The sequence below is a fragment of the Pteronotus mesoamericanus genome, unplaced genomic scaffold, assembly GCF_021234165.1.
Source record: "Pteronotus mesoamericanus isolate MK-2021 breed Mesoamerican mustached bat unplaced genomic scaffold, CSHL_Meso_final contig_1, whole genome shotgun sequence".
In the NCBI taxonomy this organism is placed as follows: Eukaryota; Metazoa; Chordata; class Mammalia; order Chiroptera; family Mormoopidae; genus Pteronotus; species Pteronotus mesoamericanus.
In genome coordinates this window covers 2,096,325-2,214,432 of record NW_026554998.1, presented here as the reverse complement: position 1 = coordinate 2,214,432, position 118,108 = coordinate 2,096,325, and the positions used below count along the sequence as shown (strand labels likewise).

Below are 118,108 nucleotides of genomic sequence, written 5' to 3'. Positions count from 1 at the left end.
AAGGACACTTTAAGGGACCCTGGTGAGGAAGAGCCAAAGGCGGGCTCACCGGGTGAAACAGAGCTGGGAACAGGGCTGCCACCTGCTGCTGGCACCTGTGGCTCACAGGGGGCTGAGGACCCAGGGAGGTGGGCGAAGGGGTGCAGAGCTGGCTTGCTGCTGGGGAGTGCATCCCAGAGGGGGGCTGCCCCCTTCCCGGGGTCAGCAGCACCGCTGGAATCATCACGGAGCAGCGCTGCAGAGCGCTGTTGCCGCGCCCCTTGCTTCCCGCGGGCGTCGCCCACCACTGCTGGTCTGGGGGACCCGGGAGAGGGATAGAACCGACACACGGGCCACACCAACCTCCGCCAGCCTCCGACTCACAGTGAACCTGTCTGCAAAGCAGGTTCCCAAAAGGGGAAGCAGTCTAACGCCAAGAAAAACAATCAGCACATTTACCAATCAAAGCATGAATTCACTGCAGATAGAAATGAAGTTCTTGGAACAATGTGGCAGAAACTTAAGTAGGTTAAAAAGGGTGAAAGATAAAAATAAAGAGATAAGTTTCAAACTATTACAGAACAAAAACTGCACATAGACGCACGGTGGCCACCTTGGCCGTCAGACAAGGAAAGGGCATCCGCGCCCCCTCTGCAGCTCCAGGTGGGCAGGGCCCTGGGCCCTTCCTGCCTGACCCGATCTGTGCCTGCCGAGGGCTCCCTCCGTGGCTCCGAGCTGCCCGCGGCTGCTCCCAGCTGAGGTCGGTTTCTGCCTCCTGCCCCACCTCTTACCACGGCTCTGCTCATCTGCACCCAACCTCTCAGTCACAACCCCACCCCGCCGGCCAGCGCCCCCCACCCTGTGAACAGTTCCACGCGTGCATCGACTTCCTGCCCATCTTCTCACTCAAATCACAATGCTGCACGGCTGCCATTCCGGGCGGCTTTCTCCTGGACTGGTGCCACCATTTCCTGTGTCGCAAGCCTTCTTCTTTCTTAAGTGAGTCTTCCGTTATAATATTGATTAATGGATGGTAAATTTCCTGAATTCTTGAATGTTTAAAAATATCATTCTTTGTTCCCATAACCAGAAGAGCAGCTCGCTAGATACAGAATTCTAGATGGAAATTTTTTTTCCCCTAGGGAAATAATAACCCAACAGCATTGAGCACCCTGCCACCCAAATTGTGGTCTCTAAATATTATTTCTCAATAAAGGAATCAGGGCTCCTTGGAGAACTGGCTAGAGGTTTGGGGTAGGAAGTTTTCAAGGTAAGCCTGAGATATCTTGTCATACCAGAAAGTCTGAAGTGGGTGGGGATATTTTATACTCATAGATGCAGAAATAATTAGCAAAGGCCATGAGTGTTTTAAATACCGTAACCTATCTACATGTTAAAAAGAAAGGGAGACATGCAAGCCATTCACCTCTCTGGGAAATTAACAGAGACTAAAGCAATCGTTGATGTCCTGCATTGTCCATGGACCAACAGCCCTTCCACGCTGTGCTGGAGGACGCGCTGCTGGGCTGGCGTTAGCCTTTCCTGGTGGCACTGTGATTGTATCCCAGAATGTAAATATGCCCTTTGACCCAGCAATGTAAATGGATGTATTAAAAATCTGTGTAACTGCGCAAGATACATGTACAGGAATGCACATTGCAACATTGTTTGTAAGAGCGAGAAGTTGGAAACAACCAAACCCCCAGGGACAGAGCAGTGACGTAAATGACGGTGCAGGCACAGAACGAAATGCGGGGACGGTGCTGTCAAAGTCAGCGAGGCGGCTCTGCGGGCAGGAAAGAGTGTCATTATGTGTTAAATGACAGGAGCCATTGCAGGGGAATACCCTTCGTTTTGAAACATTTCCACACACACAGAAGAAATGGGCTCCCACGTGGCCTGCAGAAACCGTGATCCCCGATGGCCGTTTGCAGTGTGACTCATCGGGAGATGCGGCGCGTACCGCTGGGGTTCCTACAATCAGCATGCATTTTGCAATCAGGGGAGAAAAAAAAACTAAATAATGAACAAGGATCATAAAGCTTTATTTAATAAATATAACCAAAAATTTCAAAATACTTTATTCCATATGTAGCCAATTAGAGGCAGGAGAAAAGAGTTAGAAGGAAATGTTTGGAGAGATGCAGTGAGAGGGCCAGGGGCGAGGCAGGGGTTGGGAAGGACTAGACAGACACCAGGAAGGCAACACGCGCGGGCGGGGCGGGCGGAGGCCAGAGGGGCCCTCGCCGGCCCTCCCAGCGCCGCCTGTCATTGGTCACATCTCACAGGCGTCCCCCTCCTTGGCACGATGGGAGACACCAACCTGACATTTGCAGAAGGGACTGGGATTCCAGGAATTCTCAGCCCGGGAAGGCTGCCTCCTTTTTTTGTCTATGACCATCAGGATGGCGGTTTTTCCCCTCCAAGGTTAAAAAAAAAAAAGAAAAAGAAAAATTGGCTGGACAAGGCAAGCTCTAGCGAGGAACAGTTTCATTGTTCTGAAGACACTTCACAATCCTCAAGGCTATCTTTTCCAACTAGGTCTTAACACCTGTCCTCACTCAAAAGCCTGTCTTTTAAAAATATCTGGAATTTTGGGTTCTGTTCTAATGCCTCCAAATCCCATTTGCAAACAGTGTTCACTTCACAGTTCATGGTTTTCAAACCCACTGGGAAGAGATGGGAGGGTCAGGGCCTGGCTGGGGACACCGTGTGCTGAGAAGTCAAGGAATCATCTCAAAGGTAGCAGTGCAGGCGGCCTCTTGGGGGGGGGGCCTGAGCTTCGGGCTCGGTTCCAGACCTCGGGCAGGGGGCCGGGGGCAGGCGGGCCAATGCGACCCTCCAACGGCAGCGCCGACCAGTCGAGCTGATGTGCGACAGGGGAACGCGGCAGTGTGCGGGCGCCGAGGACGCCCGGAACACGGGGCGAACACGGACAGGGAGGTCGAAGCTCACCGCGGGCTGACTCCTCCTGGACTAGTTTCCTAAAAGAGAAACCCCTAAAAAAAAATGTTTGCAGAGACCAGAGGGGCCCAGGGCCTCGTAGAGCTTCCTGAGGGCAGCGAGGAGCGGCAACAACACGGAGCCCAGGCAGAAAGCTCGTTTGTCCAGTCTTTATTAAAGCTAGGGCCGCCGCCGGCAGCTCGGGGCGGGGCAGAGGCAGCCCGGCCGGGAGGGGCGCCGAAGGTAAGCGTTCGAGGGCCCGGCCTGGAGGGACAACTCGGAGCCAGGCCCCGGCCGCGCAGGGCCTGCCCACCTTGCCCGTGACCCTTCCTGAGGCTCCTGCCCCATAGGGAGAGGAGCGAGGCCAGGGGACCAGGACCCTGCCCTCCTTACCATCCCCACCCCCCACCCCCACCCCGGCGAATTCCTGCCTCCACCAGCCAGGACCCGTCCCCACCCGCCGCCTACTGCGCCTCCTACTCCCAAGGCCACGTCTACACTACAACAGAGGGAACTAGGTCTAAAAGGGATGCAGATGCTTCAAAATCTGTTCTCTGGCCCCCGCTCACACTGGCCCGGGAGGTGCTAACGGTGGGACCCCTCCCACAGGAGCCGAAGCCGCAGCCTGCTCAGTGGTTTCCAATGGCCCAGCCGGGGGGTGGGGTGCAGGCCTTGCATAGTTGGGTGCTTGGTTTGTCACTGAGCCAGGGGTTCAGCTCCACGCTCCCAGAGGCGGACCACCACTGTGCAGACTGCCCGCCCTGTGGAATGGGCATCTAGGCAGGACCACAGCTGGCCTTGGGTGTAGAATAATGACAGAAGCAGCGTTAAAGGGACCTGCAGACACCGCAGGGCCCTGATAGTGAAATGTGAGAAATGGTCCCGCCACCGAACCCGGTCACGTTCCGCGCGGGCATTAAATCTAAGTGAGTGTGGGGCTGGGCGGGGGCAGGACGGCGCGTGCCCGCCCGCTGCAGGGGGGAGGGCAGCCCAGGGGCTGAAGGCTGGGGCCCGGGCCCCCACGGATCTCTGAGTGTGCCACCTCCGACGCGAGGGGTGAGCACCGAAGGACTCCAAGGGAAGGCTGAGACTAAAATGACTGGCGCAACTAGCGCCTGGCCCGTCTGAGCGCTCAAGTGGGGTGAGGAGAGTGGGTGGCTCTGGAGAGTAAGGCTTAAAATTCCCTTGGGACCTGTCATTCCTGCGACCCGCCCTCCCCCCAGGCCACAGATTTGGTTTCTGGCTTTTTTTTTTCCCTCCACCCTATTCGTCAGGCCACTCAACAGATGGAAGTCACGTTCACAGTCCACAGTCCAAACCAGAGCTTTCCCAGTTGCGTTCCTGTCCTCAGGTCAGGGAGGACCATTGTCCTTTGGAAACCCACAGGCTGACCCTGCTTCCCCACGTGCACAGTCCTGAAAACTCCCCGGAGGTACTCAAGGGGCCAGAGGACCCCTGGGCCTCCCGCTGAGGGATGGAGGAAGCCAGCAGCAAGCCCACGGAGAAGCCCATGCGCGGCTCTCCACCACCCCACCTCCCCCTCGACACAAGGGCTTCCCTGCCCTCGCGGCAAGACCCCTGGCTGTAGGCTCACTGGCCACCTGTCCCGTGGGCCACCCAAGTCAGAACCCCAATAAAATAAATAACATGGCCTGACATCCCTTCTGCTTGGTTTCACAGCACCGACCAGGGATGTCGAAGTCTGTCAGGGTGGGTGGCCCGCCGCCTCGTCTCCTCCACCGGGCTCTCCTCTCTGCGTGCGCCGCCCCCTGTCCCCCGCCCCCGCGCTGGGCAGCACCGCTCTCAGCTGGGCAGGAGGGAAGCCGGAGGCCAGGGGCTGAGGGAAGGCACCGCACCAGGACTGGGACCCTCAGCCCCGAGAAGCAAGGGGCAGGCCGCCGAGCAGCCCTGGGGAGGGGCTGGTGGCCCAGCAGGCTGTGCCTCCGTTGGCCTCGGCACTCACAGCACGCGCTCCTCGTAGGCACCCGAGGGCCCCGCGAACGCGGCCGCGGGCTCAGAGCCGAAGCTCGTTCCGCCCGCGAACTCCAGGAGGGTGCTGCCGTGCTCGCCCGGCCCGGCGCCCGTGCTGGTGCTCGGCGGCCCCTTGGCGGGTGCCTCGGTCTTGGGCGCAGGGGCCGTGGTCGCGGGGCCGGGCGCGCCGGCCGCGCCGCGGTGCGTCTTCATGTGGGTGAGCAAGTGCGAGCTCTGCGAGAAGCGGCGGCCGCAGTTGGCGCAGGCGTAAGGCCGCTCGCCCGTGTGCGTGCGCTGGTGCGTCACCAGCACTGAGCGCTGCGAAAAGCGCTTGCCGCACTCGGGGCACGGGAAGGGCCGTTCGCCGGTGTGGCCACGCCGGTGCTTGGCCAGGTTGGAGCGCTGCGCAAAGCCGCGGCCGCAGTCGGAGCAGCGGAAGGGCTTCTCGCCCGTGTGCGTGCGCCGGTGCCGCTTGAAGTCCGAGCTGTGGCCGAAGCCCTTGCCGCAGTCAGGGCAGCGATGCGGCTTCTCCTCGGCGTGCGCCCACTGGTGTCGCGTCAGCGCTGCGCTCTGCCCGAAGCGGCGGCCGCACTCGCCACATGCGTAGGGCCGCTCACCCGTGTGCGCGCGCCCGTGCGCCGTCAGGTGCGCGCGCCGGCTGAAACCAGCGCCGCACACGCCGCACACAAAGGGCTTCTCCCCGGTGTGGCCACGCACGTGCGCCGCCAGGTGAGAGCCGCGAGCGAAGCGCGCGCCACACTCGGGGCAGGGGAAGGGCCGCTCGCCCGTGTGCGTGCGCCGGTGGCGCGCCAGGTGCGAGCCGTACACGAAACTCTTGCCGCAGTCTGCACAGCGGTGCGGCCGCTCGCCCGCGTGGTAGCGCTGGTGTTTTGCCAAGGCCGCGCGGCGCCCAAACGTCTTGCCACAGTCGGAGCAGATCCACGGGCTCTCCTCTTCGGCCAGTGCGGCCGGCGCCGGCTCGGTCAACAGTCCCCCTACAGCCGGCCCGAATGCGCGCAGCCCGCTGCTGCTGCCGCCGCCCCCGGGCCCGCCACCGCTGCGGAAAGGCTCACAGGCCAGCCCCGCGCCCTCCACCAGGGAAAGCCGGCCCCCCAAGGGTCCTGACAGGGGCCGCCCATCAGCCGGCAGCTGCTCCCCAAAGCCCGGGAGGCTCAGGATCTGGAAGCCGTCTGGATGGAGCCAAGACTTGGGATGAACAGAAAAATGGAAGCCGAGAGGGTGCGAGGAGGGACCTTCACTGTCGCCTAGGCCGTTGCCCAGCTCCAGGAACCGCCGGTCAGGCTCGGGGTCCTCCTTACTCCGCGGGGTGGGCACCTCTGCGGCAGCTGCAACCTCCTCTCTCACCTCGGCCTCAGCCTCAGCCTCTCCATCCACCTCGTTGGCTTCAGGCCCCTCGGGCCCAGGCTCAGCGTCCTCAGGCTCTGCCGCGAGTACCGCGTCGCCGGGCTCCTGCCGAGGGCCGTCGCCGCTGGGCTCAGAGCAGCCCCCGCCGCGCCGGTGGCGCTGGAAGTCAGCGCGCAGGCGGAAGGCCTGCCCGCAGTCGGGGCAGCAGTGCGGCCGGTCCGCCGTGTGCACGGCCTGGTGCCGGGCGAGTGCCGAGCTCTGGCTGAAGCTGCGGCCGCAGTGCAGGCACGGGTAGGGCCGCTCGCCCGTGTGTGTGCGCTGGTGCGTGACCAAGTAGGAGCGGCGCCCGAAGCCTGCCCCGCAAAAGGCGCAGCGGTAAGGCCGCTCCCCCGTGTGGATGCGCCGGTGCGTGACCAAGTGGGACTTGTAGACGAAGCGCTTGCCGCAGTCCGGGCATGGAAAGGGCTTCTCGCCGGTGTGCGTGCGCTGGTGGATGGCCAGGTGCGAGCGGTACACGAAGCCCTTGCCGCACTCGTCGCAGCCGAAGGGCTTGACGGCCGCGTGGTAGCGCTGGTGCTTCGCCAGCCGGGACCGGTGCGGGAACACCTTGCCGCACACGTCGCATGTGGTCTCGGGGCGCCCTGCCTGAGCAGCCACTTCGTCTGGGAACGCCCAAGGCGCCAGCAGGCTCCCGCCAGGCTCACTGCCCGGCAGGAAGGGCTTCACCTCCGACCCCTCGGCCAGGGCCCCGAGGCCGCCTGGGTCGAGTCCCCAGCCCTCCGGAGTCGGCACCGAATCCGAGTCATCTGGGCCCCACGTCCCAGGCACATCCCCCACGCCATAGGCCGCCGACCACAACCCGGGGGGCTCGTTCTCTTCCTCGGCCACCTCCGCCAGGAAGTCCTCGTCATCTTCCTCCTCATGGTCCTCTATGTCATCGGTCCAGAACCAGGCACCTGAAGGCGGCAACGAAGGCCAGAAGAGAGAAGTGAGAAGAGGCTGGGGAGGGGCCCCTGCAGGCTCGGGTCCGGGAATCTCGGCCTCTGCGCACTCTGCTCTGAGCTCCTCCCTCTGGGCTCTTCGCCACCGGCCGAGGGTTGGCTGGCAACCAGCGGTCTCCCTGCCACCCCTGGAGCTGAACTGGGAAAGGCCGCCCTGGGTCAGGGAGACCGGGGCGCTCTGCATGCACCCCAGGGGCTCTGGCACCACCCCACGCACAGCCCGGCTTCCCCGCCACGCCACCCCCGCAGCGAGGCCTTCTGAGTGGCTGTCCACTTGGGAAGTGGTCCCTAGTGGGTTCAGACTGCAGGTGAGCTGCAAGCCTCTCCCACTGAAAAGACAAGGACCCCCCAGTCCCTGCTGCCCTGCCCCTCGTCTCGCGAGCCGCACCTGGCCCTCCCCCTCGGTGCAGAGCGTGGCTGTGGGGCCGGGTCTGCGGGGCTCCCGGGTTTGCAGGACGGGGGTGCTGGTGTGCCTGCCGCCAGGAGCCACCCTGGAGGGCACCGAGGGTTGTGGGGCAGGCACTACGTCACACAGGGGCCAGGCCTGGCCCCGGGGGCCCAAGCACTCGGAAGCACCTGTGTGCTTTCTTCTGCGCACTTGGTGCCGTGTGTCCACGGCAGGTGCGCATCGCTCTGCAGCCTGCCTGCAGGGAGACCCTGGCCAGAACCCAGGCCTGAAGATGTGGCCCGGCGTGTCGAGAAGCACAGGCGAGGGACGGACTTCCGCCCCGCAAGGCCACAGCCTAGCCAACACAGGAGCCCTGCTGGGCTCGGCGCGGTCGGCACCCGCCCCGCCGAGTCCCAGCAGCCTCCCCCTGGCGCAGCTGCACAGAAGTGCGGATGGGGGAAGGGTGGGAGGCATTTCGCAGACAGGGCGCAGCTCCGCTTCAGGAGGACTGGGCGGGTTCGCCCTGCAGACAGGTGACACATCTGACACTATGCGTGGATCCAGCCCACCTCGGGCTCTGCAGATGGCCGGAGCCAGGGGTGGGGGAGCATTCCAGGCCCCCAACCAGGTTCATGGATGCACCATGGCTCCACCCCAGGACCCTCCAAGAACTACAGAGGACTGGGCACATCCAGACCCCGTGACAAGAGACCAGCCAGTGCCAGGCCGTGGCCCTGCCACCTGCGGCGGCTTTTCTGAGACATGTCCATCCCAGAACCCATGCCCCTCTAAGACCCTCTGAGACACATCGTCAACACCCCAGTCTCCTCCCGGAGGCAGCAGCGATATTTCTCGCTGGCCAGAGCCCCCCTGATTCTGAGGCCCAGGAAGGATTCCCACGGGGTCCCAGACAATGGACGCCTGCGCAGGAAGTCCACCCTGCAACATGGTGGAAAGTGAGGCCTGAGACTGGGCCACCCACGGGCAGGCCAGGCGATCGCCACCTGGACGGTCAGCATCCTCAGGTGCGAGGGGAGGCCAGTCCCCCGCTGCTGTGACCCGGGGTTGTTAGGAGCACCAAGAGTACGTGGGGGGACGCTCCGTGGCGTGCACATGTATGCAGAGCGCTGCCTGTGTTTTTCTGTATCTTTTTACTTTAAACGCATCCAGGAGCTGCCGAGTCTATGCAGGCACGTGACTGGCGTGAGACGGGCAGCGACCCTCCCTAGGCCGGCGCCACGCCTGCTGTGAGAGGGCCTCCGCTGAACCTCGCAGCACCCACGAGACCCCCACAGCATCGACAGGCCGACGTCCTCAGGTTGGAAACTACAGATTTAGTTCAAAGTCTTTATTTTCCAGGTGAGTAAAGTGAGCCGCAGACAGATGAAGGAATGGAGCCGGGCCCTGGGTCCCCGGAGACATTTGCCGCCCTGAGCGTTTCCTGGAAGAATCTCTCCAAAATCCCCTCTCTGGAAGGTCCAGAGCTGCCCGGCCAGGCCGGCGGCCTGTCTCTGGGCCTCCCGGGGAGAGGAGAGCAGGCTAAGGGGGACCCGTAGTTCGGAGGTGGCCAGGTGGGCGGCGGAAGCCGGAGGACCAGCTCGAGCACAGCCCGGACCGACAGCCCACTCGCCCCTCCGAGCGGCAGCTTCGCAGCTGGCCCTCATGTACAAAGACTCTTGGAGGCTCCAAGGCAAGGACGAGGGGTCGTTTCTAAAGTCTCCTAAGAGGAACCTCTAGGTTCTCTAAGGAGCTCCCAGCCCGCGGCTCCCTGCAGGCTGGGACCAAGAGGGGCCAGCTCACGGAGGCGGTGTTTAGCCCATAGCGGCCACCCTGTCTCCACGAAGCCCACCCCAGAGCCCAGGCTGCCCGTACCAGGACGAAGGAGGGACCAAAGGTGAAGGCCAGGGTCCGGCGAAGCTCCGAGGAGCTGAGTTGGCAGAAACCCCGCGAGAGTCTGTCTCCTGCTCACCTGTGTACACACCAGTGACGATGTCTCCCTCCTCAGGACGGGGGCTGTCTGGGACCCAAGGCTCCTGTCCTTGTTCCAGACGAGAGATCAGATCCGGCTTGGGGATGGGGTATCCTGCCGCGGAGGAGACCAGCGGCAGTGCGGCTGCGCCCGCAGGCCCCTGCCAGCCCCGCCACACACCCTGTGAGGGCCCCCTCCTCTGCCTCCTCCGCCCGGGGTCTCCGGGAGCGTTCCAAAGGCAGGGGCCAGGCCGGCAGCTCCCCAGAGCATGCCCTCCCAGCTCCTGGCACGGCCGGGTTCCCCTGGGAGGGGGCCCCCTGTCCAAGACCCCACCCTCTCGGACAGCTCAGGCCCTGGCAGCCATCGCACCGGGATGCCCTCGGGGATGAAAGGCCCCTGCTTACCCAAGGACACCAGGATCCCATAGTTCCCCTGCATGACTTCCTTGTAGAGGTCCCGCTGGTCGGCGTCCAGCCGTTCCCACTCCTCCAGGGAGAAGTACACGGCCACGTCTTCAAAGGTCACCAGCCCCTGGGAAACAACGTGCCCTGGTCACAGATCTAAACCACCCCAGACAAGGGGCAGGACCTACAAAGGGAGCCACGGATGATGACTTCGACAGGCCGGGCCGAGGCCGAGACATGGCGCTCACGGGCCGCACCGCGGCCCCGCCACCAGCAGGCCCACGAAAGCCCAGCAGCGCCGGGGGCTTCCCGGCCTTGCCACAGCCCCCGGGCAGGGGCCCCGTGCCACACAGAGGCGGCAACCCAGGCTCGGAGGGGCGAACACCTGGCACATACGGGGCCGAGGCGCGCTTCACACGGACATCCGGGGACAGCGAAGCCACGCCCTCACGCCCCTGCCACACGACCGCCCCATCCCTCCTACCTCACAGTTTGGCTCAAACCAGCAGTCACATCCGGGGTGTGAGGGCCCCCCCGGGTGGATGAGTGGCACCGGTTAAACAGAGTGTGGGCACTGGTGTCCGGCCGGAGGGGCTCAGCAGCAAGTCAGAGCCTGGACACACGACAGGCGCTGCAGGTGAGGGCACAGCCTGGCCCTGGGGAAGAGCCAGGCCTCTGAAGGAACAGGGCTGGCGAGCGGGCGGCGGCCGACACGAACCGGACATGCCGGTGGCCTGGGAAGGGTCGGCCCCAGGAGAGCGTACCACATCCCACCGCCTGGGGCCTGGCGGTGCCCGGCACCTTCTGCGGCCCCGCCCCAGCCCACAGCCTGGGCTCAGCCGGAAGACCACGGAGCCGCTGCCCTGCCAACCGGGCCTCCAGGGCGGCGGGCGGCAAGCGCCTGGGGACCCTGCCTGGTTAGCTGAGCTCCAAAGGAGAAGGCAGCTCACTTGAGACGCGGCTGTCAGGAAACCATCCTCATCATCCTCGTCCTCATCCTCCTCCTCCTCCTCGTCCTCGTCCTCGTCCTCCAGGTCTTCCTCCCCAAGCGCGGCTGGAGGCCGGGAGGCCTGCAGGGCTGTGGAGGGGTAGGTCTCTTAGGGGCCAGCTGCCTTCAGTGCGGGGCCTCGCCGCCCGGGCCGCCTTCGCCTGTCCGGTGAGCAGGGTCGGGAGCTCCCGGCCACACCCCGTTTCAAAGCCCGGGCCCTGACATCCCGGCTGCAGCTCCCCCGCCAGCCCCTTGGGCCGGGGAGCTCCCAGGCCTGCCCGCCGCGCCCTCACCCGCCTCCCTTCCCTAAGGGCCAGCCTCTCCTCCTTACCCTTCTCCTTAAGCACCGGGGACTGGGCGGCACCACCGCGACCACGGCGTTCCTGGGTCCCCGACGCTGGGCTCTGCTCCTCTGCCACCACCTTCTCCACATCCTCGTCTCCCTGCAGCTCCACCTCCACCTGCTCTGCCGGCCCCACCTGCGACCCGGCGGCCTCCAGCTCCGCCACCTCCTCATCTTCCTCTTCGTCCGCTACCAGCCCCTCCTCGTCCTCCAGCATCTCCACCTCTTCCCCCTTCTCTTCCTCCTCCTCTTCCTCCTCCTCAGGGTCACATTCCGACCCGTCCTCCGCTCTCTCCAGGTGGGCCGCCGGGGAGTCCGGGGCCGTGTGAAGGGCCGCCATCTGCGCGGGAAGCCAGCCTCGGCCCGCCCTGAAACAGAGACAGGCCGCGTGATGAGCCGACGCAGCACGAGCAGGCTCCTGCCGGGGCCTCCTGCACCCACGGGCGCTGCCCCAAGGGACGCTCTCTGTGAACCCCATTGTGTGGTCTCAGCTGTTGAAGTAAATCAGGGATTTATCCTAGGTCTTCAGTCTCAGGGACTGGGGTCTTTGCAGTGGGATTAAGTGAAAGGTCTCGAGATGGGGTCATCCTGGGTCAGGGTGGCCCCACCTCCAATGACAGTGTCCTTAGAAGAGACAGAAGAGGAGACAGACACAGAGGAGAAGCCATAGGGCAGCCCTTTGCAGGGCGTCCGGGCAACGTGGCTTGAGCGGGGCCTGCATTTAGCTGCGCAGAGCGAGCGCCGCTGTGAGAACAGGCCCCCGACACGCAGGAGGAGGGGCTCACCCAGCCCCGCACGCAGGAACTCCGCCAGCAGGGAGCGCTGGAGGGGAGGCCTGTGCAGGGGCAGGCGGCAGACCCGGCACAGCGAGGCGGCGCGGAGGCGACAGTGAGACCAGCTCAGCCGCCCACTGCCAGGGGCCCCGCGGCGAAGAGGTCCCGAGCGGCACTGCCCGCCGCACCCTCCCCACCCCTGGCTGTGACCAGGCCGTTTGGGAAGAGCCCAGCGGGTCACGGAGATGCGGATCATCGCGCGACCAGAAAGGTAATATCGAATGCCCTGGGACATCTCTCCGGGCTGGGAGATCAGAGAATCCTAAGAGCTGAACTGCCAGAGCCCCGGTGGCTGACAGGGTCCTACCTCACACCAACGTCACAGCCGGTCCAACCCAGGCCCTCAGGGGAGACACGGACAGGCGGTGGCATGGCCCTGGACTGTGGTTCTGGGGGAGGGGAGGTCCCCGCCCTGGGGCCACTCCTCCCTCCCGGCTGTGGACCCTCCATCAGCCCCAGTGAAGTGCCAAGGGCGGGACAGGGTCCGTGTCCATGGCTCCTTGCCCGGCGCCGCTCCATCAGCCTCGCAGACTCAGCAAGTGCCTTCCTGACGTGAGCCAAGCCCCCTGCACACACAGCGCCCCCGAATCCTGGGGTGAGGGCACGACACAGGGAAGATCCAGAGATGTCAGGCCGCCTGGCTCCCCCGGCTGCCCCAGCAGAAGCGTCTGCCACAGAACCCGAGACAGGACGGGGCACCAGCAAACAGATGCCCGGGGTCACGAGGACAGTCCGGGTCACCCAGGGGGGCGCTGTGACCCGTCGCATCTGTGCTGAGGCGGCGGCGCACGCTCACATCCTGAGCCGCTCGCTCTGAGCTGCCGCCTGGAAGCCCACACTTCAGAGTGAGGGAGCTTGGAGCGTTCCTGTAGCTCCTGCCGAGACCGAGGCCCGGGCCTGGGGGTCACTGGCACCCAGAAGCCACGTGTGGCCTGACCCTCAGGCTCCCCCGTGTGGCTCCAGCCCCGTTCTAGATTCAGTCACCGAGCCCCAGGTCACAGGGGAAGAACCGTGCCCGGCGGGCGCCCCCCGCCTCCGGCCTCTCCTGGAGCGACCTCTCGGTCTCCACTCCTCCCTCTGTGTGAAGGTGCCCTGTGTGGCCTGCCAAGGCCGGGAGGACGCAGCCCTGCCCAGCCCTCGGGGCACCGCGAGTGCCAGCAGAGGTTTCCCAACTGCCACCTACCTCGGGCTCAGAGGAGGACCCTTCTCACCCAGACCTCAGGCTGCAAGTTCAGGCTGAGTGCGGACGCCATGCCACGCGCGGCGGAGGTGCCTCCTGCCTGGCCACCAGGCGGAACTGACTGCCACAGGCCAGGCCGCGGTGTCCAGGGACCACACTCAGAAGACGCCGCCATGGCTTTGGAATGAACCGACCCCCTGCTCAGGGCCTGGGATCTGCCATCCCCCTCCCTGGAACCCACCTGCCCTCACCCTCGCACATCCCCCGGGGGCCGCCCCGCGCTTCTCACACACTTAGGAACGGTCTGCTCGCTGCCCGTCCCCCAGGTACACAGTCACCTCTAAGAAGGCAGAAGTTCCCTCTGCTCATCTCTGCACCCCCTCAGGCCAGAGACAGAGTAGGCGCTCAACTATCTACGGAAGAAATGGCTCTAAGCCCGAAGTCACCGTGATGAACGTGAAGTTTTAAAAACTTCCTCTTTTGGCCCCACTGTCACGCTGTAGAACAGACTGACCGCTGCTGGGTCCCACTCCAGACGCGCTGCAGAGGCTCTGCCTCCAAGGAGGTTTGGCCTGGAGCCTCTTCTCCCAAGCAGTGCACCTGCTGGTGACCAGAGATGGGGAAGACCCAGCAGCCACAGAGGTCAGCAGTCACCCTGCGGATGGGGACGGCGACCAGCACAGCCAGGCGGCCCACAGGCCCAGCCCAGGATGCAGAACACGGTGGTTCTGTAACACGGACCTCGGTCACGTGAGCGCTATGCTGGCCGTGCCTCCCCCGGCCAAGTCGTGCTGCGCATGCGCCCCAGACCCCCACACTTCTTTCTTCTCTGTCCCCCCTCTCAGCCCACCCGAAACTCCCTTCGCCTCCTTCCCAGCACCCGATTCCAGGTCAGCGGCCACAGAGGGTCGCGTGAGTCGCATCACCAACACAAACTCGGCCCGTCCCAGACCCCCATTTCCACTGGAGCCCTGCTCCCGGGGATACGGCGCTGCAGACGGTAGGAACTGGGCCAACAACACACCTTCCACGGGGAGAGGGGAGGATCCCGTGGACCGAAAGAAAGGGCAGCGTGTGAAAGCCATTAGAAGTGCTCCAGAAAAGTGGATCAGTAGACAGAGACCGTGAGGCGAGCCGGTGCGCATGGAGTCCTCCCCACTGGGTGGCCTTACTGACCGCACCCCGGTGGTTCTAGGCCTTCCAGGGCTTCAGCTCCTCCGGGAAGCCCTCCTTCCCTGACCACCAGGGTCCGCACCGTCGGGCTGTGGAGTTGGGCTCCCCTGCTCTCCCGCTGCGAGTGCCTCCACGGACCGACCGTCCCAGCTCTTGCCACGCCGGCCGATCCCCAGGCCTGCCAACACTTGTTGAACCGAACCAAGTACCAAGGTCTCCCCACACAGGCGCGGCGAGGGGCCTGACCCTCCTGCACGCCTTCCCTTCCCCACCCCCGCCGGGTCCTCCGCGGAAGGCCCACCGCTCTCCCGGCGCTGCGGCCACACGGGGCAGCCCAGACCCTGTGCAGCTCCAGGGTTGGCAGCTGCAGACAGCACAGCAGCCTGCTCGGGCGTCCATTTGCAGACGAGGGAGGCCCGGCAAGGCCCCCGAGGGCGCTAAGCAAGCTCACAGGGGTCAGGTCAAGCCCCTCCATCCTTCCAAGGGGCTCGCCTCCTACAGAGACCCTGGCGGTGACAGCCCCTCCCGGATGGGTGTGTCCGCGGGGCCGGCCACAGACCGCCCCCCGCCCCAGACGGCTGCGAGCAGCTCCCGAGGAGTCGCGCCTGCGCCCCCGCCGCGCCCCCGCCCACCTGCTCCGTGCTGCCCTGCGGGACAGGCCGGGGGGGGGCGGAGCCCGCCCACCGCGCAGGCCCGGGCGGGGGTCGCAGGCCGCAGCGGGTATGGGCGCGGCCGCCTAAGGCCCGGCCCGCGCGCCTCTCCGGCCCCGCCAGGCGCAGGACCAGGCCCTTAGCCCCGCCGCGCGCCGCGGCCTCCTCGCCGCTTCCCGGGCCGGCGTCGAGGGGCCGCCCGGCCCGGGACCCGTGCCTGCGCCCCCGCCGCACCTGCAGCGCGCGCCGCCGCCCGCAGGCCCCGCCACCCACTCACCGCGCGCTGCGGGCCGGCCGAGCCGTCGCCGGACGCCGGGGCCGGGCAGGGCCTGCGCGCCCCGCACTACACAAAGTGACGGCCCCGGAGCTGCGCGGCGGCGGCGCGTGGGCACCGGAAGTGCCGCCGCCGGCCCCGCCCCGCCCGTGCCAACGGGGGGGCACTTCCGGTTACGCGGGGTCCAGCGCGGCTCCCGGAGGGGGCGTTCGTGAGCGGGAGGAAGCTCCCGGCGGGCGACGGCGCCCTCAGACCTGAAGTCGGCGCTCGCGGGCACCCGCGCCCCCATCCCTCGGTCCCTCCCCCCCGCCCCCCGCGATCGTGTCCCTGAAGACTCCGAACCCCCACCTTGAAACCCCGGCCCACCCCTGCAGGCCCCGGCGCCCGCGACCTGCCCCGAGACCCGGACCCCACCGTGGGGACCCTGCCCTGCTCTGACCCTGGAGCCCTCCCGAGAGGTTCCACATACCCTCTCCCCTAACGCGCTCAACCCTGGCTCAGGGGCCTTGCTGAATGCCAGGCCCGCGCTGGGCCCGCTCAGGCCTCCTGACCCTCTCAGGGACCCACGACGGTGGAGGGAGGTGGTGACCCCTATGGGGGCCTAGTGGAGGCGTCCCTCTGTCCCGAGTGCTGTCAGGCCTGGACGTGGTTGATACCTTGGTGGTGCCGGGCAGTCGGGACTCTGGCGGGTGGATCGCGGCCCACAGCTCACTGTCCTGGCTCGCGGGAGCACTGGTGCATGTAGGGCCAAGGAGGGGGAAACTCGGGGCGGGGGTGGGGTGGGTTACCCAGAATGGATGAAGATGATTACTCACGGGCAGGGGCAGCTGAATAAATGCAATAAGGGCCCCGGGTTGGGAAGAGACCTTTGACCAGGACCACGGGGAGGGCATGGATCTGGGAAGGCTGGGGCTCTCCAGCCAGAGGGGGCAGAAGGGACAGGTGACTGGAGCTGTGCTGCAATAAGGTCCGGGCGGTGGACTCCAGCTGGCCACCCGCAGCCCTCTCCAAAACCTGTGTGCACCCGCCCCCAGGAGACGCGGCGGAGGGCGCACGGTGAGCTCCCGCACCCATGGAGGGTGTGGCCTCTTTCAGCCTGGCTGCAGCTTCTGGCCAGGAATAGCGTCGCCCCGCTCCTTCCCACCGGTACCACGGTACCCCCAGCCCAGGGACCCTCTGTTCAGGGCAGGCTCACACCTGCCCGGAGTAATGGCTTCCCCCTCCGGGAGGTCAGCTGTGATGTCGGGAGCAAGGGGCGTGCAAGTAGACCGTCCCCTGTGCTCGGAGAAAGAAACCAATTCACTGGATAGGAGCGTTAGTCTCTGTGTTTATTTTGGAGCCAAAAAATAAAATTCCTCACCCTTGTGACCCCTTGTGCAGGGCCGGCCAGGCCCGGAGAGAGTGGCCCCCTGCAGCCATGGGGCAGGCAAGGTGGGGTTGCAAGAGGCCGGAAAGCAGGTGCAGATGGAGAGCAGCGGAGCCGCCCCACCCAACAGGGATGGGGGATCAAGTCCGGGCCCTGCAACGGAGCAGCAGCGGGAGCCAAGCAGGGCAGGGCGTGGGCCACGGACAGAGGAGTCCCGGGGAGGGGGACAGAGTCTCACCTTGACCAGACTCCTGGTCTGCACTCCACCTCAGCCGGGCCCCCGCTCTGGGCTTTCGTGTCTGTGTGGCAGCACCCAGCTCTAGCAAAAATCCTGTCAAGTCAGTTCAGCCAGAATCTCCACCCTGGATATCTGATCACCTTTCACATTTGACCAAAGCCCGCACCCCGCCACCCCCCAGCTGGCGACAGATCGCCCCGCCTGGCGGCGGCAGGAATGCAACCCGGGCTGCTGAGCCACAACCCACCCATGGCGCCTCTCTCCTCGGTTTCCGTCCACCGGCTTCCCCGCCCCCACACACCCTGCTCCTTGGCTGTGAACCCCTACACGTCTTCCCGTCCTGAGGCCTCTTTTCCCCTATTGCACTAGATCCTGAATAAAATGTTGTTACTGCTCTAACTAATGTCTGGCTCTGGATCTCTGTAAAGATGGTACTGCTGTGCTCTCTCCATGCTGGGGGCTTGGTGGGGACATCAGTCATCACCCCTCTGTGCCAAGCTCCTTGCCAGCCACCCCGCCTCCATCATCGTGTGAGAGCCCAGGAAGAGCCCAGGAGGGCTTCCTGTAGGAGGAGACAAGCTGACAGTCGAGTGGGAGTGAGCTCTGTCCAGGGAGCAGGCCAGTCCCTGAAGGCAGCGCACCGCTGCAGGTGGTCTGTGTGGAGGCAGGGCGCCTCCAACAGAGAGTCCCACACGCACCTAGAGGCCTCATACCTCCCGCGTCCCTGTGTCCCTGCTGGTGAGCCTCAGCAAGGCTGACACACAGAATGGGCTTTGCAACGATGACTGGGTGGACTGACATCCCCCTCGCCCCCCACACCCACCACAGAGTGCGGAGCAGACACTAGACAAGTGACAGTGTCGGTGAACTCCCGTCATGAACACATTTTCAGGCTCCTCCCCTAACTGGTGAAGGCACATAACGGTGACGTGGAAAATGTATTAATTGGATACGATCGATTCAGAGCTTGTCCTCAGGAGACGCCTGTCCCTCCTGTGAGGGTCTTAGTGAACAATCCATCCCTAGCCGAGGGCCTCAAGCTGGAAGCAGGGGCCCGGGCGAGGCCCGCCCGGCCAGTGCGCACCTGGCTACCGTGTTCCTGTGTCTGGAGCCGCCAGGGAAATGTCGCATGCAAATGATGCTGCACAAAACTCAGCGGGAAACACACGGGACAATGTATTTCTTCATTTAAGTTTATTTTTTACATTTTTGTTTCTCACTTACCAACACGTGTGTAACATGTAGCAGGCTGTGTTAGTAAAGGAGAGCGCGGCAGGGGCGGGACCTCAGCAGCCACACGTGGGAGATCCGGGCGGTGGGGGGGCCGGGACAGAGGGGGGGGCAGCCTCCTCTGCCGCCTGCCTTGCTGCGGGAGGCCGCGGCCCCCGGATGGGTGTGTGAGTGCAAAGAGCATTCCTGATGTCTCCCGCCCTTGTCCCCAACGTCCTCCCTCTGACCCTGGCAACCAGGCAGCGTCCGCTCCGGCCAGCCCCCTGCAGGGCCTGGCCCAGGAGGCTCCTGCCCCTGGGTCTCAAGGGCGTCCTGGAGCGGGAGGGTTACAGGGAAAGGGGGTACCCCAGGCCTCTTTCAGGCCGTGGGGGGAGCATCATTCCTTTGGACTTTGGCCGGCACTCCCAGAATGCCCTCTGCTTCAGCCACAGGCTTCTACGAGAGAGACACGAGGGGCCGCTTTGGACACGGGAACAGGCGCGGCAGAGCCTACGGCCTGCGCCCCAGCGAGTCAGGACTCCCGTGGCCCCGGGGCAAGGTTGCACCTTCTGCCCAGAGTAGGACTTCCTGGCATTTGCACATTGTCCCAGCAGACACTCTGACCCTGTGTTTATGAACACAAACATTTAAATCAGGGTTCTATTCCCCCTGAGGAAGTTTTGTTCGAGAAAGTATATTCAGAGCAAATGCAAGTGAGGGCAATCCAATGCCCCGATCAGTTAGTTCTCGACATAGTGCAGACGAATTGCCTTTCCTCCCATATTTCTTTGAAATAAGTTTCACCAGGATCATATCCTTTTCATGTGCATATCACCAGGTATATTTGATTCCCTGGATAGTGTTCAATCCGCATCCAATGTCCCCAACTGTCCCATCTGTCACTGGAAGTTTTCTCGGGTGGCTCTCGTTTCTAGCAGGCCCACGTTTCCCAGGAGAGGCGCTTCTTGGCGGTCTCCTCCCCCGTCGGCGCCCAAGACGAAAGTGTAGCGTGTGCTGTTTTGTGCTGATGTGCAACATCTGTGCTGTCTCAGCCACACCGGCCTTGCTGTCGCAAGCGTCCCTGAGGGTGGTGATCCGTCCTGCTCTGCCGGCGATCCCGAGGGCGGACGGAGGCCTTTTCCGAGAGAGGCGCCGGGATGTCAGAGAAGACCGCGGAGTGGGGTCACGACACCGCAGCGGGCCAGGCGCAGTGCCTCCCAAAGCCAAGGAGCCGGCCCCGTCCCCCTCACGGGGCCTTGTCCCCGGTGGCCTGCTCCGCGCGCGGAGGCCCGCCCGTGGCCGTGCGCGTGCCGCGGAGCAGACCCAGGCCCCGCGAGCGGCCAGCCCCGTGCAGCTGTCGCTCGTGGCGGCGGATCTGCACCTTGTGGCGGAAGCGCTCGCCGCAGTCCTCGCAGACATAGGGCCGCTCGCCAGAGTGCGTGCGCCGGTGGCGCAGCAGGTTGGACGAGACGCTGAAGCGCTTGCCGCAGTCCCCGCAGGCGTAGGGCCGCTCGCCTGTGTGCGTGCGCTGGTGCTGCACGAGCGCCGAGCTCTCGCTGAAGCGCTTGGAGCAGTAGGAACAGGCGTAGGGCTTCTCGCCCGTGTGGATGCGCTGGTGTGTCACCAGGTTCGAGTGCTGGGAGAAGCCCCTGCCGCACTCGCCGCAGCGGTGCGGCCGCTCGCCCGTGTGCGTGGCCTGGTGCCGGATCAGGTCGGTGCTGCGGCTGAAACCCTTGCCGCACTCGCCGCAGATGGTCGGTCGGTCCCGGGCGCGCCGCCTTCGCCGCTGCCTGGCTGGTGCCAGGGCTGCGCTGCCCGCGGGGCCCGAGATGGGCACCACCGCCGGCGGTGGCGGGGCCACGGCCGGCAGCACCATCAGCTCCTGCAGCACCACGTAGCCAGGAGGAGCCACCATGACGGCGGCCGGAGCCCCCGGCCCCGAGGCCCCGCTTGCCCCCGCAGCAGGCACCAGCTCCAGCTGCAGCTCTGGCTGCACGGGTGTCAGCTCCAGCTGCACCTCCTGCTGCTGGGCCCCCAGCTCCACCGGGGTCAGCTCCAGCTGCACCTCCTGCTGCTGCTCCAGCTGCTGCTGCTGCTGCTCCAGCTGCTGCTCCAGCTGCTGCAGCTGCTCCTGCAGTTTGAGCTGCAGCTGCCGCTGTTCCTGCTGCCGCTCCAGCTCCTGCTGCCGCTCCAGCTCCTGCCGCTGCTGCTCCAGCTCCTGCTCCGACCCCAGGTCCACAGGCATGAGCTCCAGCTCCACCTCTTCCTCCTCCTCTGGCTCCAGTGGATGGGGCTGCAGCTGCTGCTGGTGCAACTGTTCTTGCTGCTGCTGCTGCTGCTGCAACTGTTGCTGCTGCAACAGCTGCTGCTGTAACCTTTCTTGCTGCTGCTGCTCCTGTTGCTCCTGCTGCTGCTGCTGCACCTGCTGTTCTAACAGCTCCTGCTGTTGCTCCATCTGCTGTTGCTCTTGCACTTGCTGCGCTTGTAACGCTCCCTGCTGTTGCATCGGCTTCAGTCGCTCACGTTGCCCAGATCGGGGTTCTTCCTGTAGTTCCTGCTGTTGCCTGTCCTGCGGCTGTGGTGGCTGTTCCTGCTGCTGCTGCAATAGCTGTTGCGCTTGCACTTGTTGCATCCGTGGCAGTTGCGGCTCCAGTGGCTGACGTGGCCGGGATTGGTGTGTTTCCTGCGGTCTCTGCTGTCGTTGAGGCAGCTGTTCTTGTCCCTCTTGCTGCTGCTGTGGTTCTGGCCGATGTCCTGATGGCTGGTTTCGTAGCTGCTGCTGTTGCGGCTGTTCCTGCTCTGGCTGTTGCTGCGGCTCTGGCTGCTGCAGTTGCCGCTCTGGCTCTCCTGGCTGGGCTTCCTCAGCAACCTCACCGGACCCCTCTGGGGCTGAGGCTGCGGGCCGTGGCGCGCGGCTGCCGCTCTCCTGAGCCTCTCCTTCCTGCCGACTCTCACCCCGACCGCTGCCACCTAGAGTGGAAATGGCAGGAAGCCAGGAGAGGAAAATCTGCAAGCAGCTCAGGCCACACGGCCGCCCCTCGCCCTGCCCCACGGACAGCCTCTTTAGGATACCTGACTGAGCTCTCAGCAGGGCCCAGAGGCACTGGATCAAGTGACAATGGCAGCATGGCAGAAACCGAAATGCCCAGAGGGGTGGAGTTGGCCTGGAAGGGCGCCCAGAAGACTGCTGGTCACGTCCCTCTGGACCCCAGCTCCCTGGCTCCCTCTCAGGGCCGCCCCCTGCACAGGCTCCATGCTCGGTAGTGACATCAGCGTGGGTGTCTGGGCCCCCCGACAGAAGCCCTCTGTGCCTGGTCACCATCCAGTGGGAACCCGCGAACCAGCCGTCCCGAGGCACAAGCCCACGCTGCTCTCTGACCTCAGGCAGGATCACACCTTAAATAAGTGCAGCATGCTGTCTCTGTGACTGAGAAATAATTTCTGCAAAGCCCCCTGAAGCGTTGCCACAAGCGGTTTCTATAAGTCACCTGCGTTTCAGAGAGAGCCCGCGGTCTCCACTGGGAAGGCCTCCCCCAGGCAGAGCTGCCCAGCTCCGCAGCCTCAGCGCCCTCCTCGTCCGTGCGCCGGCTTAGGGGCACCCATGCCGCCAGCTTCCTGAGCGGAGCAGGAGGGGCCCCGCGTGCCCCCTGGAACCTGGGAGACACTTGACGAGGGCCTCCCCCTGTGGGTTAGGACTTAGTTTGCAAACTAACAAAACGGTTTGGAAATGCCAAGGACACAACTCGCTGCATCGGAAACAGCCTAAAGGCGGCCGTGTCTGACGTTGCTGTTCTGGAACGGAGGGGACGCACGCGTGGCCCTGCGTGAACAGGGTGGCCAGCCAGTTCCCTGACCTCCGGGGACCGCAGTTTCTCCACCTGCGGAAGGAGACGGAGCCTTTCTGGGGACACTGAGAACCCGAGAGGATGAATGCACGGCCTGGCGCGGCCCTGCGGCCGCACAGCGTCACCGTGTCACCGTCCACACAGCGGCCGCAGGCAGTCCCCGCTCTGCGCCTCGCTGCTGGGCTGGCAGGCGCCCTGCGGGGCTCTCTCCACTCCCGGGTCCGGCGCAACATCTGTGCTTCCTACGGCATCATAGTCTCACTTTTGTGATGGAAAGCAGAGATCTGATTTACAAAATTTTGCTTTTTGCTCATTTTCCCCGTAATATATTGATTTAATGAAACCGAGGGATATCTACACGGAAATAATTTTCTTTTAGAAAACTACTCCTGATAACCGGGAGGGCGCACTTCCAGGCAGCGAGCCGCCTGCCATGCTCCAGGCACCTTCCGCCACCGCAGCAGGCCCGGGGCTGCGGCAAAGGGGCCTCACTGGGGCCTGAGGTCGGCCTCCTGGCTCAGGAGGTCAGAGCCCCACCCCTGCGCCTCACCTGAGAGGGTGTCAGGCCCCGGGCCCCCATCTTCAACACAGCGAAGCTTCAGCACGAGGGTCCCAGTCGCCGGCCCCAGCTCCATCCCAGAGATCAAACCAAGATTCCAGGGAGCCGACTGTGCTGAGAGGAAGGAGGAAGGGAGCTGTCCAGGCGGCCATGGTGCTGTGAGCAAGTGCCCAGCCCAGGGCACCGAGTGCCAGAGAGCCCCCGAGCCGGCCTCGGGCCCCCAGAGCAGGCAGCCCCAGCCCCTTGGGGAAGGAGGCCGGTGTGGTCCTCGGTCCCCAGCAGGAAAGGCAGGCGTGGGCAGCCTGGAGGCCCACTCCCAGGGCCCTTCCCTGCACAGGGGCCCCTCCCTGACGCCCTCTACGCCCAGGGGTGGCCTGCAGCTGCTCTTCAGCAAGGGGACTGGGGGAGCCAGACCCTCCTGGGGTGGGGAGCTGAGGTCCCAGGGGGACATCTGGGACGTTTGCAGAAAAGATGCTTGTCCATCCCATGTTCCCCCGCCCTGTTCAAAGCACTGACAAGTCTGTTCACTCTCTGTTCTCCTGCCTCCCAGACTCAGGATTCACTCAGCCTTCCCAGGCCATCAGCAAGCCGTGGGTCCCAGGTCACGTGTGTCCTGGTGCCAGCTCGGCTCCATGGGAAGGCAGGCTCCCAAAGCACCACAGCCCGTGGAACTGGCCAGCTGCCAGCCAGGCCATGGGCCCGGGGCCTGGGGCCCCTGAGGTCTGGAGGGTTCCCCGCCTCTCTGTGTCCCCCGGCCCCTGCAGAGCTGTCCCCACATCCAGTCCTCCCCCACCCCTGCAACAGGGCCACTCCAGGCCCCTCTGGCCTTTGAGAGCCCAGGCCACAGCCTCGTTCGTAGGAGAAGTGCCCTGGCTTCACCCAGCTCTCCCGCGCACCGGGCCTCACCTGGTGCAGCATTTCCTGCTTCACGCAGCAGCCTCTGCGCTGGGGGAGGTGCAGTCAGCAGGAGAGGGAGGTGAGGGCCAGAGCCCTCAGCCGGGGCCTCCCTGTGGCATCTCCATCCAGAAAGAGCTGGGGAGGCGCTGGGCACCCCCCGGGCACCTTTCTGGGCACTTCAGGGGGGTCCGCAGCCGTCAGGGCTGCCCAGGTCGCCGTGGGCCAAAACAGGGGACAGAACTGAGTTCAAGAACAGAAGTTGGTGTCAGCTCCTTGGGGAGGGGAGCGGGGAGGAGAGCGAGCCCCATCCAGCGCTGGGCTCACAGCTGGCCCGGCGCGACCAGAGCGCGTGCCGCGGGCTCCGGAGTGGACCAGGTGGCGCGACCCCGGTTGAGGTTGGCAGGGGCCAGGCGACACCCGTCTCGGCTCAGGAGGCTCAGCCCAGGGCAGTCCGGGGCCGGCCGGGCTCCGCGAGAGGCCACAGGTGCCCAGATCCCACGGGCCTCGGGCGGGGGGCGGGCGGCGCGGCCGGGCAGGGGTCCCCCTTCGCTCGCCCGCCCGCCCGAGCGCGCGTCCGGACGGCCTGCGTCCGTGCGGGCGGCGGCCCGGCCGGGGTGGGGGCGGCGGGGGCCGGCACAGGAAGTACCCCCAGCATCCGCATCCTGTCCCCCGCCCGCCGCCCGCCGCCCGCGCCCCCGCTCCGCGGCCCCCGCCGCCGCTGCCGCCGCCACCGCTGCCTCTCTAGGCAGTCGCCAGCTCGGTGGGCTTAACCCTTCCCGGCCCGCGGCTCCCCCGCGGCGTGGGACGCGAGGCGGAGACCCTGCGGTGCGCAAGAGAGCAGCGCGCTCTGCCGCATCCCCGGGTGCGCGTCTGCGCGCAGGGCTTGGCGACCCGACAGTCGCTGCGCCGGTCTCCGCGGAGGCTCGCAGCCTCAGCGCGCCCCTGGACCGGGTCCAAGTTGTGGCCAATTAGCTCTCAAATAGGTGACACTGAGTTAATGCGGAGGCCGCGTCCCAGGCCCAGCAGGCTCCTAAGGGGCTTCCCGCTTCCACACCACGGACCCCTCCTCCCGGACTCGGGACGCGAGGGCAGGCGTGCGGGGGGAAGTGTGCCGGCCGGGGCGCTGCCCCTGACTGCAGAGCTGAGCTCAGCGCTCTCCGGACCCCTGCCGCGTTCCAGTGCGCGCAGGACCCGGGGTCGGCCCCCTCCACGGCCCCGCCCTCTGCCCTCGCCAGGCCCAGCCTCCCCGGAGGCGCCCCGCGGCCTCCTGCCCGCGTCCTGCTCTCCTCCCCGGGGAGGCCTTGCCTGACCGCCTGGCATCCCATCACTTCGCTGCTGTGAGACCCTCGGGCAGACCACACTGAAATCTGGTTGCTCATATTCTCTGGAAAAACCCCAAGATCTGGGATGGAGAGCCGTTCCTGGGGGTGGAGTGTGGGAGCGCCCACGGGGGCGGGAGGTTGGGGAACAGCCACCCTCCTGTGGCCACCGCCCCTCCCCTCCTTTCGCGCGCGTGGTCTCCTGGTTCCACCTTGTGACCCCCGCGCGGGGCTCGGGGCTTCCCCTCCGGCCCTGACCTGAGAAGCCTGCCCCTGCGCGGTGACCTCAGGGCAGCGCGCGAGCTCCGGGGGCGAGGGCACAGCTGCCTCCGCCGCAGAGCGAGGGCAACGGCAAGAGCCTCGCCCTGAAGGAAGAAACATGGGGGGCGGGGTCTCTTCCAGCCAGGAACGCAGGCACACGGCGACCCTCCACCTGTGGCACGGGACAGCCCGTGCCAGCCAGGAGCTTCAGGAGTCAGCGAGCATCTCCACGCTGGATGGGGCAGGTGGGTGCGCCTTCCCCTCCCTGGGAGGCCGGCGAGCAGCGCCCCCCGGGCTGCTGGAGCCCGCAGGGTCCAGAGCGCCCCTCCTCGGGTCTTCACCCTCCCTCTCGCCTTGTTCCCTCCTGACCGCACTCGCCCCTTCTCGCCACGCCCCAGGCTTGTAGACGAGGAAGCCCCTTCTCTCCTGCCCCCCGTGGCCCGGCTTCCTGGAAAGACTCCGGGTGGTGGTTTTGTCTGTACCCCACCTGCCTACCCCCCTTCCGCCTCTGCATCCCGGCCCCCACACATCGCTCCACCCGACGGCCCCCTTTCATGTCACCCGCGACCTCCAGGTCGCTGCTGCCCCCTCTGACTGCGCCTCTGGGCAGCACGGGACACCTCCCGGGTGCGGGGGAGTGCAGGGCCTCCAGTCTGCCCCCCCAGCCCCTTTCGGATGGACCCCTGCGGGGGCTCCGCCTCGGGCGCTGGTGGGTGGCCCCTCTTTGCAGGGTGCAGGCCACACAGAGCTGTCTCCCCACACCTGTAGCCCCCCCCCCGCCCAGTCTTCCTCCCGCCCGCACGCGGACACCCGCCCTCACACCAGCCCACCCCCGCCCCCCGCACCCGTCTTCCCCGGAGGCCGCACACGCACGTAGTCAGATAGATCCAAACGTTCTCTGCAGCTTCGGCAGCAACAAAAGTGCCTCCTCTCTTCAGAGTCCACGGCCACTTCTTCTGGGAAGCCTGGCCACATTTCTAAATAACGCACTAACGATGCAATCGCTTGCTCTTCCTTTGTAGGTCGGTGTCTATGGACATCCCACTTTGAAAGATGCACCTTTCCGTGTAGAACAAGTATTTACATAATTGGAAAAAAATTCCTCCCGCCTCCAGCTGCAAAGATATGCCTTAATTTATTTAACCAGGTACCTACTGATGAAGCTGTTTCTCATGTTTTGCTACTGCTAACAGGTCTGTGCATAAAACTTCATGTGTATGTGAGAGTTCTGCGAGATGCGTCCCTCGCAGTGGGCGAGCCGGTCCATCCATATGAACACGCGCAAAAGCAGGGTTCCAGCTGTGAGCACACGAGACACAGTTCTTCTGTGTCAACAAAGCTACTGTAACAATCATAACCTGCAGGCCTTTCCACCCAAACAACTGTGCGCCTGCTTTTGCCCACTCCTGTGTGTGTTAGGACTGATAGCTCGTGCCCCGGCAAACGTGTGCCAGTTTAAGTCCTCACCAGCCAAGGATAAAGGTGCCTGTTTCCCCACCACTCTACTTTAGCACAGAGACTCTTAGTTCCACCTTTCAGAAACACCCCGTTGAGGCTGGCTTGGGGGGAAGACCCTGTTGTCTCATTTAACGAGAGGTGCAATGTGGGGGCGTAGGGTTGGCTAGGGACCGACTTCCCAGGAGCGTGGGGAGATGCTCGGCACCTCAGAACTCAGGCGCCACACCCTCCACAACCGTGGTCCTCAGAATGTGTCCCTGTTTCTGGTCCCTTTGGGGTTACAGGAGAACGTACCAGAAAGCCATCTTCTCAGACGTGCCCCTGCATTGGCCGGGGCCGCACCCTGCCCGTTACGGCGCCTGGTTCTGGCCAGCGGCGTGGAAGGACATGCCGGCGCGGACCCATCGCGGCTCACCCCGCGGGAGGGACCGGGGTCCACAGGCAGGTGCCTGACCACTATGGGCCCCGAATGGGGTCCTCCTCCAAGCAGGGTCGGCCCACGATTCTGTGACGGAAACGTGCTGACAACAGTTTTTTGAACAACTGCCAATGTGATGGGCAAGGTCACTTGGTTGCTTTAGTTGACATTAAAAAAAACTCTTGGTGACATGAGACATCATTTCCTACATTGAGGAGGGCATCGGTATCGTGGAAACACTGCCTTTTGGAGCAGCTGGAAGATTTTTCTGTGTGGTTATGTTAGTAATTCGGATACCAAATTAATTTCATTCGTTTCAGTTTGCTTTGTGCTTCTGTTTGACCTAATTATGTTCAGCATCCACAGGGTCCCAAAGTTAAGACTACAAAGCAAGGTACAAATGGCTGTCTCGGTTCCTGTCACTTCACCCTGCCCCGCCTCCTTCCCCCAGCCTACTGTTTTATTTTTCCTTTTCCTTCATTTCTATTCTTATTTCCCCTTTTTGAATGAAAAAGGTAGCACCCCTAAACACTTTTCTGGGCCTTGCTTTCTTCTTCTTAATAAATATTAGCAATCCCGCCATAGTTTAACATACATCTTTTCTGAACAGAACTTTAATGCTCTACCCTGTGGATGAAGCACCTGTCACCTTGTGGGAAGCTTTGGTCTTTCACTGCTACACTCAGCGCTGCAAGGACAAGCCTTGTACACAAGTTATTCTGGACTTTGCCACTGGATCTAGAAGCACATTCCTGGGTAAAGGGCAAGTGTGTGTGCAGCTCTGCTAATAAGCACCACATTTCTCCGCAGAGGGGCTGGACCATCTTGCCCCTCCACCAGCTCCACTGAATTAAGGTGACTCTACCTCTCATTCCTGGAAGTTCCACCTGGCTCATTTTCAAATCCGCAGGGCAATGCATGCTTCCTTTTTTGCTTTGGATCCATTCACCCTTGTCTTTTACTCCTTTCAACAAAGTAAGTGCAAGTGTTTTTGTCCAACCCGACAATCCTGGAACTTTCTGGGCCTGATTCTGCCGTCGGCTGCCTCTGCTGGTTCCTGCTCACGGGCCTTGTGCACTTTTCGCTGCATGGAAGTCGTTGTTCTTGAGCCATCGTGGGTGGGCTCCTTGAGGCCTATGGCAAATGCCTTTCTTCCGGAAGACGTGCATCCATGCGCTTGCCCCACCAGGCACCGGAGAGGGCCACACGTCCGGGGACCCTCCGAAAACGGGAGGGCTTCTTCATTAAAATGTGACGCCGCGTGGGCAAGGGCACGCCAGTGCACAATCTGAATTTACATAAATGCCGGAGAAGCCTCTCCTAGTAATTACCCGCTCTCCCCAACTCTCCTGGCTTCAAACACCAAACGTGATTTTTTAAATTAAGACAATATGCATAAACAACCCTGGCTGGTGTGGCGCAGTGGATCGTGCGCCAGCCTGCAAGTCGAAAGGTTGCTGGTTTGGTTCCTGATCAGGGCACATGGATTGTGGGCCAGGTCCCCGGTGGGGGACGTTGGCAGAATGCAAAAGGCAACCGATTGATGTTTCTCTCCCTCCCTCCATCTCTCTCTAAAAATAAATGAAAACAAGTCTTTTAAAAAAGAAAATAGCATAAATACATACCTTTCCACTCTGGCCAGCTAGCTCAGCTGGTTAGAGCGTTGTCCATATACGCCAAGGTTGCGGGATTTGGTCCCTGGTCAGGGCCCATACAAGTATCAACCAATGAATGCATGAAAAAGTGGAACAGCAAACTGATGTTTCCTTCCCTCTAAAATTAATTATGCATGCACGCGCGCGCGCGCGCGCACACACACGCCCCTCCACGTTCTCTTGAACACTCAGCAGCTCTGGCAGCATCCACCGCGGTCAAGCCCAGGTACCCTCCCGGCCGGCAGAGTTCCCGGCTCCCCCTGGTGGCTAACTCCGGAAGCTTCACCCGTTGACATTACTAGCGTGGTCCCGAGGGACGTCAGAGTTTACACGTAACTTGGTCAGTCCTCTCCTGATGGCTACTCAAGCTGTTTCTGGATTTTCAGTATTTTTTAAAAAAAGATTTTATTTATTTCTTTTTTAGAGCGAGGGAAAGGAAGAGAGGGAGAGAAACATCAGTGCACGATATAGATACATAGATTGGTTGCTACTCCCAGGCTCCTAACTGGGGACCTGGCCAGCAACCGCAGGCAGGTGCCCTGACTGGGAATCAAACCAGCGACCTTTGGATTTGCAGGCTGGCGCTCAGTCCACTGAGCCCCACCAGCCAGGGAGTCGATTTTCCGTATTAAAAGGAAAAAAAAAATAGCGCACACGGCATTTCCACAAAGGGGTGTGTGTGAGTCTCCAGGAGAATCGGAGTATAACCTTGTCCGTAGCAGCATCACTCATAAAAGCCAGGCGGGTCCACACGTCCACCTACCAATGGATGGACAAACAAAATGTGGCACGTGCGTACACCAGAATCTTATTTGGCCATAGAAAGTAATGAAGTACTGACACACGCTACATGGATGAACCTTCAACACATCGGTGTACAACACGCGGCGCGCAGTGAAAGAAGCCAGGCACAAAAGACTGCGTATGGTATGATTGTGTGGAACAGCCGGAAGAGGCGAATCTGGAGCGACAGGAAGTGGACCAGGGGTTGCCGGGGCTGGGAGGAGAGGGGCAGTGGCCGTTCACAAGCGTGGGGTTTCTTTTTCGGATGATGAAACATTTTGAAGGAGACAGTGGTGATGGTCGCCCAATTGTGAATACACCGAAAACCACGGAATTGCACCCTGTACACGAGGAAGCAGGGTGTGCCAAGTCTCTCGACAGGGCTATTGCAGTCAGCCCTCTGCATTCGAAGTCCCACATGGAGATCAGAAGCAATTCTTGACCCCTGGTGGGCGGAGTCAGCAGATGTGCGGTCCACGCGTGCATCGTTCGGGGGTCCTGGAACCCGTCCCCCAGGCACCAGGGGACTGCATGTGAAACCACCGCTGTGGTTGCCCCAACACCCCTCGGCGTCCAGGGCTGCGGGGTTGGAGCCAGCTTGCCTTCTCCCTTCCGGGGCCTGAAGGACTCGCCTGCCCCGCTGCTGTCCCTGGGCCCTCACTCCATGGCATTTTCTGTTCTCCCAGCCTGACAGGCAGGTGGGGAAGTGGCAGCTCGCTTTACTTCCTATTTATTTCCCTGGTCACCAGTTTTGGAATCATTTCATACTTACTGGCCATTTGTATTTTCTCGTTTAGGAATTTTCTGTTCATGCCCTTCATCCATTTTGTTATTGGAATGTGTTTTGATTAACGTATAGGGTTTTAAAAAAAGATTCTATTTTTAGACAGAGGGGAGGGGAGGGAGGGAAACATCCATGTGTGCCTCTCACATGCCCCCCCCCGGGGACATGTGCCCTGACTGGGAATTGAACTGGTGACCCGCTGGTTCGCAGGTGGACAATTCAATCCACTGAGCCACACCAGCCAGGGCTAACCTGTAGTTTTTATACATTCTGTATAAATGCATTTTGTTTTGTATTTTGCAAATGTTTTCTCACAGATAAAGCTTTTAAATTTATTGACTGATTTGAGAGAAACACTGATTTGTCGCTCCGCTTCTTTATGTATTATCAGTTGCTTCTTGTATGTGCCCTGACCGGGGATCAAACCCGGAACCTCGGCGGATTGGGACGGTGCCCAACCAAGTGACCTGGCCTCTCATGGACCAGCCTGTTCTGCAAAATGCTGAGCAAGCATTAGTAGGTTCTTAAAAACACACTCCACAATGTCCACACAACTGTTTAGAAAAATTTTATTTGAACGTGTGAAAGAAAAACGTGGAGACCCCAGTGAGGCAGAGGAGCCCCTTTCCTTGCGGGTTCCCGCGCGGAGCCAGGTGCCGGCCTGAGCCTGGGGCCACAGGGCTCGGTGCGGAGCTCTCGGGGTCCTCGGGCGGCCTGTGTTCATGGCAGGACACACCCCGCTCACGGGGAAAGAAGCCAGGCACGTGGGCGTGCAAGTGCTGCGCCGCACCCCCGCGTCCCGGCAGCACAGGCTCGGAGCGTGTGCGTCTGAAATGACACGCGGGGCGGCGGGGTCACGGATCGGCATCTTTTAAAGATGCTGGCGTCGCTCTGCACAGCGCCGGACCCTTCTCCTTCTGTCTGTCCCATCTGGACTCTTACGAATGCGGCCGGGCAGGCGGCACCTGGTCGGCGACGTCACAGAACTTCTGCCCCACGACAGTGCTGCTGGTGAGGTGGGGCTGCTGGCCGCCTCCCGAGGGTCCTCCTCCGCCCGGCGCAGAAGGCACAGTGCCACTCGGTGGTCGGTGGGGCCGGCCTAGCGGATAGGCCTGAACGGGAATGTCATGCCCGAGAGGAAGGTGTGCCCGGGGTGTGCGGGCAGCGCGGGGTGGGCGGCCGGGTGGGCAGGCACGGCCCCATAGCCCAGCGGGGGCGTGTGGATGTGAGGGTAGAAGCCGGGGGGCAGCGCCGCGTGGGGCGGCTGCTGCACGGGGCCCGAGATCACCAGCTGCAGCAGGCTGCGGACACAAGGAGGGGGGTCAGGGCCCGGCAGCGCCGGCCGGCCGACGCGCGGCCGACGCGCGGCCTCGGCTGCCCTGTCCCCCGCACTTGGCGCCGTGCAGGACACAGGATGGCAGGCCGGGCGCGTGAGACCCTCGCACGCGCCGAGAGAGGCCCCGGGTGCAGGCACAGAACACGCGGTTTCCAGGCGGGGAGCCCAAGAGTGGAGAGGAGGGGGTGGCTATGGCCAGGGAGGAGCAGGATGAGGGGACAGGGTTTGGGCTGGGACGGGCAGAGGAGAGAGAAGGGGCCGGCCATGGGGGCAGCCAGGGCCCTGTAGGTGACTAGGTGGCAAGGCGACAGTGCAGAGGCAGGGACCTGAGGACCTGCAGGTGCCCTGAGGGTGGCAGAGGCAGGGCTGCAGGCCGGGGTCGGGGGCGGCTGGGTCCCCAGCAGCAGCCCTAGCACCTGGGCTGGAGGCGGTCGGCGTCCGCTTTCCGCTTTGGCCTCAACTGTCCACGCTCAGGACGGGCTGACTGAGGCCCCACGGGGAGCGGCCGGCGGCCAGTTCTCTCCAAGTCGTTCCTAACGATGGTCCTGCCTGATCTTGGCCAAACCGCCCAGAAGCTGGCTCCCTGACATCCAGCGTCCTGGACAGGCCTGGGCCTGGCCTGACCCACTTTCAGGGGCCCATGACCTTCAACTCCTGCCCGAGGAGCCTCCGACCCTGCGACCCCCCAGCCACCTGCCCCTTCACTGCTGGGGGACAGGCTCTCAGACCTCAGGGGCAGCCCTTCCCACCTGCACCCAGCCCCGCTTCCCGCTTCCCAGGCGCCCGGGGTCTCTTACCCATCTGCCCTGCCCCCGCCACTCCCTTCCACCCTCCGTGACCCCCAAGCGCGAGGGCAGAGCACCCCCCTCAGGTGCAGACGGCAGTACCTTCCGCCCCCTGGAATCCGCTGCCCTCCTGCCCTCAAGTTGCCTCCAGTGTGGGGCCTCCTGAGGCTCCCTGAAGGGGTCTCGTCCTTTGCGACTCCTCTCCCCGTCCAGCGGAGCAGCAGAGCGCCTCACCCTCAGCCCCTCCCTGCTGCAGACAGGCCGGACGCCCTCAGCTGCAAGGCCTCCTCAGGCCCCTCCCAGCCCGCCGCCCTCCTAGGACGGCCCAGGGCCCCGGCTCCCTGGCTGTGCCCGTGTCCCCTGGCTGAGCCCGGCTCTCCAGGCGCCTGTTCCCAGTGGCCGTCCCATTCACACCCATCATGCGCCGAAGCTTCCTTGTCCCCCGGCACTGTCCCTGCTGCTGCCCTGCTCGCCCCGCGACAGCCCCCTCCCCGACCGCATCGCCTTGGCGGGCTGAGCACTGCGGCCTGCCCGGCAGGTGCCCAGGCCGGTGCCCGGGGGCGGAGAGCCGGGGCCTGAAGCTCTTCTGGGCCCCTTTTCAATTTATGTGGCTTTTTCATGACTGGGTAAGAAATGCGATCAAAATAAGCAGACAAGGAAATACATCTGAGGGGGGAGTATCATTGAGGTAAAACTCAGGTCGTGTGTTTGTGTGAACCTGCACCTCCCGCCAGAGACACAAGAGGCTTCAAGAAGTCTCCAGTCTCGCTGGAAAGGCAGTAACACAACAGGGACATTTAGAAAGCGGAGACTCTCCCCAGGGACTGGCCTCTCTCCTTGCCACTGGGGCCGCGGCCGCAAGGCTGGGCTCTGGGCCGGCGCGGCGGGGCGGGGGGTGGCCACGGCTGGGGAGCGGGTCCGGAGGGGACCCTGTCCGGAGGGGACCCCGTTACGACACTGAGTTGGTAAAGGGCTTATACCCTACCATTGTTTTAGTGTCCTGAAAACACTAGGCCTTTTTTTTTTTTAAAGCTGTGCACAGAGAAGGGAAATATCACAAAGGGATCATTTCAAGAAAGGTAAAAGGTCCTAATTTGTATCAGTAATGTCCTCAGATGCCAGGGAACTTTTTTGGAGCCAGAAAAAAGGACCAGTGTGGGTCCTGAGGGAGGGACAGCCCTCCGGACAGGCTGCCCGCGCCGCAGGCAGAACCCCAAACGGGGCCGTTCCGCCCCCCCGGGAACCGCCGAGCCGCGCCTCACGCACCTCCACGTCCCCCAGACACTCCGCAGCCTCCCCAGCACAGCGGGCCTGCCGGCCCCCAGCCGCACACGAGGACGTGGGTCCCCGGCTGCAGCTGTCTCACTGGCAGCCATGAATGAGCACCTGGCTGGCCCCTTGGCCTCAGAACATGCATATTCCTGTGTCAGCCTGCCGGCCCTGGCCGCACACGGCCCTGGCCTGGAAACTGCTGCCCCGCCCCCCCGCCCCGGTCTACGCTGCCGGCGGACGCCAGCCCTGGAGCCCTACCGCCCCGTTACAGACCAGGGCGACCCTCAGAGAAACGGAGGCCGCCCGGCCTGCCTGGGCTCTTTCATTTCTGCAAACTCTGCAGGAGCGCACTACAGGGAGCCTGGAGCCTTCCATCACCAGCCTGTCAGCAGGGGCAAGGATGGCTTTTGGAGGATACAATGTTCCTCCCTGGTTGCCACTAGAACTTACTAACACTTCCACAGCCAGCTGCCTGGTGCCTAGATACAATGTTCCGTTCTGATGTAACTCTACAAACAGTGCTCCCCCCCCATAGTTAGGTTGCTTCCTGGTTTTTGCTGATAGTGCTGTATTTGCATGAAATATTTTTTGTGCGCAGAGATTTGTGCTTCTTAGAGTCAGTAAAACTCATTAGATTAAGTAGAACCCCTCAATTATAGAACTCAGAGTAAAGGGACTTACTGCTTGGGCGCTTATTGCACAAGTGCTGCTCTGAGCGCTTCTGTTCGCTCGAACTGCACTCCTGGGCGGGATGGGGGAGGAGGAGGGCGGACCTGCGCCCTCACCGTTATTTTCTTGGTGTCACAGAGAGAAGGAGGCCCTGGGAGGCGAGGAACTTGCCTAAGGTCACAGCCATAGGAAGGAGCAAGGCTGGGCGTCCTCCCAGAAGCGGTGTGGCCGCGTCCCTGCTTTTCACCGCCACTCACTGCTTCCCCCGCAGCCAGTGACGGAGAGTCCCAGACGCCACAGACGAGGCTAAGGGATGCTCGGGGGTCTCCCCATTCAGCCCTCTCTACAACCCCCGGAGGCAGGCGAATCAGTGCCCCTGGTCACACCGGGGTCAGCTGAGGCTCAGCCAGCCAGGCGGCCAACGCCTCGCGGCAAGACACGGACAGGCGGCACTCAGACCGGCTCCGTGCCTCCCAAGGCCAAGGCGCTGGCCGGACGCCACGCTGCGCCCTCGGGCTGTGGCTCTGCAGTGTTTCCCGAAGGGCTGCACAACTCACAGCGTCACTAACACTGTGCAACGGCGCCACCACATGACCTCCGTGTGCACAAGCACAGAGGGGGTGGCACTCGAAGCTGATTCTGGTTTCTTCCCTTGACTCCAGCACGACGACCGCCTTTTTCTCCCTGATTTGCTCTTTGCTTGGCCTTCCTCTCATCCTCTCTGCCCCCACCTACCATCAGTCCTTGAGGCGCTCCATGTATACAGAATCTCTAGACCAGGACAGGGGGTTCACCCCGCCATGCACCCCCACCCCCAGAAGTCTTGAGAGGGCACTTACTTATTATGGGGCAGCCTGGAGCACAAGGTCCTCAGGTCATCTGAAATCAAGGAGATACATACATAGTTAAGGAACAGGAGAAAACAGGGTGAAATGTTCACCCACATTCTTTCAAGGGCTTTGGTGAGAGAGTAAATAATTGCCTGATGCTAGTTTTCCTGCCATCTTTTAGAAACCGTATTCTTTTTCTTCAAGTTTGCTTTCACAAACTAGGCCCCAAATACAACGTATCACTTAGGGAAGGGGCAGCTCTCCGGGCGATTGGCCAGAAGCCGGGGAAGGGCCCCAAGGCAGGGCTCCCAGGGAGCAGGTCAGATGGCATTATCACAAGGCATTAAGCGCAGTGATAAGAGGGAGACCCATCCCCAGAGACCACAGCTTGGGGCCACAGGCAGCTTCTGGGAGCTAAGGTTAAAGGGCAAACACAAAGGTGTATCACTAGCAGGAGCTCATTCTCCTGGGAGCGTTAGCGTTCAAGCCTAAAATGCAGGAGAATTAAGGAACCTTCAAAAGAGGTGATGGGAATGATTTCTGCATTTAAACCTATGCATTTTACTGCACGTAAATCACGCCTCAATAAAAAGGGACTGCAGGAAAAGAAGAGAAGAATCCCTAAGAGCACAGATATTCCGCTCTGGCTCTGAGGAGTCCCCGCCCTGGCACCAGTGGCCAGGAGGCACAAGGACCCCGCGGTCCCAGGGCTCTGCCTCGGCACGTCCTGAGACTGCCCCCCCCGCCCCGCCCTGTGCTCACGGAGAGGCAACCCTAGAACAGGCAGGAAACCGTATCTGCCCGGGAGCCCCCCTTCCTTTGGGACGGACGGCGGCGCCCAGCCCAGGAGGGCCCGGCAGGATGTCGCCCACCTCTCGTGCACAGCAGCGCGCCCGAGGCCATGGCCACCTGCAGCGCCTGCGCGAGGCGGTCCAGGGAGAGCTCGATCTCCTGGGAGGCGTTGAGGGGGTTCAGTTCGTCCGCCAGCCGGTTGATCTCCTCCACCAGCGGGACCATGTGGTCAAACAGGATCAGCCCCAGGCGCCCGTAGAGGTTCTTCTCGGTGAGGTGCGCCTGGAGCACCATGAGCACCTGCAGGACGCTGAGGTGGAGCTTGGAGTACAACAGGTGTGCGTCCCTGTCCGGCCCCGCCGAGTCCGGGGCTGCTTTGGGGGCCACGTGGCCGTTGGACAAGGAGGGCTTCCGCTTCCTTTTGTAAGCCAGGGGGGCCTTCACACACCAGCGGATCAACCCGGTGAGCGGGGCGAGCTCTAAAAACCCTATTGGCAGATTGGCTGCGATGGGGGTGTTTAAAAAAGTGATGAGAATCAACCTCGAGTCCTCAAAAATCCAGGCGACGATCGTCTCCAGCAAGTCCAGCGGCGGGACGAGGTCGTCTGCAAAGACACCGGAGTCAGGAGGGGCCCCGGCCCCAGTGCCGGGGTGGGCGGAGGGGAGAGGGGCCCCGGTTCCCCGCACGTACCCCCCGCCACGCACACCCTCTGCCTCTTCGCTCATCTGCTTTCCGCCTCCTTCCCCAGAGCACCAGTCCGGGAGGGCGGGCACTCCCGCCCCCCTCGGGCCGCGTCTGGCCAAGGGGGGGCCCGTGAAACACTTCACCCAACCGTCCCTAGAAACCCACTACTCCTCGCATAACATCTATCCTATGTGTCATTTTAAATACAATGCCACGCTTTCTACGTCCAGAACTACACCGCACCGTGTCCCTTCCCTGGTGAGTGGGCCTCACCCCTGCGCTGGGTGTCCCCTCCAGGGGGTTCAGCAGTGACCTGTCTGCTGCCAGGCCCCACCCCGTCCTGCCCCGCCCCACACCAGGGACTCTTGTCTAACCGAGAGCCTGGCTTTCCTGGCTTTCCGGGCAAGTCCTACAGCCCAGGCAGAGAGCAACAATGATAAAAACAAGTAAGAACATTCATTTTGGGCTTACTATGCCCCAGGCACCGGTCTCCTTCCTTTACAGATTCACACGTTTTACCCCAAACAACAGCAGAAGACACTGAGGCGCCAGTATCTTAAGTAGCTTCCCTGAGACTCATCAGATCTGCGGCCGGCCCAGTGCTGCCCCCTGGTGGCCTGGCTCTTACACACAAGACCGTGCGCGGGAGTGGGGTCTGGGCCCCCTTCTCTGGGGCTGTGCATCCCTCGCTCATAAGGGAGGCTCGGCCAGGGCCAAGTATGACCAAGGAGCATGGGGTGAGACACACATCGCTGAAAGGTTCGTGAGGGCTCTTTCTCAGAAGACACTGGCCTTTCCCCGAGATTTTGTCTACTGTCTGGGTCTTAACCCCTCCCCCCACCCCACCCGGCCTTCTGCTATGAAGTGACTGCCAACAGCAGGAAGTGCTGTCTGTGATCCTATGTGACAACGTAGACAGTGGCGACCCTGGGGCCAGCCCCCGATCCCCTGAGACACGCCTGTCTGGGAGATGCTGTTCTCTCACCTGCCCCTCTGGCATGTTCCCCCGCCACCAAGCCTGAGCTGAGGCGTCTCTAAGAGCCCGAAGGCAGGGTGTGTGTGCCTGCCCTGTGTGCGCACACGTGAGTGTGTGCCTGAGAGTGAGCAATCCCTGCGGCCCCTCTACTCAGAGACCCGAGCTCTCTGCACCATTCGGGCACAGGGGGTCCCGCTGGGCTCGGGGAGCTGCTTCCTCTGCGCCGTTTCGAAGGCACAGCCTCCCCAGGAACGCCCTCCTGCCACCAGAAGCTCCAAAAGCAGCAGCATCACCACCCTTGGAGCGGACGCCAGGGCCAGCCCGCCAGGGCGGCCACCGTAGGCCCGTTCCTCTGAACTCATCAGGCGGTTACAGTGAACCTGTGCCGCGTGCCGCATGCCAACGCGCCTCAGTAAAGTGGCTTCAGAGAAATCACCGACAGCCCAGGACAGCCCAGGCCGGTGAGGCTCAGCTGGTGGGAGCTCATCCTGTGGACCGAAAGGTCGGGGGTTCAATTCCCAATCAGGGCACATACCCAGGTTGCGGGTTTGATCCCTGGTCAGGGTGCGTAGGAGAGGCAACCAATTGATGTTTCTCTCCCCCCCCCACTGCCCTTTCTCTCTCTCTCTCTAAAAGCAATGAAAAAAATGTCCTCGGGTGAGGATTAAAAAAAGAGAAAAATCACTGACACATTAGACCAGCAAACCAACTTGAGAGAAAAATGCCATGTCCCACGTCCATTCTAGAAAGTTGGCGGTATCTCTGAACGTTACTTCTTTTTCCATCTGTTAATGACCCCATTCTCAATGTGAAGGCCCATTTCTGTCTTTGCCGACCTAGAATAATAGGTGAAGCCTGAAAAGGCAGCTGTGATGCTGTGAACTAGGTTTAATTAAGTTTCTCCTGTTGGAAGACAAAAGGCCTAACTACGGCTCCCAGCTATTCACAGCTCTCAGAAGCCTCAGCAGAGTGGGGGCAACTCCACCCCCCAGCGGTCGCCGGCCCCCCGCCCCACGGAAAACACCATGGGAGGAAAAGTCTCAAACCCATGTGTGAGCACGAGAGGCACCTGAATGTTCACGCTGTGTCCACACTAACTTTCTCAAGAGAACTAAAAAGTCGAACAGCAAGAAAAGAAGTCACAAAGTAAAGGGCACTCAATCCCTGGCCAGGCGGCCCAGCCGGAGACAGTCGTCCCGATACACCGGGGCTGCAGGCGTGATCCCTCTCCGGGGCACGTACAAGAATCGACCAATGAACGCATCAACAAGTGGAACAACGCATCGATATTTCTCTTTCTCTCTCCCTCTCTAGAATCAATTTTAAAATAAAGAAATTAAAAAACATATGGCAGGGGGATCAACTCTAATCAGGATGCTGGTGGGAGGCCAATGCCGGACTGAACAAAAAAGTGGGAAATGCTGTCAAAGACTTTCAAGCTGCTGGGTGAGCTCCCAGATGAGGCTCAGACAGGGACCGTCTGCCAGCCTCCGGGCGGCAAGAGCCGCGGGCAGAGCAGGAACCTGTAACAGGAAAGTGCGCTGTGGGCAGCTCTGCGGAGAAAGCTGCGCACCCGGCCAGGCCCCTAAGCACCGCATGCGGGAAACAAGGGCCCCCGCCCCCTTTAGGCCAGAGCTGGGCAGCTGCTGCTGGTTTCTTCACTGGGAGTTTGCATCAAATGACCTGACCAGGGGCTCTGCGGCTGGACAGGGACAAGGACTCTCCCAGCCAAAGTCGAATGCCACCTAATGGCTACCGGAGAACCCTCCTGGCATCTTGCTAAGGAATCTCAAAGAGGTCACTGAGCAGTTCCGCAGCACACGCTGCCTCAGCGCAAGGCACTGAGGATGCACATCCACCAAGGGGGTATTGCTGCCCAAGGGGTTTCACTGGAACCTTTACATAAAGAAACGATCAGAGAGATCCAAATCGAGGGACATTCTGCACAACAAGCCTGAGCTCTTCAAAAAGTCAATGTCATGAGACATATTTTTAAATGCTGGGAACTCATCCAGACGTAAAGAACAAAGAGAAGCAACCGCTCTGTACAATGTACAATCCCGGACCTGGATCCCGAATTCCCCTGATCCCTGAGAGGGGATGGGGGCTGTCAAAGGCAGAACTGAGGCAATCAGGGAAATCTGAGTGTAGGCTACATGTAAGATAATAAATAGTCTTCTCACAATTTTTAATTTCTTAGGTGTGATGATAATAACATGGTTACGTAAAGGAATGGTTTTGTTCTTAGGAAATATAGACTTAAGTCCTTGATATTGGCAACAAACTCAAAAGTTCAGGAAAAAAATATTTGTGGGTATGTGTGGGCGGAAAGGAAAGAAGGGAGAGAAAGGGCATGCATGTCAGAAATTGGTGAATCTAGCTGAGCTATACGGGTGTTTGTTGTAATATTCTTGCAACCTTCCTGAAGTTTAACAATTTCTAATATAAGAAGCGAGGGATAAAAAACAACTGAAGTCTATGGAGAAATCCATGTCTCTCCCAGACACCACACTATTGCTTTTGGGCTGTCTGCCACCTGGACCATCCTGAACCAGGCCACTGGGAATCGCTAAGGAAATGCCCTGTTAGCAAATCCCAGAAATCCAGGTGGCCCATTTCTTTAGCTTTTAGCCTAAAATACAACACAAAGTTTCAGAGAAAAAAGGCCAAAACACTGAAACATTTGCTAGACGTATCACCGGGTGTTAGAGGAAATCCACCTGGCAATCAGCTGAAGCTTCTCTACCTGGCAACAACCTGCTTGGCGTTTACCTGAGGACAAGTCGTAAAGCGCGGTGACGGAAGTGATGAACTGGCAGCAGAAGCGGGGGCTGGCGCTGAGTATCTGCTTCAGCGTCTGCACCGAGCCCGGCACCAGGCAGCAGTAGTCGTCCACGAGGGCCCTGGCCAGCCTCACACAGTAGACCGCAGGCGTCCGCTGCAAAGAAGCCACAGTGCACGTCACTACAGGTGTCACGGGCTCATGGATGAGCAGCTATGCATACCTGGTAAAGACTGCCAGCGGCGCGGAACCCCTCCAGGAGGGGGAAGGGCATCCGCAGCTTCCTCTGAAGCCGGGGCTGGCAAACTCAAGCCCGCAGGCCAAATCCAACCCACCACCCAGTTCTGTGAATGCGGTTTTACTGAATCAGCCCTGTTCACTCGCTTGACTGTTGTCTAAGGCCGTTAGTGCATCACTAGAGCTGAGCTGAGTAGTTGTGACAGATACGCTAGGACAAACGAAGCCTAAAATACCTACTGCCTTATAACTCATTATATAATTTCCTGTGCTGCACTGAGGCAGGTAAGATGCCTGCCAATGCTTGCGTTGAAATTTACTTAGGAAAGATCATTTCCTAAGTAAATGATCTTTACAACTTCTGCAACCCTATAGTAGAGACTCCAACGGTAAAAATTAACAGCTGCTACAATTTAAAAGAGCTTTAGGAGAGTTTGTGAATTGTCACGAGGTTAAGAGCAGTACCCTCTCCATTGCTCTTACAGCTCTATCCTCTTACAGGGGTGTCTAATGTTTTGGCATCTCTGGGCCACACTGGAAAAAGAAGAGTTGTCTTGGGCCACACATTAAATACATTGCGACATGTAATCACAAAAGATCTCATAATGTTTTAATCAAATCTATGATTTTGTGTTGGGCCGCCTTCACCGCCACCCTGGGCTGCGTGCGACCCGCGGGCTGCAGGCGGGACACCCCTGCGCCTAACAGGTTTCCAGGACCCTTTCAGGTCCTACATCACCGCCTTCCCCGGCCTTTTTCCTTCTCACTCAGGCGCTGATCTGTAACTACTGCCGCGTTCAGCAGCCACTCAGGACACTACAGATCCAAGGTCCAAAAGTGGCCTCCAGGGGAAACTGCAGGAGGCAGCAGGCTGGGCTGCCCGCTCGCGCTGACCTCTGCCTGCAGCACCCGAGCAGCCAGGGCTGCTTTCCCCAGGGCGGGGGGGCAGGGGGAGGGTGATGCGGGCGCAGCTGCAGCCTCTGGCCCCGTGCGGCAGACCCTGACCCGAACCGCTAAGGCCCTGTCCTGCTGTTCACATCTTCTCTCATTTTGCCAAGATACCAGCACAGTGCAGCACGGGAAATTATATAATGAGTTATAAGACGCCTCACCAGGCTGTCAAGGGACACAGGTAATCCTGAGGTTAAATACAACCCACATGATCACTGCAGGTGCCCCAGAAATCCTACAGGTGAGAATGAAGGCACATTCCACTGAGATTTACCTGTATGCTACAGAGAAAAAAGCGCATCATTTTGCTAGCCAAATGTTAAGGATAAATAAGATTACAAAAAAAAAAAACCCCAACCAAAACCCATTTAAATAAGTTGGGAAAAAAAAAAAAAACCCAAACGGTTCTGAGACCTTGGGAACAAACAGGTTTGTGAAACCAAATGCACTAAATTTGGTGAGCGGAACTGAGGACTGTTATCAAAATTTTTCATTAATAATTACTCTAAATGGATTAGCAATTTTTTGAAGGCTTTGTTTGGGTAACAAAAAAGCAAAACAAAATCAATCTTCTAAAACATCACCTAACACAGTATCTGCTGTCAATATACATGTTTCTTTGATATTTAAAAACATCCTGGAAAGCTTTTATGTCCCTCTCCATCGTAACAGCCAGCCACTTGGTAACATTACCCTGGAACAGCGCAAAACCACCTGCACGCTAACTGACCTGGCCGTCTAGAAAACAAGAAAACATGCCACAATCTGACATATAATGCCCTTTAAAAAAAAAAAAATCCTATATTTGAGGCTGCACGCATAGTTGTTTTCAAAATCCTACCTGTCATTTTCAACTTATTCTAAAGATGGAGTCTTTCCTTTTTCCTTTTTAAAAATTAATCTACCATTAGAAACTACTGTTTTCTCAAGAATGGCCGTCACCTGGTATAAATACAGGTCTGGGGCATCAGAATACAGTAACATCAAGGAGGTAACACCTGGAAAAGGCCACTCAAGAAAGCCAATTACTTGAAAATTCCTGACCCTGAGCTCCTCTTCAGAGACTCTCCGGGGAAGGCTACTTCTAGAGAGGTACCTGGAGCCAGGAAGCCGCACACTCCAGCACGGGGATCCGACACACAGCCACGGCCATGGAGACCAGTTTTCCCAGCAAGCTCATCCGGCTGTCATCGGCTTTGTTCCCTTGGGGGCTGAAAAGGGATGAGAACATAATCTGCCGGACAGAGTCCTTGGTTTGCTCCTGGAAATAATTGCACATGATTTCAAGAAGCTGGAGCTCCTGAAGTGAATTCAATCTCTATAAAACAAATCCAGGAGAAGGGATGAAAAATTTAGTTTTAACGTGCATATTAATTCATATAGCAAGAAATCAGAAAATATGCTCTTTTCCCCAGGGAACTTCCGCCCCTGGCCCCGCCCCCCACCCCCACCCCAAAGTCCAGGTACCAGGGAGTAGGTCTCTACTATTAATCCCAAGAAAAGTCACTACACTTCATTATGCGTCATCCCGGGGGCGGGGGGTGGGGTGGTGCAGAATGACCAACAGAAGTTTGAGAGTCTCGGTAACAGGCCTTTAAAGTCTCCTCCTTTTAACACCATTGGAGTATGGTTGTCACTCGCCCCACAAAACAGGCACACAGCTGAGCAACGCTCAGGACTCCAGAGGTCTGGTCTGCAGCCGAAGGAGCAAGGCCAAGGGCGAGAACACAGCCCGCATAGGAAGGGCATTTGTGGTCTGGCTAGCACCTGTCACCGAGACGGGGGTAAAGAGCAGGAGTGTGCGGCCCCAGCCGCGGTCACCCGCCAGCCGCTCTGCGCGTCGCACCTTGGGCTGCGCGCCGCGCTCCTTGGGCACCTGGTACACGAACTCTTCCACCAGCTCCACCGGCCCCTTGTCCACGATGGGCAGCGGCGCGCTCTGCAGCTGGCTGCTGAAGTAGATGTCCAGGTGGTACAGCACCTCCTTGGCCGCGCTCAGCGCGTCGCGGCGCAGCAGCGAGTGGCGGATGTCGCTCATGGTGCGGCCCGGGGCACCGGCAGCCCGGCGGGACTTCCGCCCCGAGCCCCGGGGACGCGCCTGCCGCCCTGGAGACAAAGAGGCCGCGACCCGGGCTCCGCCCGCCGAGGCCGGCCTGGGCCGCGGCGCCCGCCCGCCCGCCACTCCCCTCCCGGGCCCGCTCAGGGGGCCATCTCCGCCGCCGGCCAGCGGAAAACCCAGGTGTGCGACTGCGGCGCCACGGAAAGCCGCCGGAGCCCGACGCCGCGGAGCCAAACGGCGGGGGAAAGCAAGCGCGGCGACGGCGGCCCGCAGGGGTCAAGCATAGTCCGCGGCGAGCGCCCGCTCTCGGGAGGGCGCCCCCTGGCGGCTCGGTCCGCGGGCGCGGAAGGGCAACGCGGCGGCCAGAGGCACGCCCCGCCCCCGCGCCGCGAGCCCGCCTTCGCTCCGCGGGCCGGGCCGCCCAGCCTTGGAGCCAGCGCACCAGTGAGCGCTCATTGGTCCTGCGCTCCCCGCCCCAGCCCTGGCCGACGCTCCCGTGGCCGGCGCTCCAAGCCTACACGTGGGCTTTCCCACCGGTAAAGACCAAGTGGTGGCGCAGGCTCAGGCCTCAGCATCTCACCTTGAAGATGGTATCTAGTCTGAACTCAAGGGGCTGCGACGACAAAGGACACCTCCCCTACCCGACTCCCAGTCCTGCCCCCAGAGTCCCTATACCCCAATCCCTTCAGAGCGGCTTGGGAAGGCCTCGGGATCGTAGCTGTCCTGCTCCTAAAGGCTCTCCCACCCTAAAAACCGTCAGCAATTGCTATGCATCTCTCTTCCAGCATTCATCTCTCTGCACCGAATTAAGTAGGCTTAGTTTGAAATTTTAAAAATAGGACAGAAAAGACGAATATGGCCACAAGAGGTCAGTGGAGTGCAGGCAAGAGGCCACGGCACAGAAATGTGCCTTGTGTAGAAGGCCCATGCAGACCCCGAGAGCTGGCCTGGGTGAGGATGCTGTGTATGGTTAAGGAGATGGGGCGGAGGGGAAATATCAAAAAACAAAAATGCAAGGCCTTTCCTGGGGAGAGATGGGAGGGGCATCAAGAAGTCACAGCTAGGCACAACTCCAAGGTGCTGAGACCCTCTTGCACACCAGGGGACACAGCCATGAGGCCCCTCCCTGTCCAGCAGATCAGTCTAGAGCGGGAGACCAAGGTCAGCTGGAACCTTTAACAAGTCACCAGACTTCAGAGAAGCTCCATTCCAACGGCTGAGTAAACAGAAGATGTGCAAGGGAGATTTCTATTAGGGTGAACCCCACTCTTCACTTCCCTTCCTTAACCACTGAACACCAATTTATAAACACAGAACAGAAAACAAAAACAAAAACATTGCTTAGAAAGTATCCATATGCATAAATATATGTACACTATATTTAAAAGGCAGTAACACTCTTCCTGTCCTCATTTCTTCTTTTTCTCATCCTGTGCAGCAGCAGGTACAAAGATCTCTCCCAGGTTGCTCCAAAGCCCGTGGGAGTGCATGTTCTGGTAGACCTCGGGCTCTGCTGACGGGGCCCCCGCCGCACGGGAGCAACGCTGGTGCCGGGCCCGGTCACCTCTGTACCACTCGTTCGTAGTCTGGTTGGTGGCGGCCAGGTAGAGAGTAAAGCACAGAAGGCCTCCCAGGAGGAAGCTCAGCACCAAGACAAAGCCCAGCAAGAAGACAATCCTTGGGAAGGTCAGGAACAGGTACTGGGGACAGAGAAGAAGCAGCAGATTAGGCAGCCGGGCTCTAACGTGAATAAGGATCAGCACCCACCAGCCCTGGTCTTGCCTGCGACACCGTAAGAGCCGCTCCTGCTCACCCACCTGCACGCACATCTGACCCACTGAACACAAATCGGAACCACACACAGCACCGACCGACAGCCCAGGAAGATACCCCAGTGTACACAGAGTTTCACATGGGATAAACGCAGTGTGTACACTGGAGGAAAAGGGAAAGGACACTCCGGAGATGGTGCTATGCAGTTAGCTCCTTATAAAATAAACAAAGAAATAAATGCAGATCTTAGCTTGTGCAGTGAAATACAGTCCAGATGGACAGAAGAGATCTATTTCTCTTTCAAAATAAAATGACCACAGAGATACAGGTACAAGTGTCCTCACTGTACAGTGGCACTGATTTTAACTCCTCTTCCCAAAATACGCAAGTTAAATGTCCACCCATGAGGAAGAGTAAAACCTAGGCAGTCTTAACTATGGAATAATTAGGAGCCATTCAAATGAGGTCAATTTCTATGTACTAATTTGGAAAAGCTGTTGGTGATGTATTGCTCAGTGAGAAAGAGAAGATGCAAGGATCACAAAAGGGCTCTCCCGGTGCAGACACAAAAACGACCCTATGGCCACATACGGCAATGTGAACACACACAGGGAGAAAGCCTGAAAGAGACACACCAAGACACCAAAACAGCTGCCTCTGGGAATGGAAAGTGTTGGGGAGGAGGGGTATGAGTTTTCATCTCATTTTATTTTCATGATGTTTTAAATTTTCTTTCCTTCCTCCCACCTTTGCAATATAAACTGACATTAACATTGTGAAAGTTTAAAGTGCACAACAGTAATGCAAAATACAACGAATGTGTATACTGAAATGGTTATCACAATGAGGTTAGTTAACATATCTAGCACCTCACAGCTACAATCCTTCTTTGTGGTGAGAACTTTTAAGAGCCAGGCTCGTAGCAGCCTTCCAATGCACAACACGGCAGAGTCAGCACGCTGTGCGGCACATCCCCAGCGTGGCGCCGTCAGCGGGCTGGGAGTCTGTGCCCTTTGACCACCTTGACTTATTCCCAGCCCCCCACCCTTTTCATTTAGACACCTCTGACTGGCTGAACTGTTGTAAGTTATTTTTTATAATAAACAAAATAAAGAATTATAAAAGTTCAGTATTTTTGAAAGTATGAAAAAAAGAGAAGCAAATGATTATCAAAACTCTTGATAGGGTTCTTGGTGTGGCTCAGTTGGTTGGGCATCGCCCCACAAAGTGAAAGGTCGCTGGTTCGATTCCCAGTCAGGGCACATGCCTGGGTTGCAGGTTCAGTCCCCAGTTGGGGTGTGTACAAGAGGTGACCAATTGATATTTCTCACCTTTCCATTGACCCTCCCTTCCTCTCTCTCTCTAAAAAATAAATAAAATCTTAAAAAAAAAAAACAAACCCTCTTGATAGGAAGACTTTCTAATTAAAGTTACAAAGTTACAAAGAAAACAGGCAGATTTGAGGATGAATATTTAAACTTTTTATATAAAAATATACACAAATAGAAAACAAGTACAATAAGAAGGAACTATCATTATTATGTAAAGAACTCAAATCAAAACTTATTCTAGTCCTGGCTGGTGTGGCTCAGTGTACTGAGCACTGGCCTGCAAACCAACATGTCACTGGCTTAGTTACTGGTCAGGGCACAGGCCTGGGTTGCTGGCCAGGTCCCGGCTGAGGATGTGCAAGGGGCGACCAATCAATGTGTCTCTCGCACATCGATGTTTCTCTCCCTTTCTCCCTCCCTTCCCATCTCTCTAAAATAAATAAAGTCTTTTAAAAAACCAACCTTATTCTAATATCAAATAGGGCAAACAGTTAAAGAACACCATTCATAAAAGAAGACATACAAATAACTGAAAAACAAGGAAAGTAATCAAAAGTAATGAAAGAAATATAATTTTTAAAAACTTTTGATGTTTCCCTATCAAACTAGAGATACCTTCCCATCCCAGCAGTGGATTTTAAAAGCAATTTGACAATAGATGTTTAGATCAAAAGACTTTGAAGTATTGATAATCTTTGACCCAGTAATTGTATTTTTTGCAATCTATCTTAAATAAAGTCCTAAATACAAAACTGAAACCATACACACAGATTGCCCATTGCCGTGGGGAAAACGCACTTCGCCAACAGAGCTGGTGACTACCACCTCAATGCATCCGCGAAAAGCTTCCCTGACCCTGGGTTCCACCAGACAGGAGGCAATAGGAGACACGCAGCTCTACACAGGAAGCATTTTTGCCAATAAAAATTTAACCCGAATCTAATCAAAGCTCTAGAACTAACTTCCAGTTTATACTAATATCAGGAAATAAAGATGAGGTGGCACAATTAGGGAACATACAAATCTAGAACATGGGATGTTCTATAATAATAGGCAACTATACTAAATGTCCATGTCATTAAAAAAAGAGGGGGCACTGGTGTAGACTAAAAAGACATGTTCAATGTGATGCTCAACTATAAAGTGAACTCTGGTTCAAGGAGGTAAGAGCTAGGACGACTATAGTGAAATATAACAAATGTTGGTGAGGACGCGGAGAAACCGGAACCCTCACAAACTGCTGGTGGAAGGTAAAGTGGTACAACTGCTTCGGAAAACAGTCTGGCAATTCCTCAAATGATTACAAACAGAGTTACCACATGACCCAGCAATTCCACTCCTGGGTATAACTCAAGAGAAATAAAAACTTATGTCCACACAAAAACTTGTACATAAATATCCATAGTATCATTATTCAAAATTAACCAAAAAGTGAAAACACCCATAACTGATGAATGGAATAAAATATGCCATACCCGCACAACAGAATATTTTTCAGCCATAACAAGAAATGAAGTACTGATTCATGCTCTCCCATGGACAAACCTTAAAAACGTTATGCTCAGTGAAAGGGAGTCCAGAAGGCCACGTTGTATGATCCCATTTACATAAAATGTCCAGAAAGGGCAAACCCATAGAGACAGACGGCAGATCAGTGGTGGCTGTGACTGGGGGGAGAATGCAGCGGGGAGTGACTGTGAGCGGTATGGGTTTCTTTTTCGGGTGACGAAATATTCTGAAATTACTGGTGATGGTTACACAGCTCTGCATATACTAACACCATGAATTATATACTTTAAAAGGGTGAATTTTATGATATGCGAATTACTAATTTTAAAAGATTATAGATGGATTTTTTTTATTGATCTGAGAGAGAGGAAGGGAGGGAGGGAGGGAGGGAGGAACAGAGAAAGGAACATACATCAACTTGTTCCACTTACTAAGGCGTTCACGGTTGATTCTCGTATGTGCCCTAAAGGGGATCAGAACTGCAACCCTGGCACACGGGGACAATGCTCTAACCAACTGGGTGACCCAGCCAGGGTCTATATGTCAATTTTTTTTTAAAGGAATGGCTTCATGTTTTTACTGGGAAAACAAATGGCCTTTTTCCAATTTTGAAACCAGAAGTTAGAAACGTACAGCCCACAACATAATTACCTGGACAAGAACGACAGTGTCCATAACCTGGGAGTGTCCAAGGTCATCAACGTAAGTCTCCAGGTGCAAGTCTGACAACACCACCACCCGGACCAGAAACACAGTGCTCACAATGGCTATGGTGGCCGCGGACGCGGTCAACGTCAGGAGGTAGACGAGGAAGTACCTGGTGTTCCAGGCCCCAATGCAGTTGTTCACCCAAACACAGTGATGGTCGAAACGATGCACACACCGGTTACACACACCTGCACAGGAGAGAGGCCACAACCCTGAGCCGGTCCTTGGTGAGACAGCGACACCAGGCGCACCTACTGCATTCCTACAAACTGCCCGCTGGCGGCAGGGGCTGGGGAAGTGGCAGCTGCGGTCGCCACGCTTTTAGGGCTGCACTGTCCAGTAACGCAGCCACTAGCCCAGCCACATGTGGGTACGAGCACTTGATATGTGGCCACGAGAGACAACTGAAAGAATGTTCCGTTGACATTGATAAATTTACAGTTGTTTTTCAGATTGTGCAATACTCCTTTTGAGTTCAGCATGAATAATACTGAGATGAAAAAAAGAGTGAATTTACTTAACTTAGGCAGTTTCAAACTAATGCTTTTGCTTTAAAGGCAAATCAATTCTTCTGATAAACCATCATGTCAATGTAGATGCAGATATTACAGAAAATGACACTTTGGTGCTGATTCAGTTACTGAAGAACATTTAAGAATGTCTGGAATGGCTTGGGTAAGTGAACCTGCTCTTCCACTTGTAACTTTTATGGTAACTAAATACAGATCCAGTGTTTCCAATGAAAACTTAGTGTCTGGATGAGAGGTGCTGAAACACGTCTCTGAACATACGTCAGATTCCAAGACTCAGTATAATGAGAATACAATCTATGCCATGAATGCTTTTTAAAATATTGATTACAGGTTAAAATAGTATTTTAGATATGTTGAGTTGAATAAATTATATGATTGAAGTTAATTTCACTGATTTCTTTTTACATTTGTAATGAGGCTACTAGAAAATTTAAAACCTTGTGCGTGGCTCCCACTATACTTTTGCTGGACAGCACCAGCCTGGCACGCTGTGACTCCCCAGGACAGGCTCTGCCGGGACGGGACTCTGCGAGCACAGCCTCCTGCAGAAGCACCTCCTGGGCAGGAGGCTCGGCCACGGGGCCACGGGGCCACAGAAGGGCTGACACCCCCACGCGGAGGGCTGCCCAGTAGGCAAGAACACAAGACCGCACCTCCAGTCACCTGAAAGAGACCGTCATCAGGCCTCTACCAGCAGGGGCTGCCCCATGTCTGGGGGTCAAATGGCCCTGCTTCCCGATGTCTGTGACATTCCCTGGCAGACGATGCCCACATGCCTGCTGTGAGAAGGCAGAGGAGACAGGGCCGCCGGGGCCGCACTTACTGCAGTGCTTGGATCGTGCTGGCTTCCTTAAATCACAAGTAGAGCACCTCACGTTCTTTGGGAACATGACTTCATCAAATTCATAAACTTGAAGAAGTACTAATTCGTTGGCTTTTGTTATGGTACCTGAAAACAGTAAGGACAAATGTCAGTTTCAAGTAATAGAGGATATTCACAAAATCTGTCCTGACACAACACAATGAAAAACTGCTATATTTAACATTTTAATTCATGTTATAATTTTTCATTGCTTTACTGAGATACAATTCAAACAATCAATTTGCCCCCTTAAGCTGTACGAGTCCGCGGTTTTCAGTGCATTCACGGAGTTGGGCCGCCACCGCCAGGACCTTAAAATGCTTTGTCTCTGCAGAAGAAGAAACCCTCCAGCGGCCAGGACCCACCTCTCTCCCCACCCTCACCTCCAGCTGCCACTAATCAATACGTCCTACCCCCTGGGTTTGCCGTTTCCGGATACCGTTATATAAACCGAATCCCACAGTATGTGGCCTTTTGTATCTGGCTTTTCACTAACATAACATTTTCAAGGTTCAGCTGTGTTGTAGCAGGTTTAAGTACTTCATTCTTTATTTGCCGAACAATAGTCCATTGAAGAGGCGTACCACATTCTATTTAACTATTCATCAGTTGATGGACAATTAACACTTCCAGGACAGGAAAGGTTAAAATTACAAGAATGGGGGGAAAAACAAGCAAATATCAATCCAAAAAAGATACTGTGATAATATTAATATTAGACAAAAGAGCCTTGAAAGCAATTACCAGTGATAGAGGCTCATTATACTTTGAAAAAAGGTTTAAGGAAGAGATACTACCAATTCTAAACTTAATGCATCTAATAAGAATTATGTGTATGTGTGTGACTAATAGACATACACACATACACAAACACTAGTTTCAAAATATGTGAGGAAAAACTTACAAAAGGAAATCCGTTAAATCTTCTATCAGAATAAGATAACCCTCTCAACAAAAGTATTAGTATGAATATAAAAGATACAAACATAATTAAAAAACTCGATGTAATGAACTTATATGATTCTCTGTATCCAAGAACATGGGCCATTTACAAAAACTACATGCCCAGGCATAATGCAAATATCAATAAAATTTTCCTAAAAAACAGTATCCTTCAGATCATAAGCTCTCTATGTAACACAATTAAGTGAAAGTACCAAAAAATTAAACTTGCCCTAGCCAGTGTGGCTCAACTGGTTAGAGCATCGTCCTGTAAACTGAAAGGTCATGGGTTCAATTCCCAGTCAGGGCACATGCCTAGGTTGCAGGTTCAGTCCTTGTTCAGGACACATACAGGAGGCAATTGATCGAAGCTTCTTTCCCTCCCTTTCCGTCTCTCTAAAAATCAATAAGCATGTCCTCAGGTGAGAATAAAAAATAAAATAAATAAAAATAGAAAATTAAACTAAAAAATTTACATGGAAAATTTTCAAATGATCTAAATAACTCATGGGTCAAAGAAGGAAAAATAAAATTAGAAAACACTCAAAACTGAAAGATTATGCAAATGCTAACTAACTAGCCAATCTTTTTCAAAGTCCTTAGAAGGACCACTGCGTGTCTGCGGCTCTATCAGTCAGACCGACAGCTGAGCTGGCTCTCTCTGCCAAGAGCCCGCACTTACCAGGGTCGGTCACACAACTCAGAGTGAAAAACACCAGGTTTACCATCAGCAGCAGGTAAGGCAGCAGGAGGTAACATAAGGAGAAGTCCAGGTCTCGACAGTAGCCCACTATTTCCCAGGTATATTCAGCATACACCATTCCTTGCAAGGCGAGGTGCAAGATAATGAAGGTGTAGTTTCTGAAAAGAAACAGGCACATCGCTTGTTCCTGAGGACTCTCCAAGGAGAAGTCATATCGTACTAAGGAAAGTCAACCAAGAGCCAACTACTTCCCTTGGGCTTGAGATGACAGTAAGAATTACATAAGAAACTATGTAAAACATAGTTTCACATACTGTGTGCCAGCATGGGACCTAGCACACAGTAAGCTCTCAGTAAATGTTACCTATTATTATTTTTCTGTCTTGGGAACCGAGATCTTAGTATCAGAATACACTTCCTTTTATGGAAATTCATACCAATATTTTCACGCTCTCTAAATTCTGCTGTTTAAAAGCAGATGTGTCTAAACCCCAGAGGAAAAGGCAGATTATCTATAAGCAAAGGACACCCCATCCTTGGCTGCACCCCTCTGGGCCAGGCTGGACAACACAGGGAGCTTCCCAAAGCCACAGAACAGTAACAATTAACAATCCAAACAGAAAAGAAGATATTTAAACTCAAATGTAAATACCGTGTGTGAAAGAGATGGTGGAGCAACCTTAGCACTGCTCTCTGAAGGCATTCTGGAATTATATAGGAAAATACCTAAAACAAAAGAAAAGAGAAGCATTCGATCTTTTTCATTCTTCCCACTTCCCCCCAGCTCTCGCCATATTAAGCGCTTCATGTTCAGCGGACAATGCTGGTGATATTGTGCTTCGCAAAATGGGCAGAGAAGAGATTTAAGAGGATAAAGAGGATGACTTCCCTCAGCCGGCCTTCCCTTGAAGCCAACTCCTACATTTTCCACCCTGAACTCAAAGGAGGCACCACGGCAGGGTCTCCAAGTCAAGGGAGGTGAGCCGAGCGGATGGATCAGCTAATGCTGCTGCGAGTGCCGCTCTCTTCCCTGCCCTGGGTTCAATCCTCCGTCCCAAGTCCCCCTCTGGATCATTGGCCATCAGCCCAGGCCCCTCCCAAGCCAAGCCCTTCCCAACGACCGCTCGCCCCAGTTTTGCTCACTTTGACCCCTGAGCAGTGTGGGCAGCCCAACGCTCAGCTCTCCGCTCCTGCACCCCCCCGTCTCCCCCCCAGGCCCCTCCAGGCAGACGCCGCTCAGGTGCGCGCCCAGTCACAGGCGGCAAGCCCAGAGAAGCACAGCCAGCCGTAAGAACGCCACCTTTTCTCAAGGCATCAATGCAAGGTTACTGTCAACAATAAGGGGGGGGGAAACACACAGAAAGACTTTGGAATACACCACAATTGCCATAAATGAAAGAACATGTGAACAAATGAATAAAAAAGGCAGCTCTTTTTTGTTCTGCCAGGAATACTGGTGAGCCTTTTGAACTAGTGACATTTAAAATCCGGTGGCCTCCAAGCGTCGCTGTTACCTGTGTGCTTCTCAGGACCAGGCCTTTCAGGTAATGGGTTCTCGAGCAAATGCAAATCATAACGCCACCAATCAGCACTAAAGCCAAGTAGAACAAGAAGAGAACCAGAAAGTCCATCCTAGGGCTACAAGGGAACAGAAAGAATGTGACTACATTGAGGGATTCGTTCCATGGCTCATATTCTCAAGCATCAGCTCCCCAAGTGGTTCCCAAAACAAAGTTCATCAGCCACTAAGCACACTGCCTCTTCATCAGGCCTCCCAGGGAATCCCGGGCTCTTCCGCCTTCAAACGTCCCCAGTTAAACCGGTGTGGTCTGCTTTGTAGTATCTCCTATCTGCAAATTCCACAATACAGTGGGGGAAAGTATGCAAAAAGCATCCACCTTCTCTCCCCAAGAAACAAATCGTTCTTTCAGTTCCTATAATACATACAAATACTCGCACAGATATTCACGCTGAAAGTAGCCAGAAGAATTTGCTGATGATGCAGTTGGAACAAGCATCCCCTCCAGGCAGTCAAGGGCCCAGGAGGAGGCGTCCTGTCTAAGAAGGGATGTGTGCGCAAAGGCCTTGTCTAAGACACTAGAGATGGTGACTTTTGGCCTTAGTAAGTATGATTCTGGCCCAGACTCCCAACTAAGAGAACCAAACTAGCCCTGGCTGGTGTGGCTCAGTGGACTGAGCACCAGCCTGTGAACCGAAAGGTCACTGCTTCGATTCCCAGCCAGGGCACAGGCCTGGGCTATGGCCCAGGTCCCCAGGTGGGGGCGGGCGAGAGGCAACCAATCCATGTATCTCTTGCACATCAATGTTTCGCACCCTCTCTTTATCCCCTTCTTCCCCCTCTCTAAAAATAAATAAATACAATATTTAAAAGAAAAAAAAAAGGTAACCAAACTGGGAACTATTCACGAGGTAAGACACAGGACACAAACAGCAGCATTTCTCACGAGGTGATTCAGGGTCCCCAGCCTACATATTTCTCTTTATCGGATAATTTTCGCAGGCAGCTCCGGCGTTCCTCCTGCCAGCGTTCACAGGGAGCTCCAACGGCATGTCCTCTTGGGCACAGGCTCGCGCCTGGACCAACAGGTGACACCTAAGGCTGCAAGAGGCATGGTTCCGCCCGTCGGCTGACTCTGGCTGCAAAGACAGGCCAATCCAGCGCTCACGTAAGACGACTCGCGTAATAGGAGTCAGGGGAGGGGTACACTGAGGAGAGCTTGGAAGTCGGGGGACGCTCCGAACCCGCGGCGTGAACGGAGTTATAAGACTTCTTGAGAAAAAGTTAACTGGGAAGAAATAAGCTGGGAGCCTTGGACACCCAGCCCTGAGGTGCCCGCGCCGGGGACCTGCCAGAAGGGTCCCCCCGAAGTTACTCTCCGGCCTAGGGTCCCGGCAGGTGGGCCCCGCAAGGAGCTTTCCCCGGGGGCGGCACCTGAGGGGGGCGGGGTGCAGAAGGCTGGAAGGTTGTGTTGGGGTGGACGTGGCTGCAGCCCCACGTACACAGGCGCGAGCGGCGGTCCGACGCACAGACGGGCAGCCCCGGGCCAGTCGGGGTCCCTGAGTGCCCAGTCGAGGACGCCTTACCTCCAAGGGCGACCACCGGCTCCGAGCGCCGCACCGGCGCCTCCGGGCCGCGCCCCCAGACTTCCGTCGGGCTCGTTACGTCACGCGCGACGCTTCCGGCCAGGCCAGCTTCCGGCGGAAGTGCGGGCGCGGGCAGCGGGTGGACAGAGCCGTTCCCGTGCTGCTTTTTTGGCGATGTCCCGGGCCGTGCGACTGGGCGCCTCGGGACTGTGGTAGAACCTGGCGCTGGGAGGTCGGACCTCAGAGCGCGATTGCCCGGACACTTACAGGACGACTGTCCTGGGTCTGGGGCGGGCGAGGACGCCGGTGCTGTGCAGCGGCCGAGCCTCCCAGCAGCCTGGAGCCGAGCGGGGTCCGGCAGCCCTGGGCAGGCACCTTAGGGCTCACACGCTTTGTCTTCGTGCCGGACAGTGTGCTTTGATCTCTGCCCACCGCACCGCCGGGATCTTTGCTCCTGCTGTCTCGGGACAGCTCTGAACATTCTGCCTCTGGGAGCAGTGACAGCTGCTTGACAAACCTGGAGGATAAGAAGGAAAGCTGTTTAATGGTCGTTGAACCTGGGGGGAGAAGGGCTGCTTCCAAACATAGCCCTGAGAGGCCCCCCGTAGGGCGTTGCTTTGCTCCGAAAGCCTCTGAGTCCGCTGAGACCAGTCTATTCTTGTACCTCTGAAAACCTGTCTCACTGAGCCAGGTCTTGCCTCCCTCTGAGGGGAAATGTCTAATCTCCAAACACTGACCTTAAACACTTCTTTTCCTGGCTGGCTTTGCTGCCTGCCGCCAAAGCTTTTTCCTTTTTGAAAAAACTTACCGAGCTGGACACCTGCCGATACATTGTGTGCAAGGCCTTCATGAACTTGTAGAGTCGGAATTGGAGAAAAGTTAGATGTAATGTCACCAGGGAAGACAGTGGTTCTGGGTGGAGCCTCATCGCATCCCCAGGGGGCTGGGTTCGTCAGTGTCCCCAGCTCACTTTTCACCCTGCTGTTTAATTCTGACCTGGAGACTAAGTATTTTGATTTAGTTTTTTTTTCTTATAAATGCCGAATTTTATTTTTATCCACGTTCACTTGTTTCTGGATGATTTCACTCGAGACTAACCAAATCTTGGTTTGATTGCCTATGTTATATTGTGCCGGGTTGACTTCCTTTAATTTTTAAAAATTTATGAAAGTAACAGTACTATGTTCTTATAAAACAGACTTGGGAGGCCATCAGCATGGACAGGCACTGTGTGCAGGTACCCCCACAGTGGACTGGGGAGGCCTCCCCAGCACCCCTACGCTGCCTGCTGCACCGCTGAAACAGACCCCAGTGGCTTTCATGGGAAAGAAGTTCATTCCTTTCACACGCAGTAGTCCAGAGTAGGTGGGAAGTCCAGGGGTGGCAGGCAGTTCTGCTCCAGGATGTCCACGTGATCACACAGCACCCAGATTCTTCCCATCTTGTGGCTCCACCACTAGGCAGAGCTTCCCAAACTTTCTCTGTTCACAGCACCCTTAGGTGACTTAGACATTTTTTCGCAGAGCTCCTATGCCAAAAGAAATATCTAACAATCCCATCTATTAAATAACTAGCTCCAAACAAGTTCCTAAGTATCCATGTCCTAGCAATGTAGTGTCCCTGGAACACTGCACAATTGATCAAACTTTAAAATCGGGTTGGAAACCACCATTCTCATTTCCCATCTCTATAGATGTTCTAGAGGCACTTGCTTTCTCAGTCTGAGCTGGCATCTCATGTTTGGCACTGATTTTGCTTTGTTCCTTCAAAATTTAAGCAATCCCACAGCACCCTTAGAAGTTCGCTGTGGCACCCCAGGGCCCTTCGTGGAGAGTTTGGTGCCACGAGACAAGGGTGTTAGACGATTTTTTTAATTTTGTTTCTTTTATTTACTTTCTCCTAAGTGCTTTTCCTCTATCTAAATAGTTTTCATTATTATTAAGGGATACAATATAATAAACTTAATACCTTATTGTTGGACATTTGTATTATTTCCTATCTTTTAATATTATAGGTGGTTTTGCAAGTAACAAATTCATCGCTTTTATTTTTTTCAGTTGAAATATTTTCTCAGGCTGAATCTCTCAGTGGTCAATCAGTTCCTGAAACTCTTGTGCCTCTGGCATTGTAATGCTTTCCCTCTGTTCTTCAAAACCTCCAGGAATGAACCTTGACACTTGTATTTCACAAATAGCACAGGCAAAAACACACTACTAAGTCTAAAACCAAACATTTAACTCAAGCTTGCTGGGCGGGATTGCATCCCCTGTAAAATGTAGCAAAGAATCCCTCTTTGGAGCATTCCTAAACGCTCCTGTAGGCCCCTGAAACTGGACCCGTGGGTATCAGTTTTTCACCTGTTCCAAGATCGGTTGGCAGGATTAACCACCTTTTATACCACGATGTCTTGTCCCCAAGGGGACTAAAGCAATACTTCGGAAATGGGACATAGGACTTCATACCTCCCCTTGTAACAGTCAAATGGCACATGGTGCTTGTTTGAAATCAGCGATTTGTTGGCTGATAGCAATTTTGCAATGGAGAAAACAAGAAAGAAATTTAAAGCAACACAACAAAAGTATTTGTGTTGGAGGGCAAGGATTGTGTCTTTGTTTACCGTTGTATCAGTAGCAACTATTTTAACGACCAGCTGTAGTAGATGCCCAATAAAAATGTGTTAAATGAATGAAAGAAAAAGGAAGACTTATACCCAAAGAAAAGCTATATCCTGGATATCACTAAAACAAAAACTCCTCTGGCCAGTAGGCAGGGCCACAGGCTGGAGCATAATGTAGGTGTGGCCACCTTTCGCTTCCAAATTTTGAATTGGCCTTTGCTACCTTAATTGTTGTCCCTTCAAGCAACTGTGTTTCGCTACCAGGTCAAACGGGGGTTATGAGGGCAGAATCTCCACGGTTGGATCACTCCTCAACTAGCGCTGACTCGGCGCGCTGCTCAGCTCTGCTCGCCCCAAATGCTCTTCTGCTCTGGTCCCCAGTACGCAGTTCACCATCAGCTGTGGTCTCTCTCAAATGAGCCTATAAATATACTGTGCGTAAAAATTACCTGTTGTATATCTGAAATTCAAATCTAACTTGGCATCTTGTATTTTTATTTGCTAAATCTGGAGATCCTATGTCCAGCCACTATCTTAATGCCTCTCATCAGAGATTCTAGTTTTCCGTCCTAACTGGGACCAAGAGTTAGTCTTGCAGTTGGAACGTGGTCATCCCTCGGCCAGCAGCGCTGCGCAAAAGGAGCATCCAGCCCTGGACATTGAATCCGGGCTCAGCTGTCTCAGAAGGGTGCCTGAGGCATCTTCAGAAAGGAGGGGCCACCTGACAGCCTGGAGGAAAGGCAGACGACAAGAGTGCAGGCTGACCGGTGGGGGACGGTCCACCCTCCACGTAAAGTATACAGTTTCTGCTCTGCTGGCTGTATTTGTACGCCACACAGAAAGAGGCTAGAGAAAGACAAGGGATGATATTGTGAGTTGTGTCTCAGAGCGAGGGACACAAAACGAATGGCACTACTTGGCCAGTGTCCCAGAATCATGACTTTATTATTAACACTCCCGACACCAAGCAATCAGAACCGACACTGAACTCTGTGAAGAGCAGACATGAATGTAATTCCAGGAAGAAACTCGGAATGAAGATTCTAGATGGGAAGACATGTAGGGGTTAACAGTATGAGCTCGGGACTCGGGGGGGTTCCGGTCCAGGATCTGTCACATCTGGCTGTATGGCTTCAGCCCAGTTACTTGACCTCTCTGAGTCTTGGTTTCCTCGTCTGTAAAGTAAGGATGAAAGAATAGACCTCAAACGGTGTTGTGAGGATTGAATGAGATAATGCACATAAACCACATTCAATCAGTATTGGCCGCTGATATCACAGATGCAATTCTCAAAGTTAACTAAGTGATCAATACAGGGGAAGGAAGTGGGAAGTATTTCTGGTACAAGGGGTTTGGGGTATCAGGGTTCTCTATATAGCAAGTAATAGTAAGTCCAGCTCAAACTGGATTAAACAACAAAGGAGATTCCTTGGCTTCTACCACTGGGATGTCCAAAGATGGTGCCAGCTTCAGGAATGATTTGAATCAGTGGCTCAATGGCATCGCCAAGCATGGATGCTCTTTTTGTCCCTCACTCCGCCACCCCAGTATCCCCAGACCAGCTTTCCTCCTGGTGATGGGGTGGCTGCCAGCCACAGCAGGCACCTCATGCTCCCACATTCCCTTAGAATGAGGAGACCGGGGAGGTTGACTCTGGCTTTCCAAGTAGGAGGGCTGAGATTGACCCCGCCTGGCTTGAGACATAGGTTCACCCCGAACCAATCAGCCATGGGGCCGGGAAAACTGGATGGGCCATCTGGTGAGTTCAACGAGCCCCCTCCCCAACTGAAGCTGCGAAGGGGATCAATTTCTCCGAAATCACAGAAGCCACTCAGGGAGAAGCAGATTCTAGATGAGACCCGTGCAATACTAGAGAGGAGCATGGATATCTGGTGGGCAATAAGTTGTAATATCTGGAGAAATATGTCAAAAATATCCTCAAAATTAAGACTAAGCGCAGGATGAAGGAAGGTGCAACATCGAAAGCCGGGACGCTTGGGGCACGGCGGGAGCTTGTGGTGCGTGTCCTTCCTGTCCCAGGCTGAAAGGCAAATCTATTAATAAAATTCCTTGCTGGCAGCCGTCTCCTGGTGTAAGCTCAAGGAAATGTATATTCAAAGGAAGGAGGAGGAAATTTTAGCCACAAAGCTGCAGTAGCACATTCTGCAAGGTCACCCAGGGCGGATGCAGTTCCTTAGGAAGAGCAAGGAGGCCTAGGGAGAGAGGAGGCAGAGGCCGCCCAGCGTCGCAGGCCCGCAGGGAAAGAGGAGCCGGCAAAGGAGGCCGAGCGAGGGGGGCCAGCCGCCGCCGGGGGCCAGGGGAGAGCGCTGCCGTGGAAGGCAGGAGGGGAGGGTCTGCTCGTCTGTCCAGGGGGCTCAAGCGGGGAGCCGACAGGAGCAGCCGGGAATGAGTGTCCAACAGAATCCATGCAGTGTCCCTGGGGAAGCAGGAGCCCCCTCCTGGCTCCATAGCGACAGCCCACCCGGTTCTGATGGCTTCTCTGGACCAGCGAGCCATCTGGGCAACTCCTCTTCACAAGCCGCCTGGGGACCCCTTCCCCCCACCCCGGGGAAGCCACCCTACGCACGCCAGACTGCGGTGCAGGTGACAAGTGAAACTTGGAGGTCGTTTGTTACGATGGCGAACATCGACCGCCCTGACGAATGCGCCGCTTGAGTTGCTGAAAGCCCCACCCCAGTCATCCGGCCTGACCTGAAAAATGCCATGGGGTCATCGGTCAGCCTCAGCTCTCGTGTCATGGGGTGGACAAGCACCTGCACCCCCCCCTCCATGCCCCCGGCGGATGGCCACCTACACCCCGGCCTTTGCCCTTCAGGACACAACACAGATACTCTCAGAGGCTCGGGGTAGAAGGGCCCGACGGGACCATTAGATGGCAACGCCCAGTTTGGACTCCTCTGCGTCCAGGGCGGCTGGATGAGCCCCGGCAGGCTTGGCAGGGAGAGAGGGGACGGCGCCCGCCAATGTTTTTTAGATTTTATTCATTTATTTTGAGAGAGATGGGAAGGGAGGGAGAAAGAGAGAAGCATCGATGTGTGAGAGACACAGCGACTGGCTGCCCCTCTCACACCCCCGGCCGAGGACCTGGCCCTGCAACCCCGAGGCCAGCCAACTACACACGGGTGCCTGGGTTTTCCCAATCGATGCCAAGCTGCCCTCATTTGCTCTCCCTGGCCAAGCCCGCTTACCCAGCTCTCAGCACATCCTGAGTGAAGAGTCTTGTAGCCGTATTCAGATACAGTTCTCTATGGCAGTGCAGAAGAAGTTTTGGGGGCTGTCTTACCAAAATACCAACGGCTGGTATTAAAGTAAATGTATTCTCTCACAGCTCTGGAGGCTGGAAGTCGGGGATTAAGGTGTCAGCGGTTGGTCCCTCCCGCAGCCTCTCTTGCCGTGGCGAGCAGACGGCCACCTTCCCTCTGTGTCCTCGTGTGGCCTTTCCCCAGTGTGTACGCATCCCGGGCTTCTCTTTGTGTCCAAGTTTTCTCTTTCTGTAAGGATACCAATCATGCTGGTTTAGGGCCCACCCTAACAACCTCATTTTAACTTAATAACTTAAAAAAGTCCCATTTTGAGGCGCTGGGGGTTAGGAATTCAACATATAAACTTGAGGGGAAACAATGGATCCTGTGACAAGCTGGCGCCGTTTGATGGTGTTCACAGCCATATTTCTGTGAATTACTTAAGGGCAAAAAAGCCTCTTCTGGAAGAGTCAGATCAACCACAACACACTGTTGACCGGGCAGCATGGTTGGGATGGATGTTTTCCAGTGTTTGTGAGAAAAAAAAATTAGGAGAAAATCTACACAGCCCTGGGTCGGGCGATGAGTGTCTAGATACAACACCAGAAGCCAATTCCTCCCAAAATTTAATAAACGAGACCTTATTACAATGTAAAACCTTTGCTTTGTGAATAACGCTGTTAAAAAATGAAAATACAGGTTATTCATTGGGAGAAAGTATTTGTAAATCATATATCAGATAAAGAACTTGTATCCAAAGCGCACGCGCACACACGCACAGACACACACTGTTAAAACTCAACAATTACCAAAAAAATATTTCATGGTCAAAATACCTGAGCAGACACTTCACCAAAGAAGACCCATGGACGGCAGTCAGGCCTACGAAAAGATGCTCAACATCATCTACTATTAGAAAAAAAGCAAATTAAATTGTCAACTACGTACTAGTAAGGCTAAAATCCAAAATAACCTCTAGCATGCCTACTGCCCACTGCCCACAGAGTGAGGGGCAACAGCAACTCCCGTTCATCGCTGGCGGGAGCGTGAAATTACCGGACATTCTGGAGACAGTCTGACCGGTGACAAAGCTAAATGTCGTCTTACCGTGTGAGACAGCAGTCATACTCCTAGACGCTTACCGAGGTGATTGCAAGTTATGTCTACACAAAAACCTGGATGTGAATATTACAGGAGATTGATTCATAACCCCCCGAAACTGGAAGCAATAAAGATGTCCTTCAATAGATGAATGGCTAAAGAAATTGTTATGCCTACAGTGGGATGACATACAAAAATAAAAATAAATGAGCTAAAAAGGCACAAAAACATGGATGAGCCTTAAATGCTTATTGCTAAGTGAAAAAAAAAAAGCCATGTGTTATTTGTTGCCGGCTTCCCTCACTTAGCCTAACGCCTGTGAGGTCCAGCCCTGCTGTTGCACGTATCACTACTTCATCCCTTTCTATTACTGAGTAGCGTTCCCTTGCGCAGATGTTGATCCATTTGCCAGTAGATGAGTATGTAGACTGTTTCCCATTTGGGGCTGCTGTACCATTCATGCCCACGTCTTTGTGTTGACCTAGATGCTTTCACTTCTCTTGGGTAAATAAATACCTAGGTGGGGGGGGGGGTTGTATGATAAGTGTGTTAACTTTTTAAGAAACTGCCACAGTATTCCCTGGTGGTTATACCAGTTTACGTTCCCATCAGCGGTGTCAGGTAGCACCGTTTCTGCCCTCTCCAGAAGCATCGGTTGTTACCGCAAGAAGACGACAGGGCAGGCTCAGCAGTCACCCACATAGCCGCCGCAGGACAGTGCTCTACAGCCCGTTACGCGCTTGGCTCTGCGCTCGAAGACATATTCTGTTACATCGGGCACTCTTCCACCAAGCTCCGGGCACTCTCATTCACTCATGGTTTTCTTTTCTTTTCTTTTCTTTTCTTTTTTTAAGCATGAGGATACTGTAAGCTCCCTAGCAGGATTTACAATGTATGTGAGGCTGGAGAACACATAAGGACACGTCTATCTCACACACACACAGGAACTTGGAGAATACCTCTGGGTAGAGCGAACTCTGGAAAACGTCCAGTTCAATCATGGTGACCTATCTCGCCCTAACTGGTGTGGCTCAGTGGGCTTGGCGTTGTCCGGCAGACCGAAGGGTTGCCAGCTCCTTTCCCAGTCGTGGCACAGGCCTGGGTTGCGTGAGAGAGGCAACTGACCGATATTTCTCTCTCTCACATTGATGTTTATCTCCCTCTCTTTCCCTCTTTGTAAAGTTAAATAAATAAAATCTTTTTTTAAAAAAGAATATCTTCTAGTCTATCTAATCCCCATCTCCCACATCCTAAGAAGATGGTTTAAAAATAAACTTTTAATTTTGGAGCCGTTTTAGGTTTGCAGAAAAGTCATGAAGATAGTGCAGAGTTCCCTTTTGCCCCACGCCCTGTGTCCCCTACTGCTGACACCTGACATTACTAGGGTGCATCTGCCATAACCAAGGAACAGTAATATTGGTCCATTATTAGTAGCTAATTCAGATTTCCTTAGCTTGTTACCTAATGCACTTTCTCTGCCCCAGCATCCCACGCTGCATTTGGTTGTTAGGTCTACTTAGGTTGCCTTGAGCCATGACGGTGCCTCCGGTTTTCTCTGCTTTCAATGACTTCGACAGTTCTGAAGATTCAGACGTTTTGGAACGTCCCTCGGTTTGGGCTGGCTTGGCATTTTCCTCGTAGGCTGGTTATGGGTTATCAGGAGGAAGACCACAGAAGCAGAGTGCCATTCACGTTACGTCAAATCCAGGGCGCATGCCTTCAAGCCGGCCTAGCCCTGTTGATGTTGACCTTGATCGCCTGAGGTCATGTTTGCCAGGTTTGTCCCCTGTAAAGTTACTCCCACCCCGCCGCTTCATGCTGGCCCCTTTGGAAGGAAGTTACATGCGCAGCCCACACGTATGTATGGGGGGGCATGTTCCAGCTCCTCCAGCTATGCAAATCATTTGGAATTCTTCTACATGGAGATTTGTCCCTTTTCCTCTTATTTAATCGGTTGTCTGTTTATATCAGTAGGGACTGGTGGATTTTTTTTTTTATATTTTGGGTTAGAATCCAATACTATGTTATGCTGTTGCTCTAACTGTTGCCGCATTGGCCACTGGGAGTGTTTTCAGTCGCCTCCTTTGTCCCTCTGGCAGTGTGTGTGTGTGTGTGTGTGTGTGTGTGTGTTTAGCACTTCTTACTCTCTGGCCTGAGAAGATGCTCCAGGCTCATCTTGCATATTTCCTGCTCAAGCCCTAGAATCAGTCACTTCCCCCACTTCCGCTGGGGGACAACGTGGAAATCAAGAGGCAGTGCTGGATGCGCTCATTGCTGCTGGGGCGGCCTTACTTCTAGGCCCTCGCTGCCGACAGAGCAAGCAAGTGAACGTTCAGGTACTAACCCATGTGCACACGCGTAGCTATTTCTACACGCATCCACCACGGGGGTCATCCTGCCTCTCCCCTCTGCTCGCTGGTAACCGCGCCCTCCCGCGCAGACAAACATGCTTCCAGCAATCCCCTTACTTAATTGCCACTTCCAGTCTGCACGTATTGTGTGACTCCAGAATTGTCACCCCACATCCCACGGGGAACAACTTCGCCAACTGGAGTGCAGCACTGTGTGAAGTTCCTTTTGTCTTTAGCTTTACAGGCTCCATTTCCAAAAAGACTTAAATCAGCATCTTTTCTCCCTGCAGACCTTTCTCTCTGGCCTGGCTCCCCGTCTCCTGCCAATGAAACCTGGTCTGTGGGGCTCCGGTAGTGGCCCCACAAGAGAATTCTGTGGGGGCTGAGTGCCCCCCATGCCCTACTGAAGCTCATCGGCCCCCCTGTGCCATCCCTAGGCCTGGTGACATCCCTCCCCTCAGGACAACCCAGCTGAATCCTCTCAATCCACTGGCTGAGCTCTGTGATCTCACGGTCTGCCTTCATTCCAGCCTGCGGACCACCGTTCCTCCACGCAGGACCCTGCAGCGGGGGCCGGCTGGCCACTCTGGGCCCTGGCCAAGCTGCCTGGCCATCCTGCTGGTCTGCCTGGTAAGCGGGCCTTCTCAGGTTACCCCGGGGATCACTTTGCCTTAGAAACTCCAGCTGTCACCACGGGCGCGCCAGTAACCGAAGCCAAGGCCCCAAGCCACAGAGGGCCAGCAGCAAGCAAGTGTCCCTGGCTGTCCCACAAGCACAGCGTTCTGTCACTGCTGCCACAGCCGTCACCAGAAAGGAAGGTGAGCAAACCTGGCGGGCAAGGAGGGGCGGCACTCCATGTTGTGGGATGGGGAACCCTGGGACGCCTCCCTCCCTCGTGCCCTGAGACAGCCCGTCAGCCCTGTCAGGAGCCTGGGTTCCTGTTTCCAGGGCAAGGGGAGAGGGGGAGAGAGTGGCCCAGGTGGGGGACTCCGTGTGGGCGGGAGAGGGCGTGGGTCAGTCTTCAGGGCCGGGGCGCACTGGAGGGCTTGACGTGCTTCCAGCCGGGGCGGGGGTTCTTGGTGTTGCAGCCCTTTGGCCCTGTGTGCGCCGCAGGTTGGGTGTGGAGGTGCCAGGAGCTCTGGCCTCTGACAGGCAGCCCGGCGGCAGGTGTGTTGGTCAGAACATACGTGCCCCTGGAGGGGAAGCGTTTGCCCCGGCCCCAAATTCAGAGCTTCTAGCCAGCCCCTCCTTGATTGTGGGGGCGCTGGCTGCTTCCCTCACGGTACCTGCTCCTCCAAGGCATGGGATGCCCCCTCTCCTCCCGGGCCCAGTGGACCTGGGGTCTGGTGCGGCCACCAAGCAACAGAGGAAATGTCCCTGAGGCCGCATGGCAGTACCACTGCCTGGCAGAGGCGGACGGAGCCCATGGGGTGTGACAGCCTCCACCCCACCCAGTGTGAAGCGCTCTCACCTCGTGCGCTACTGGTGCCTGGTGACACAGGTTCTCTCAAATATCACTCAGGGCCATTTCCTTTCAGTCTATGTTGCTGTGGGACCCTGGGTCTCCTCCCTGCCCGCAACTCTCCAGCCTCGGGAGTGCTCCCAGGCTTCCCGGGAGAGGGAGCCAGAGGGAGGATGGCTGGCAGGGCAGGGGTGCCCGGCGTGGGAAGCGGGCCGGGGGCAGGGCCTCCCAAGGCCAGGCCTCGGAGGTCTTTTCAGCCAGGGCAGGGAAGTCCTGAAACTACACACCCTTCCCCAGGAGACGAAGCCTTCACACCCCAGGTTGCCCGCGACAGCAGGGCGCTTCCGCGCACTCCTGTAAGGAATCCCTGCTCTAAGCCACCGTAGGGAAAACCCACACACAGACACAGCGCACATAGACCCGGTCCCACCTGGGACGGTCATCCTCAGGTCCCCAGGCTGTGCCTGTGCCTCCACCTACCTCACTAGCCCATGCAGGCGGTCTCTCTTGGAAGACAGAGGCAACCTCTGTCCCTGAGCCTGTCCCAGAGTCAGGAGCCCAGGGACCCCAAATCAGCCGCACCGTGCTTCCCCAAGGACCGAGCGTCTTACAATTCAAAGGGCAGATACGCCCCAAAGTCAGCAGGAATTTGTGAGCTCCTGTTACTGCGAAGTCCTTTTGTCCCATGGAAGCTGGTGAATTTCAGGCACAGCTGGATCCAGGAGTTCAGACACCAAGGCAGGACCTCATCTTCCACCTGGATGTCGAAAGAAGGGGTCCTGGGCCTTTGAGCCGCGTGCAGCGCCGCGGACAGGGCCACAAGGACTCCCCTGTGTCGTCGCTCTCTCCAGCAGCACGACCACCGCCGCCATGCCTGCCACCAACCAGGGCTGGCCCGAGGACTTCGGCTTCCGGCTGGGAGGCTCCGGCCCCTGCTTCGTCCTGGAGGTGGCCGAAGGGAGCAGCGCGCACGCCGGGGGACTGCGGCCCGGGGACCAGATCCTGGAGGTGGAGGGGCTGGCCGTGGGCGGCCTGAGCCGCGAGCGCCTGGTGCGCCTGGCCCGGCGCTGCCCGCGCGTGCCGCCCAGCCTCGGCGTGCTCCCGGGCCCCGACGACGGCGCCGGCCCGGGACCCGGTTCCGGCTCCGCGCCCCCGACCACAGCCCTAAGGCCTTCGCGCCCGGGCCGTGGCCTGTGCCTGGGCCGCGAGCTGCTGCGCCTGGGGGGTCGCAAGCGCCCCGACGCCGTGCACCGAGAACGACGGCGCAAGGCCCAGGAATTCAGCCGCAAGGTAGGGGCGGAGCTTGGCTCGTGGGGGCGGGGCTGTGCAGACCGCGTCTCGGAGGACCTAGAGCGGGCCTGGAACTTGAGGCTCGCACAGCCTGGGGAAGAGGACTCTGCTAGGGTCAGATTTAGCAGAAATAAAATGACGCTCACGCTGCAAGGCCCTGTACCTTGATGTGGGGGTTGCTTTTCTTTTACAGTTGGTACAGGTAGGCAGTAAAGTGCTGTAAGTGTACAGCTGAATAAATTTTATGTGAATACACCCTGGTAACCACCACGCTGACGAAAATATAGACTAAGAGATGTAGGATGTAGAGTGATCTCTCCAGCCCCGAAGGTTCCTATGCACCTTTTTCCTTGTCCCTCCCCCCTGTCAAGAGACAGCTGCTGTTCTGACTTGCATCATTGTAGGTGATTTTGCATCTGTGAACTTCACATAAATGGAATTACGCAGGACATACTCTTCGGTGCAGGGCTTCTTGTGCTCAACACTGTATCTGTGACTTTCATCCATGTGTGTGGCAGTTATCCATTCCTTCTATTGCCATGGAAGGCGCCTTAGCGCACCTGGGCTGCTATAACAAAATGCCAGGGACCAGGCGGCTCCTCAGCAACAGGAGCCTACTTCTCCCAGTTCTGGAGGACGGCGGTCTGACTTCGGGGAGCCAACATGGCGGAGTGAGTTCCATCTTCCGGGTTGCGGCCTTCAGCTTGTGTCCTCCCATGATGGACTGCGCTAGGGAGCTCTCTGGGGTCTCTTTCACGAGGGTGCTAATCCCACTCATGAAGGCCCCACCCTCAGGACCCAATCGCTTCCTAAAGGCCCCACCTCCCAATACCATCACATTGGACATTAGGTTTCAACATATGAGCTTTGGGGGAGGGACACAAACATTCAGACTCTAGCAACTGGTAACGTCTGCTGTGATCCCAGAGGACCTGCTATAGAGCCAAAGGCCTGTCCCAGAGCCCATCGAATCCCTGGGAAGTCAGAAGGGGACATGACCAGAGCCTCCAGAAGGGCAGGGAGGTCAGGCAGATAAGCCAGGGAGCAGGGCCTGGGTGGCCACCAGCAGAGGGTGGAATCTGACCAGCTGCCCAGGCCAGCTGCTGTGTGCTGTAGGAAGGGGCGCAGGAAGAATGGGTTCCACTGAGAGCTCACCAAGCCCCTCTAAAGGCTGAGAACAAACCCCCCAAAAATTCTGCCCCCAGAAGATCAGGGCATCGGCGGAGCCCCCATTGGTTTTCAACACTCGGCCGCCAGGTTCTCACCAGCGCCCGCCCTGCCCCAGTTTTTCCTCCTTGAAGACTCTGCTATTTAACAGAGGACCCATCTGTGTCCCGTGATGGCATCTCATGCTTCGATGTAGGTTGCAGAGCATCCAGATAATAGCTGACACCAAAACCGTGCTGTGGCACAGGCCCCAGGAGGGAGGAACTATTTTTTCCTTTCTTACATAAAGCGTCTTTCCAGCGAGCCATGTTCTCCTTTGACTCAAGGCTGCAGCGGACTTTGATTTCAAAACCACGAACGTTCCTCAGCACGGTGGGCGTACGAGGGGGTGCAGGGTGCTACAGCCGCCCTACTCACCGGGGGTCACTGAGGCCGGCAGGGGGACTGCAGGAAATGCAACGTGAGGATGGCCGGCCACTCACAGCCCTTCGGTTTGGTGCCATACGCTTCCACCGGATGCCTCCTGTGTGCCAGGCCCTGGGCTTGGGGCTGGGCAGGAGCAAGGACTCAGGTCTGCGTCTCGGGCTGTCCTAACCGGAGGAGGAGACAGCCGGTAACCCAGACTTGTGGCGTGCGTGTGCTAGGACTCACGCGTGCCAGGATGTGGCCACTGACTGAGGCCCTGGAACGCCCTGCCTCTATGGTGTTGCCCCCCTAGAAAGCCTTCCTTCATCCCCTCGTGCCACCAAGTAGGAAGCAGCTGGGTATACAGTCCTGAAATCCAGGAGCAAGCTCTGGGTGAAATCAGGCTGTGGAGTCGCCAGGTGGGGTCCGTGGGGTCCTATCAGGGAGCTGCAGGCGGGGTGCCCTGCGGTGGGAGGGGCAGCTGTGCGGTAGGAGCAGCTGTCAACAGCGCTGGGCCAAAACAGCGAGAAGATGATTGGGTCGTGGGGACCGGGGGACTTTATTAACAATCAATTATAGGTTGGGAGAGACTTGAGCATTTATATGAGATGAAGGGGAGGAGGCAGGAGGGCCGCTCAGGTCTGCGCATTTAGCGGTTGTTGATGATGGGCCGTGACACACACAGGACAGGCAGGGGGCCTGCTCTCTGCAGTCGCCATTCCTGTGGGCAAAGCGATGAGGAGGAAGTGGACGCATCGCAGAATAAGCGATTGCAGGTCATGACCAAAGAAGTGAAGAAACAAACCGGGGGAAATAAGACAGTGACGGCGGCACCAGGGCAGGGTGGTCCGGAAGGCTCCCCGAGGAGTTCTTTTCGGCTCTTCATCCGCTCGCGAGGGGAGGGGGGCGGGGGAGGACACGGCGTGTGTTCGGTCTGGAGGCGGGTGGAAGGGGAGAAGGACCCGATGACCCTGGTTGTGGCTGAAGTTGCACCCGCAGGCCCCTGAGAGAGGCGCTGCCCCGGCCTCCCCGCCTCCCGCCTCCGCCCCCGGGTCCGTTCAGGTGTCTGGGTATGTTTCCGTTGCACAAACACATGTGTAATCACATATCATGAAAAGGCAAGGCTGTGTGTTCTATCTGATAATCTGCTTTCTTCACTTGCCTGTGTATCGCACTCTTGCCTGTCCACTCGAACAACTTCACTGAGCTGGAATGCACTTACTATACATCTGGCTCATGGAAACTGTACGAGTCCGTGGTTTTCAGTGTATTCAGGAGGTGAGCCACCATCACCACAGTGAATTTTAAGACATTTTAATCGACCCAAAAAGAAACCCTGCACCCCGACAGCAGCTTCCTCATGGCCGAATAGCGCCGCCTGGCACAAAACCTAAAGCACCATCAATTGTAAGATGTGCCGTTGTTTTATTTTCTGCCAAGGGTGAAAAATCCCTGCCAATAAACCCGTGACACCTGCATCTTTATCGCTTTCTGGTCGCTTAATTTAGTAGTTGTTGAAAGAGGACTTTTATTTGGACAAATGTCTTAGCAGCAATGCACATAACTCAGTGGATGTAATAATATGAAGACCTACAGCCAAATTCATACGTGCACAGGAATGACAGTTCCCCACAGGAAATAGCCACAGAGATGTTAAAACATGAAAAAACTGACGTCCAAAATTACAGAGTATGGAGCGAAACTGGCCACAGAGCAATGAACATCAACTCCGGCAACTTGGGCAGGAGGGCAACTGTGGGAGGGACAGCTCACTGACTCAGTGCCGGAGGCCTGGGCTCCGAGCCAAGAAAAGATCGGCAACCTGGAGCACAGCAGTCCTAGCGTCCTTCAGGAAGAGTCTGCTCAGGGCGTCCTCCGGGGGGGGGGGGGCTCTGCCGCGGCCCTGAGCAAGCTCTGCTGCCCCCGCGTTCCTGCACCATTCCTTCAGGAGCCAAAGCCCTGGGCAAGAGCTTCCTCATGGCCGACGCTACAACGTAACTGCTGGGGTCTTGCCTTTCACCAATCTGGGGTTTTCCTCCCTTCTTAGCTCAGCAGCCAAGAAACTACAAATATCTCTCAGATGTATGTCTACGTGCATGTTTCCATGGGCCGCACAGACTCCTCTGTGTGGATTGGCATCAGCTGGTTTGTACACAAAGACAAAGAAAACAAAAGCCCAGAGACAGCACGGGGGAGCCAAAATTCAGAGGGAAGCGTGCACTCCAGGGCTTTTATGTGGAGCGAGAATGCTCTCCGAGGTATCTAAGCAAACAGTGTAGTAGAAGGGAGTAGAGTAATAATAGTAACTAGCAATTATTGAGTGCCCTGCACACATTCGCGTGTAAGCTCTTGTATCGATTCCTTCGATCCTTACAATGTCCAGTAGAAGGGCTGTCCCTGGGCTTGAGCCCTGACCCCGTGACATCGGGCCCATCCCCTGTGCCTCCACCAGCCTCAGTTTCCTTCAGTTGAAAGAGGATCCTGGGCTGCTGAGGCTTCAGAGGGAGGGGTCTGGGTAGCAAGCTCGCAGCCGGGCTATGCTGTGGAGGTAAACTGAGGAAGAAAGGGAGGCCGAGGGGCGATTGATTCCCCACGTCCCGCCCTGTGCCTTTGTGATCAGTCACGGGACCCTTCCTCGCAGGTGGACGACATCCTCGCGGACCAGCCGATGGCCAAGGAGCAGGTGTTCGCGGCCCTGAAGCAGTTCGCGGCCGAGCAGCGTGTGGACGCGCTGGTGCGGGCGCTCACCCTGGCCCTGCCCCGCGAGGCCCGAGGGCCGCTCCTGGACAGCCTCAGGTACCCCAGGCTGGGCCGGGGCGCGCAGGCGGGGCGCCGCGCTCAGGGGCGCCCACTGCCATCCAGCTGCTGCTGCTGCGTGGCCCGCCCCTGGGCTGCACCCCGACGCCCTCAGCCCCAGAACACGGGTGGGCGGTGACCCTGAGGAGGGCGCCTGCTGGCTCTGCGGGAGGCCGGGGCACCCCTTGGGTTGAGAAGGGAAGGGCTGCAGACGGCCGGCCTGGGGCGGCCCTGAGGGGCCCGCCTTCCGATCTGCAGCCGTAGCTGCCCCGCTCCACCCCAAACCCCGAGCCCCAGAAATCCGCAGGACGCTCAGGCAGTCCTAGCTCTGTCCCCAGACAGAGCGGTGGCACCACGTGAGGTCCAGGGTTGTGCTGGGCAGCTCCGGCTCCCCGGTCCTACGGCGCGCGCTCTGTCCTTGGCGACGCCAGCGGAGAGTCCGGGTCCTCCCGGGACTCTGGAGGGATACGCTCCGGCCGACTCCCCCGGCGCTACTGCTGTTCCCATTTCACAGAGTCCGACTGAGGCACAGGGAGGTTAAGAGCCTGGCCCAGCGTCACACAGCAAGTGAGCGGCAGGCTCGGGAATGCGAACCGGGTCAGCCGTGCGCTTTCTGCTCTGCCGCTCAGCTTTGGACCCTCTAAGTTTATTCTTCAGAAAAACAAACAAACAAAAGTCTCCTGGTGCGTCCACAAGGGGAAGCCCCTCCCGGAGCCCCGTCCCCGCCTTCCCCACCGGAGGCCGCTGCCCTGCGCTGCCCCGCTCGGACCAGGCCGCCGGGCCTGAGCGCCGTCCCCAGCGCGGATCCCGCGGAGCTTCCCCTCCCCACCCCGCTCCCCGAGCCGCCGGCTGCTCCCCAGCCGCGCCCCTCCCCCTTCCCGGGCTCGGCCCGCCCCCTCCCCTCGCTGCCATTCACCCCGCGCCCGCCCCTCCCTCCGGGCCTGGCCAATGTCGGGGACGGGGTTGGCCACCCCCCCGCCCCAACACCGGGCGGGTGCAGCCTCTCGGCTCTGCAGCGGAGCGCACAAGGCCACCGAGAGCGGCCACCATGAGCTGCCTGGGGTGAGTGAGGGGCTGGGAAAATCCGGAAAGGAGACAAAAAAAGTTATTTCTGGAGCCGAATTTGCAGTGGAGATGCGGTGCTGGCGCCTGAGGGCCCCCCGGGAAGGTGATGCCAGATGGGCCGCCCCCACCCCGCCCCTCTCCACGCGGGCTGGGCCAGGGGCGAGGGCTGTCCCCCGGGAAGTTGGCACGTGCCTCAGGACCGCCAGCGGCCGCGCTCCGCCGGAGGCCCCCTCGCGCCGCCTCACCTCCCCTCGGTGCGGCCCCGGCTTCCGTCCCTGCCGCCGCCTCCGCCTCCGCCGGCGGGTCAGCCCGTCTGCCGCCCGGGGCAGCCCTCACGCCTGCCTTTCTCACCCGCAGCCGCCCCCGGGCCACCGGCCGCGCGTCGGGAAAAGGTGGGGTGGGGGAGGCGCCCCCTGGGCGCTCGCAGTTCAGAGCCCGGGAAGCGGGGAACCCCGGGCACGTGGGGATGCCCGTTCCCCGCAGCATCCCCGGGGCGCCGCTGGGGAGGATGAAACAGCAGCCTCTGTTGTCAGCGCGTGTCAAGTGCGGCAGGAAAATTGGGGAGGCTGCCGGAGGAGGGGGCGGCGCCCAGCTGGGCAACCCTGGCAGCGTGGCTTCAGCCCCCAATCCCCACCCCCACCCCCAGGCCATCGCCACGCAGCGCGTTCCCAAGGGAGCTCAGGGGCGCATGGGGGAGTCACCGTTATCTGTGACTCCCGGGCATGAGTGCCCGAGGAGGCAGCTCAGGGCTGGGTCTTCAGGGGCGCCCAGGGCAGGCTCCTCCGAGGAGGCAGCTGGGGCCAGCCCGCGGCTCAGACACTGACCGGTGGGTCTGGCAGTATGTCCTGTGGAGGTGGAAAGGCAGTTCACCAGGGCCAGGCATCTAGCCGCAGGGGGGAGCCTCCAGAGGGCCAAAGAGCAGTGCCCTACAGGCCGACCGGTACCGACACAGGGCGGCTGACAGAGCCTGCCTGTGCACCATCCTACCTGGCGGAGTGCCATGAGGCGCTGCGGGGTGGCCTTGGGGACCTCCCCTCCCCCATCAGCGAGAGGCTGAGCAGCAAAGGACCGTCCTGGAGGTGTGTGCAGGACTGCGTGTACCCACGTGCGCATCGGTGCTCAGCAGAGGCTGGGACCCTCCACAGGGCCGTCCCCATCGCCAAAACAGAAGGCCTGGGGAGAAGGGAGAGGGAGTGGGACCATCAGGCTGGCCCAGCACAGTAGCCACAAGCCACGTGTCACTATTTTAAATTAAATGTAATGAATATTAGATACAATTTTAACTTTGGCTTCCCAGTCTCCCCAGCCACAGTTTAAGCGCTCAATAGCCACCCGTGGCTAGTGGTGACCTAGAGACAGGGCAGAGTGCATGATCACACGGAGTCCTCTGGGCCGGCGCGGCCGCCCTGAGGGGACATTGGGGTCAGCGGCAGCCCTGCCAGGCAGTGCAGGGTCTCCTCTTCCTTCACCACGGCGCGGGTCCCATGGCTCAGAGCCTAATTTGGGTCTGTCCCCAAAGGGATCCCCGTTTGATGAAGTGACGGCTTTCTAATTAGGACAGGCCAGGCAGTGTGGAAAGTGTGGCGTGGTCGGCAGGGAACAGGAAGGCTAAGTCCGCTTTGGGGTCTGCGGGCGTTTCAGGAAACACAGAAGGGGGGGGGGCATGCTTGGGGGAGGGGCGCAGCGGAGGTGGCGGAAGATTTGGAATCCCCCTGACCTAGCCCGAACCGCACATCCACCCACTGGCTGTGCGACCTTGAGCAGTTCACTGACCTCTACGATTTATCTGTAAGAGGGGCTGGTGACACCTACCCGTCCCCAGAAGAGCTCCTGGTAGGAGATCATGTAAACGGACTCCGCCACCTGCAAACAGGAAAGAGATGGTTAATTTTATTGGGATGATATTGGTTCATCAAACTATATAGGTTCCAAGTGCATAATTCTATGATGCATCTTCTGTATAGTGCAGCAATTTTTCAACCCGTGTGCCGCAAGGATTTTTAAAACAAGCAATACCCGACTATTTAGTCAGGGCCCCTGACCCCTTTGCCTTTAGACTGTCAAATAAAAGAAAAAAGGCAACAGCCAGTGCAACAATAGCCATCCAGTGAGGATGAATCAAATGTATACCTATTTTTGTCAGATGGGCAAAAAATATATATTTTTGGTGTGCCACAGGATTTCCGTTTCTAGCTTGTGTGTGCCGTGGATGAAAAGGGTTGAAAATCACTGGTATAGGGCATCGTGTGTTTACCACCCAAGCAGAAAAGAGATTCGTTGAGAACCGGGGGGGTGGGGGGCAGTGAGGGGACACCGGTGCTCCCTTCGCCCGCTGTGCTGTAGCGAGCGCCGGGGACACCGCGGGACAAAGCTGCCGTGAGAAGTCTGCGGGGCTGTGCAGCGGGGCCGCGTAGGGCTCCCTTAGGGCGGCTTTCCCGGGACGGCCTCTTTCTCCGGGAACTGCTTTCTCAAGCAGGGCAGTCCCGAGCTTTTGGGCCCGACAGTCCTCTGTCGTGGGGGCCGTTCTGTAGGTGGTGAGATGCTTAGCAGCATCGCTGGCCTCTACCCACACATGCCAGCAGCACAGACCCCCTTCCCCTTGTCATTTTGTGGCAACCAAAACTGTCTCCAGACAGTGCCAAATGTCCCCTGGGGGGCAAAGTCATCCCCGGGTACAAGCCACTGCCCTACAGTCCTCCGTTCCCGGTGGCGTACTCTCGCTGGGGTGGGCGCTGCAGGGAGGGCCCACTGTTGCCCGGCCCCTGGCCGCCCCCGGCCACCTTGGGTCGTCTGCCCAGACGTGCCAGCTGCTGGCCCCTTGCAGTGTGCGCATGGCTGGCTGTGTCTGGACTTGAGCGGGGCATTTGCTCCGTGCTGGCCGCTCCTCAGCCCCCAGCAGGGGGACAGTGTGCGTACCTCGCGGGCAGGCCTGGCTCTGGATGCTGGGCCACTGCAGCTCTCAGAGATCACGCAGGGATGGCTCCATCGTGAGAGGACGATGGTGGCCCTGTGGGTGTCAGGGAGCAGGGCCCAGGGTGAGGGTTTCGGACAGGTCTCTGCCCAGCAGGGCTGAGGACAAGACTTGGGGAGGACACAGCTCTGGCTTCCTGTCCCTGTCCAGGGAGAAATGCGGCCTGAGCGGTCACTGCAGGGGGTGGCCTTGGGGGTCAGGAGCGTGGGGCTGAGGCGCGTTGGGCAGCAGGGCCCGGACCGAGTCCCGGGGACTGACGGTCAGGCGTGCAGCGCCCTCCCTGGGATGGCTGCAGGCGCCCTCAGGCAGGGCCATGTGAGCTGTTCCCCCCAATGACTGGGACAGAGGTGGCGCCCCCAGGGCTTCCTGCCTCTGCAGTGCCAGCCTGCCCGGGTGGTGACTGCCCCCAGGTGAGGAGACAGCCCGGCGCTGCGTCCTTGAGGAGCCCCTCCCTGGGGTGCCCTGGGCCGCTCCCCGGCAACCAGCAGCGCTTTCTCGCCTGCAGTCACGACTTGGCTCGGACCAGTGAGGAAGGACAATGCAGTGGGGTCCCTGGGGTCCCCTCCTGCTCTAACTTCCAGGGAGTGGCAGGCCCCGAGCCCTCTCCTGGCACCTCTCTCTCCTCCCTGGACCGCGCCTCGCCTCTGCTCTCCCAGTAGGATGGCCCAGCTCAGTGAGGTCCTCCACTCCCCCCACCCACGCCAGCGGGACGGCCCCCTCCTCACGAGTTCCTCTTGCTCACCAGGTCTCATACCGTCTCCTTCCTCTGCTCTAAGAATCTAGAAATGTGTCCCCTCACAATACCCTTCCCTGCCCCCCTCCCAGCATTGCCCCTTCCCTGCTGTGGCTAAACCTCTGGGGTCCCTCCAACCCCACCCCACCCCCGGAAACCCTTAGGCCCGCCCACGGCTCCCACTGGCGCCAGAGTGCAGGCTCTGCGGCTGACACCGGCATTCAAGGCCCCCTCTCTAGCCTCTTCTCGGGGGCAGCTTGCCCTGGATAGGCAGAGAGGGCCTGCTCTCGCTGACCTCAACTCCTGCTGAGCCCTTGAGGACCAGCGCAGTGGCCACCCCCTCCGGAAAGCCTTCCCGTGCTCTGCGAGAGACAGTCGGGACTTCCTCGGGACTGTCGGGTTCATTCTCCTGCAGCGCGCGTTGGGGACACACCACTGTGCGGGCCACCGGGCGCTGGCCGGCCTGAGATCGGAGGCGAGGCGCCCGGGAGGGACTAATGAAGGGGGGCAAGAGGAGGTGGCGTGGCAGCCTCGAACCGCCCCAGATCCCTGGCAGCTCGCTGAAGGGTCCCCCCGGAGGGGCGGGGCGGGGCGGGGCTACTGGAGAGGGGGCGGGCGCCCAGCCGAGGGCCGGGCTGCCCCGGGAGGGGCCCCGTGCGCTGGCCCGGCAGAGGCGCAAGGAGTCGCGGCGCCCTCGCTCAGCTCCCGGGCTGGGCTACCTACCCCCTGCCGTCTGCACCTGCTGCGCCGCTGTCGCCCGCTCCAGATGGGGAAGGACCAGGGCTTCTCCCGGCACTTTCGGTAGCTTCCCTACTGCGCCCCCCCCCCCCCACCGCCGCCGCCCCACGTCCCCAGGAACCGTGCGCTCTGGGTTCCAAGGACCCGACCCCGCCGGGCTGAGAGGGGGTGGGGCTGGGACACTGAAGGGCTTCTCTGCCCTCGATGGGCACCCGCCTTGCCTGGCTGGGTTCCGGGGGCTGGGGAGGGTGGACATAAACGGGAAGGGTACAAGGAGGCGAGTTCCCCGCGCTGCGTGGCGCTAAGGGTCGGGATGGGGCTAGGGAACTAACGGCTGGGATTGAAAAGCTCTTTCCTTCCTATGCCTGGGCTGGTCCTGGAAACTGGGCAGAGATCAAAGTCAGGGAATGTCGTGGAGAGAGGGGACCCTAGGGCAGGCCTGGGAGGAACCCGGAGGTGGATTTAGACCGGACCCCTCCCCCCACCTCCACAGATAGAACAGAACTGACCCTGAGCACCGCTCATGGTGTGGCTCAGCCCAAGGACACCAGTCAGGGAACGGGCCACCCAGCCTCCCCCGACCTATGCACTTGCTGATTCACCCTGGTTCCCACCTGGGGGCAGGCAGGGCCTTTCCTAGTAGCCCCTGGAGCGTAGAGCTGGGACCTGTCGTCTGGCCCCTGCCCAGGCTGGACCCGGGCGGACGCCTGCTGGAGTCGGGGGCCAGAGCCCGAGGTGTGCGGTGGACAGTGTCCTCCTTGTCCTCTCTTCTTTGTCTGAGCGCGAGGCATGTGGTGGGTGCAGGGGGCCGTGGGAATGCGCAGGCCAGGCAGATGGGGGTGTCAGGCTCCAGAGACCTTGAGTGACCATCTGGGGAAGGAGGCTGAGGCTCCAGGTTTTGGGGGGTTGCGGCGAGGAGCAAGGGCGAGCAGCAGACCAGGCAAGGACGCTCCTGGCAGAGCCGAGCAGGCCGTTTGTCCTGTGCCCCTGGTCTCCTGGGACATCCAGGAGTAGAGCTCACTCACTGTGTGTGGCGGGGGTCCGGGGGGGTCCTGGTGCACCCCTCCCGCCCAGCAGGCAGCTATTCTGCCTACCTGGCCTTACTAGTCTATCTGCAGAGGTCTAGGGAACGGAGTGGGGGCCACGGGACAACCCCGGAGGGGCTGTGTATCAGTCGGCTGCAAGGCCACCGATACCCTCCCCCCCCCCATTCCCTTGGTACCAGCTCCTGGTACAGAACAACGGAAGGGAACCGGGGGTGCAGCCAGGGAGGCCTTGCTAACAGCCAGGTCTTCGGGGGCCCTTGGCAGAGCCCCTCTGCGGTGCTGAGGCCCAGAGGCCGGGCTTCTGCCACAGCTGTGCCAACTCCGGAAAGTTCCGGACCCTCAGCATTCTCTGCTGTGGACCGAGGAGTCCCCCTGGGTGTTAGCTGCTCCCATCACTCAGTTGTGTGGCCGGACCACCGGTGGACCCCTGTTTACTGAGCCACTGAGTCCCTCCCGGGGGCAGAGCCTGGCTGGTCACCCTGGCTCCAAGCTGAGCTACAGGCCCAGCCCTCTCGTAGAGGAGACCCATGGTCACCAAGGGACCATGCCGGAGTGTGGGCCCTCCCACAGGCGACAATGAGAGCGACACCCTGCTTCTCACCAACTCCGAAGGTTTCTCTGAGAGCAGGAACGAACCCCAGTGCCTTGAGCTGTGAAGCCCAGGCCTGGCTGGCCCAGATCGCACAGCCAGATAGCAGGCGCGGCCACGGGGCGGGGGGGGGGGGGGAGTGGGGTGCCGGCCGCTGAGTCTCCCGCCACCCTGAGGAGGAGAGGAAGAGCCGAGGGTCGCGTCTGCCAGGAGGCGCCTTTGGGCCGCGGTTTGCAGTGATCGGGGCAGGGTCTGAGGGCGCGCCCCGACTCAGATGGCTTCCCCGGCAGGATCTTCATCCCCAAGAAGCACCGGGCGCGCTTCGACGAAGTGGTATCGCAGGGTCTGCTGGGCAAGCTGTGCCGCGCCCGGCGGGCGCAGAGCGCCCAGCGGCTGCGCCGGAGCCGCAGCGAGGAGCGGCCGGAGCGCCTCCTGGTGTCCACGCGCGCCAGCGCCGCTCCGCGCCGCCCGGACGAACCACCCCCGCACAAGGCCCCTTCGCTTCTGGGCTGCCACGCTGGCCCCGGGGGCGCGCGCAGGTATCCGGAGCCGGGGCGTGCGCTGCGGGCTGCCTCCTCATCCGTGGATGGGCTTGGGATGGAGACGGGACAGAGGGCACGGGGGCGAGGCAAGGGCACGGGTGGAGGTGGGTGGCTGGTGGGGATGGTAAGGGGAAGAGGACGTCAACATTCCCCGCGCCTCCCAGCCCCTTCTCCCCAGGGAGGGGCACACTGCCCGCCCCCCATGCCGCGCCTTCTCTCTCCCCAGGACAGTCCGCATCTACAAGGGCAACAAGAGCTTTGGCTTCACACTGCGCGGCCACGGGCCTGTCTGGATCGAGTCTGTCCTGCCTGGTGAGGCATGGCGGGGGGGGGGGGGGGGGGGCGGGGGGGCGGGGGGGGTTGTCCAGGACGGGGTGAAGGACCCCCGGAGGCCGCTGCTCGGCACCTCCCCCCAAACCTCATGTAGCCTGTGTCCTTTGAGCGTCCCAGAGCAGCATGTCCAAATCATCCATCTGCTGGAGTTGGGCCAACACCATCCAAGTTCAGGGCCACCCCTGAGCCAGGTGAACCAAGCGCTCCATCCAGACCTTCCCTGTGTCCACAGGGAGGGCGGGGGCACTTCCTGGGACAGGCGACGAGAACCGCGCTGGTGTCCGCCCAGGCTGCACCCCCAAAGGATGCCCTGCGTGGAGCGCCACAGTCGCTGTGGACTGGGCATTTGCCAAGTAGGCCCGACCCAGGGAGGCGGCAGGGCTGCTGGGCCTCTGCCAGCGACCCAGACCCTCCGTCTGGACTCCCTCCCCCTCCCACTCAGCCCGCTCCTTCTCACCCCTGGACGGTGGCCCCCTGAAGAAGGCAGAGCAGAAACTCCTCCTCCTCTGCGCCCCCCCAGCCGGCGCAGGGTGGGGGTGGGAAGAAGAAACTCCTGTCCCACTGAGGCAGCTCATTCCAGTGTGGAAGGTCCCCAGAGGCCAGAAACATCTCCTGGCGCTGATTGAGCTCTCCCTGTAACCACCCACTGGGCTGGGTCACCTGCTCTGTCCTGCACCCATTCACCCTCCCCCGCACCTATGCATGGTGCTCTTAGTGACACGTCCCTGTCAGGGTACCGACTGAGGCTGAGTCCTTTGGACCCCTGCGCCTCACACCTCCAGGCGCGATGTGCGCGACGGGCACCTTCCGCTCCCCGGGAAAGTGCCTCCGTGCCTTCGCGTCACTGTCCCAGCCCTTGGACAATCCCCAGATCTAACCCTGATGAGTGACGTGTTCTGGGTCTCCTCGGATCTGTGTACCACTAAGTTGTTGACATTCCATTGTTTGGAAAAGGCCCAAGGCGGCTCTCGAGGGAGCTCCTTCCAGAAATTATTAATCTCTCCTCTTTGAATGTGTCTCTTCCAACCATGCCACCACCACCACTGCCACCTCCCTGCCTCTCCCACGCACGTAGCCAGAGACACTTGGTGTAGGGCCATGTTAAAAACCAGGTGTCCCGGTCTGCCCAGCCCAGCCCCCAGGCTGGTAACCCCATGCCCTCCGAGGCGGAGGGAGCCACTGGGAAATGTGGGCAAGGGCCTTTGCTGTGGTTTCCGTGGGAACAACTGGGCACGGCCAGGTGAACAGGCTTAGGGCTGGCGAGTGTGCACAATTTCGGGGGCTCAGGGACACAGGGTTGTCCCTAGTTGTCTGGTTCCCGGCCCCGGGTGACAAGGGCGAGTGCTCCGTGGCTCAGAGCGTGAGAGCCCGTCGAGAAGGCGGCCAGCGGGCGTGGGGCCAGGATCGGAGGGCTTGCATGCCCAGGGCCCCCTGCAGACCCGTCCCTCGCTCTGTCCCTGGGAGGGCCAGGCTGTCCGCCCAGTGTCGGCAAGGCCCCAGGCGTCAAAGCCTAAGAAACACTGCCCTCTGGACCTTCTTGTTTCAGCTCCTCTCCGACAGCGCGGGCTGCCCAGCGGCCCGGCTGCCCCCCGCGCCCCGACCTGGCTCGGGACCACCCCCTGGCCAGAGCCCCGGAGAGCAGAGGCGCTGGTTCTCCTGGGGCCCCGCCGGCCTGACTTTGGCTCTCCTGTGCTATCGTCCCCGGCCCCATTTCCCGCCCCGCTGACCCGCGCCCCTCTCTTCTTGCCCCCCAGGGAGCCCGGCAGACAGTGCTTCCCTCAGGTCCGGCGACCGGATCCTCTTCCTCAATGGACTGGATATGAGGTCAGAGGCCACTGGGGACGCCAGAGCTTGGTGGTGAACTGTCCCCCAAGCCTGCTGCCTCCTGGGACCTCTAGGCCTTGGTCCCCATGTCTGAGAAGTTGGTCCCCAGGGTTTGTCCCTCGTCCTGTGGGAACTCTTGAGTCTATTCTCCCACCCTGGCCAGGACGTCAGTTCGGCTTCTCAGCCAGAAAACACCCCAGCTCCACACAGGGGACACTGGGGAGCCCGGCCTGGGGGTGACATGGGTGCAAGCCCTTCTGTGCCCAGAGGTGTCCAGTGGAGCTTCTCCTGTGAAGATGAGTGGGCGGGAGGGGCCGCGCCCTGCCCCGGCGCTGGCCCAGCTGGGGACTTGCTGTGCAGCTGCTGTGGGCAGGACCGGGAGGTCCGGCGGGTGGCCCTGGGCTGAGCTCATCCCTGCCAGGCCCTCCTGGGCCATCTCTGCTCAGCAGGAACTGCTCCCACGACAAGGTGGTGTCCATGCTGCAGGGCAGCGGCGCGATGCCCACGCTGGTGGTAGAGGAGGGGCCCGTCCCATTCGCCAGCGGTGAGACCCCCACTGCCACAGGGACCGCAAGGGGCCCCTCCGCTCTTCCCCCAAGCCCGCAGCTCCCTCCCCAGGCGGCGCTGTGGGACCCAGCGGGACACCTCAGGGCCCCGCCTGGCCTCCCTCCATCCCCCTCCCCCTCCCAGGCCTCAGGGCTCCGGCTGCAGAGGAGCCTCCCAATGCAGAGGCGGCCGCACCCCAGCTCAGGATGACCCCCGGCCGCCGCTCCTGGCCTGGGCTCCCCGCGTCACCTGCGCCTCTCCTGCCTGTGACCCTGCAGACTCTGATTCTCTGGATTCCCCCAACCCGTCCTCGGCGCTCACCTCGCTGCAGTGGGTGGCGGAGATCCTGCCGTCGAGCATCCGCGTGCAGGGGAGGACCTTCAGCCAGCAGCTGGAGCACCTGCTCACGCCTCCCGAGCGCTACGGCGTCTGCCGGGCCCTGGAGAGCTTCTTCCAGCACAGGTGGCCAGGCCAGAGGGGGGCGGGCGCCTGCCCCGCGTGGGCCCCAAACCCTGCCCAGACTCACCGCCCAGGTCCCCCTGCCTGAGCCCTGTCACCCACCCCTGCTTCTCCTGGGGGAGGCTCAAAGGAAGCAGCAGCTGGTACTGGGGCCCCCAGGCGGGGGCAGATGGGCTGCCCCAGAACACACCTGCCTCTGACACCTCCCAGCCACGTGGCCTGGGCAGGTCGAGGCCTTATCTGTAAAGTGAAGCAGACAGTGATCATCTGCAGCCGTGAGAGTGGGGCCCTCACAGGGACGGTACTTCCAGTGTCAGCAGGGCCCCGAGGTGCCACACGCCTGCGGGCACTCGCCACCGGCCACATGCCCTGCCGCTTGGTTTGGTGTCTTTCTTTTTGTACCTCCGGGGCAGCAGCCTGCGTTGGTCACACTCTTCAGCTGGAGGGTCACTGTCATGGTGCAGGCCAAGCTCCTCGCTTGTTCACCCTTTTTCTTTTTTTGTTGGAAGAATTTTATCGAGACATAGTTGATATGCCATACGATTCGTCCATTTGAATGTGAATTCAATGCACTGGTTTTTAGTACGTGCACAGCTATCGCCACACTCCATTTTAGAATATTTCATCGCCTCCGAAAGAACGCCGCACCCCTTCGCCATGGCCCCGCCCCCCGCACCTCTTTTCTGCTCTTCCCCACCTTAAGGAACCATCCATCCACTGTCTGTCTCTACTTTTCCGGTTCTGGACATTTCACATGAACAGAATTGTACACTCTGTGGACTTTTGTGTCTACTTCTTTCACTTAGAATGCTTTCAGCTCTCATCCCATTCATGACATCTCCTTCATTCCTTTATGGCCTAATGCTCCGCCGTAAGGACAGGACATGTTTGGTCGGTCCCGCCGTCAGTCGATGGACCTTCGGGGGCTTCCACCTTCCATTCCCTTTGGTCCCAGTCCCTCCCCGCCAAGTCTGAGGAGTCTAATGGGTGCCCTTTGTCTGAAGATGTTCTTGGAAAGTGGGCGTTGCTGTTCTGTGTGATATATTTTTATGTTTCATCATCATTGTGCTATATTCTGCATCCTATGCCTGGCCCTTTTATTTTATTTTATTTTATTTTTACCAAGTATTCTGTGTTTGTCACTGCCTCTAGCTCAAAAAATACTTTTCTGCATTCTCTACTATTAAGTTTATAATTTTATCTTTCACGTCTTGGTCTTTTATCCAACCGGAGTTCATCTTTCTGCATGGCATTATATGAGAATCCAGTTTTTGGGTTTTGTTGTTTTTTTTTTAATACAACGCAAAGGTCAGCAAACTATTTCTATGAAGGGCTGGATAGTAGACACTTTAGGCTTTCGGGGCCATACCATCTCTATTGAAACTATTCAACTCTGCTGTCGTCGCTTGAAAACAGCCATAGACAATATATACACACACAGGCATGCCGCCCTTACCGAAGCAGGTGGCAGGCCAGATTTTGGCCCCTGGGCCATGTCCCGCTGATCACTGACACAGTCTCTCAGCCTTCCCAGCACGCTCCGCCGGCTTCCGTCTCCTCCACAGCTCTGTGTGGTAGATGTCACTTTTTATCCCCATCTTACAGATGGGGAAACAGATGAGGCACAGAGACGTTAAGTAGCTTGAGAAAGGTCTCTTGGCTGGTAAGTGGCAGAGGTGGGATTTGGGTCTGGGCAGCCCGTCCCCAGAGCCTGCCTTCCTGCCCCCCTCCCGCCCTGTCTTGGCAGTGGGAAGCGGGGCAGGGCCTGAGCCCGACGTCTGTGACCTGGAAGTGCCCCCCATATCCATCCCCACCCCACTCCACTCCCGAAGGCGCGCCCCTGAGAGGACTTCTGCCCCTGCCCCTCCCCCAGGAACATCGACACCCTCATCGTCGACGTCTACCCTGTGCTGGACACGCCCGCCAAGCAGGTGCTTTGGCAGTTCGTCTACCAGCTGCTGACTTACGAGGAGCAGGAGCTCTGCCAGGAGAAAATCGCCTGCTTCCTGGGCTACACAGCCATGGCAGGTGAGCGGCCCCGCGCCCGGCCTACCCGCGGGTGAAGGGCCAGCCGCCTGTTCTCTCCCGCCGGGTACCATATCCGACCTGGCCCCTCCCTCACACGGAAGTGCGCATGTGCCATGCAGATGCGTGCCCAACACAGCCAGCCGGCCCCACGCCTGGCCCCTCAGAGGCGCCTTCCCCGCTTTAAGGAGCAAATGCAGCATAACCTTAGACACCCCCCAACCGCCTGGGGTCTCAGGTTCCTCACCCAGAAAACAGGGGGACCTCGGTGGCTGTGCTTTGTACCCCAGGAAGTGTGGCACAGATTGAGAAGATCGTGTGGCTGCTGTTTGCAGACTTGGATCATGAGTGTGTAGCCAGGTCGCACCTGGCTAGACAGACAAGCACAAGGGCCTGCCAGGCCTTCTCGTTGCTGCCACCTGTCACAGTGCCTTGTGCCCATGGAACCACATGCTTCATTGTTCAGGTCACAGAAGTTGAAACCCTGTGGACTTGTTCTGGGTGCTCTGCACCTGCTGGTCACTCCTTGCAGATCCACGTGCGGGCCCTTGTGTGCCCACTATTCCTAGTCCCACAGTTAGTAGGGGGAGTGTCCAGGGATTTAGCAAGAAATTCTGGGTACAGGTATCTCACACCTCTGCCTCTACCTGGAGCCTCCCTTTCCACCCCGCAAGTCCCTCCGGGAAGCTGTGACCGGGTGTCGAACTGTGGATCATGGGGCCCTAGCCTCCTGTCATGCGGAGGGGCCCTGTGGGGGGGGCAGTGGCCACCGCCCCCAGCCCCCATGCTCAGCCTCGCACCACCCGCGTGCTCCTGTTCCTGGCACCCATTTCTCACCCCGGGCCTGCCCTCGACAGCTGTCCTAGAGCCAAGTAGGCCAGGGTCACAGGTTGGCACAGCTGGCCGCCGCCCTCCGCCTCCCTGTGTTCGGTGGCTCCTTGTCTGGCTGACAGGCAAGGGCCCATCTCCTGTGCGTGTCCCACAGCAGAGCCGGAGCCATCATTGGACCTGGAGCCGGAGCCGGAGCCGGAGCCGGAGCCAGTGCCCGAGCTCCAGCGGCGGAGCTCCCTGAGGGCCTCCTCCATGTGCCGCCGCAGCCTGCGGTCCCAGGGCCTGGAGACCAGCCTCAGCTGCGGTGAGGCCCGGGCCGAAAGGCAGGAGAGGGTGCAAGGGTGCAACCAGGGCTCAGTTTTCCCATGTGCAAAACGAGAATGCCCAGAAACAGGTGGGGCGGCGGCCCCCCGGGGCTCCAGGGCTAGCAGGTTCTTTCTCTCTGGCCCCCAGCCGCTTCTGGGCTGGTGCCTGAGCGCCAGAGCACGAAGCAGTCCTCGGACCCCTCGCAGCTGACTCTGCCCTCCCTGATTCCCCTGCAGGTCCCAGCGACTGCCCCGAGATGCCCCTTCCTCTGATCCCGGGCGAGCGCCAGGCGGGCGATGGCACTTCCCTCCCTGAAACTCCCAACCCCAAGATGGTGAGACCACTCCGCCCTCCTGGTGGTGTCAGCAGGGGGCTGCAGGGGATCCCTGCTGCCCAAGCCAGCCAGGCCTGGCCTCTGGGGCGCGCGAGGGCTGCACAGGGAAGGTGAGGGCGGCCGGACTCCCGCCTCCTTCCTCTTCCTGCAGATGTCAGCCGTCTACGCGGAGCTGGAGTCTAGACTGAGCAGCAGCTTCAAAGGGAAGATGGGGACCACGTCCAGATCCCGTGCCTCCCCGCCCACACCCAGTCCCACAGGCACAGCAGGTAGGGGCTCAGCCAGCCCTGCTCCCGAGCCTCCGTCCCCCCGGGCGCCTGGCTGGGTGCTGTCCCCTCTTTGCTCCACAGCCGTGGGGATGAGTCCTGGCGAATCCCAGCAGCCTTCATGGCGCGGGACGCTCCAGGTCAGGGTTGTCCTTGTCCCTCCATGTCCCCTCTGGCCCTCACCCCTGCTGTGGATCTAGAAAAGCAGAGGGCAGCCCGCAGAGGTGTCCCCAAGCTGGTACGTGGCTGTTGGATAAACCGCAGTGCATGGTGCCTTGCTCTGTGACTGGCACAGCCAGAAAGCTGTTGCTCGCAGGATGCACATGGTGACTCTGCCAGGCTCAGAAGGCAGGACCCTGGGCGATGCTCCTGGGAGCCCAGGGCCTGCTGGGTGTGAGAGGAGCCTCGTGCCCTGGCGCTGAGGCCTGTAGAAGGCTCCTTGGCCCTTTGAGTTGTGCCCAGCGCATCCCAAGCAGGACCCCTGGTTTCCTTCCAAGAAGATCCGGAGCCTGGGCTGAGCGGCACCCCCACCCCTAATCTGTGACCACCCTTGGGGAAGAGTAGGGAGAGTGGGGTCACCCAGGTCTTCCCCGCACTGTGTCCAGAGAGGGAAAAGAGGGGGCCCAAGGACACAGAGCCAACCGACCGCGGGCCCCTCCCCTCCAGCCTGCGCCTGGAACCCAGGTGCTGACTGGAGCGGGGTCCTCACCTGTGCTCCCTCGCCCCAGGGCCCAGGACTCTGTCCAGCATCTCCTGGCCCAGCGAGCGGCTCCTGCCCTCTCCCTGCTACTACCCACTGTGCCCGGGGGGCCCGGCCTCGCCCAGCAGCTCCGAATCCCACCCCTACGCCAGCCTGGACAGCAGCAGGGCGCCCTCCCCACAGCCAGGCCCCGGGCCCGTCCACTCCGACAGCCCCCCCAGCCCGGACCTCGCCCGCCAGCCCAGCCGCAGGAAGCTCTTCACCTTCTCCCGGCCTGTGCGAAGCCGGGACGCCGACACCGACCGTTTCCTGGATGCCCTGAGCCAGCAGCTGCGCCCCCGGGTCCCCATCGGGGATGACTTCCTGAGCCCGGAGAATGACTATGAGGAGGTGAGCAAGCAGGCACTTGTGGGCGGCGGGGAGCAGTCGGTGTGGGGGTCTTGACGGGGAGCTGTGCCCCGGAGCTCCGGCCGGAGGCCTGCTGCCCTGGGGACCTGTCCCAGGCCACCTCTCTCCCTGGCTGGAGCTGTCGCACCCTCTCACTTGAGCTCTGACACCCCTCGCTCAAGGCTGCCCCGTACGCCCTGTCTCAGGTCACCCCATTCCTCGCCCTGTACCCCATACTGTCAGGCCACACCCCCCACAACCTCGGGCTGACAGACCAGGCTACCCTGTCCTTGTCCAGGCTTTTCCGCTTTCCCTCACCTCGCCCCCTGCCCTACTGTCCCTGCGCCCAGCCTGGTCCTCCCCTCACCTTGTTCTGTTCCCACCAGATGAGCTTCCACGATGACGACCAGGGCAGCTTTGTCACCAATGAGCGGAGCAGCGCTAGTGAGTGCATCAGCAGCAGCGAGGAAGGCAGCTCCCTGACCTACTCCTCCATCTCTGACCACATCCCCCCGCCCCCACTGAGCCCCCCGCCGCCGCCGCCCTTGCCCTTCCATGACCCCAAGCCCAGCTCCCGCGCCACTGACGGTCCCCGGGGCCCCGCTCAGACACTGGCCAAGCCCCTCACCCAGCTGAGCCACGCAGTCCCTCCACCGCCCCCGCCGCCCCCCCCACCGCCTGTGCCCTGTGCGCCCCCCATGCTGTCCCGGGGCCTGGGTCACCGCCGCAGCGAGACCAGCCACATGAGCGTCAAGCGCCTGCGCTGGGAGCAGGTGGAGAACTCGGAAGGCACCATCTGGGGTCAGGTAGGTGACCTGGGGCCAGGGAGCCCCGCACCAGGGGAGGGTGGCCTGGGCAGCAGCACCGAGAACAAGACCCTGTCCAGCTCCTAGCCCCTCCCTGGCACTTCCCTGGTTCAGTTCCCCCGGCGTCAGGAAGCTGGGCCAGCTCTGGTGAGCTCACTCCCCGCGAAGGACATCTCCAAACAGGGCCGGACTCTCGGCCACCTCGAAGCCCCCTTGGTGGCTCCAGCCCCTTGGCAGCCCCCTGCCCCCAGCCCCAGCACAGCTGTGGCTTCTGCGTAGATGGTGCTCCAAGTGTGAGCGTTACCGACCACCAGAGCGGCCGGCTCGTGGCCTGGCAGCACAGCGTGCGTGGCTCAGCTTCTCCCGCAGCCTCCTGCCCCTGGGTTCACCCCAGCGCTTTAAGGGGCTCCCCCTCTGGGGCTGGCCGGCCAGCTGCCGGGGCTGCCCTCACTCTGAGCCCGCCCCCCCGCAGCTCGGGGAAGACTCTGACTATGACAAGCTGAGCGACATGGTGAAATACCTCGACCTGGAGCTCCACTTCGGCACCCAGAAACCTGCTAGTGAGTGGCCTGAGGCCTCGGGGGCCCCCGCACCAGGGTCTCTGTGGCAGCAGTGCCCTGCCTGCTGTGGCAGCCCAAACTCAGAGCCCCCAGGTCCGCACTGACTTAATTCGCTTACTGTGTCCCTGAGTTAGCTTCTCCCAGCCTCCGTTTTCCCATCTCAAGACCAGGAGGCCGACAGCTGGTCTTTACTGCGCGCTTACGAGATGCCAGGCACCCTCCACCCTGCTTTCAAAGCTAATCCTGTGGCACTGATGACTTCCGAGGAGAAAGCAGACAGGCTAGGTGATCCGCTCGGTCACACAGCCAGAGTAGGGTGGACGAGGGGCACCCACAGACACCCCCTCCAGTCCTCTCCCCGTGGCCCTCTGGGCGTCTCCCTATCGTTGTTGGTGGGGCTCCAGGAATCCAGGGATACTGTGTGTGCTAAGTGGTCCTGGCATGGAAGAGAGAGGCCCTTGTCCCTCCAGGAAGTGTCTGCCAGGACCAGAGGTGGCTGGTTCCCCTAACACAGCCAGCTCAGTCCCACCGGCTCAGGGGATAGAGGATGGGGGGAGGGCCGCGCAGCACGCATGCCGTGTGTGTTAGACTGGGCGGGAGAATCCATGCGTGGGGACCGTGGACACGTGGAGCTGATCCATGAAGGCCATGGTCACGGGGCATCTGGGCTATCGGGTGGCCACACCCCTGCGGCGCCCTCCCACGCAGCCGCAGCCCAGTCTCCCCTCAATAAACCATCGCTGTCCCTTCCAGAGCCAGTGCCGGGGCCCGAGCCCTTCAGGAAGAAGGAGGTGGTGGAGATCCTGTCCCACAAGAAGGCCTACAACACCTGTGAGGGGCCAGGGAGTCCCAGGGGTTGTGGGGGGCAGGCGGCGGCCCTCCCTGGGTCGCAGAGCCGCGGATCCGCCCCTTGGATGACAGAGATTAGGCTGTAAGGTCCCCCAAACACACACATACCCACCGCCCAGCCGGGCGAAGGCCCCCTCTCAGCTCCCGCATCCAGCCTGATTTCATCGGGTAGGTGCCGGCCTTGGCTACACCCCCGTAGGCCTCGCCCCTGTTGGGGCCCCCGTTCTGGCCCCGCAGCCCCAGACCCCCCATTCAGGTCTAGCTCTGTGCCCCCCCCCCCCCCGAGAACCCCGCTCTCGCTCTGTCCTCCGTCCCCCGGAGAAAGGACCCTCTGCGTCTCTTGGCCGGCTTCTGCCCCGCCGAGGTCCCGCCCCCAACCTCTAGGCTCCACCCAGTAAGCCTCTAGAGACCCCGCCCACTTTCCACCGGGGCCCCGCCCGGACTCACCTAGGCGGCCCCACCCGCAGCCATCCTGCTGGCGCACCTGAAGCTGAGCCCCGCGGAGCTGCGTCAGGTGCTCATGAGCATGGAGCCCGGGCGCCTGGAGCCCGCGCACCTGGCGCAGCTGCTGCTCTTCGCGCCCGACGCCGACGAGGAGCTGCGCTACCAGGCCTTCCGCGAGGCGCCCGGCCGCCTCAGCGAGCCCGACCAGTTCGTCCTGCAGGTGCGGCGGCCGGGACCCCCGCCCAGAGTCAGGGGCTGCTGCCCCGCGGCCTCGGCCGCCTCCATCCGGGCTCCCGCTCTGTCCGGGGGCCGCGTCGGTCCCACTCCACCTGCGGCCCCGTGCTCACACCTCTTGAGTCCCAGTTGACACGTTTACGGACCAAGTCCCACTAGGGGTCCAAAGCACAACAGATGGGGTGAAGGCGCCCCCTAGAGGTTGTGATTGTTTTTCCTAAGGGTCTCCCAGGCCCAGGCAGCCCGCTGACCCCCATCCCAGGCTGGATGGGGCAGTGGGTCTCTGGGCTGTCCTGACCGGATGGGTGAATCCTGGCCCTGCCTTCCTGGCAGATGCTATCCGTCCCCGAATACAAAACCCGCCTGCGCAGCCTCCACTTCCAGGCCACCCTGCAGGAGAAGACAGAAGAGATCCGGGGCAGCCTGGAGTGCTTGCGCCAGGCCTCCGTGGAGCTCAAGAACAGCCGGAAGCTGGCCAAGATCCTGGAGGTCAGGGCGCACCCCATCCCTGGACACTCTACCTGCCCCTCTGCTCCCTGGGGGCTTCCAACCTGATGGACCGGGGGCGAGGGGCGGGGCGAGCGGCTGCCTGCACACCTTCCTCTCCACAGTTTGTGCTGGCCATGGGCAACTATCTCAACGACGGACAGCCCAAAACCAACAAGACCACAGGCTTCAAGATCAACTTCCTCACGGAGGTGAGGAGCTAGCCCTGCTCTGCCAGCGGGGCTGGGAAGGCCAGGTCTCACCAGATCATGGCAGAGCGGAGGCGGGCACGTCGTGGCCAAGCAGGGCCCTTCTCCAGGGGGAAGAGCTGGCTGCCCGCAGGTCGGACAGGGCCTGCAGCATAGTTTGGTGGGCGTGAGGGGAGGTGTTCCTCCAAGCCAAGCCTCGGGACCTGGACTTAGGGAGTAGTGGAGAGCAGGGAGGAAGAGCTCCAGGAGGAAAGGGAAAGCCCACCTGGGGGTAGGTCCTGTACCCTCAGCAGCACCCGCGCTGTCAGCTCAGGGTCAGCAAAAGGAACTGCTCAAAGGCCCAACCTTCCCCCAGCGTTTCCTGGGCTTTCCCCCCGTCTGCAAGAGGAAGAAAAACTCCATTTGCAGATATAAATGGTTTAGAATGTCTGAGGCTCAGATGGGCCGCTGACGCTTCCACAAGAAAACCACAAGAGGGAAGATCTGTGAGTGATGCTCCCCATCTTGTCGGAGTCAGGAAATCTTGGGTTATATTGGCCGACGTGGACAGAAAAACCTAGGACCCCTCTGGCTGGGTGCCGCAGGCCTAGTTCCTGGGGGTCTCCAAGATTTGGGCCAGTGAACCTCCAAACTCCTAGAGAGGCCTGTGGCGTCCCCGCAGGCCAGGCCTCCGAGGAGGAAGCACTAGCAATCGGTTTATGGGCTTTGGAGTTAGTGAGCGTCGAGGGTGGGAGTTGAAGCCGCAGCCTGGGAGAAGCAGGGCTGAGGGTCCCTGGTGCTGTGTGGCCAGGAGTCTGATGGGGTCCGTGAGGCGTAGGTATGTTGGGGATCATTTGCAGCTGAACTCCACCAAGACGGTGGATGGGAAGTCCACCTTCCTGCACATCCTTGCCAAATCGCTGAGCCAGCACTTCCCTGAGCTCCTGGGCTTTGCTCAGGACCTGCCTACGGTGCCCCTGGCTGCCAAAGGTAGGCTGGGTGGGTGGGCGGGCGGGCAGAGGCATTGCCGTCCTGGGCTGGGAGCGTGGCCCCATGAGGCTCTGCCCCCTTCCCTGCAGTGAACCAACGGGCCCTGACCAGTGACCTGGATGACCTCCACGGCACCATCAGTGAGATACAGGCTGCCTGCCAGAGCATGTCCCCCTCCAGCGAGGACAAGTTTGCCGTGGTCATGACGGTATCCTCTGAGCTGCCTGTCCCTGTGCCACGGGGGACCCTGGGGTGGTCAAGTAGAGCTGGCTATGGCTCCAGGGACCACTGCAGACCCTGTCTCCAGCAGGGGTCCTGGGCAGAGGCTGCTGTGAGTTCAGCGGTGCTGGAAGCAGGTCCGTCCTGCGTCATTTAGAATCCAAGCACTTATGCCCGGTCCGTGTGTAACTGGAGGGAGTTCTTCGACTGTCCTAGAGCCACTGCCTTGTCCCATCATCCTGGTTCCCAGGAGAGCCCGGACTAAAGTCACAAGATACAATAAGCGGCTTGTCAGGCCCTGGCCCTCCAGAAACGGTCGGGAGAGAGGAACATTCCCACTAAGCGCAGGCAGGGACGAGTGCCATAGAGAAGGAGAGAGAGTGTCAGGCCTGGAGAGGGACAAGGCACTACTCCAAGTGCATGGTTGGGGGTGAGGGGAGGTGGCACCTGAGCAGAGCCTGGAGGCGCAGACAGTTGCCCTGCAGAGAGGAGCAAGGGAGACACCCGCGGCTGGACTGCTTGCGGCAGGTCTCAGCAGGAGCCTCTGAACAGGGCGTGGTTCCCAGCTGAGCACTGCGTCTGCGCAGCTTGGCTGCTGTCTGGGGTCACTGGCTGGGAACCCGGGACACCCAGCAGGTCTGCAGTTTCCTGAGCAGAGGCCCATCAGTCATTCCTGGACATGGCGCAGCCCGTGCTGCGGGCGCTGGACGGGCTGCAACGAGAGGCCATGGAGGAGCTGGGCAAGGCGCTGGCCTTCTTCGGGGAGGACTCCAAAGCCACCACCTCTGAGGCCTTCTTCGGCATCTTCGCGGAGTTCATGAGCAAGTTCGAGGTGAGCCACGGCAGAAGGCTGGGAGGGCACCTCAGGGGAGGCCAGAAGAGGGGGGTCTTCTGTAAAGTGGGGGGTGGGAAAGCACCCCCAGTGAGTGGCACAGCCCCCCACGGTGGGGGGTGCCCCGGCTCTGGGTGGCGAGGTGAGGCAGGGCAGGTGTTGGTGGGAGGGCTCCTGGAACCACCGACCAAACCCTTCCCACCTGCTCCTCCCTCCCCAGCGGGCGCTCAGCGACCTGCAGGCCGGGGAGGGTGCGCGCAGCTCTGGGATGGCTTCGCCCCTGGCCTGGTGATGGAGGCCGCCCCACGACCCCTGCAGCCCAGGCACGGAGAGGAACGCCAGGGGCTGTGCCCAAGTGGGCGGCCTGCTGCCACCAAGGTTTGGGCCGTGCCTGCCCCTCCCACACCCCCTACCTGGGACCTCGGGCCGTTGTGGCCACTGAGCCCGTGTCTCCAGCTACCTCAGCTTTTGAACTTCGGCCACTGTGAAGGTGCGGGGTTCAGCAGGACCCCCATCTCCCGGGCGCGGGGCAGGAGAGGACGTCAACTCCCAGGGAATGTGAACCGCGTCTGCCCGTGGGCACTGGTGTGTTCACCCCGGGGGAACTGTCTACGGCTCCCACCCGGCTGCACCCCACATTGCCCTGACTTCGTGCTTGTTGCCCTGCCTGGCTCCCAGGCATGCCAGCGAGGGCAGCCAGCCCTCAGGACATAGGGGACTTAGGGAGGGGGAGGGGCGGCGACCAGCAGGTGAATTGAGACGTGGCCACGGCCCTGGGGTGGCGTCTGCTGTCTGATGCTTTATGGCGTGGCCAGAGCACACCAGGTTCTGAGGAAGGACATCCAAACCTCCTTTCTTGGCCCGCTCAGAGCAGGCCCCAGGGGACATGATCGTAGAGCAGAGACATCGAGGATCCTACACCCTGGAGAAAGAGGCAGAGGCCTCGGACAGGCCAGCCACCCCATGGTGCATTACAAGGCCTGGAGGTCCCTCACCTGGCCGGGGCCTCCCGGGCCAATCGGAGGAAGGCCGGCACAAAGGAAGGAGGGCCGCAGGCTGCGCCTGGCCTGGGTCTTGGAAGCTGAAGAAACTGCAATTGGCTGCTGCCCAGAAGGCGGCAGGTGGGGTGTGGGTGGGGGAGGCGGGGAAGCGAAGTAGCAGAGGACCGGGTGAGCACGACCCTCATGTTAGGCTGCAGAATTGAGGTTTCTATCCAGTGGACTAACGTCAATCCAGTTTAGAAGTGGTCACTTTGGAGCGGGAGGCCTGGGAGTGGGGCGGGGGTCATCAGGATAGGGCAGGGAGAACAGAGCAGTGTTAGGTGGTGAATGAACAGGAGTTGGCGGCTGACGGGACGGGTGGCGTGATAGTCCCTGGAATAGGTCCCGCTGAGTAAAGCTTAGAGGCAAAAGACACAATCTCGGACATATTTGGAAATCCCAGAGGCGGTTTCACATGTGCACCTGGAGCCCCGGTGAGGGCAGGGGACAGAGGAGGGAGCAAGCTGGACGCCGGGAACAGGAGGTGCTGTGGGCAGGGAGGGCGCGTTGACTTCTTCCGTCCTTCCCAGGCTCCAGTCACCAGCCCGGGCATCAGGCAGTTTCTGGTTACCTTGTTACCTCTTTCCTTAACTTTCTTCCCAGGGCAGCCTGCACTGGGTGCTAAACCTGTCCTTTGGATTCTTTTCCTCCCACTGGGTTCAAATGACCCATGTGGCTCCTGTTCTTGCCAGTTTCCTACGAGCCCCTCTTTGAGGCCACGTGTTTTGTTTTTGGTTGTTTTTTTTGTTTTTTTTTGTTTTTGGTTCCCCACTCATGGCCACCATCTAGAAATGTCTAAACCAAAATATATAATCCAAGGGTGGGGAAGGACATACCCAGACGTGGCTAGTGGTGTACATTTCTCCCCAGCGGCTCAAGCTGGACAATTTCTATACATTTCCAAAGCCGTGTCTCTGAGGATCATGCGACCTGTAGAGATTACCGGCTCCACCAGGCTGTGAACGGGTGTGATCCCGCAGCCCAGGGAGCCTGTATGGCGTTTCCCTGCAAGTTAGAAACACATGGGAGATCCAGCCCTGTGCCAGGGAGCACGGGCGGGCAAGCCGTGCACTAGCTGGATTTTCTCCCTAACATGCCTTATATTGGTTTATCTATTTTCTGCCAGTGCCATGTAACAAACTGTCCCAAAAGCCAGTTGCTTAAAACGGCAGCCACTTTCTACTCATGAGCCTGTGGGTCCCCTGGGCAGTTCTGCCCTGAGCTGGATGCAGTGGACTCACTCAAGCTTCTACGGTCACCAGTGAGTCCTAGGCTGCTGTGCTAACCCTGCCGAGCTCTCTCCCACATCTGGGGTCTTGGCTTACGCAGCTGGGCTGGTTCCACGTGGCCTCCCCTCCTCCAGCCCAATTGCCAAGATGGTTCACAGCAAAAGCACAGAATGCCCCTTGTGGCCTACGCGCAGAACGGGCACGCGATCCCTTCCACCCAGGTCTGCTGTCAGAGCAAGTGACAAAACCAGCCTGGGATCCACGGGAAGGGAAATACACTCCATTCTTGATGAGAGATGCTGTGAAGTTACGATGCAGAGAATTCAGGGGTGGGTGAGAATCAGGGCCGTTTTTCCAATCAATACACCAGAGGCCCCCTTGGCCAGGCACCTTGTGCAAGTCCCAGTCTCCGTAAACTCCTCAGTGTCCCAGTCCTGCCTGGACCCAGCCCGGCTCTGGCTGCCTGTCCCCACGTGTCCTCCAGGTTACACACTTCTCGCTCTCCCTCACTTGGTCACCCAGAGCAAGCTGACTCCTCTCCAGATACACTCAGTCCAGTGGGGAGCAGTGGTCTATCCTGCCAGGAAACCAATGTCCCTTCTTCTGGGGGAAGCTCCCTGTTCTTCCTCGGGGACATGATCTCTCCCCTACTTCCACGCCCTGGAGCGGTACCGACTGGGTAAGGATGGTCTTGTGATCCTGGCTGGGGGGCTCAGGGTCATTTTAAGACTCAAGCTAGAACGATTTGGAAAAGGAGGTGTCCTCTCTTTTGGATGAATTGCTGGGTGTACAGAAGGTGGAAGACTGGCGGGAGCTGCCCCGCCCGCCCCCTGGAGTGCGCCTGCCTGGGTGTGAAGCCAACACAGGAGGGCAGAACAGAGATCGCGCTGTACAGCCCTTTATCCCGGGTCCAGTCATGCCTGAGGCAGGTATCTGGGCTTGTCAGTTTCCAAGTCAATTTTTAAAATTTATTGTTACTATTGTTTTTGGTTTAGGCTGGTTTGAATGGGTTTCTGCCCCTTGCAATGCTAAGAGGCTGAGTAATACACCCACCAAGAGATGGTTGTAGATGTTCCGTCTTATAACATTCTCAGCAAACTCTCTTCATTCATAAATGCATTCGCCAATACCTTTTGACTGCCTCCTATGTGCCAGGAATAGTGCCGGGTGCAAACAGCTAATGGGTCAGCCTCTCTGAGTTTGGTTTCCTAGGAAGTTGCATTTCATGGGTTTTATAGTTGAGTCAGTACAAAGCCCTATATGTGAGCCCATATGTGCACCATATCCGCCCCCTCCCCAACTCCTATTTATCTCTCAGTAATGCTGACAAAATTCCATAGCCTATGACACACTGCCTTTCCTAATAACATCCATCAATGGTTACTAAGTAGTGTGCTCAATGTTTGTACACATTTCATTTCATTTTACTTCCACAACGACCCCCCAGGTGGGTTTTGTTATTTCCTTTTTACAAATAAAAAGTCTGAAGCTCAGGAAGGTTATGTGACTTGCTGGAACGAAAACTGGGGTCTGTCTAGATCCAAAGCCCATCCTCTGACTGGAAATACCTTCTTTTCGTTTGGCTGGACATCTTTTTCACGCGTTTTAAAATTTTAATCTTACTATTCCAAGGGCCGCAGATGCTGGCGACTTCAACATAAAGCCCTCCGCTCTTTTCCTACCACTTCCCGTTCCTGCTCAGACTACAAGAACAAAATGCCACAGGCTGAGTGGCTTAGAAAACAGGGATCTATGTTCTCCTTGTTCTGGAGGCTGGAAGTCCCAGGTCGACGCAGGGGCCGGCCTGGCTTTTCCGAGGCTGCTCCACGGCGTGCAGAGCGCCACCTTCAGGCTGGGCACTAACATGGCCTTTCCTCTGTGCGTGTGCGCGTCCCTGTGTCTCTTCTACTGAGGACACCCATCCTATTGGATTAGGGCCTCACCCATAGGACCTTGCCTAACCTTAATTACCACCTGAAAGACCTGGCCTCCAAATAGGTCACATTCTGAGATATGGGCAGTTAGGATTTCAACATATGAATTGAGGGGGGGGCACGCAATTCGGCCTATGCTTCCTTATCAGGTGCCAAGGGCACAATAGTCCTGGTTTCAAGGAGGCTGCGAAGGTCACTAGATTGAGCTGAGGCTTCCAAGAGAAGGGATCCTGTCCAGCAGGATTTTCTCACCTTCTCCATCTGCAAATGTCGGTGCCCCCGCCCTCCTGCTCATCCCCCGAGGGCCGGGCCTTGCCCTCCGCTCCAGGTCAGAGCATTCCTGCCTCCCCCCGCTCCCAGGCACCTCCATGCCGGCGACCACAGCGCACTCTCCAAGGCTCCCCCGTCCCCTGCAAACATTCCCCTGCCAGCGCAGCCCTCTGAGAGCAGTGAAGACCCTAGTGGCTGGTGCTCTTGAGGGCCCCATTTCTCAGGCTCTTGTCTACACCGGCTGCCTCTGTGTCCTCACCGTCCAATCCCCCTCTCAGCATATGGCAGCCTGGCTTTCTCTCCCGTCGTGCCCTGGAACCTGCTATTGCCTCTCACAGGAAGCTACAAGGAGGGCCTGTCGTCCTTATCTTAACTGACCTTTCTTAGAGTGGTGCTGGGCACTGTTTACCCTCCCTTGGCAAATTCTCACACACCCAGGCTTTAGTCACCAGGTGCCTGCTCAGCGATAACCCTGTCAGCCATTACCTTGATTTCCCACCGGCCCCGCTGTTTCTAGACCTCACACGCCGCACGCGCTCAACAGTGGCCCATTACACCAAGCCAAATAACATCAAGGTAGGCGGCTACCGAGTTGCCCGAGAGAATTACTGCCTCCTTTCTACAAAACAGTTTGGCCACCTGTGTCCAGGCCCTTGAAACCAGGGTTGCAAAGTAAAAGTCGACAGAGGCCAGATGGGCAATGCAAACATATGCTGTGGGTGGGGGTGAGGAAACAGTGACACAAGGACAAGGATGTCAGGTGACTGACACTCGAAGACAGGGAAGAGACAATAGGGAGGGCTGGGCATGGGGGAGCGGGAGGGTGGATGCCATCTGCAGGGGGACCCTCCCACCCGTCAGGCCATGGACTTCCACATGGGAGGGCACTCCCTGCAAAGCCTGATCCTCAGAACTTCTCAAAGGAAGCCAGACACCCGGAGTTGTATTTATTTTTAGAGAGAGGGGAAGGGAGGGAGAAAGAGGGAGAGAAACATCCAAGTGCCAGAGAAACATTCATTGGTCGCTCTAGCACATCCCCAACGTGGGGGGTCGGCGGGGGGGGGGGGGGAGGGTGGTACTCAGTCAGCAACCCAGGCAGGTGTCCTGACCAAGAATCAAACTGGTGACCTTTCAGTGTGCTGGACAGTGCCCATCCCATTGAGCCACACCAGCCAGGGCCAGATTTTTATTTTAAATGTCCTGATGAAATGTTGGCAACCAATTCAAAACTTAAAAAGAGATGACCAATTCTGAACCAGAGAAAACATTGCTGTGAGCCACGTGGAGCCCAGCTTGAGTTTGCAACCCCTGAAATAAAACATCTGCGTCATTTGATGCATTCATTCTACCCTAAACGGGGGTGTGGGGGACCCCCCAAAAAGGAACTTGATGCGTTTCCAGCGTTAGCAAGGGAGCTGTGCTCGGCTGTTGGCAGTTCTGGAGGGAAGGGTGCCGATGACCCTATTTTGAAGATGTCCTTCGTTTTAGGAAATCCACCCCGAAGGAGCCCTTTCAGGAAGGCAGGAGACACCCAGTGTTCTTGGGGGAACCTGTGAAGTCACCCTGAAACAAGTGCTATTCCGCAGACCGAGGGGTTCAGGGTTCTGTTTGTCAGCTTCATACCGTTGGTAACTCCTCTCTGTGATTTCTTCTCTCATCCCACAAAACTGTTCACTCCTCTACCTAATTTTGCACTCTTTCCCAAAGGAAGTCCCCAGAATGATAAAATCTTCAGACCCCCTCATAAGACGCATCCTTCCGGAGACCCCCAATACCGACCTTATCTTGAAAGCTGCCATCACAGATTAATTTTTATTTGTCTCTTACGTTTTCCCACACAGTAAGCCTGTAGAGCTCTTAAGATTAGTGGGAGGGAAAAAATCGCTCACAAGGGAGAGTCATTTCAAAAATTAAAGGAAATCGCTGGCACCCGAGGAGAAGCCGGAAACTCGGCAGGGGGAAGTTGGAGGGGAGTCGGGGTCCTCGGAGGGAGCCCGGGAGCGGGAGCTCCTCGCTCGGCCGCCGTTTGGGCGCGCCTCCTTTAAGGGGCGGGGCCGGGGCGGGGACAAGCGGCGGCCAGCTTTCCCAGGCTGCCCCGCGCGCGCGCCGGCAGTTTGGCCACGTCCCTGGCCACGTCGCGCCCGCTCTCGCCATCTTCGTCGCTTCCTCTTAGTGGCCGCCGCCTTCGCCTAAGCCGCCGAGCCCCGGGGCAGCCGCGCCGACCGCCGCCGCCGCCATGAACATCTTCCGGCTGACCGGGGACCTGTCCCACCTGGCGGCCATCGTCATCCTGCTGCTGAAGATCTGGAAGACGCGCTCCTGCGCCGGTGAGCGGCGGGCGACGGCCCGGAAAGGCTCGGGCGCGGGGCCGGGTTGTCTGGAGGACCTGCCGACCTCGGCCGCTCCACGGCCCTCAGGCCTGCGCTGGCCGACACGCCCCCTCGGCGGCGTGGCGGGCGGCGGGACCCAGGGGGCCTGCGACCCCTCTGGGTGGGCTCTCAGGCCGGGGCGAGGTGTCGCGGCCCTGGGCCCTGCTCCACACTTGGTCTGCTCCCCAGCTTGAGTCGTCGGGGTGCAGGAGGCGCCAACCCGACAGCTGGGAGCTCTGTTTTGCCTGAAAAGTTTGGATGGTGGGGCAGGATTGGGGCTCAGGCACGCACGCCAGCCGCCCCTGGCTTTCATGAGCGTCTCGGTGGGGGCCTGGGCGAGGGTCCGGAGGTGCGGGGACCCTGCGAATCAATGGGACGGGCGGGAGGAGGGTGCGACGGACCGCGGCAGGCTCGTCCTGACGTGGCAGCCAGGCCAGTGCGGTAGGTGGGGCGGGCATGGGGAGAGGTCACCTCGCTCCGAACCCTGCCGGTTCGAAGACTGGCCTTTAGGTTAGCGTGTCGGGTCAGGCCAGGCCTTAGAGTTCTGCGGGCTTCACTCCCAGCTCTCGAGTCCAGGATCACGCCTGCCGCGGGAGGGAGTGTGGGGAGGTCTCTCACGAACTTCTTGGGGACAGTTAATGCTGCTTTGAGAAACGCAGTAGTTTGTCAAGCCCCGAGCGCCTCCATCTAATGACGGGTTTTCTGAAGCCTGCGGCGGCCGCAGGACCCCGCGGAGGGCTCCTGTGGTCTCCTGTAATCCCTCACTCCACGTCACCAGTGAGTTGGCGACTCCCTCGCCGGGAGTACACGTTTCATGCCCGCAGTGCTGGGAGGCAGGGAGACGAGCCTTGTTGCTGTGGAGTTTTACATTTTATTAACCCTGTAATTTTCAGAATGGCGACTTCCTGAAACTTATAAAAAAATGCTTTCTTAAACTTGTGTTTGGTGCCATGGCTGCAGTGCAATAACTTGTGGTGAATTCAAGAACTTAGTTGTTGCCGAGGCCGTAAAAGATGGAGTCCTAAAGGACCTGGGTGGCAGAGAGTCCATTTACCTGATTGATTTCTAAAATTTCCCACATCTAAAGTCGGACCACGTCTTTGATCGCCGTCCTCAGGCCTCACCTCTCTCCCCGGAACATAGCCGAGGTCCAGGAAGCAAGCAAAAACAAAAAAGACCTTTGAGCAATCCAAATGGATGTTACAAAGTCCAGGGACTGAACGGTGGCTCGGCCTGGAAGGTGATCTCTCAATTTATACATAGTGAAGAGCCGTTGAGTTGTATGATTTCCAGTGACAGCAGAGTAATTGCAGCGGTTGTGAGAGCTGACACTAAGCGCCTGCGGTATACTAGGTAGTGAGCTAAGTGTCTTCCTTGGCTTATTCCATGTAGTCCTTAAAATAGCCTTATGAGGAGGGCGCCATTGTTCCCATTCTGCGGAGGAGGGGACTGAGGCTAAGGCAGGTGAGGACACTAGCGTGCAGCCAGGACTGGAACGGGGCAATCGGAAACTTGCAGTTAAGGATTTTGAAGAAATGTCTATTTTGTCCTAAGTAATTTCAGCTTAAACGTTTGATGCCAGACCAGTTGTTTAGGTCATTTTTGCTGTACTCAGAAAATGTTTTTCCCCCAGCTTTATTGAGATATAATTGAGACATAACATTGTAGTAGTTTTATGTATACAACCTAACGGTTTGGTATATGTGTATTTTGCAAAATAATTATCTCAATAAGTTTAGTTACCATCTGCCATCACCACAGGTAGGTAAATTTTTCTCCTTGTGATGAGAACTTTTAAGATCTGCTGTGTTAGCAACTTTCAAACATGCAGTACAATGTCCTTAAGTGCTGTCACCATGCTGTAGAGGACACCCCTGGGGCTTACTTATCTTACAACTGGAAATGTGTGCCTTTAGAACAACGTCGCCCATTTTGCCCACACACCCCTCCCCCACAGGAAGTGTTACTTTTAGCCTTTATTTTTGCTTCAAAATTTTTGGATGAGTTTCTTCATCTTCTTTCATGTGTTTCTCAGGACCCCTGCCTCTGTCAAGTCATGAAGATGAAGCATGATGTCTCCTAAATGTGTATCTGAACTAAGGTCTTGGGGAGAAGTTAGTGCAGCCCCAGATCGAAAATACCTAAAGAAAAAAATTTTTTTTTAAAAATCTTTGTTGTATTTTTCCCTCATTACTATTTAGTCCCCTTATACCCCCTCCTGCAATCACTACGGTGTTGTCCATGTCTGAGTTCTTTTTCCTTTTTGTTCGTTTTTAATACTGTTTTCATTTAGGAGATTTAGGAGCATTTAGGAAAATATAAAATACTTCAACCAAAGTAATTGGGAAGATAAACAGGTGAGTTACATTTGTGTGGGTTTGTCAGGTATTCCTAGAGTTAGCCCGCAGTTGTAGGGCTTTGTTAAAACTCTTTTCATAGTCAGACCTAAGGGCATTTTAGTTCTTATGCTTGAGGTTTCCTGGCCTTTTAAAAATCAAAATCACCAAGATTATTTATTCAGAATTAAATGCTAAATTTGACTAGCTGTTTTGTTTTTCCATCCTAAATTATAAAAGTTGTTTAGAGACTTTTCAGAGAGTAAGAATTTGATATGAGTTTCTCAAATAACTGGAACAGGAGACATGTACATCCAGGTTGTGTTTCTCACTTTGAAAGTGCTGGTATTGGGGTTCACTTTAGGAATTTGGCACCCGTTTTGAACACGCCTGCAGCTGCAGAACCGCAGGGCTTTCGTCTTGCAGGGTCAGGGGTGAGGCAGGCGGGTGAGGAGGCTGGGGGTCGCTTCCCTGACGTCCGAGTGAGCACAGCTGCGTTGCGAGACCAGTTTTAACGTGGGGGAGAGGAGGCGATCTTGGTTGGCATTGTCCTGTGTCTGTGTCTGCCATTGTCATTGCAGAAGGGCGCCCGAATGAAACGTGAGTTCCCATATTCCTGAACGGTCTTTGCAACGGGATCCGCAGTGAGCTCCAGCTGTCACTGTCCCTTCCCTAGACACCGCGCTGCGGGCCTCGGAGGAGCGGGGCTGGGTTTGTAGATGAAGAGCTTCTAGCTACGTTTTCTGTAGGCTGATAGTAATAGTGCTGTGTCTGTTATACTGAAATTCCTAGTGGAACCCGCCCTCTCCTAGTCCATGCCCCCCCCCCGCCACCCCCACCCCCCCGGCCCCGGCCCTCTGTAATTGCTTAGATTGCTGTTATGTAGATTGTAGACTTTTCATCCTACCACACAAGCCAAGATGGTACTGTGTCCCTGAATTCCTCATAATTGTACATTCTGTTTTTGAAGTAAATGGAAAACACCTAGTCGTTTGTTGTCATTGAGTATTTCAGGTAGCTTTTGCGTCACATTCCCAGCCTCCCTCTTTGTGGCAGTTGTCACCTCTGGATTTTGAGTGCCAGCCTCTTAAGTATTCAGTGCTCTCAGACACCCTTTGACCTCCCACTATGTGCAAGGCACTGGGGGCACAATACAGAGCAGGGGCTTGTAGGTGTCAAAGTTTCTGCTCTCAAGAAGGCTGCAGTTTAGTTGAAATAGTAAGCTATATATGCAAAGATCAAAAACAGGGTATTAAACCATGGAAGCAGTCAACCCTGTGACCGTGAAGTGGCAGAGAGCCCCGTGGACAGGCTCCCTGACGCCCCCATCGGCCGTGTGCGAGGCCTTTGCGAAGGAGGTTTACGACCTCGCGGCTGGACACAGACGCTGGCCTGAGTGTGCGTTCACGCCCGGGTCCTGGATGGGCCCCGTGGGCAGGGGAGGGAGCCAAGGTGGCACGCCCCCCACGTTCACTTACGCGGAACGTCGTCAAAGCTAAAGCGCAGGCTGAGACGTAATCTGCAGTACAGCTAAGTGACAAAGTGTTTGTACCCAAAAGATACTCCTACAGATGTAAAATAAAAAGCCTACTGGAAAAATGGACAAGGTTGGCATTTCACGGAAGGATGACGAAGGCCCGTGGAGCGTGAAAGGGCGCTGGCCTCGCTGGCGGCCAGGCCCCTGGACGGTGAAGCGGCGGGGTGCTGCGTGGGGCGGCGCTGCTGGCAGCGTCCCGTGTCAGCGGGGCGTGAAACGGAGAGTGTGCCGTCTGGTGTCGGTGCCTAAGAGAGTGGCACCGCCTGTCCAGGGGAGGTTTGACAGTGCGCCGCACTTAAAGTTACATACATCGTGTCCCAGCAGTCCAGGGGGTCTGAACAGCAGACACTGTGATGGGTATGAACAGACCACACAGAGTTATAAAGATGCCTGTTGTACCTAATAAGTACAAAACACTGTTTATGGATGCGGAGATGTTCGTACAGTGTTAAGAACACAAGGCGAGCAACCCCTGTGTCCATCCCTGGAGGAGTCACTCCACAGTCTGTGCGGCCACACTCTGGAGCACCACGCAGCCCTTGGAAAGGATGAGCCAGGAAAGGGGCTTCCGACGGCCTAGGAAGGCTGCACTTATATACAGGTGGGAGAGTGTTGGAGGTCTGTTTGCCTGTTGTTCCATATATTTTAGCCCAGTTGGAGTTTTTAATAAAATAGCATGGAATACTCTAGAGTGAGTGTTCTTGAGAGCTGGTAGCCTTAGCATGCTTTAGTCTTTCCTGCTCCTACCCTTCTGTCTTCAGCTGGGATCCCTGCCTTCCATGAAGACAAGACAGTTTTTCTGTTTTAAAGGGAAAAGCTGCTACTTGCTAACCAGGATCCCGGGCCGGAAAGAACAAGGTGGCCCTGTTAAGCGCCCTCAGATGCCGGCGTGGCAGTTCCTGCAGGGGTCCTGCCCATGGGACAAGCTCCAGGCCACACGCTGCCTGTCCCCTGCCCCACGCTGTGCTCGGGGGCTCTCCTGCCCTCGGCGGGCAGCAAATTAGGGCAGAGCCCAGAGCCCGTTACCTAGTGACAGTCACAGAGACACAGAATGGCTTAGAAACTCTTTGGAAGTATTATCCCAAAATACCACAAGAGGAGTATTTATTTACTCCATGACATGAAAATAAAATGAATTCCATTTTCTTTTGTCCATTTGTTCATTCAGCAGATATTTCCTTCACCCTGCTGTGTGTCAGGCCCAGCGCTCGGCACAGATAACACCAAATGGAATAGGCGCTCGGCACAGATAACACCAAATGGAATAGGCGCACGCCGGCCTTTGGAGAGCTCCGTGTCTAGTGGGGGAGGGGAGGCAGCAGCTCGGCCGTAAGTGCTGTCCTAGGAGCTGGGCAGCAGCTGGCAGGAAGCAGCCCCCGCTAGGAATAAACAGCACTGAGGGGCGGGTCTTCATAGCTGACTCCGAGGAAGTGATGTGTGAGTCGGGTCGCCAAGGGGAGTGGCAAGCAAAGGGGAGTGGCAAACGCGACCTGATAGTTCCTGATCTTTAGTATAGGAATGCAGGAAATGAGGACAAGATGTCAGATCTCCCTGGCTTTCAAAGTTCCATTGGAATAAACCCTTTGCACAAAGTTTGCCCATATGTATCCTATGATTTATTTATTTATTTATTTATTTTTTAGTTAAAGCATTGGAAAGAACCAAATAGGAAGTTAACTGAAAATTCTCAAGGCTCCGACAAACATCAAATGTGAACCACTTGCTCCCTGTTCTCCCCCCTCCCCATCCTGTCTTCTTTCTCGTGTTTTCTGTGTCAGCCTCAGCCTCATTGGTTCCCCTTTGTAACAGGGTTCCTTTGTAGGAAGGTACAGTCCTTCATGCTGGGAGAAAAAGCAAAAGAGCAGCGCCCTGTCTGCATCTCCCCCCTTAGCCCTCGAGGTCGGTTATGCTGATGGATCCGGATTCGGTTTCTACTTAAGTGTTTTGTGAATAGACTAGAACTGCAAGTATTCAGGCATGGAAAGTAACATCCTTAGATCCAGGCATTTAGTTTCAACAAGCTGCAAAATTGTTCTGTAAAATATATTTTTTTTAATGTGGGTTTTACATTCTGTAGATGTGCTGCTAATAATTTGGGGGCAGTGACATAGCTGCTAAATCCGCGCTTAAATAAGCCCAACAGTGCGAGGTTCGCAGCGCAGGCGAGGCTGGGCAGGTTCCGACCCCTGACGAGGCTCGGTTTCCTTGGTCGGTCACTCAGTCTCCAGCGCCTGACCCCTTAGCGCTCGTCCTTCGTCACAACTGTTCGGCCAGGTACAGAGCTCGGAGGGGCCCAGGGCGCGCTGCGCAGCCCCGCCGCCCCAGTGAGCCCAGCCGTGCCGCAGCGGGGCTCTGGGGCTGGGCTGCTGGTTGGCAGTGGGAGCAGTTTCAGGGCGATTAAAAAAAAAGATGGCTGCTTTTGGAAACTGGCTGTGTGAGGATGAGGTCGGTTTTGTGATGAATCTTAAGAGGTGGAATTTTTCAGTGTCTTCACGTGTCCAAGTCAATGTTCCCGTTGCAAAAGCTGCCAGTTTGGAGGCCACACCAGGGGGCTGGCGCCTGGACCCTCCCTGAAGCAGCGTCTTCCTCCCTCAGCGTTTGAGTCCCGCTCCACCCACGGGAGCCCTGTCGCCGGGAGCTGCTGTTTCCTAGTGGAAAGAGAGGCGCTAGAGGTGACAGGTTACAACACTAAATAATGGCAGAATTTTTTACCTAAAGTGACATATTTGAGAAGTAGGTGTTTTTTTGAACAATGTGCATCCTGGTATGTTGGCTCTGGCATAATTAAGTCGCCCCTGCGGTCACCCCATCATGTTAAGACAAAAGTTGTTAGGACCTCCCTCGAGGAGCATGTGCAAGAATGTTAAGGGAAAGAAAACTGAAGCGCATGTGCAGAGTCATCCCGGGCGGCCGCCATTGACCCTGGGCCCCCCTTCCACACCTGCTGCCGGCGCAGTGTTGTCTGCGGGGGTCAGAGCTCTGCCTGGCCTTTCTAATGCTTTCCTTTTGTTTCTTTAGGTATTTCCGGGAAAAGCCAGCTTCTGTTTGCACTGGTGTTCACAACTCGTTACCTGGATCTTTTTACTTCATTTATTTCATTATATAACACGTCTATGAAGGTGGGTATGGCGTCCAGCGGAATGTATCTCATGCGTAAGTCACAGACCTGTGGAACTTATCATTGAGCATATTTTTTCCATTGAAGAGCAATGCCTGTTTAATTAAATGCTTTGCACTTAGAAATGTTTTCATCTTAAGCTTCTTGTGTATGATAAACTTCTAACGCTCTTGACAACTCTATGAGAAGGCGGGGTAACTGCTAAGTTTTCAGGCGGTGGGGGCGGTGGCCTCCCAGCTCGGAATGAGCGGCAGAGGCCAGGCTCCTTGCCCCGCACCTCGTTGCGTGCTGCGGGGCGGTGTGGGGCGCCCGCCGCTTTTCTTCTCTTTGCACTAAGTCCTCGTTTCTTAAGCTTCTGCTCTGCGTGCCATCTTTATTGCTTTGCCAAGCTTAAATAACATCTGTGCCATAACCTACTGAATATGTGTTTTCAACCTTTTAATTTGTCCTCGGCGTTGGTATCCCTGGCACCTTTGGTGTTCATCTGTTTTTCCTAACCCACGTTCAGACCAGCATGTAACTGTTAAAATACAGGGTGTCCGCATACACCTGCCACCCTGTGTAGCACTTGGCGGCGCACACTCCGCACCTGGAGAAGCCTCAGCTCTGTCACATGGAATGGAACACCCGCGGGGGCGGGCACCTCCCAGCGCCCAGGCGGGTGGGCAGCGAGCAGAGGGCCGGGGCTGGTGGGGGGCAGCAGCTGCCCCGCTGCTGCAGGAGCGGCTGCGGCTCGTGGTAGGAGCTGTGACGGAGAGTGGCGGCTCTCAGGGTGCACCCGGGAGCCCGGTCCTCATCCGGTCATTCTTCACATGCTTAGTGGGCACCTGCGCCGGGCACCGTCGTGGGCCTGCGGTTATTGGCACAACCGAGGAAGAAACGTGGAAGCTGCGGCCTATTGGTGTGTTATTTAAAACTACTCTCCAGCACTTAGTGCCCAAAGCATTTTCGTCAGCGCAGGTCGAAGTGGACAGAGCGATCCTTGAGTCTGCTGACTTCACCAAAAAGCAGATTGGAGATGCTTGTAATCATCACATTCTTCAGTACTAAGTGATGGGAGCCTCGTCATCAGGAAGTCAGCTTACTTCCCAATGCCCGCGCCCCTGCTTGTCCAGGCAGGTTCAGCCTGCAGGAGCTGGACGTGTGTGAGCGAGAGACCCCCTCCCCCTGCCGCCGCCCCTGCCCCCAAGGTAGCAGCTTTCAGACTGTGCCTTCTGCTGGGTTCTGGTTTCCAAGCACACGCTAGAAATCGGAGGCATGCAAGTCAGGTTTTATGTGCTCATAGCTTTTTACTTTGAACGCCAAGTCCTGGGGCGAGGAAAGGGGCTTCTGTCACCAGTGCTGCTTCAGTTTCGTGGACGTCACATGGGCGGGCCACGGGCTGCGTGCCAAGGAGGCAACCCTGGCTGCCGTGCGCCTCAGCCACCGTGGGGGGTCTGTGTGCATTGATTTTGTATGTTATTTTATGTATTTTTAAAATATTTATTTGTCAAGAAAGGGACAGAGAAAGGGAAAGAAACATCAATGTGTGGTTGCCTCTCGACTGCCCCCAACTGGGGATCTGGCCCACAACCCAGGCCTGTGCCCTGACTGAGAATTGAACCAGCGACCCTTTGGTTTGCAGGCCAGTGCTCAGTTCACTGAGCCACAGCAGCCAGGGCTGATTTCGTATCTTATTTTATTCATGTGCATGTATACATATATTTGTGTGTGGAGAGAACTCTAACAGTATGAGATAGTAATCTTGATTTTTTTTTTGGTACTTCTTTGGCATATGCATGGGTATGACCAACAGTTTTAATACCTTATTGATTATTGCAAATATAACTCATAAGGTGCCAGGGACAGTTTGGTGTCTCTTGTTTGTTTTGAAGCGTGTGAAGGCTTGGCGATCGCTTTCATTGTCCTGGGTCGTTGGCCCATGCGCTGCCAGCTAAGTGTTGCGGGGCGCTTTTCCCAAGAAGCCGTATGAGCAGGGCAGCTGGCATCCCAGTCGTCTGTATTCACGGGCTGAACTTGCTCTTGGGTTCCTGGGCCGAAAATTCTACAGTCTGAAAATTAGTGTAATTTCAGCAGTCAGACTCCTCCTTGGGGCCAGATGAATCTATGGCGTGTGGCCTCTTGGATGGGCACGGGCACACGGGGCCATTTCAAGGCCCTGGCGGCTACGCTGCTGTGCAGCCGGAGCGGCCCCTGCCGAGGGCGGCCGCGGTGCACGGGCGGCCGTGCGCTTTCGGGTTCGCTCTTGCTGAGTTCCTGCGCAGGAGCTCCCGGCCGCTGTCTGCATGTGCAGTGGTAAAGCAACGTGATCGTTGTGAAAACCATCGCGGGGAGGGTTAACAGGAATTACATTATTTTATCTTAAAAAGGTCTAAAAAACATCATGATGCCGGGAGTGAGTACCTAGGTTTTGAACTGCATTGAGCTTTGTATTCATTTTTTTTCCCCTTAAGCTACATTCTGATCATTTAAAATGGGATTAAAAATCCATCCTTTGACAGTTTCTTATCAAAATACAAGTACATTTAAGATATCCAGGAATCCCACCCCTAGGTATTTACCCCAGAGAAATGAAAAATCACACAAAAGCCTGTACCCAGATGTTTGTAGCAGCACCTGTCCTCCAAGCTGGAAACAGCCCCGTCCTTACCTGGTGAGCAGACGAGTGGACGGGCAGCCTGCACCGCCGCTGGATGCACTGCTCGCACGGAAAAGCGGCCGCTGGTTGCAGTCGTACACCAGCCATGTGGTTGGAGCTCAGATGCATGACACTAACTGAAAGAAGCTGGTCTTAAAGTCGGCCTGTTGAATGATTCCATTTAGGCAGCATTCTAGAAAAGTCAAAACTACAGAAGCCAAGGACAGGTCAGGCTGGCCAGAGGCTGGGCCAGGGGGCACGGCCTGACCACAGAGGGGTAGCAGGAGGGAGCTCTTTCTGGGGCGGAGGGTGACCTGGCTCTTGATTGCGGTGGTGGCTGCATGGCCCACACAGCGACAGGCCCTCCCAAAAGTGAATTTACCGTACTTAAACTTTAAAATTAAAAAGCACACGTATGGATGCTGTAGAAAGCCAAGGGAGTGGGAAGCATTGTAAGGTGTTGGTGACCTGGTGGCTGTCTCTTGCTCGTAGCTTATCTACATCGCCTGCTCCTACGCCACAGTGTACCTGATCTACATGAAGTTCAAGGCGACGTACGACGGCAACCACGACACCTTCCGAGTGGAGTTTCTGGTAGTCCCTGTGGGAGGCCTCTCGTTCCTGGTCAATCACGACTTCTCTCCTCTCGAGGTTAGTAAAGTGGTTATTTAGTGGACACGTCCAGTTCCCTAGGGAAACAGACCAGTTTGCAGATAATGTGGGGTTGGTGTGTTTTTTTGTTTGTTCAGTTTGGCAAGCTTCTGGTGCAACACAGACCGTTTGGTATAAATCCGTCGTGGACCAAAATTATGTCCTTAGGTGTTTGGGTGTCCACCCGACAGGTTATTGCCTGACTCCTCTGGAATATAAACCTGGCTTCTGTGGAACCAAACAGGGCGCCCTGCCTGTATGAGGGTTTGATGAGCATGTTCTCTCCCCTCTATCCCAGCTCTGTTTCCCCTTCGCGACGGGCGTCGCACATTGACACTGCATCTGTGGTCCCCTGAGCAGCGCTGCTGCTGTGCGTCTCACCTTTAGGAAATGCGGTTTGCGTGGCGCCCTGGCACTGGGCAGGGCACTGCTGCCCCTCGGTGCGGGCCCTTCCCCCCGCACACTGGGGTTCGGCTCCTGCGCTGCCCTCGTCCCCTGGTGGGTGCGGTGAGTGCCGGGCTTTTAAAGCGCTCCCAGGGCTACGCGCGGGTCCTTCTGTCGTCAGCGTGCACCAAGTACCATATTGGACACAGTTTGTGTAATTACAACTCTGATCTCTTACTCCTTTGATTTAACCCCATCAAGCTTAAAGAATAAGAAAAATTGGCTATTTGGACAGTCTGGCAAGAGGAGCCACTGGTGAGGAAAGTTAGCAGGGAGGGAGTGGACGGAGCCTGGTTGTGTGTGGCAGAAAGCAGGGCTGACTCGGGACCCTGGATCCAGGCTGGGGCACGCCTTCCCGGGCAGCATCACCCATGAAGGTGCCCAGAGTCACACGGAGAGGGTGCCGGGGTGGGGAGACAGGCAGTGAGCTTTCGAAGGGGCAGAAGGGCCCAGGTGACCCTGCTCGTCGGTGGGAGTGTCCGTGCCTCTGAGACGCAGCCTCGGCCTCCGTGACTCGTGAGGTTGCTCAGCTGCCCGGCCGCCCACCCCCTGTGCTGCCCGATGGTGAGGCAAGCATGTTCCCTGTGGCCCACGTGGGCCCCGGGTGCTGAGCAAAGCCCATGCTGCCCCCCCAGATTCTGTGGACCTTCTCCATCTACCTGGAGTCGGTGGCCATCCTGCCGCAGCTCTTCCTGATCAGCAAGACCGGGGAGGCGGAGACCATCACCACGCACTACCTGTTTTTCCTGGGCCTCTACCGCGCGCTCTACCTCGTCAACTGGGTCTGGCGCTTCTACTTTGAGGGCTTCTTTGACCTCATTGCTGTGGTGGCCGGCGTGGTCCAGACCATCCTCTACTGCGACTTCTTCTACTTGTACATCACAAAAGGTACGTGGCCACCTGCGTTGTTCCCGCAGGCCGCACGCTTTCAGGCGCCCCGAGGCCCGCGTGCCTGCTCCGGCTCCCGCTTCATGGAGCAGCACTGGCTGCGGAAAAGCATGTCAGCGACTGTCACATTCCGTTCCGGGTCAGGTTCTTGTCTTGTCTTTTGCTGTAGCTGTATAGTTTTTTGCAATGGCATTGCTTTCATTGTAAAAAATCCAGTTAGAACTAATAATTCTGAAAACAATCACCTGAAATCCTACCACTCAGAGATCATTGTTAATGTTTCAGTACATGTAATTCCAGATCTCTAAGCATATAAACAGATACATGATTAAACTACTTGTAATCTGTTTTTTCCCCCACTATAGTTTTTCATGTCAGTCAATAGAAATCTCCATGATTTTCAATAGCCATAGTATTTCATTGCATGTATCACCATAGTACATGAACTGAGCCCTTATTCATGGATATTCAGGCTGTTACTGCTGTTCTGCTGTTCTGCTGCAATTAAGATGCAGTGCCTCTGTCATTGTTCTTGTATACATACATTTTTGCATTTATGTGAATGTAGGACATGTGAACTTCACAAAACTCTGGTGAAAGCTACAGTCCTTGCTCAGGAAAGAATGCATCTTTATGCATATGCACTCAAATTTATGCTTATAGTTTTACGGGATTCAGGAGCCCCTGAAACCCAACTATAGACCCCGGGCTAAGAACCATTGTTATTGCAGTAAAATTCCTAATGGTGGACTTGCTGGTAGCAGGGCATAAGTATTTTACCTCTTTTTTAATATGCAAATTTTATAGACCTCTGTGTATAGTGAGTTACATTTTAATATGTATTGATTAGGGAAGAAAGTCATGATAACAGAAAGCTGCCACGAACTTAGCAACAGTTTCAGTCAAGTTGCATTTCTTAACTACAATTGCTATGGCATCCAGGTACACGAGGAAAGTTCCAGTATATGTGTGCCTGACAGTTCCGTAGCTGGGGGGGGGGCTTGGTTTACCGACAGCCAAACGCAATCCCTTTGGTTGCCAACAGGGTCTTTCCTTGCCCCTCCCCCTGCGGGGTGCCGGGTGTGGCAGACCTCTGCGGGCGGGAAGAGGGGGGCCGTGCGCTTGTCCATGCGCTGATCACTTGTTTCCGCCTCCTCTCTCTCACATTCTAGTGCTCAAGGGGAAGAAGCTCAGCCTGCCAGCGTAAGTGCCAAAGACCGTCCCCGGCGTCCGTCCTTCCGGGTGCTCGGACAGACTTCTTACCGCAGCAAAGGCACGAGATGCTTGACACGGAAAATCAGAAACTTAACTCTTTTGTTGCAGATAGTCATCAGGGGCTCTGTAAGAACCCAGAGGAAAAGAACCAGAAGGTTTCTGTTTAATGCATCTTGCCTTATCTTTTTTTATTACTATGTACAAAGATTTTTTTACACAAAGAAACTTAATGCTGTATTAATAAATTCAGTGTGTAGCTTCAATTGGGGTAGTTCTAAAAGTGACAGTTTTGTGAGAATTGTGCAAACTTCTTTTTTTTTAAATTCTTTGAAATTGTCGAAATGTCTGCAATGAAATTGTACTCCTTGACAGTTGGTAGATTATATATTCTTCCATCTATCAAACTTGCATTCCACTATATTTATTTTCCTTTGCCAAAAGAGGAGTCATATTTGTTTGAAATCTGAAACACTACGGTGAATTTGGTATACCTGTTCAAATTTCTTCCTGCCAAATGTGGAAATCCTTCCCTTGGACATCACAACACTACATTTAAGGCTGGTGAGGAAAACATGCAAGTCTTATGGTTTTCATTACCAAAAATTTTAAGATTCTGAATGTAGACAAAGTCTCGTTTGGGAGTCGCCAAAGGTGCCTGCCTGCCCGTCCTCCTGCCCTGCTACCAAGCATCCCGCGGGGACTGCCCCAGGGATCGAAGCACTGGCCCGGCCGGTGGGCCGCGGCCCTGGCTATTGCCGCGTCACGTGGGACGCAGGGGGCGTTAATGGCTGTTTTGGATCCGGGACTCTGCTCCTCCGAGGACTGGACACAGTGGCCCCATCACGTAGTTCACAGCTCTGCTCGATGACCGCAGCCACGTCCGGGCTCAGATCCAACCGGTTTTTGAAGTCACTCTCGGGTAGGAAAATGATTTACATATTTTTAAATTGGCAGCACCAATCACCATTCCTTATATTCTTACTTTTTTTTTTCCTGAGCTCTTGCATGATTTATCTTGTGTTACCACCTTAATAAACGTTTTATTAAACATAGAATAAATTGTCTCTTTTTCATGAATTAGGCTTTTGGAACATCCTGTGTCAGGATGATTTTTTTTGTTTTGTTTTTCATTTGGCAACCAAAGCTCTATAAGGGGCTGAAAACAATTATTGTCCACTTAATATCTAAAGCTTCCTGTATTTTGTGGAAAAGTTGGTATTTTTCCTTCCAATTTTGCCATTAGGTTGATTTGCTACATTTTTTGATTTATGCAAAAGCACACGAATGCACCAGAACTGTTGAAGTGGTGAATGCTAGCAGTGCTCACCGCCAGAGGGGGTAGCAGGCTTACCTGCCGCATTACAGTAGGCAGCTGGGTGGGCTTTCGCTTTCTCCAGCGGGTCTCTGAACAAGCTGGCTTCGCGGCTGCACGGGTTAACCTCCTGGCTTTCCTCTCTGGTTCTGCTTCCCCCTCGCCTCAGGGTTTCCCTTTTGTGTATCAGTATCTCTTTCCAGCATCCTCGTCTTGGTGTAGTTTCTGCTTCCCTCCTCCTGGAAGATTCTGAGAGCCTGGAGGAAGGGAGGAAAGCCCCTCATAAGAGGCCCAGACCGCCCGCTGCCCACCCCGGGGCTGGGGCGGGGGCTCTCGCGGGTTTTTGTGCTTGTGGTTCGGGCGGCAGCAGGGTTCGTTCACGGGACAGCACGGCGCGGGGAACTCGGACCCGGGACCCCGGCACGCCGCCTGGTTTCGGAAGTGTCTGCCTTCGCGGGGCCTTCTGCCCAAGTGAAAATAAAACTGGCTGAGATGTCACCGCCACGCCGTGCCAGCCAGGGTGACATTGTAATAGGCTGCCCGGCCAGAGTGCAGGACTTGGCTGCGCCCTCGCCCGCGTCGGAAACAAAGGCCTGGCACGCGCGCCTAGCAACGAAGCCCCGTTTCAGAGGAACGCTTGCTCCCTGAATAAAGGTGGTCAGGTAATTCATATCTTTTATTGAGCTGTTTTATTTGTGTGGATTTTTTAAAATGTAAGCACAAAGGGAAATAAAGCAAAGTTAACACATTGCCTGCTAGTGACACCTGAAACGCCACTCGCTGTGGCTGCTGACAAACACTGGCCGGTTCCCTGCCCAGCTTAGAATGGCATTTCCTGCTTTTTTACAGTCAGGTCGAAAGAGGAGAAAGAGGAGAAAGAGGAGGTGGGGGGTGGGGAAGTGCAGGTGGAAGGCCTTGCAAGAAGATCAGCCTTTCCAACGCCCCCGCCAGGTTGGACAGCTGCCTGGAAGAGGCCAAGCAATGGTTTCGTTTCAGCAGAAAGTGATTTGTGGAGCCCTGAGTAGAAGCACCAGCTTGGGGGTCAGCCTTGCGTGGAGAGCTGTGGCCCCCCCACACTCCGGCTCGGTGACCCCGGGCTTGCTGTGTGCCCCATCCCCCATTAGATGCAGAGGCTCCTGCCCCCGGGATCCTGTGAGGTGTAAATGAGCCCGTGTGCCTGACGCCTGGGACCCGGCTTGGGGCCCGTGAAGTGCTCAGCACCAAGGGGACCTCCACTTCCCCTCCTACTGCGCTTAGTTTGGGACAGCTGCCTCAGAGGCTGGTGGGGACCAATTCTGGCCGGTCTGATGGCACGGGTCAGCTTTGCTCTTGTTGGGAGAGCAATACCCTATAGAAATGCATCAGGTGCCTTCCCAAACAACCCATCCCGATGAAGTCTGAGGAGGGCCGATTGCACGGGCTCCAGGTGGGGTTTGTCAGTGTGCCTCGCCCTCTAGTGGCTAAGCATGGAATTTCCAAGGAACTCGCGCTCTGCTCAGTTCCGTCCTTGCCTCAACCCCCGCCGCCCCCCAAAACTGACCTGGGTTAGCCTTTGCAGCACAGTCTCTGTGGTCTTAGAAGATGCTGTGGGTGTTTCTCCTGCATCTCTGAAACAATCCCCTCTTATCCCTTCCATTTTAAAGTACACTGAAGCATAACATGGCACTACTTTTCAACAATGACCAGGGTACTTTTTTTTTTATTATACTAGAATACTCCAGATCTCTACTCCTGGCTTCACTTTGGGCACTTCATAGGTGAACACTACACTACGCTTTACTCCACTGCCGAAACAATGGAAATACAGAACTACCGGTGTTTACTACTTACAAAGTTTCTAGGAAAATTAATTGTTCTGTAACAGGGAAACTGGTGTGCCCTGAAACCAAGAGAGCAACTTGTTAAAGTTCTGAAAACTGAAGATCTCAGGACTGTAAAGATGAAGAATGCTTAGGAACGCAGCGATCCCACGCCTAGCTAGAACTGCCCACCTCTGACTGGCCTGAACAAACCATAGCAGAAACCTCAAGTGCAAGGGTATTCCCTGTACCGGGGCACAGAAATTTACTCAAAGAAAATCAAGTCCTAAAGGGAGACATAGAGAAGGAGATGAATCAAGCGATTTGGAAAAATGAAATAGTAAAGGTCAGTTTTTCCAAGTGAATATGAAGGTGAAATGCCAGAAAGGTCCCTGAAGAATACTTACTAGCATTTGCAAATAAATAGCGATATTAACCCAAAACAACAGCAGAGAAGGATACCTAAGACTCCCCCACCTAAAAAAAAAAAAATAAGACGGAGCAAACACGGCAGGATGTTATGTCTTGTTAAACCTGGATGGCGGGGCCTCAGGTGTCCCACGTCTCTGAAAATTTTTATCATTAAAGAAAGTCATGGCAAGTGGTTCACCTTTTCAAGAGCTACGCTTTGACTTGGATTTTCATTTTGGAAAAAAAAAATATTTTAAAAATAGATCTTTTGTATACATCTATTTTAAAATAGCCATTTTTGATAGCAGGAAATTGAAATCCGGTGTTTAAGGGAATCACATGCTTTGTATGAGATACCCGCATGATGAAGTGTTTTAAAATGGGCCTAATTCAACTAATGGATTGATATTACATGGAAGGGGCAGAATACACTTGCACTGATTAGATCTATACAAAATATATTATTTTTTAAACATGGATACCACCTCAAATATAGTTCTGTGGGTGGTCACGATATAATATTTTCACACTACCTACCGTACCAACAAAAGTTTATATTGAAAAGTTATCTTACTATTTAACCTTACAAATCTGTTTTCAAAAGGGAATGATTACATTTAAGATTATGTGCGACCACAGGCCTACTCTAACTTCTGAATCACCCCCTCACCTTAATTCCTTCTTTCCTCCAGGACTCATTTTAGTATCTTCAGGGATATCTTCCCTGACCTCTCATTACCTAGTCAAGTGCCTAGTAAGTATTAATTTTATAAATTTTATTTTTTAAAAAGATTTATTTATTTATGTATTTTTAGAGAAGAGAAACATTAACGTTTGGTTGCCTCTCCAGCGCCCCCTACTGGGGACCTGGCCTGCAATCCAGCCATATACCCTGACTGGGAATTGAACCAGCGACCCCTTGCTTTGCAGGCTGGCACTCAATCCACTGAGTCACACCAGCCAGGGCAAATACTAATTTTATGAATGGATGAGTGGCTCCATCCTATAAAAATCTAACTTCGCTATTTACAATTCCTTGTATCATTTCGACAACCATCAATACAATTTCAATATTATTATTTTTAACCCTGAAATTTTGCCCTTTAGAAGACCCCTGAACGAACTTCAGACTTGGAAAATCTTGACATTTCATGAATTTTGTTCATTCATCAACTATTTAATGTATTCCATTGCTTGCGCAGCAGTGAACAAGATGGGCAGGGTGCCTAGCTCCCACTTACACGGGAAGGTGGGAGGGGAGAGATAATAGGCGCGATAACTGCCAGGGAGAGGTTAAGTGCTATGAAGAAATCTGAAGTGGGGAAAGGGAATGGGAACCGATGGGTGTGCCGTTTTAGATAAGGTGGCCAGGGGAGGCCTGTTAAGAGGCAGTGACACTTGAGCTGAGGCCTGAATGAAGTGAGACACAGCGAAATACAGCAGGCAGGAGCATCTCTGGCAGAGGAAACAGAAAATGTAAAGGCCCAGGGCGAGAATGAGTTTTAGGGAGGAACAGAAGGCGGCAGGCAGTGGGGTGACGGAAGGAGAGAGTACTAACCCTAACTCGGGGAGATGGATAAACACTCCTTTACGGACTTGCGACGTGTGACGACCTGGGAAGGCCTTTGCGGGGGGATTGGAGTCTAGTATTTTACACACAAAGTGCAAAGATCCAAGCGGAGGATGGGCTTGGTCTGACGGTGCAACGAAGTCACCCGGGCTGCTGGAGGGGAAAGGCACAGCAGAAGGAAACGGAGCAGTGGGAGATGAGGCCGGGCACGAGACGAAGGGGGCTCGGGCCAGGTAGGAGAGTGGAGGCGCCGAAACGTGGGCAGGACCTAAGGCACTGAGCGACGGCCTGCTCGGGAGGGAGGCGAGCAGAGCAGGCTATTCCCCACCCCGTAGCCCCAACGTGCCCAGTGATTTCAGGCCCTGAACTCCAGAAGGGTCCCCCGTTCCTTTCTCCGGACCGTGGGATGCACAGAGGACGCAACTGGGATGCGCCCCAGGTCCGCATTAACAGCCGTGTGACTCTTGGCTGACTAGTCCCTCCGGGCCAGATGAGTCTC

At 57.5% G+C, this 118,108-nt stretch overlaps 6 protein-coding genes across 14 annotated transcripts; 2 read left to right on the top strand and 4 right to left on the bottom strand.

Moving 5' to 3' along the window:
• Window positions 1-4,881: 4,881 nt before the first annotated feature.
• Window positions 4,882-16,232, bottom strand: ZNF316 (zinc finger protein 316). 2 transcript variants are annotated; one of them, XM_054570888.1, is made up of 6 exons: window positions 16,118-16,232; window positions 11,340-11,719; window positions 10,971-11,098; window positions 10,021-10,147; window positions 9,617-9,730; window positions 4,882-7,214 (listed from the first exon to the last, which is right to left on the bottom strand). In XM_054570888.1, exons 2-6 carry the CDS (start codon window positions 11,689-11,691, stop codon window positions 4,882-4,884), a joined length of 3,054 nt encoding a protein of 1,017 aa, XP_054426863.1. In that variant the 5' UTR covers window positions 11,692-11,719; window positions 16,118-16,232. The 2 variants fall into 2 exon arrangements, with proteins under 2 accessions (XP_054426863.1, XP_054426776.1); XM_054570801.1 differs by lacking the exon at window positions 16,118-16,232 and adding an exon at window positions 15,465-15,595.
• Window positions 16,233-18,372: 2,140 nt separating this feature from the next.
• On the bottom strand, window positions 18,373-23,984 carry ZNF853 (zinc finger protein 853). Of its 2 annotated transcripts, none has more exons than XM_054590029.1 (3): window positions 23,585-23,984; window positions 22,670-22,787; window positions 18,373-21,244 (listed from the first exon to the last, which is right to left on the bottom strand). In XM_054590029.1, the coding sequence occupies exons 1-3, from the start codon at window positions 23,594-23,596 to the stop codon at window positions 19,521-19,523; spliced, it is 1,854 nt and encodes a 617-aa protein (XP_054446004.1). In that variant the 5' UTR covers window positions 23,597-23,984; the 3' UTR covers window positions 18,373-19,520. The 2 variants fall into 2 exon arrangements, with proteins under 2 accessions (XP_054446004.1, XP_054446677.1); XM_054590702.1 differs by having other exon boundaries at window positions 22,670-22,792; window positions 23,585-23,730.
• A 6,868-nt stretch (window positions 23,985-30,852) lies between these two features.
• On the bottom strand, window positions 30,853-43,721 carry INTS15 (integrator complex subunit 15). Its single transcript, XM_054570685.1, has 6 exons — window positions 43,415-43,721; window positions 42,665-42,886; window positions 40,371-40,536; window positions 36,018-36,542; window positions 35,155-35,194; window positions 30,853-31,554 (listed from the first exon to the last, which is right to left on the bottom strand). The coding sequence occupies exons 1-6, from the start codon at window positions 43,604-43,606 to the stop codon at window positions 31,353-31,355; spliced, it is 1,347 nt and encodes a 448-aa protein (XP_054426660.1). The 5' UTR covers window positions 43,607-43,721; the 3' UTR covers window positions 30,853-31,352.
• A 1,261-nt stretch (window positions 43,722-44,982) lies between these two features.
• On the bottom strand, window positions 44,983-55,135 carry ZDHHC4 (zinc finger DHHC-type palmitoyltransferase 4). 4 transcript variants are annotated; one of them, XM_054588946.1, is made up of 7 exons: window positions 55,094-55,135; window positions 53,503-53,626; window positions 52,641-52,714; window positions 51,968-52,146; window positions 50,305-50,430; window positions 48,892-49,136; window positions 44,983-45,327 (listed from the first exon to the last, which is right to left on the bottom strand). In XM_054588946.1, the coding sequence occupies exons 2-7, from the start codon at window positions 53,617-53,619 to the stop codon at window positions 45,037-45,039; spliced, it is 1,032 nt and encodes a 343-aa protein (XP_054444921.1). In that variant the 5' UTR covers window positions 53,620-53,626; window positions 55,094-55,135; the 3' UTR covers window positions 44,983-45,036. The 4 variants fall into 4 exon arrangements, with proteins under 4 accessions (XP_054444921.1, XP_054442918.1, XP_054443592.1 ...); XM_054586943.1 differs by lacking the exon at window positions 55,094-55,135 and adding an exon at window positions 54,480-54,646; XM_054587617.1 differs by lacking the exon at window positions 55,094-55,135 and adding an exon at window positions 54,439-54,548.
• An 11,622-nt stretch (window positions 55,136-66,757) lies between these two features.
• Window positions 66,758-93,968, top strand: GRID2IP (Grid2 interacting protein). 3 transcript variants are annotated; one of them, XM_054584604.1, is made up of 22 exons: window positions 66,758-67,177; window positions 71,391-71,545; window positions 78,978-79,226; window positions 79,456-79,541; window positions 81,317-81,386; window positions 81,836-81,930; window positions 82,211-82,394; window positions 84,265-84,419; window positions 85,402-85,551; window positions 85,790-85,887; window positions 86,039-86,156; window positions 86,882-87,243; window positions 87,627-88,046; window positions 88,519-88,606; window positions 89,360-89,437; window positions 89,923-90,119; window positions 90,467-90,622; window positions 90,745-90,831; window positions 91,668-91,797; window positions 91,887-92,005; window positions 92,684-92,848; window positions 93,069-93,968. In XM_054584604.1, exons 1-22 carry the CDS (start codon window positions 66,758-66,760, stop codon window positions 93,138-93,140), a joined length of 3,654 nt encoding a protein of 1,217 aa, XP_054440579.1. In that variant the 3' UTR covers window positions 93,141-93,968. The 3 variants fall into 3 exon arrangements, with proteins under 3 accessions (XP_054440579.1, XP_054441985.1, XP_054441250.1); XM_054586010.1 differs by lacking the exons at window positions 66,758-67,177; window positions 71,391-71,545 and adding an exon at window positions 77,006-77,115 and having other exon boundaries at window positions 85,405-85,551; XM_054585275.1 differs by lacking the exons at window positions 66,758-67,177; window positions 71,391-71,545 and adding an exon at window positions 77,006-77,115.
• Window positions 93,969-99,438: 5,470 nt separating this feature from the next.
• Window positions 99,439-113,576, top strand: KDELR2 (KDEL endoplasmic reticulum protein retention receptor 2). Of its 2 annotated transcripts, XM_054570480.1 has the most exons (5): window positions 99,439-99,648; window positions 106,582-106,682; window positions 109,812-109,970; window positions 111,050-111,302; window positions 112,475-113,576. In XM_054570480.1, the coding sequence occupies exons 1-5, from the start codon at window positions 99,558-99,560 to the stop codon at window positions 112,507-112,509; spliced, it is 639 nt and encodes a 212-aa protein (XP_054426455.1). In that variant the 5' UTR covers window positions 99,439-99,557; the 3' UTR covers window positions 112,510-113,576. The 2 variants fall into 2 exon arrangements, with proteins under 2 accessions (XP_054426455.1, XP_054426540.1); XM_054570565.1 differs by lacking the exon at window positions 111,050-111,302.
• The last annotated feature ends 4,532 nt before the right edge of the window (window positions 113,577-118,108 follow it).

Excerpts from the sequence above, each read along its gene's own strand:
- ZNF316 (XM_054570888.1), bottom strand. The coding sequence starts at position 11,691 with ATGGCGGCCCTTCACACGGCCCCGGACTCCCCGGCGGCCCACCTGGAG. Across the intron at positions 11,099-11,339 it reads CCCGGTGCTTAAGGAGAAGG|CCCTGCAGGCCTCCCGGCCT; the intron begins GTAAGGAGGAGA and ends ACCCCTCCACAG. Across the intron at positions 9,731-10,020 it reads TGGGATCCTGGTGTCCTTGG|GATACCCCATCCCCAAGCCG; the intron begins GTAAGCAGGGGC and ends CCTCCGCGGCAG.
- GRID2IP (XM_054584604.1), top strand. The coding sequence starts at position 66,758 with ATGCCTGCCACCAACCAGGGCTGGCCCGAGGACTTCGGCTTCCGGCTG. Across the intron at positions 71,546-78,977 it reads CCGCTCCTGGACAGCCTCAG|GATCTTCATCCCCAAGAAGC; the intron begins GTACCCCAGGCT and ends CTTCCCCGGCAG. Across the intron at positions 88,047-88,518 it reads AAGGCACCATCTGGGGTCAG|CTCGGGGAAGACTCTGACTA; the intron begins GTAGGTGACCTG and ends GCCCCCCCGCAG.
- KDELR2 (XM_054570480.1), top strand. The coding sequence starts at position 99,558 with ATGAACATCTTCCGGCTGACCGGGGACCTGTCCCACCTGGCGGCCATC. Across the intron at positions 106,683-109,811 it reads TATATAACACGTCTATGAAG|CTTATCTACATCGCCTGCTC; the intron begins GTGGGTATGGCG and ends TCTTGCTCGTAG. Across the intron at positions 109,971-111,049 it reads ACGACTTCTCTCCTCTCGAG|ATTCTGTGGACCTTCTCCAT; the intron begins GTTAGTAAAGTG and ends CTGCCCCCCCAG.
- ZDHHC4 (XM_054586943.1), bottom strand. The coding sequence starts at position 54,559 with ATGCCGTTGGAGCTCCCTGTGAACGCTGGCAGGAGGAACGCCGGAGCT. Across the intron at positions 49,137-50,304 it reads AGCACGATCCAAGCACTGCA|GTGTGTGTAACCGGTGTGTG; the intron begins GTAAGTGCGGCC and ends TCTCCTGTGCAG. Across the intron at positions 45,328-48,891 it reads ACACTGTCGTTCTTGTCCAG|TACCTGTTCCTGACCTTCCC; the intron begins GTAATTATGTTG and ends CTCTGTCCCCAG.
- INTS15 (XM_054570685.1), bottom strand. The coding sequence starts at position 43,606 with ATGAGCGACATCCGCCACTCGCTGCTGCGCCGCGACGCGCTGAGCGCG. Across the intron at positions 36,543-40,370 it reads GCTTTACGACTTGTCCTCAG|ACGACCTCGTCCCGCCGCTG; the intron begins GTAAACGCCAAG and ends GTGTCTTTGCAG. Across the intron at positions 31,555-35,154 it reads TCCAGGCTGCCCCATAATAA|CCTGCTGCAGCTGGTGATCT; the intron begins GTAAGTGCCCTC and ends TTGTGTCCGCAG.
- ZNF853 (XM_054590029.1), bottom strand. Across the intron at positions 21,245-22,669 it reads GGGGCCTGACACCCTCTCAG|GTGGCAGCGGTCGGGGTGAG; the intron begins GTGAGGCGCAGG and ends TTTCCACTCTAG.